Source organism: Phyllostomus discolor, chromosome 3 (genome assembly GCF_004126475.2).
Source record: "Phyllostomus discolor isolate MPI-MPIP mPhyDis1 chromosome 3, mPhyDis1.pri.v3, whole genome shotgun sequence".
In the NCBI taxonomy this organism is placed as follows: Eukaryota; Metazoa; Chordata; class Mammalia; order Chiroptera; family Phyllostomidae; genus Phyllostomus; species Phyllostomus discolor.
In genome coordinates, this window is record NC_040905.2 from 52,385,415 (window position 1) to 52,529,593 (window position 144,179).

The following is a 144,179-nucleotide window of genomic DNA, read 5'->3' on the forward strand; positions in this document are numbered from 1 at the left end:
TTTTTCACTTGCATCAGGGTGACTTGTAGCAGACTCAAATTGCTATACCAGACCCATTAGGAAATCAGTTATTGTTTTATTATGACACAGTTTATACATTCTATATTTTTTAGAGTTGATTAATCAGTTAATTAATTTAGCAAGTATTTAAAATCTATGTTGATCTAATTTTTACTTAAAATGATGACTTATTTGCATATATAATATAAATATATTATTAATCAAAATAAAGCTTTATTTTCCCCTAGGTGTTTGGATTATGAATGATATTTATTTTCTTTTTGTTCTTATCTGTATTTTCCAGCATTTTCATTATAAATGTGTTATATGTGATAAGAAAATATTAATGCCATTTAAAAATGACATTTACAGCACTACACTAGACTTTGAAATGAAAGTGGAGAATTATTAAAATCATATTAATAGTCTGTGTTTTTGTAAACTTACAATTTAGCTCAATGACCAAAAGTATATGCAAATAGAAATATTAATTATATTTTAAAAGTTTACATAGTAACAAAATGGACCATAATGATATTTCAAGGTAGTATTTAATGATGAAGGATAATGAATTTAATTTCAAATAATCTCACTTAATTATGAGAAAAACTTATAATATTGGTATCCTGATCTCTTTTTTTGGATGAGGAAACTGAGACCTGTTTACCTGTTTGACTTGTGAATCTAGGTATAGACTATAACAAGAACTAATACTTACAGAGTGTTTACTATGTACCAGGAGCTGTTCCATCATTTTCTATGAAGTTAAGTATGGTGAAGTGGTTAAGAGAGAGAATCCTTCAACCATCTCTTGACTTAAATCTTCACTTTGCTCCTCTGAGCAAGTCATTTAACCTCATTGCTCCTTTGTTTTCTCATGTAAAAAATAGATAATAATACCTACATTATAGAGTTAGGTAAATTAAGTAAATTGTATATGTAAAATATTCAGCACACAATGATATATTGTGTTAGCCATTACCAAAATATATTAACTCATGTAAATTTTATAACTCAGTGATGCAGACATTGAAGAGATGGGGAAACCAAGGCTGAGAAACATCCTATGGTTTGGCCAGAGACAGTATGTGGCAGAGCTGGATTTGAACTCCAGGTATCTGGCCCTAGAGTTTGTGCTCTTAACCACTGTACTGAATGGTGTCTTCAGATTATAAAACAGTGCAATGTCTTTTATTCAGTGAGTAAATTAGTGATAGGTAAAGAGGACTGCATATTTCCATATGTGTGCACAATAAAATAAAGATGATTTTGGAAGACAGCCAATTTATACATTTTAACATGTAAATTTATACTATTAAAAAGTAGAAGTTGTTTCTGACACCTGGGAAGTTTGTTTCATCAAACCATGTATCCTTTCTCAAGACAAAGGTAGATTTCTTTCTCCTCTCTCCTCCCTCTTCCCTTTCCACCTCTCTTCCTCCTCATCTCCTCCACCCTAGATCCTCTTGTCTATCTTGCCAGCATGTGCTGGCTTGTTTGTGTATGTGTGTGAGGGTCATTGTTTGTAATGTAAGGCTCACAGTGGAGCTAGTTCTTTTATTTCTGAGATATAACTGAAATCTCAGAAGCCATTGACTTTCATGTGGAATTTGATTCTTTCCCCAAATATATTTTATACAATTACTGTTATAGCCCCAGGGTGTCAATACTTTAGATTGGGAAGAGTTTGATATCAAAATAATATATAAATTGTTTAAAGTCACTTTTACAGAAGTGACAATAGTGGAGCAGGCATATAAATAGCTTATTAGATGCATATCTGCTCATGGGAACTATCACCAAAAGAAAAGACTAAATCAGATAAATTAAATATTGGAATAGTATTCCAAATTCAATCAAATTTACACCTATTATATACTACTTAAAAATCACTTTTTATTGAGTTCTTAATATCAGTTTAATTCTATATCAATTGAATGGTTTCACTTTTTCTCCTAAATCTATTAAGACCAGTGGTTCTCAACCTTGGCTGCTTATTAGAATTAGCTGAGGCCGATGAAGGTTTACAAAATCGTGAGGTTCAGGCTGCACTCTTGACCATAATCTGTTGAGGAGAGACCCAGGCCTCTGTCTTTTCCTAATTCTCCCAAGTGATGTAAATATGCTGAATACAACCGCTTTTATTAGGTTACTGAAGTCCCATGCATATTGAACTTAAAAACTGGCTATTAACATTCTGTCAGAACAGCAGAATTCTCTTCTCAGCCACTTGATACTTGGCTCTCATCACAGGAGTATCTTTCCATGGAGTAAGGATGTTCCATTTGGCAAAAGTAGAGCACAGGAAGAACCCCCAAAGACTTTATTTATCTTTTCCCTGGGCTCACAGCAATCGTTACACATGAATATGTTTATTTCTCAGAATAATAAATGAGTGTTCCGCAGCTCTGGTTTTAGATTCCCATGCAAGATTCTCAGCATCTTTAAGGGAGGGCTTTTCAAAGACTCTAAAACCTCAAACCCATTTTTCCTGCTGTCTACATATATAGTATGTGAGTTCTGCAAAGCGAAGTGTTTACTGATGAAAATCAATGGGAGAAACATAAAAACAAAACAAAATATATTTCAAACAGGACAAAGAATTGATGATTGAGCCCATTCCTTAGAAAACAATTACAGGAATAAAACATTCTTAGAATTCTTATATTTGTTGATAAAACCAATAGTTTCATTGCTAGGTAATGGAAAATCTGAACTTTCTCTCCATCTGGGGAGGACTCCCTAAATAAACAGAAATCAGGCTGCAGCCAGGTACCAACTAAATGAAAAGGCCACCTCTTAGTAGTGGAGGCAGGTGATTCTACACAGCCCCAGTGGACAGAAATAGGCTGAGAAGGAGAATTGGTGGATTTCAAGAATGATGTGGAATCGCCCTCTGGGCTGACCCATGTTGTTTCAGATGATGAGTGGCTGTGAAGGTAGCAAAAGTTTATTGGCCTAAAAGAAATATGGAGAAAATAAATAAGCTTTATTTGCTTCTCTGTAGAAAAAAAAAAGTGTGTAGTGAATTTCCTTCTAAGACTAGGGGATGTCGCTTGCTGTCAGTTGCCTAATATATCTATCACCTACTGAGAATCAAGGACTACAGAGATACTCTCAGTTGTGCATCTAAACAATCCTCAGTGGTCAGCCCAAGAAATCAAGACAGGAAGGGAAATATCAGGTTCTTCTTAGTTCATCCCTGTGTTCCTCTTATGCCCCAATAATCTTTTTGCTTTCATTATCCTCCTTGCATATCTGACTGTCCTGGACAGGGTCCATTTTATTCAAGAATAGTCTTAGTATTGTCACTTGGTTGGGAACTAAGGACATCACATCTGAACAGGGTAGCTTGTTTTTATTTAAGCATAATGAAACTCCATTGGACCCTTCCGTGTTAGTACCAGGAGGTTTTGTACATGACCAGGTTGTAGCAATAGATTAAATTTGCTAGCAAGGTATAAATAATATACTTCATCTATGTGAGAAAATAAACACTAAAAGAAGATGCTTTAGTCCTTGGACTTTCTTCTCCAAAGTTTTTCATTGTATTCCAAATAAGAATGGGAAAAATTTTGGTGCATTTTCTGTCTGAAATGTGAATGACTCAAAATGTTTTGAGCATGCTTGTGTTGAAGTCACTAAATCAGTAATAAACTCTTGTATCTGAGAATTCATTTCTATATACTAAGAAAATCCAGAAACTACTTCCCACATTGAATATTCAGGAAAAAGATGGAAATATTAAAAAATGTTCCTTGTTGTTGGAATGTAGCAAATTTACTATGAAAATAAAAATTTTTAATTCAGTGTTAATAATTGAAGTTATAAATTACCTCAAGTATTTTAATCAAATTACTAATAACACAGATTTCTGGAATTGTTAATCAATAAGAAAAATAAAGTATGCTTTGGATCATATAAAAAGAAAAAAGCAATAGATTTTGGAACAGTACTAATGTTGATTTAGAAACACCATAGATACACTTCTTTTTTTCTTAAGTTTACAAAAATCCCAGGAAATGGAAATTTCTATGTGGTTACAATTTGAACATAAATGTATTAGAACAAAATGGGTTAAATATCTTTTCTTAAAATAATGTATTTATAGAGTTTGACACAAAGGATAATAACTAAGGTTGTACAACTCAGAAGAATCAAAAGATACTGCAGTAACACAAAATTGTCTTTTAATGTTTGTTTACCAGTTCATTGTATCTTACAGAAAATGAAAACATTTTTTTCTTGTAATACAGATTGGTTCTTATCCTCAGATTTGTATTCAGTAGGTATTAAATTCCTTTAAATACTGATTGTCTTTTGATCAGATGGCTTAATGACTTTTTGTATTTTGTATTTATTTCGTACATCATTGCTGCTCTGGCAGTAGTGAGCTATGATACAGTTAACTTCTCAACAAAACTGTCAGTTATCCATTGATCATTCTCAATGCATTCTATGCTGAAAACTGAGAGTAATTCTCTTACTCCCCCCTCACAGTGGTCGGCTACTCTGTGAGACCACCATATTCTTTGGAGCACTGAAATCAAGAAACCCAGTATGGCTGCCAGCAACCAAATTGGAATCTCCTTTGAGTCTACTTTGAATTGCCAAAATAATAAGCGACTATATTATTGCATAAAATAAAACTTTAACAGGTACCGGCCCCCTTTCTATGAGAGTTTAAATTTACAAAAACCATATCTGACTAAAAATTACGGTGATAAAATATGGCAGCAGTCATTAAAAGATGGCTTCCAGTGTTAATATGGTTAACTTGTGTCCATTCCTATTCTTTTTATATGAATCATGTCTTATTGATGGGTTTTAAAATGTAGGTGTCTCAATCCAACTCCAAGATAAACTTTGCTGCTTATATGTGATAATGGCCACATGTGTTAATTAAGGACAGAATGATCAAAACAAGATTTTCTAACCCAGTGTCCCATCTTATCTCTTCTTGATAGTCTTGCAACCCAAGCTTGAGGGGCAATTTCTGAATTAACCAATGTTGTGCTGACTTTCTGTTAGTAGTTGTACAAGGATAATCTGTCTTTTCCCAACATTCTTAGTGAGATATCTTGGTCAATGAAGTAGGAAAGAAGACATTTGGTGGGAAAAAGGCAAATGGTAACATTAAAAAAAAAACTATTCAAGTAGAAGTCCAAAGGGGTAAGGAGATCCTCATCCTTTAGGGGAAAGTAAGAAGATAAAAATTCTGCCCGGCAGTTTTCTTTTTAAGAACTTTTTTACAAGCTTGGAAAAATGGTGTTCAATCAGTATAGATTTTAATCAGCTAACAGTCAGTCCAGAGTTTTTGATCAGCACCGATTCCTATACTAATAAGTATTCAAAAGTTAAGAAATGTTAGCGACTATGCTTAACATTATAAAGGTAGAGTTTTGCAGCAATAACTGAAAATTATGTATCTGTTCAATATAAATTTGTTCCCATTTGCATTTCCAATAAAATTCTTGTATTGTGGGTGATAATCGTTCAAGTATAAGCTTCCTCCAATGAACTCACCTCCATAGTTGAGGTGTTAAGAGTCACTCTTTTGGAGATAGTACCATCTTTAAATAAAGTGTTTATCTTATTTGAGACCATTCAGGAATTTTTAACTTAAAAGTTCAAGTTCTATTTGTATCATCAGTGTTTGAGTTAAACCTCACAATCTCTTTGGATTTATATTTGTAATTTTTGTACAATTTGCATATCCAATCTAATGTAAAAATGTGCATGCATACATTGTTATCTTTTAATAATTAAAGCATCTGAAAATTTCCAGCTATGTTCTTGATAAAAGAAGTGATTTACTTTTACTTATAATATTTTGTCTGGATAATGTATGAATATAGTTATGGTTTTATGGACTTCCAATTATTCTATACCTTCCACAAATGTAATCTACATTTAGAGAGTAAATTTATTAGAATTATTACAGCACTTTAAATGCAACCACAATCAATTCAGGAAACAGATTTATTTACTCATGTTCATGGGAGGAAAATCTACATAAAAACATTCATGAAAGCATGCCAGCTATGTCATACTTGGATTATTATACTAAATCCCATTTATTAGAACTCATTGTGAAACAATGGGAAACCATAAAATGTAATTTGAATACAAATATTGGTCCCTGTGGGGTCTCAACAGTCATAAAAATATAGGAAAACAGAGCTTTATTTAAGATTGGAGCTGCTGATGCAGAAGTTGCTTTTCTGAAGCTGGCTTTTTTCCCTTTCGCTTACAGCCCTGACGATTTTAGTGTAAACTCTTTGATGACAGCTTCAGTGTTTCATTTACACCTAACAATGGCCAGCAAGGAGAGTGACATCATTCACCACCGTTTTCTCATGGAGGTTTAGAATTACTTTGTTGACTTCCTTTTCCTCAACCACAGGCACCAGTTGGGCTTTCTAGTGTAAATACAAATAAGAAAAATAAGAATTTTGAAAGTTGGGTCCTTATTTCTTGGTTAGGAATGTGTGTAGTTATTTATTCCTGTTATGAATTAAAATTTTAAATGTAATGTAAATAAGAAGGAAATATTAAATAGCTTAAAGTTATTTTTATAGGACAATAACATTTCATAAGCTAACATAAAATCAAGCTGCTAAATTTTACAATTTTTCTGTCCAGCAGTTTATCTATATAACTGCCCTGAGTAGATGCTAAATGCTGCTTAGCCAATGGCCCTTAGAATTTAAATATAACTCAGTAAAGCTACTCAAAAGATAAGACAATTCTTCTTAGGCATGTGTAATTTTAATAATAAGAAGGTAGGAGTCTCTCATGGGTTAAATATTATCTGCTTATTTAAATCTCATACTTCGTATAAACAGGGTTATTAAGGAGTTTTAACTGTGCTTATCACTATGCATTGGAGTCCATATGAATTTTACTATATGTTTTGGTCAAAAAGGCAGGATTTTAAACAGTAAAACATTCTATTGGAGAATTGAAATATTAACTTTTAGAAAAGTGTAGATTTTTTTCTTGTGAAACTGAGTTTTGTGCAACCTCTTAGAATCTCAGTTTATGTAAAGAAGCCTGCATTTCAAGTCTGTTGCTCTAATTTGTTTGTTGTAGTGCATTTCAAAATTGTACAAATGTGTAAAATTTGTGCTTGTGGAAGCTGCTGCTCTGAGTAGCTTTACTTTCCTTAATTTAATCCCGGCAGTCCTCAGTTTATTGCATGCCCCATTCATGGACGGATACTCCGTTGGGATGATGTAGCCTAAACAGTTTGGCTCTAAAGCCTCCTTTATGTAGCACTTCACTTAGAATTATATTAATTTATAATATATATTGAATGATAGCTTTACAAAAACAAATTAATGAATTGATCTTTATGAAAATGACTCTTTACAGTAAGTAAAAAAAGGGTTATCACAGTTTTGGTAACTTGCATGAGTTCATATTGAAGAAAAAAAAAACCTTTCACATGTTCTTAATGACTCTGAACTTGCCGTGCTCGGGGAGCACGCTCAGTTGTATGCTCTGAAGCAGTAGACACCATACAGCTTATGCTTTTTATCTGGGAAACCCACGAAGCGCACTGCAGCCTCCGTAGGACTGCAGCGCCTTCTTGGCCTAGAGATAGGGTAGCGGACACTGCCGTCCTCCAACCAGCCCGCATCGCAGCGGTCGTAGCCCAGAAGTTTCCAGGCAGCGAATATCTGGCCCACTTTCGCAATCTGAGCACCGTCATTGAGACAAGCCTGCACCGCTTCATCATAGGTCAGCTTGGTGGGGTGGATCAGGTAATAAAAACGGCCTGCGGAGAGAGAGAGAGAGATATCAATGGGTCTGTGTGTGCCTGAGCCATGCAGAGGTGGAAGGAGCCCCACAGAGAAGTGTTTCTCAGGAGAGTGGGAAATAGAGTCATGTGTGAACAGTTTTTGGAACCTAGGATTCTCAATCAAATACAGTGCTCCTAAATCACTCTCCATTAATTACTTAGTTTTTTATTTTTCTGGCCCCTTAATACATGTTCAGACATACCCTTTTATAGCTCTAAAAAGGAAAAGGGAAATGACAGATGAAGTTTCTGTTCACTAATTAGTGACTAAAAGGGCCCTTCTGTGGCAATAGAGAAGACAGAATTCCATGTTAAAAGCAAGAGCTATTTAAATTCTAGCTGTAGCAAGACTGAACCCCAGCACAAGTTTCTGGAGAGGCAAAATTTGAATGTGAAAGGATCAAAAAACATTCCTGACATAAAAGTCCATTAAAAAAAATCAAAAGCCCTCAAGTCCTTTTCATCACAGGTATCAATAAGACATTATTCTTATTCAAAGACTACAGTATGAAAATGCAAAAAGAAAAAAATACAGGAAGACACTTGCCATAAATACTGGCTCAGAATGTGAACCTAGTCTGTTCACTCACCAGCAAAAGGATGATTTATTTATTTTTTTCAACTTTCCTCTGTGGGAGCCTGATACCTAACTTTTTCTTTTTTTTTTATTTCACAAGAGCAATTTAAAGTTAGTCTCCCCACTAACTGAATAGTGTTAATTACTAAGATTCCTTCAACATGTATTAAATATCCGTAAAATGTATAAAATATGACAGCACTGACTGAAGTGATACACGCCAATTGAATATTTTCTCAGACTTTTTTCAGATAGAATATAATCACTCTTGTGTCTGATTATACATGAAATATAGATTATTGAATTATAAATTAATGCTTGCAGTACTTTCTAGACTAAGATAACGTGATCTGGAGAAAGGGTAGAGCCATTGGAACATTAGCTAGTTCTATCACTTACACCAGTGTCAGCAAACTACAACACCTGAGTCAAATAAAGTTTTATTAAAACGTAACTGCCCTAGCTGGCATAGCTCAGTGGATTGAGCACGGGCTGCGAACCAAAGCATTGCAGGTTCAATTCCCAGTCAGGGCACATGCCTGGGTTGCAGGCCATGGCCCCCAGCAACCGCACATTGATGTTTTTCTCTCTCTCTCTCTTTCTCCCTCCCTTCCCTCTCTAAAAATAAATCAAAAAAATCTAAAAAAAAGATTAAATAAAAACATAACTACACCTATCCATTTAATACTGTCTATGGCTGTGTTTGTGTTACTATGTACCACGTTAAATTTTTTACTTACAAAAGAGACCATATGGTCCGCAAAGCAAAAAATATTACTATCTGGCCCTTTACAGAAAATTTGATGATCCTGATCCCTTGCTATTTTTTTTCAAAGCATGTCACCAGGGAACTAAAATAGATGGGGCAGGGTTTGCTTCATGGGTGTATGACCTGTGCAGTTAGACACGGTCTCATAATTGGTTTAATTCTCTGCTGTCACCATCTTAAAATCCTCAATAATTTTGGAACAAGAGACCAACATTTTCATTTTGACTGGGACCCTTTCATTATGCAGCTGGTTCTAGAAGGAGCAGGGCAAGGTTGGGACTTTTGTTGAATGCAAAGGATCAGTCATCCACATTGAGGAAACATGAACCTCTTCTCTTCAGCTCTCACCTCCAATGCTATTTCTACTGAGTTTTCTTACAAAGCACTCTTCATCCTCAACCTTGCCGATCATTTATGACTGTACTGACATTAGAATGCAGTGAAAGAGAACATGACACAGAAGCCACTCTTACTTCATTTGGGAGAGCTATATCCTAGGGAGGGTATAGAGGGGCAGCATCACCTTTGGCAATAAAAAGCAGACCCTAGACAACATCACACAGTAAACTATTTCACAGGACCAATCAGATGCAACAAAACCCAAGAATAGTGGAAATGAACACTTTTGCTTTACTCATGTCAATTAAAAATAAATTATGACCTCAAAGAACTTTTTATATCTTTTCAAACTTCAAAGCTTTTATCTTTTCTTTTTAAGTACACAAGACTGAAAGTCATGTGTAGTGTCATAGTACATATTGGTTTATGGTATATGAAAGAAGGAAGTATGGTTAGTATCTTACCATTGAAGTTGGATGTAAAACAGAACACATCGTATCTGCTTTTCTCCTTATCCCAAAACCCGTAGTTCCTGACACCGGGCACAGTGTTCTGGCCTCCGCAGGGCTCCCTTGGCTTGGTGATAGGGTATTGCACAGAGCCATCACTGAGCCAGCCGGCATTGCACCAGTCCAGCCCACCCCGCCAGGCATCGTACAGCTGGTCAAAGGAGGCAATCACAGCATCCTGGGCCAGACAAGCCTGCTGTGCCTCATGGAAGTTGAGATTATAGCGCCCCAGTCGTGGAAAGTAAGGGAATACCACACCTATACAAAGGAGAAAGCACAGGATCATTAGTGGCACAAAAAGTAACAAGTATGAATAAATCCCACTTGACTGGTGAAAAAACATGGTAAACTCTCCATCAGATGAAGCAGTGGGTTTTGGCAGCTTGCAGTGGTTTCTCCTTGTTTCTTTCCCCTTTAAACAGCCTCTCAGCTCTAAGTGTGTCACAGCTCACTTTGTGCTTTGACAACTTCAGTGATTTACCTCTTTTGCTAAGAGTTCAACCTGAACCTTGAAATTCTCCTTTCTAAAATGATTCACCTGTGGACTATATTTTCCAAATAGCTATCTTTGAGAATTTACCACTGCTGCTGGTTACTATCCCTAAAATTGTATTCCTGAGCCCTGTTTGGGAAAAAGTCAATATTGAAAACTAAGCATGGTAGGGGATACAGAGTAGTGCTGAGAGAGAAGTTATTTATCAAAATTCACAATGTATTTTTCTTAGTAATTATTCTTATATAATTAGTAATTCATTTTATATTATTTTTTAAAAATATAAATATGTTAAATTATCCATATATATTTTTTCCTTTTTTCTTTTTTTTATTGTTGTTCAAGTACAGTTGTCTCTATTCCACCCCCCCACCCACTCACTCCTCCTACCCCAGCCATCTCCACTTCCCATCATCGATCCTGCTCCCCTTTGGATTTGTCCATGTGTCCTTTATACATGTTCCTTGACAACCCTTCTCTCTTTTCCCCCCATTATCCCCTTCCACCTCCCCTCTGGTTACTGTCAGTTTTTTTCTTAATTTCATACACTGTCTTTTACACTTGATCCTAAAAACTTGCAGATAAGTAACTTTTGCTGACAGGACTTCTGATTTGGAGAAACCTCAAAGTGAAATCCTTTGCACATCTAACAAAAACCTAATTGAACAATCTTATTTTATCTTAATAAAGCAATTATTTACAGTGAAGAATACTTCCATAAAGAACATCATAGATCTCATATTTGTTTCAGTTTTTAACATAGCCATTAAACTTTTTTTCCTGTTCTTAAACAATGCTGCTAAAATAAAGGCATTATTTAAAAATATTTTCATTACTATTTTTCAGTTTTCACATTCATATATTGCAAAACAAAGCTAAGCTTTTAAAACAATTTTTATTACAGATGGGAAAATAAGTAAAACTTCCTGATGCTTGTCCTATACAAGGTAGGTAAAAAATAGACATCAGCTGATTAAGTGAATGCCAGAGAATTAAGTTAAATATTTTAAAAGGCAAATATAAGTGGTGTGATTTGGCAGCTAGTTAGCCTGGGAAGATGCGGTGGTTTTCCAAAAGCATTCTTTTAGTCAAATAATCATGGGAGGTGATTGAGCTGTCTCACAATTTTCTGCACAATTTCTTTAAAGGATAATGATTACTTAAGAAAGCAAAGTTGTACCATTTGCTGGACTTGAAGAAGGACACTGTATCAAAATGTTTTCCCCATTATTGCTAAAAGACAATTTTAGTGTGATTGTTCAAGTCCTTGCCTTGGATTTTTAAAACATAATTAGAATTAATATTTTAGATAAAGAATATAAAAAATTGTCCCACTGACAGTAATGTGGTGAACTATATCACTTGTGCTATTTTTATGAGACTGCAGGCCCTATTAAAGATGAATGTACAATTCACTAACAGTGCAACCAGTACACACAGGAAGTGTTTTCTTTTATAAGTTGTCCTGGAAGACTCTACAAGAAGAAATTTCAATAGCCTAGATCAAGTCACATCCACCGAAGGCCTCTGCAGGACACGTTTGTCCCTCTAGGGCAGTCCAGCTGGCACTGTCCACAACAGGCAGAGATCCAGGAAGGCTTCCTGATCTCATCCTGCCTTCTCAGGTTCTTGGCTAAGTGATCTGTAAGCTGAATCAGAGCCAAAAGGAAGGAGGAAAAGACTCTCGGATTGCCAGTGCCCCCTGCAGTGATGATGGAAGGGAAGCCTTCATATGGCTCTATCTAAGAAGAGCTACACCCAGGCGTCCAGCTAAGAATCCAGTCAGTGCTAAGAAGAAACTGCTACAGTGCTCCCTGTCCCATTGTGCCTTTCATCCTTTCCTCAGCAAACCCAGGAATGCTGCTGTAAATGAAAATGCTTAATTTATCCACTAGCAATTTCCTTGGTAGCTGGATGTCAAGTGACAGAAAAATTCCAAAACATGTCCATGTGGAGAAAAAAGGAAACCATATGGGTTGAATTCCGTTTTCCAAATGGCTTAAGAAGGTAACAGTGAAGAATGTATAATATATTTTTTAATTGTTATTCTATTATAGTCACCCCCATTTTTCTCCCTTTGCCCTCCTCTGCCCAGCTAGTCCCCTGCTCCCACAATCTCCACACCATTGTCCATGTCCATGGGTCATTCATATATGTTTTTTTGACTAGTTCCTTCACCTGTTTTCCACCACTATCCTCTCCGGCTGCTGTCGTTCTGTTCTATGTTCCCATATCTTTGGTTCTGTTTTCCTCGTTAGTTTATTTTGTTCATTAGTTTCCTCTTAGAAGTGAGATCACACGGTATTTGTCTTTCACCAACTGGTTTACTTCACTTAGCATAATGTTCTCCAGTTCAATCCATGCTGTTGCAAAAGGTAGGAGCTCCTTCTTTCTTTCTTTTGCATAGAATTCCATTGTGTAAATGTACCAGTTTTTTAATCCACCCATTTACTGATTGGCACTGAGGCTGCCTCCAGCACTTAATTATTGTAAATTGTACTGCTATGAACATAAGGGTGCATAAGTTCTTTTGAACTGGTGTTTCAGGATTCTTGGGGTTTATTCCCAGCAGTGGAATTGCTAGTTCAGAAGGCAGTTCCATTTTTAATTTTTTTGAGGAAATTCCATGATGTTTTCCACAGTGACTGCATAAGTCTGCATTCCCACCAACAGTGGACAATGGTTCCCTCTTCTCCACATCCTCACCAGCACTTGCACTTGTTGTTTGTTGATTTATTAATGATAGCTATTCTGACTGGAGTGAGGAGATATCTCATTGTAGTTTTGATTTGCAAGAATATTTTAATTTATAATAATTTTAAAAACTAAAAAAATCAGGCTTAAATTCATGGCAGTATATTTAGTGGACTTTCACAGGCATTAGGAAAATTTTTTCTTTAGTAATTTGTCCTTGATTAATCATCGAATATTACTGAAATGTGGTAGGTTCAGTTTCAAATTCAGTGTAGTATTTTTTATTTGAGCTCCTTTCAAATTTAGCATAATTTCAAGCAAGCATTTCCTAAAGTCAAAATGAAACCCTATATTAAAATTTCACTATTTTCCAATCATAAGAATAAATGATCAACTTACTGTTTTATTGACTTAAAAGATTTACATACACTTTAATGAATATTTGATGATGCCAGAAAGAACCCACTGCAAGTATATCAAGGTCAATTTCTATGTTTTACTCAGCCAAAATTTTAAAAGCTTCACTATATTATGCACATTCAGTGCATACAGTTCAACAATCAGATGTTTCTTACAAAGAGGAACATTTCTGGAACAACATAATTGTTAGCATTAATTTATTTACATATTTTACTTTCAGCTTATTAAGATTTCAACATCTACAACTATGACTGCAGAAACATTCTTGGCTCTTTGAGAAAAATCTGCAATTCCTACAGCTGAATTATGGAGCCAGTGGTGACTGCTTTCATCCACCACTTACAAAAATAAGAAAAGTCAAACTTTCATGGGTGAAAAAGGGGTATTTAGTTACTTTCTGAGTATAATTATTTTATCCTTATATGTCAAAGTACAATAAATGCTCTTTACTTTTCCACGGAGGTCTGGTATGCATCAGCGCAAAGGGGGGTTAATGAGGATGGTACATCATCACATGGAAATGAACAATAGCAAACGATGTGAATAGTTCTGTCAGTGGAAGTATGTTTTGAATACATATTCTTTAATATTTATAATTGCAGTCTATTTCATCCCAGTTGTTGGCAAACATTAAGTTGTTAGACATATGAAAGGTTTTCATATCATGATACATATAAAAACTAAAGTAAATTTCAATAACTCCATTAAGTAAATACATTTAGTAACAAAAAGGCAGAGACCATGCAGCATAGTTTTACATTCCTTTGGCCTTTCCTAGGGGTTAACAGTGCTATGTACACATATGGAATTATTTTTCTATTTCTGAAAGTCCTCAGATGATATTTTTTGTGTATTTGGCCTCAGTTTCACCAATATTCATGGGTATTAATTTGAATCAAAAACTGAAAGCACAGATGACATGCATTCAGGAGTCAAGAACAACTGGGAGGAAAAGGTCGCAAACACGATTTTACAACATCATGTAATTCATTAGATACATAAAGCTAATGAATCTCCATACATGTGATGGGGTTCTAAGGGGTTCAGAGGTCAAATCTTCAATGATGTGCTAGTGGAGCAAACACATCCTTTTCCAAGTGTAAAAATCCATCCTAGGAGGTGAAAGGAGCTTCTAGCATACACACACTTATAGTTTATGTGCACAAGGAAGAAAAATATTCTATCAAAGCAGCTAAAATTCATCTTCTAGTGTAAAGAAACTCAAAGATTCATGAATGTATGTTTTGAGATACATGAGAAACCACAGAGAAGAGTTTCCCTACTGGTGGGGCATTTAGGGTGTGGGCTTTGGGCAGAGGAGACACAGGATGACAAGGACATTTTTATTGTTGAGCTTTCTGTAGATTTGGGGTTTTGAACCTACTGAATGTATTACATATACAAGAAATGAAAATTTCCCTCAAATGTCTTGACCATTTGGTATTCAATGTCTAAGAGACTATTGACCATTTAAAAAAAAAGTACTCCTTGCCCTGGCTGGTGTGGCTCAGTAGACTGTGTGCTGGCCTGTGAACCAAAAGGTCGCCAGTTTGATTCCCAGTGAGGACACATGGCTGGGTTGTGAGCTTAGTCCCCAGTAGGGGGTATGCAAGAGGCAACCACACATTGATGTTTCTCTCCCTTTCTCCCTCTCTTCCCCTTCTCAAAAATAAATAAATAAAATCTTTAAAAAATACTTCTTTACAATAATACTTAAATAAATCTGGAGGTAACTTTTTTGTTAAATCAAGTTTTCAGAGTTACTTTACAGAATACAATTACATGTATTTTAGTTAGTAGATATCCTTCACAAAACTTGCCACTATTTTGAAAGTGAGATAATTTTAGTAGTATAATAAAAAAGCATTGAATCTGAATGTCTCAATAACCATGTGATGAGATTTAAATTTTGAATAGCATAGGCAGTTTCTGAATATTATTAATTCAGTTCTACTGCACATCTCTTCTACTTGCAAATAGCTTCAATTTTGCACATAACCATTGTGTGTACATTTCAAATATGAAAGCTGGAATCATAGCCTATGAAATACACAAGAATAGAAAAACACGCAATGCATGGATTTTTGGTTTATCATCGCTTTGATAACCACTAGACATCCTGAAAAAAAAAAGACTAGACATCATGAAAAAATAAACGAGCAATGATTAGTTATAATTTCTAAGTTTGACATGATTTATAGATACTTACCTTGTAAATCTAGTGCTACCACAGCGGTATCATCTTCTAATCCTTCAATCACCTCACACTTGTATTTCCCATAATCCTCCAGGGTGAGCTCTGTGATCACCAGAGAAGCATCGCTTTCACTGCCCCCCTTCAGAAACACTCTACCCTGGTAGCCTGCATAGGCTTTCTTGTGGTATCCCATGGAAACAAAAACATCCACTTCCTTAAGGTAATCTGAAGTTAGCTTGGTCCACTTAATTCGGATTTTGTGGGTTCCTGAGCCAAACGCTGTAGGGTCTCGAAAAAATGTACATGGCAGTGTAACATTGCCACCTCTGTGTGAGAACACCTTGGTTTGTTCTGCTTCCACACGGAGATGGGGGCCATTTTCTGCTATAATTAAAAAAAAGAAAGAAAAAAAAAAGAACCATTAATATGCTTTTTGACTTTTCTCTGAAGTGAAATATGCTACCTCTACAGGGTATCTGATAACTAGTAGCATTGGGTGATAAGCTTCTCTGCATTGTTTGAGAGTAGTCCCTTTTGAACCAGGGTGGAAAGGTACCCCTAACATTTATAGGGCATCTGGAAGGTAGCTATGTCTTTTGAACCATTGAAAAGAGGAAGAATGTGCATTAGCATTAAGAAATATTGGAATATAAAACTCCATAGTCATCTGGAGTTTGATGATTTCATAATAAATCTTATTTTTTTACATTTAAATGTCAAATATATAGAAATAAGACCAAGAAAAATGATAAAGTGCCATGATTATTTCATTAATATAAACAAAAAAATTTGTAGATATAGTTTCCTCTTCCTAAGTGAGCTTTCTAATATAATAAATCTGTATTATATTTATGGAAAAAGTATAAAACAACATGATCAACTTTTATTATACTTCTGGCCAAAGAACTTAGAATAGCCTCAACTTTATGGCCTCTATTCAAATATATACCTTTAATTAAAATGCCATTCTGGAGTATTTTAAGCAACATGCATATCTTAGTTTTTACAAAAGGCCAGACATCACAAAGGTATTTTAGTGAGTGCTTTATAAAACCTCCAGACTTTAAAATATATTCCTTAAAACTTGAATGTTAAAAGTGTATCCAAAGTTATACTTATTTTCTGACTAGCCAAATAATTACTTATTTCCTTAAATCACCTTCTATTCCCTCTCTCTTTGCTTCCTGCTATTTCTTATTTAACAGTTATCACGGCCACCTTTCCCTTCCTTGCCCTTTTGTTTTCCTTTGCCAAGGACTTTATCGCCTTGCCTTCCAGAGAGTACCGCAGCATTCCAAGCTTGCCAAGTCAGCAGGGCTGCGGTTCTCTAGAGAGCCATGGTTATTTTCAGATCTTGGCTTTTTCTGGGGTTTCCCTTGGTTAGCTCATTGTGCCTTTGACCTTGACAAGATCTCTTGAGGATGTGCAAGATTTGAAAGTGAGAAAGTGATATAAGGACTTTTGGACACACACACAACTTCTTATCTATACTCAGCTTTCAAAGGCTTCCAAAAACTGCCTTTCCTCTAGCTCTTCTGCCATAGGCAGGTAGGTACTGAGTAAACCTTGGACATGAATCATTTAAGATACACAAGACAACATGACTTATAGCCTCTCACCTCCAGACAGATCTAAAACTTAGCTATTTAGTGGCATACATAGTATTCAGATTTAAAAATAAAAAGTATACAGAAATAGATACAGTGATTCTACTTTTATGATATAGCAATCAAAATCATGTAATATTTAAAAATAAAATAAATTTCATGTATAGATTGGCCCCAACCCTCAGAAACAGAAAAGTTTAACAGTTCCATCAATACCCCCACTTTGGGGAGAGAGAAAGAGAGAGAGGGAGAGAGAAAATATAATGGCTTAATTAAAGTGAATCCAGCTCATTAAGCATTTCCTTTAGATTTTATTTTTAGGACCACCAACTTATAAGAGATGAAAGGTAATCTATCCAACTCTACCCTATGTATGATTGTCCCCTACAATATCCCCAATGACTGCATATAAGTTATACCTAAGTATCTCTAGTGTTTTCTTTCTGGGAGGAGAAGAATGAGCTGTTGACTAAGTTTGCTCAGTTATGCGTGAGGGTCATAGGGAAGATCTCCCACCTCTTTGGGAGGACACCTAGGAGCTGGGCTTTCTCCTGCTGGAACTTGAGTTTAGACATGACACAAAACTACAAGAGGTTGCAGTTTCATGTTCCTTTTAAGCTCTTTAAAGTCAAAACTAATGTCCAAATGCACTGGGATATGGGTTATCACAGTGGTTAGGAACAAGGACTTTAATGTGATAGAGACCTTGTTCTAACTTCACCTCCCTAATTTACTGGCTTTGTAGCCTCAAGCAAGTTGTGCAACTTCTAAACCCCAATTTTGTTATATGTGAATTAGGGGTAGTAGTACCTACTCTACAGAGTTGACTTTTTTGTTGTTTTATTTATTTATTCTTTATTGTTTTTCAAGTACAATTTTCTGACTTTTCCCCTCTCCCCTCCCCACAACTCCTAGAGTTGACTTAATAGACACATAAAACACTTAAAATAATGGCAGACCCAAAGTAAGCATCCATTCACTAGTAACTCTTCCTACTGCATAGATTTTCCACAGTATTTCTCAAATATAACACTGCCTTATACTGAGCTTAATATTGGCATATATTAACCTTCCATGGTTTCACTTAATTATAAAGTTTTGAACTCTGTGGAGTAAAAAAGTACATAAAATGCCACCTGTGTTGTACAGGAAACATGGAAATGATTGTATGGTTGGGCGTAATCATAAGGTATTCCAGAATGAACACAAGAGCTGAGTGTTTCATAAATTAAAGAGTTAAAGCAAAGATCAAAACTCTTGTGCAAAGGACTGAGACTTCTAATTTTTTCTTGTGGTTAACTCTAAATCATCTTGTAGTACTTTGGAAGTGTAAGCTTATGGTTTTTTTAGGTACTATTTACTTTTACTCCAGCATCGTGAGTAGATGATGACTTATGTGGTGTAATGTCGAGAAGGGAGCAGACACAAAAATCCAGTCTTTCCACAAAATAAGGTTTTATACAAGCCTACCAGAGTGTATAAATTTCTACCATTTTATTTTTATTTTGGGGGGACTGGGTGTTGAGCTAATAGATGCCAGAAGTCCCTGACTGAAATTCAAAAAATCCTGAGAAAGATGTATAATGTGTAACATATTTAGTGACTGAGAGCCATTAATCATTAACCTGAACCTCTAACACAGCCTGCTGAGAATACTGCATTCTGTTTGCTCATTTTCATAGCAGATCCACAGTGCAGATTACAGAGCACTGAACACTGATGGAGAGTAGCCTGCTGCAGAACAGGTAAGATGTAGGCATGAGCACTGGACAGTGAGTCAGGAGCTCTGGCTTCTATTGCAGGCTCTATCAGAACTTAGCCATTTCAGCAACAGGTCTATGTCATGAGAACACTGAGTGTAAGAGTTTAAGATTCTTAAAGAAAATTTTTTAAATTTAATTTTTTAAAATCCTTACCCAAGAACATGCTCACTGATTTTAGAGAGAGGGGGAGAGACAGAGAGAGAGAGGAAGAGAAACTCTGACACCAAGAAACTGATCGGTTGCCTCACACCATGACTGGGGACAAACCCACAACCCAGGCTCCTGCCCTGACTGGCAATCAAAACTGCAACCTTTCGATTTATTGGATGATGCTCCAGCCAATTGAGCCACACCAGCTGGGGCAAGTTTAAGAGTCTTATCAGACTCACTATGGAAGGTGGTCCTGCTAGGGATCACCCAGGAAATAAACCGAGCTGGAGAGGAAGACGAAAGGCACAAAGACTAGAAAAGGGAATGGGGAGTGCTGACAGCAAACTTTGCACTATCTTGTCCAGTAGAAGTCTTGCATCTGATCATTGGACACAAAAACCTGGATCAGTTTGAAATTTATGCTTAAATCAAAATTGTTTGATCGACGCTCAGTTGCAAAGCAAATAAAATAGAAAAAATAAAAATAAACTTTGGTAGTAAGAACGAGTATTGCTTGTTTTCCTTTTAAAATGCAAAAAAAAAAAAATAAAAGTAGGCAGTATACATATACTCATTTGGAAAGTGAATTTTTTTAAGTTCAATTTTGAAGTTGCAGAAATTTCATATTTCTATTAATGAGTTTCAATGACAGTGACTTGAAAGATTTGATGCCCTTCATGGACCACAGTTGTCTCCAGGGGAAACAGCAGGGTCTTGTTATTACTTTACAAGTTCTGCTGTGAAATCCAGGATGTTGTTCAATTTCACAAAATTATAAAAGCAATTACATGACCAAATAAGTGATCTTTATATTGCCATATAATTTAGATGCTGTCTTTTAAACAATAGAACAAAAGCAATTAGTTACAGAAAAACAATTTAGAAACATGATATTGGACTATTTATTACCTATTGTTCTTAGTTCTATTAAAAATGTAATGCCCCCTTTTTTATTTTGCCCATTCTTTGTCGAGAAATACACAGGTAACAGAAAAGAAGAGAAGGTGCTACAGATCCAAGTTTTCTTTTCAAAATAAACTGTCGATTGTGCACATAACCAGTCTTGGTTGGTTACGTGCTCACTGGCATGTAGGTGAAGTAGCCTACAGACTTTTGAACTTTGTAGATCAATAAAATGTAAACAAAAAAACAAAGAATTGGGGAATATAACATGGCTAAATAAGGTACTAAACTAGGACATTAAAAATACTCTCCTTAACCACCATCTGAATTTTTGATTGTGATAAAATATACATAACATAAAGTTTGCCATTTTAACCATTTGTAAGTGTATGATGCAATGGCATTAATTACTTTCACCATGTTGTACAACCACCAGCACTACCTATTTCCAAAACTTTTCATCACACTGAACAGAAAGCTATTTCTCCCTGCCATTCCAAACTGGGAGGATGAGACTCAACTGTTAGCTCCACGGTGAGTCATTTGAAAAAATCGCACTGGTTTTAAAAATAGGTCCTTGTTTCTCTGACATCTGTTATCACTGTGGTGGGTTTGGGTGTGTAAGACTAACACTTTGAAAGCTGTTACTTTCATTAGGGTAGCCAAACCTGCCTGAGGAGGAGCAGCCAAAAGAGATTTGTGTCCTTACTGCTGTGCTTGCATTGTCTACTGGAAATAGTCACTCTGCCTCCCCCGCCGCGTCTGGTTCACAGGGCTCCTCCCTCAGCAACACCGCGCCTGGCACGCGCAGTGTCTGCGACCGCAATGGACTGTGCTGTGCTGCCTAGGGCCTGCACTCGCTGTAGCAGTAGGCATGGATTCCTGCTACTTGCTTTATACAGTTACACAGCTCTAAAATGAGAACACTTTATAAAAAATTAAATACACATACTAAAGACTATTTAAAAGAAAGTATAATGTAAGCATTGGTCTCTCATTGTACCTTACATATTCCGTTTGAGTAGGGTGATTTAGAAAAAATGAAAAAAATGTAGTATCTTACTCATTAACATTTAACTGTTTATAATTATTTTGTTTCTCTCAGCTTGGAACGAATGTAATTTTTTATGAAGTTGCTCACCTGGAGTCAGAAGCTCCCATCCTTTGGTTATAATTCTGACATGTCTGGTCAGCTTTGCATCAGAAACTTTATGAGGGTTCTCTTTCTGGACCCTACTGCCTCCCGACCCCCACCTTCCATCCAGCCTTTACTGTCCTGTTGGAGAGCTGATGACTTTTAATTTGCCAGAAGCAGAGCTTTCATTTCTTCCCCAGATACCCCCAAATGCAAAGGACCCTGAGTTTCTCTATGACTCAGCGCCTCAGGAAGGGCAGACCTAAAGAGGGCAGGAGAGGAGTTTAATGAGGGTCCATTTTGCCTTCTGCCCTCACCTACTTGTTTTGAGTTTGAAATCCTCTTGGATTTGTCCCTAGCCCATCTTTGCTTCATCTGAAGTTCAAACTCTGCTCTAAGAGTATGTCATGCCTTTAATCATTTGCATAACTCAAAAGAAATATGTATCCATGCATAAGCTATATCTGAAAGGATTTGCAAGAAACTAATGACCTTCGTAGCCTGTAGAAAGCTGAGGTAGATGTCTGGGTGTAGGAATTTTGGGAGACTTTCACTGTGTATACTTGCACATTTAAAACATTTTAAACTATGTGAATGTATCGCCTATGTACAAACTAAAAAAAAATGGTAGGAAAATAAATTAAATATTTGAGGGAATTTAACTAACAAATAAATAAACCAAAAAACCTTATCTAGAACATTTCCAGAAAATATGCTAAAGAGCTCTTAGCCAAGATTGTAATTATGTAATATGGCTATCATTGAAGGATAAATTAAAGGATTATATTTTTTTTGCAGAAGACCTATTGCTCTGTTAATAAAAATGTTCTCTTTAAACATGTCTTTAAAACATCCAAAACTTATCTCATAGACTGTTCCTTAAAGATACTGTTGTCAAATGTCCTGACTGGTGTCTAGTTTTGAACTACAAAGGGAAAAGCCAACGCTGAAAATGGGATAAGTGAAGACTGCTCTTCGCTGTCAAGTGCTCAGGGCCGTTTTCCACCACCTGTGACCCCGCCTTGTGGTCTCACAGGCCTCAAGGATTCACTCCTCCCATCCACCCTGCTCCCCACCTCCCTGCCTTCTCTCTAACCTTTGTAGAGTGTTTGTGCCTTGCTATTTTCTATCGATCTACAGCTGAACCAAATTGCCTAGAATTATGCTTTTACAATTTCTTTGCAGCATCTTCTTAGGTAGTGCCTTAAGCTAAATTGTTTCTCTAATGGGAAACTATCCAGCACCAAAATATAGTATTGTTTTGGATAGTGCTGACAATGAATGCATACCATGTTATTATATGCAAATTTCAGAGTAAAAATTGAAGAACAAATTTATTACTATATTTTACAGCCTAGAGGTTGAACTCTGGCAATACATATTGAAAAAAAAAATTCCAGAAGTATGGAAATTTTCTCCCCAAAGGATATTTTAGACAAAACTTTGCCATATATTTCTGTAAAAAGGTGAGCTTCTCTGATTGAAATGTGCATCAAGAGCCCCCTCTAATAGCCCTAGGGGGGAATCAACTGAACCCAGCTTAATAAAAAAACATTCTGAGAGGTAAAGCTGAAACTGTTAATATCCTGAAAAAAATTCTGTCTTCTTAATTCTCTTTTTTCATCTTTTTCTACCAGGAAGAAGTATGATGAGGGAGTTGAGTTCTGTTCTGCTGATTAAGCTCTTTGTGGGCTTTAAATCTTCCCACATTCATTATTACTTCATCTATTTTTTTCAACTGTGAGTATTTATTGGTTATGTAAATGCTCTATGCCCCTTATATTGTATCACTAAACCTCTCTGTGCCTCAGTTCCCTCATCAGCAAAACAGAGCTGGGTCGCCTCCTTCTCAGGGTCCTGGTGAGATTAAGTGAGGTAATACATTGCCGACTTCCTCCTGCCTTACATTCTGTGAGTGTCCAGAAAAGCTGGCTCTTACTAACAAACAGCTACCGAGCTTCGCAAGTGTGCCAGGTATGCAGCAGCTTCTGTCTTCCACATCGCCTTCTTTTCTGTGCTCCTTTAGAGACAGTTCCTAAAAACTACTGGTTCCTGACAAATTCAAAACATGTCAGCTCTTAATGATTCTCTTAACCCATTGGTTCTTAACAAAAATAAGAGTGCATTTCAGGACTACCACCTGAGAAGCCTTTCAAGAAAATCTGTTTGTGTCTATATAATCCAACTGCTTTCTGCCACCTCCTCAGTTTCCTTGGGGGGTCCAGACAATCACCATTCAGGGATATGTGTGTAGTGAGTTTTTTGCAGCTGCCAACCCACCCCCACCTCACCAACTCCTATAAAGAATCACTACAGTGGCCTATAGGAAAAAATTCCCTGGGGTCCAAGACCAAACTTTTTTTTCATTGTGACTTGATTTCTTCTGGAACACAATTATATTCATGGACTGGAATAAAATGGCCAGTTTACCCAGTGCTTCCCTTAAAAGTTTCTAAGAAAAGGTGTAGATGAGGTTATATGGTTACTGTGTGAGTTAGGAGCACAGGAACTGGTCTGCCTGAGTTTGAATCTCAGCTTTCCCTCTCAGTAACCATAGGACCTGAGGCAAGCTACTGAACCTCCCTCAACCTCAGTGAGGACAACCACCTTCATACAGTGCCGTGGGGAGGACTAAGTGACACAACTCAGGTAGTATACTTTCTACTGTGTATCATACACAGTAATATTAATATTATTGTCACTGGTGAGTCCAACACAACTGGTCCCAGAACTAGAGATGATCTTAGTATTTTTGTCAACTGAGACTTGTCTGCTCTGAATTTCAGAATTTAAATTTTTCTGTGTTATCAAAGATTTATGGAAAAAGAAATAGATTTCTTATTATTTTAGATTTAGAATAAAGCAAATTGGTTATCACAGTTATAGAGAGATTAATGAATGTATTATAGGAAAGTAAACTGGAAAATAAAATAGAATATTTCACTAATATAGTGAATTACTTTCTTAATATAAACATATTGTGCAGGATTTTAACTGTAATGGAGGCTTGTTTCTAAAGGTATGGGGAAATCAAAACATTAGCATGAGTCATTCTTTTTCATTAGGCTGTAATTAACCACACAGTCCTTAATTATTGGAAACGTCTTTATGTGGTAGAGGGGTATATCGCAAATCTACTTATCTCCACTCAGACCACTTCCCCTTTGCGGTGAAGTACAAGGTCAAGTTATCTATAATTTGCAGAAAGGACACAGTTGGTGTTGGAGGCCATCCAACAACCGACCCTTGACACAGTCAGGTTGGATGAGATGCGTCTGCACAGCAGAGGTGGCTGTGGCTGGGTCTCCTGTCTATCTCTTCCTGTATGCTTGTCCCTATTAGCATCAGGTGGTGAGATTTTTGGACACCTGTGCTTTATAACAAAAAACTCTGCACGATGCCTCTGATTCTGCATGAAATGACTTGCTGACTACTAACTAGATACCCCTAGCAACCCTAATGTTGCCTGTTTCCCTCACCTGGGAAGTTAAGGACAAAATTAAACTATGGGCAGACCAACTGCCAGAATGCTGAAGGAAGCCATTGCTAGGACTGTTTCAGGAGTCACCATTCAAAAGCTTAAGATTTATTAGAACCACTGCCTTTCCCGTGCCCTGGGCAGGAGCAGTTATTGATGGGACCAGTAAATGGAGGAGGAAGAAGTTTTAATTTAAATATAATAATCTTAGTACATAGAAACATAATATGCCCCCCCATATGTAGTTAATAGATCTAGGTAAAAAATCATTTATTTAATTTAGACAATCTAACTTCTATAAACAATAATTAATTTTTAAATCACTCCTTATACCCCTTTGATTTAGGCCAATCTATAGAAATTTAGTAGATATTTAATTATAATCAGTATTTGAAAGTCTGTGCTCGTATGGCTTCGTTGGCTATCTGGTTAATGACCCTCTTGGTCAAGTAACCTTTGTTTAATATGGTTGATCTGTGGGACTTCCTGTACTTTTCGGTTATTTCTTTGTTTAACATGATTCATCTGTAAAACCTTCTGTGTTTTTAGAAGTTATTTTTATGGTAGCCATTTCTGTTTTAATAATCATATTATGTATTGAATATTGTATAATCTCCCCTATAAAAATAAAGATTGATTTTTCTCAGTGAGTCAGTCAGGTCTAGAGAGCCTGGCTGTCCTCTGGCACCTCATCCGGTGTCTTGTTTCACCTGAGCCATTCCTCCTTTGGGGACTTGGAGACCCACCGAAGCTGGACCCCGGAAGGTTGATTTTATACTTATATATGGTTAATGTCTTCACTTAGCATCAAAGACATCAAAATAATACTGTCACAGTCAATCCTGAAGGCAAAAGGGATCCTGTGATTCATTATTTAATAAACAATTATGAATTGACAGCATTCAATGTGCCAAGTATTAAGTTTCGTGCTGAAAACAAAATGAAAGGTAAGTCAAACAGAAATGCTCAGGTGTGCAAGGCTGTGGGAGTGGAAAGGGCACTGCAGTCCTGAGAGCACTGGAAATGAGAAGGACAACCCCCTTTCCAAAGCAGGAACCATCTCCCACTGATGTTGTCCAATGGGAATACAGGCTGAAGAATAGCTCATCTTTAAATTTTTCAACAGACACTAGAAATGCAGATTTTAATGCAAAAATTCCCTATTTTAAGATGTTTGCAAATAACTTAGATGTAAAAAAAATATATGAGAAAAAATGGCCACACTTCAATGATGAGAAGTCAGACTTGGGAAGCATTTGCATCTGGGAACCTGTGCCTTCTCCTTTCCACACCTGTTGGTGTTGAGGATCTCTAAATCTCAGGCCAAGGTTGGCTCCTTGCCCTCATCTGCACTGCCTTCTTTCTCAGGTGACTTCATCTAGTCCTATGGCTATAAATACCACTATGTACTAATGATTCCAAAACTTCCTTGTACTACACTTTTTTCCTGGACACCAAACTTAGTAAATCCAACTACCGGCCAGTCATGTATTGGACGTCAAATAGTTAACTGAAGTCCCCCCTGACCCAGCCCTGCCCAAATCTGTTCTCCCAATCTTCCTCAATTTAGTTTCTGCTTCCATCATCTATCCATTTGTTCAAGCCAAAATCTAGGAGGTGTGTTTACTGTGTTTCTTCCCCCTGTTCTCTACATCCAAGTGCTGCTGTCTGTACCTGCATTTCCCCTCAGCTGGATCACCTTCATCTGCTACCATCCTGGTCTACAGCACTGTGGTTTCTCACCCAATTACCTCAAGACCCTCCTAAAATTCCCCTTACCTTTACTCACTTGATCCACCATAATCCACTGTTCACTGTGGTCTTTTGTACATGTAAATCAAACCACATTGTCCCCTTGCTCTAACCCTTTTAACCATTTTCAGAATAAAATCTGAACTCTGTACTCTAAACCAAACACAAAGCACTAGGGTCTCACTCCAGCCTACTTTTCCAGTCTTGTCTGAAACCACACCCTGTCCAATGACAGGCTGCAGCTCCTTCAGCTTCCTTCTGGCTTGAAAACATGTTTATTCCCATCTCAGAGAATTCTTCCTCTTTCTCCCTGCAATGCTCTATCCCTGGCTTTTGATGTGACTGGTTCCTGCTCCTTGTCTATTTCTCAGCTAGGTTCATCCCACAAGCCCCTTGGGGCTCTCTCACAGCATTTGCCCCTTAAAACACTTGTATATTTATTGTTTATATGTTCATTTATTTTTATTTGTTCAATTATGTGTGCAGGCCAAATAAATAGTTGTTAAGAGGCTGAAGCTCAAGAAGCTTGGTTTTGGAGTATGCTTTGTCTCCAACGTATTCTGGGCAGTCCATAAAGATGGTCACTTTATCTGTTAAAATTATTTTATCCTTTAAACTTAGGTTTCTGTTTACATAGAACCATCTCACTGAAGTATTGACATCTAATTAACTTTTTTAGTATTTTAAGCTAATTAGGACAGTGTGATAAAAGAAAAAGTGAAGCAAAGACACAAAAATAATCATATGCAGACTTTGGAAATTTAAACCCTGTCAGCTTACAAGAAAGAAAGAATTGATAAAAATACATGGAATTTGATCCTGGACTTATTTAATGCACATGTACTGATCACCTACTATGTGCCAGATACTGATTTAGGTGGCTGGGATACATCAGCTATCCCTGCCCTGGTGGGGCTGACCTATGTTCTTGTGGCAGAGATGCACAGAAACGATTACTTGAAAATAAAGTTAACAGCCAGTTCTACAGAGAAAAAGAAACAAAGATGTGAGAAAACTCAGAGTCCAGAAAAAGGGGGAAGTGCAGTAGTCAGGCAAAATTCCTTAAACTGAGAAATAAGCCCAAATTGGAAGAAGGGTAGGAGATTAGCTGAGGGAAACTGTTCCTCATTAGCCATGCAATCTGGGGCAAGAAACAAAATCTCTGGGTCTTGATTTCTTCATTTGTACAATGGCATATTGATCTAGATGTTGCACACTAAAGTCCTTTTAAGTTCTTAAATTCTGTAAACCAGGGGTTTCCAACCCGTGGACTTTTTGCTCATCAGTTTTCATTAGTGTTTGTGTATTTAATGTGTGGCCCAAGACAACTCTTCCTCTTCCAGCATGGCCCAGAGACACCAAAAGTTTGGACAGCCCTTCTGTAAACTATGGTTTAACTTTTGTCAGTGTTAGAATGAAGGCAGTCATCAAATTAGTGTTCATTAAGCCTATGCGATGTGTCATTGTGTTGCTAAATGCCATGGATGCCACGGGATTTAAGAAATGCTCATTATGATAGCAATAATTTGGATGTATCCCACTATATTCATTCACTTATTTAACAAACTACATATTACATATTACTAAAATACATATTAAACACCTACTATGTGCTAGGCACTGCTGTATAGCTACGGTGTTACAAAGTTGACAATCCGATGAGGAAAGAGAGCCATTTTAACACAAAGTAAGACATTCTAACCTGGAACAGAGGAGTAGGTTGAGATGCACAGAACAGAGAAATTAACCCACTGGGTGGGGAGTGCCCACTTCTGCCAGGGGTTCTACATATGCATTCTTTTTTCTACCCATAGAGATATACTTCTGACATTTCTTTCTTTAAAAATTATTGTTTTATCTTTGAGAAAATGACAATAAATCTTACTTATTAAATAGAAGGGAAAAAAATTTCTATTAGTCTTATTTTTTTAATTTAAAAGAATAACATTTAGCTTATCTGTGTTCACCTTGTAAGCATAATAAAGGAAAACTACTTAAGTTTTGAAAGCTTCTGTTTTTTACAAGGAAAGTAAAAATATCAGGTAATGTTTAATACTATTGGGGACATTTTAAATTGTGAAACTAAAGAGAAGAATGAAGGCAATTTATAAAATGTTTAGTTCATTAGAACTACAGTTCTGTTAACAAATACATTTGAGAAGCATGAGCGTTTCCACCAGCCTTTGTGTTTCCTTTCCCAGGTCAGCGAGGAAGTAACAAACGTGACAACAATAACCGCCTTCTACTGGAAGCCAATTGTGTGCCAGGCTCAGTAGTAAGCACTTGTCCAAATAGTATCTAATGTAATCTTACAAAGCTCTGTGGAATAAACAGTGACTATGCTCAATTTTATAGATAAGGGAACTAAGATTTGAAGAGATTAATTGCCTAAGTCCAAAGCCACGTGGCATTAGGGGAAAAACTCTTGAACTTGTCTTCAGAAGACTTGCACTTGAACACCAGAGACAGGAAGCATTGGTTCTCTAACCTGAATAAGGTCAAGCAGTTATGTATTTAGTATAATTATTACTATTTTGCTTTTTATGCTGCTTAATGAGCAAATGGTCATATAATTTCTCTGCTATCTATGTAAATGTCTTCTTAAACATTGTGTTTTTTTTTAAAAAGTATATCTATTATCTCTGAACCTCTACATGTAATTAAAAGTCTACAGAAAGAACTTTTGGACCTGGTCCAAATATTTTTAAAAATACACTTTTGTGTGACTTGGTACTCCATATAAAATTCTTCCTAATGGTCTCAAGTTTCAAAGGATTCAGAGGCTGTTTGACTAGGCATATCATGAAACAAGAGATGTAATGCATAAGTTGAGAATGTTATAAGACAGTATTAACAGCAGCTCTTTCTTCCTGCATCTATATTTGAAGAAATTACTATCCCCTACATCGGGGACAGTGTATGATATACAACCTAATATCTTAATTGAACATTTTAGCCTACTCAATGGACAAGTAAAGCTCACTTTCTTATGTAACCAAATTGCTTCAATAATATAATTAAAAAATAAATTAGTACATGTGCATTTTTTTATCTAAGGCTGTGTCTTCATGGGAAGCTGGGAGAGTTTTCTTTTTTATAACTGGAAAAATGCTTTTCACCAGAAACCCTTTGCACAGGGATCTACACTCACATTTTCTTTCCCAATAATCTCACTTGGAAAAAAAAAGAACAGATTAAATGTTTCTGTGTCCATATATCTATAGACACTCCCACAACAAAACTGTGAGGAAGCCTTCAGAAAAATCATCAGGTAACTCCTGCATGAGACTCAAGATCACACTATCAAGGAACTTAGCACTGAACCAAGGCAGCTGAGGAGAACTGGAGAATCCTGTGCACATTTTCCTGGGGTGCTTTAGGCCTGCCCACTTAAGAGTATAAGCGTAGAGGTTTAATGAAAAGTGGGAGGTAGAAACGGTGTTTTTGCAGTGATGTGAATTTTGAACAATTTTCTATTACCAAGGAAAGCTTGTATTGCTTATCAGCACAATTCAGGAACCTGAGAGTCAGATTCACTAAATCATCTGACCGCGAAATTCTTATAAAATTTTATGAGGGTTTCAGCTTCTTTAAACTTCATCTGGGCCATGCTTGATAAACAAAAGTTTAAATACGGTAAAATAATCTTATTTAAAGTAAGTAATGCAGGTTATCTGCATTAGTGATTACTATGTTGTGTGATTTATTTTTGCATATGAAAGACAACCGGAAATTCCGTCAGACTGCCTGGAAATGTTTCTCTGAAGGACTGAAGAATGTGAGCGTTCAACCTAAATGCTGTCATAAAGGGAGAAGAAAACTTTTTATTAGCTGGAAAGTAACAAGAACAGGTATTTGGAGCAATTTTAAAACAAATTAAGACTTGTGGACCTAGCCAGCATCATAACCCTGATCCAAATCCCATTTTAGTATTAACTTCCTTAGGCAAAATTCTGGCCTTGTGGTTTTATTACTTGAAAGCTATGAGTAACTTTCTAAGAATATCAATTTACAATTAAAATGAAGTGAACTATTGAGTTATTTCTTTTAAAAATGCTAGATAGTGTATGCATAATCTGGGTATTCTGATACCTCATGCCAGAAATTCCTCCGCATTCTACTCCAACAGAGTGTAAGGGAATGGAAAGGCTGGAGCCATAGAAGTTTTCCCTATTGACAAAACTTAAATCTGACTTAAAGGCTCCCCAAGAGTAATTTTTAAAATGTTAATACACTTCCAAAATAATATTTTCATACTCTGGGTGCAACTTAGACTAAATGGTTATACATAGTTCATGATATAACAGGCATTTGTCTAATAATAACTTGAAATCACAGCTAAAGTTTATTTTAAATCAGCTTTAAAACTGCTATCCTTAATAATGAGTAAGCATTAAACTTTGGCTGAATTGAGTTCTGTGACTAGATGTTAAAAAGATGTTATTTCTCATCAGTAAAAGACTTATGGACATGGACAACAGTATGGTGGTTGCTGCAGGAAGGGGGTTACGATGGGTCTAAATGGAAAAAATACAATAAAGATCAAATTTAAAAAAGATATCTGCATATGTAAATATAGTGTTTGGGAAACAGCTTTGATTCTTCTACTGTACACATTTAAAAAACAGCTGAGTCAGCAGCTTGTATAGTAAAATTTATGATTGTGTAATTCCTTTTCATGGTCCAACAGTGAAAAACACAAAGCTGTTGGAAGCAAAAAGAGCTGAGAGAGATGTATCTAAAACAGCTAGCTATCGTCAAATCAGAATTCTATTTGGGTAGTCATAATACACACAGGAAAATGCTTCCAGCCAGACTTACACTGTCATTTGACCTTCACAAGTCATACTTTTCAACAGTGGATGCAGTTTTCTGAGACTACACTTTTGACCTTGAAGATATAACTTGATGTTTCATATCTCTTAGCAAACTTATAATGCCTCTGGTCCCCAGACTGAGTTCACCTAAAATTAATAGCATCATACGTATAAACTGTTAAACTATGTAATACTTCTTTTAATTATTTAGCACACAAGGGCAAAGAGAGAAGCTAAAGCTCCTTTAGAACTATCATTTCCTAATTGCATAAGTCTCTTAGCTTTCCTAGTACAGGATGTCCCTCATCTGAGGCTGGGACTGAGCAAAACGCTGCATTGTACTGCAGCCCCAAATCTTGCTACAGCTCTAAGGCTTAGGAATCAGCTGAGCTGAAAAGACATATGCAGAGGCAAAGTGTTGGTCTATTGGAACTAAATATTTACCAAAGGAGATTATAACAGGGTAAGTTGCTTTTTCCTCAGCCTTAGCTTGCCTGACTTTTATTTTCACATTGTTTTTCCTAAAATGATTACTTTAATAGCATGACCTTACATTGTAAGTTTTACTTCCTATTTCTCCCCGCAACCCCAACCCCATTGCCTTGCATTTAAATAAACTTTAAGCCCTCTGTTCTACTTAAAAGAGATCAACTGTACTAAAAAGCCTTGAGTAATTGCATCAACTCCCTGTAGTGGGACATTCATAAGTCATTCCACTTTAATTGTCCCCAATTCTTAACTCTACTGTAATGCTATAGCATTCAAAAGCCAGGGAACATGTTCACCAATTAGCAGAAAGGACAAGAGAGTCAATGCAGCAGAACTAAAATGAAGAAACACTAACCAAGCATCTCAACTCTAAGTAACTCGAAATTCATTTGACTTTCATAAGAGAACCTGTGTTTTCTTACCTTGGATGTGAATAACTCTGCCATGATCTAAGGTATAGTTGTCTGAAGGATGATCAGCCCAGCAGACTGAAATCAGCACCAGAAGAAGTAGGCTCTTCATCTTTATAGCCCAAGACTCTTCTTCACTGTGAGAGCATCACATACAAAGAGGCTTGTGAGATTTGGAACCCTTTGGAGTGTTGCACTGCACAACTTATTACCGCCTTATCATCATAGAATGGGTCTGTAAAAATATTTAACCCAATCTGTCCAGAAAGTTTTGTAGCTGTCTTTGGGAGCTGAAGACTGCAGCTTTGAACAATCCCAGTTTCGTTTATGTAGCCAGAGTCCAAATAGTGTTTAACTCTATCTTTGCAGAATTGTAAAATTTAAGATAGTATAGTTTTGATAACAGAGTTATAGCAAGGTGCAAAGACGTGTGGCAAGGATATAATAGAGTTTTAAAAATTGTTTAAACCTCTTAATTTGAAGTATAAGATAATTACACAAATTTTATGTATCTATATATAGATATTTATCAGCCAGTCTAATTAGGAACAGAATGTTAAACAAGGGCAAATAAAGAATATTTGCGTGAAAGTTAACATCATCATTCATTTTCCATGTGGCTTCCAAAGCAGTTTAGATTTGCTTGTTCTAAAAGGACAAATAAAAAGGACAAAAAAAAAAAGACTGATTAAACAGAAGCAGCACATTCGTTACACATTCACTTACCATCTTAAATACTGCTTGGGTCTATGGTGAATAGTTGAAAATTATGGACAAACTAGGTTAGAGTTGTACCTCCTACCACTGCAGTCATCCTGATTGATTTTTCATTCATTTCCACCTAGAATGCTGACGCACCAACTTTGAGTGCCAGGTAGGGTCTCTGCAGTCAGCAGAGCCACGCCGCAGGGAAAGTCCCTGCCAGCCTCACAGTGCAATTAGGCAAATGAAGAGCTGAAGCAGACGGTGAGGAGCAGCTCTGGTCCTAAGTGAGAGAGGCAGAGCCATCACTCGGCTGTCCTTTACTGCAAGACCGACTGATAAAAGGGGACAGCACCTACCCCTCAAACTTCGTCACTGGAAGGAGCAAAAAGTCATTCCAAGTGATTGATACAAACCTTCTGACCTTTGCAGTTTCTGCCCAGTAAGAGTTTCAGTGTGGTTGCTCTGTTTCAATGTGGAATCTGAGGCAAATATTAACAAGGGCTTTCTTTTTCTCTCATGCACACAGCAGCCTTCACAATACTTGGCTATTTTTAAAACTGAAATTGCACAGTACTGGCTTCTCACACTAATTTGTTTTTTCCAGGAAAGCCTGACTCCCTGGAATACTTATTAAAGAGCTCTGAGTCTGTTCCTGGAGGTCCTCGCCAGCCAGCTTCTACTCCAGAGCCGAACGCACTATTTGCTCTATTTCTCCACATCCCCTGCGCCTCTCTGGGGACCACAACACCTGCCTGCACTCTTCTCCCCTCTAAACATTGGCAGTACTGTGATGCCTATGGCTTCAGTTTTTCATGTTTCCTTTAACCCCTTTCTTCTTCTTCATTATGCCACAGAAAGATGGTGGATGAGCAAAGTGAGGAACTTTTCCAGAAAACGAAGTGTCGCCTTCAAAATTCTACCTGATACACTTATCATATTTTCAGAAGTTCACTACTGGCTTGTTCCTCTGAGGACTTTTTTGAAATGGTTATTTTTTCATGGTATTGACTTTTGACCATGGAATACTCTTAACAAAGATTTCCTGTTTTGATCCCAGAATATGCTTTCGGTGAACAAATATACTAAAGGTGACCATTTTGGAATTTAGAATATAATAGGGACAATTATATACACAAACATAAAATAATGGGTGAACCAGCACAAATTTATAATTCTCCTTTAGTTCCAGACCAAACTATTAAAAATTATACCACCAAGGGCTCATTTCATTCAGTTAAGTTATTTAATTCTCTAAGGACCAAATTACATATGCAAATGTGGGGTTATAAATAACAATAATCCTGAATGTTAGCTGAATGTTTTGACTGAATGTCTACTACTTGCCAAGTGTTATCCATGCTAAGCTCTGTGCATACAATGCTTCATGCAATCTCTGCAATAACACTGTGCGACAAATATTTTCAATTTTGCAGTTTCTTGCTGAAGGTCACGCATCTAGTAAGTGGCAAAGCTTGTATTTGCTTTCAAACAAAAGCAACACCTACTTTGAATTGTCCTTATATTTCCAAAAAAAGAAACTTTGTATTTGTTTTGTTGCCTTTTTAAATTTAGGCTTTTTAACTTGAAGCTACTATGATCTTAAAACTCTGACTTGTGTTATACATGAATATAAGCTTTTCCCCCCAAGACTTACATAAAAGAAGCCAGATGGCATTTTGCTTACCATGAGTGCTCACCGCCTTGTTTATGACACCACCCTGGTGCCATGGACACTTCCTTGGTGGGTCATGTGTGTGTATATACATGTGCACTCTCACAAACACCATCTTCAATTTTAAAAAAGCTGAGTACATTGCACGACTTCGTGGTCTGTGATTAGAATAGAAGCATCTTTTCTGTGAACACCTCCAAGGACCTCACTGCCATTAGCACCCTACAGGTAGGATAGAGTGGACATCATCTTTGCCACTCTGGCAGTATAACGACGGTCTCACTAAAATGTCTATAACTAGAAAAGTGAATTTTAAGGACACAATCTTCAGGTCTGTCAGCGAAGTACGCACAGGGCACCACCCTAGTGTGGTGACTAGTGTGGTGACTGAGGTTCTTGAGAACAAGGGCAGTGTCAGAGGTCTGTGCACCAGCCTTCAGAGAAAAAGGATGCCGAATCTTGCTTATTTGCATTTTGTAATGATGTCTTCTCTGAATATCTAGGTATGTTTGGCAAAAAAATTTAGTTTTTGATATGAGTAAGATTTAGGACATTTTGGGGACTTTCATCCCACCAGCCTTGATCCAGCACTCTTAATTCGATTACAACTCATACACTGACGATCTCTTTTTGCAGCCCATCCAGCCTTGAAGCAGTGACACCAGGGCCAGCTTCACAGTGAGTTCAAATAGAAATGTCCATATTCGTAGTCAAAGACATGGCAGACTGTATTTTTACAGTTCAGCTTTGGTGATAATTGAACTGCTATTTGGAAGCGAGATACTTTGGACAACATAAAGTCTAATAGTTTGATGGATAGAAATTAAGACATATTAATTAATACCAAAAGTCTAACACCAAAGTGGCCAAATAATGTTATTCCTTAAACATCTACTATTTAACATTATTACATGAGGCAATGGATACATAAATCCAGGTGGAAGGCATCCACACAACTTTTTGTGCCTGCAGAGCTAATGTCATCTATTTCTTCTGCCTCTACTTTATGCTTGGCAATTGAAGTAGTATGTTAGTAGACACCTGTCAGAATGGTGAGGTCCCACCATGGGAAGGGAAGAGCTTGGAATCTTGGCAGTGTTCCCCTGAGCCAGCACTATCTGCCCCTTTACTGATGTCCTGTGTACCTCGAGGAATGCCACCAGGTCCCGTAGCCAGCTCTCATGACTCCTTCAAGGCCTCGCTTACACAAGCTAGGTGCCTCCCCTCATTCCTCTCTCACCAGCTTGTCAGTGTGTAGCACCGATTGTAGCCCTGTTTGTGCCAGACATCTGTGAGTTCAAGTCTGAATGCTCTTCTCACTGCACGCCCGGCACCCAGCACTGTACTGTGTCCGGAGAGGAGGACTGAATGGAAAAGGGACCTGAGAAAGCCAGTTACATGGAATAAGTAAGCCAAAACTGAGGGGATATTTTACTTCATTTAAAGATTACCTGTGTTGTTGTGTGGAGGATGATGAAGAGCTACTTTTTTCTCCATGGAGAGCATAATGACATAAACCTGTTTCAGCTCAGCACTTGACATTTAGTTTAAGAATTATGAGAATCAATTTAGAGGTTTCTGAACATTTTATTTTATTTTATTTTTTTAATTGTTGTTAAAGCACAGTTGTCTCCATTTCTCCCCCACCACTCTCCCCCGGCTACCTCTCCCCTACCCCCACCACCTACCCTCAGTCCTACTCTCCTTTGGCTTTGTCCACGGGTCCTATATACATGTTTCTTGAGGACCCTTCCCCTTCTTTCCCATTTCTCCTCCCCCTCCCCCTCCCCTTTGGTTACTATGACTTTGTTCTTTATTTCCATGTCTCTAGTTGTATTTTGTTTGCTTGCTTGTTTTTGAATGAACAAAGAAACCATAAAATCTCAAACCAAAGAATCTTTTTGATGAAATTATTTTCAAATAGACTGAAACTTCTCTTTGATATCTTGTAAGTCTGATCTATTTACGGTCAGAAGAGGGTTCATGATCACCATTTTCTAAAAGCTGGTCAGTGGTGCAGTGAAATGGGTGCAAAATGTACTTTTGTCATTGGGTTAAATTAACTCAATTTAAAAAATTGTTTTCATTTTCTGAAGTTACTTTTCTTGCCATTTTGCTGTTAGAAAGACCTTTATTTTATAAAATTATAAATGTTAGACTTTTCAAGTTGTAGATTATTTTATCCTTACTTAACATTTTTTAATGGGTCATCAATTGTTTTGTTGTTGGTGGTGAGCTTTGTTTTCTGTTTTGGCTCTACATATAGGAAAAATACAGAAGTCAGGCCATTGACCCAAATGATGGCAAAAAACCTTAGACTAATGGTGCATTCGAATTGTTCAGTGTGTGCAGGTATAGTACATCTGGTTCTTTTCTTAAGTCCCAAGATTCACTGCATATAATGGTGAAGAATGCAGACCTGCCTGGAATATACCCAATGCTCAAGAGTAAAACCATAACTGAAAAAAACATTCTTTGTTCAACTATACAACAGTAATTCCCCTCAGGGAGCGAGTTTGTATATACTTCAAGTGAACATAGCATTCTCCCTGTCATTTTTCATTGTTCTACCAAAAAAACAAGCTACTGAAGAAACTGAAGGGCATTTGTGATGTCCTGAATGAGATGTGCAGCCACAGACCTCGTGGTGACCTCCTACTCTGGCCCCAGGTCCTTGCCCTTGGCATGACCCTTTGGCAACCTGGTAAATGGAAAAAGTCCTAAATCAGGAAGAAGAAAACATGAATTCAACTCTATATCTCATCTCTACTATATCAAGTCTCAATTTCTCCACCTACAAAATAGTAATAATTATAACAACAACAACAACAGCAGCAGCAATAATAAATTCTTTTTATGGTGAGAAGTGTTTTTGAAAAAGTATAAAAACTAGACAAACTATTGTTCATGAGCTGACATAACTCACCTCAAACCCAATTAATTTTTATGGGTAAACACAAGAAAAAGGGCACACTGAAGATATAGAGCACACTCACACTCAGAGGAGGTGAGTTCCAAAAGTTCATTGTGTGGAATGAGGCAGGGGCTGAAACAAAGTATGGGTCCTGGTGCAGCAGTAGGGGCATCATGGGGAAACTTGTTTAGGAAAGCAAATTCTTGGGTCCCACCCCACATCTCCTGAATCTGAAACTGGGGTGGGACCCAGGCATGGGTGGTTCACAAGCCCCGCCGTTCCTCCCGGTGAGTCTGACAGGCTCAAATTTAGGAACCACTGGTCTAGGCCAGAACAGCTATACCAGATGTTCTTCACTGCAGTTGGACTTCAGAGAGTCGATAAATCCCTGGCAGTACTGTTTGCCTGTGTTCATTTCCCTTCTCTAATTTTCTGTTTTTCTACAGTGTGCACGTGTTTGTATTTAGTGTTACATTAAAACACTAGAAAGTAATGCACACAGCATGTTAGTTATTTTCCTAAAATATCAGGCAAATGGATACTTTTATAAACTTTTCATAATGTTGCTATGTTTATAAAATTAAAAAGACAGAAAACTATGTGATTCAATTTGGAATAATTCCCATCCAAAAATGGCTAACAATTTAAAAAATATATTTGACATTAAAAAAGATTATTTACCATGATTTATATTCTCTGAATTTGGAAAGACTGTCATGTTACTAAAACAATTTTAGATACTTCCTGAGAGAGTCTCTGGACTTTTGATGTCTGATTCTGAGGTTCCCGCAAAGCATCAGCTCTGGACCCATTGCTCCTCCCTGAAAACAACGTGGTTTCCCTTACAGGCTCACTGTCAAAGGGTGTCACCTGGACAGGAATAGAGTGAAAAATAGAAGGAGGCATAGGAGATATAAAGAGAGGTATGTAAGGAGGAAGTAAAGGTCACTCAGCAATAAGAAGGGTGATAAAAAAGTAGCAAAGAGATAATAAAGGGAATATTTGGCACACTGTCTCTGAGTTTGAGGAAATAAAAATGCAACAAGGAAATGAATATTGTATTGTGATTTCCAGGTCCAAGAATTTCTAAAGATGGCTTCCCTAGGAATAAGATTTGTAGTAAAGCCTACAATTACTGCTGAAGGAAGGTCTAAGTACACCTTAGCCACCTGTATGGAAACTGTTTAGGTTTAGAGCAAACCATTTTAAAATGACCACGTTGTTGTAGATGTTTCTACTATTTACTTGTGGTTTCTTTCCTAATTAAAAGTCTCAGCCTTGGCTGGTATGGCTCTGTGGATTGGGTGCCAGCCTGTGAACCAAAAGGTCACAGGTTTGATTCCCAGTCAGGATGCATGCCTGTGTTGCAGGACAGGTCCCCAGTTGAGGGCATGTGAGAGGCAACCAATCAATATATATCTTACACATTGATATTTATCTCTCTCTTTTTCCCTATCTCTAAAAGTAAATAAATAAAAAAAAACACATTGTGTGGGTTTTTTAAAAAATAAAACAAAAAGTCTCAGAAATCTCAACAAGTCATGGATTTAGGCTGTGCAGATGAAACTTGAGATGCTGCATCTAAGACCCTTATGACTCTCAGATTAAGCTGCACTTTAAAATTTATGAATCATTTCTTTTTCTCTTCCTCCTCTGTGTTTTGTAATTAGCCTGTTTTTTCCATCCCCCCTAAAATTATCTATCCTTCTTCTTTTCTCCTGTTTTTCTTTTATATTTCCATTTTGTTATTCATTATCTACAAATCTGACTCATCCACTCTTCACTTTTTCTCACTTCTTTTCCCTATGTTGTGTTACATTTTTTGCATTTTTGATATTTGACACGATCACATGACTTATCCAAACCAGGGCACCAGGCGAACAGGAGAACTATCTACAATGAGGTGGGAAAACAGTGACGTGTGAATTAGCGCTGTCTCAGCTAGATGGGGAGGTGTGGAATTTGTGTAATGGAAGAAAGGCAGAATTTAGTTCCATTTCTTTTTCTGCCACTTTCTAGTTTTGGACCATGGGAGAAGCCACTCAACTGCTTCATGTTCAAGTTTTCCACCCATCAGTTGGAATAACTGGTTACAAATGTCGAAGCCTTACACATATTAGTTACTATTATTATTGGAGATACCAGGCCCTCCTTTCTACTTTACTGCATTTTAGGACTGTCCTCCTCAACACAAAAATTCATGGATTTTTAAAGGGATGATAACAGTAATGCTTGTTTAAAGAGCACTTCAATTCACTTACTGCTTTTGGTTGGTTATCCTTCGCCAGCTCTCCCTTAGAGAATGTTGGGAGTTTAGAGGAAACTCTGCAACCCTACACTTAATCAAAGCACATTTGCTCAAGCTGTTCATTAGCCTATGTGAACCCATTTTGCACAGTTCTTGAGTCAGGGGCTCAGCTTCTCTGAAACCAGCTTTATTAAAGGGTTCCTCACTGGTTTTGTTTGAATATCTAGGGCACAGGTGGCAAACACAAGGCCTGTGGGCTGAATCCGGCTCTCTACATTGTTTTATCAGCCCAGCACCTTGTTTCTACCCAGCGGCAGCACTGAGCTCTTGCTTAACTGTTAAGGACTAGTCACATGCATACAGTCCTAAAATTACATTCGGTCCTTCGAAGGCAACCACGGGACTGATGTGGTGGTCCCCGCTGAAAATGAGTCTGACACCCCTGACTAGGGTGTGAGGGGAAAGCAGTGCGTATACATACTAATAAGTGCAGGACTTACTGGGACTTTCTTTTTGTTTCTGAGTAACTAAGAGTCTGACACTGCTGAATGCATAAATAAATGAAACACATATAGCAGGATTTTGACACTCTTAGGTTAAAAACTATGTGACACCTTACCCTAAAAGTGATACTTAAGAGTTGTAAACATTTCATTCAACATTTATTTGCAAATGATACCTTCATTTGGAATTGCATTCTCCAACCCAGTTCACATGGAGTTTGGGAATGAAATTTATAGATATAATAGATATAGTAATGCAAATTTATTGTATATGTCATTTGACTCATTTTTACACTATTAAGAGAGTTAGCAGAGTAAATTACGCCTCTCCAATCTTGTGGTATGTCTTCTTCAACCAGGAATCTCTCCATATGGGATAATACTAGTGGCCAGGTAGTTGTCAAAATCTACTCATATGAGAGGAAAGAAAGAATATAAGTTGTAACTATAGGAAAAATTAACTTTCTTGTTGTGTGTTTGTAGTGCCTTTTGTATATGTAGCTATATCGTACGGGTGAGACTGGGTATATACACAGAAACACCAATTCATTCTGACATAACTATATAAAAATGTTTTTTATTGGGCAGTCACTAAGACTCTCTTTGCAGGCCACACTGAAAAAATTCCAGACTTGCTTTCAATATATTACAATATTCTAGTTCTAACTTTAGTGGATAATTCACAATCTGTTGGAGAAAAAATACGGCATGATAGCTAGACAAGACTTATGATCTCAAAGCCTCAGAGTGCAGCAGAAGTCAGTGCAGTAGTCTTAGTAAGTTACTCTGAGCTCTGGCTGTATATTATCTGCAGGTGTTCTCATTATGCACTCAAAAATTTTTCAGTGAAATGAGACTTCTCAGTTTCTAGGGTCAGGAGGGGAGCTGTATCCTACAATTAATAGTCTGGCTCATAAACAGATAGTTGTTAGTGGAGGAAGTAAATAAATACATGTTAGGCAATACATTTTGATGATAATGGAGACATTAAAAAAATAAAACTTTTAGCTTCTCTTGTATTTATCCTTGAGGACTTTATTCTATTTTTGATGCCTTAAGAATTATAAAATTACCACAAAACATTAAAAATAAAATATAGCCAATATAAATATTACAATGCTATATGTTTTAAAATACATCCTTCATGGAATAAAAAAATATATATTTTCTGTCATTACACATAAAAAATCATCAAAAATCAAAGCACCTTATGAACTGTTCTGAAAAGATGATTAGTCTGTCAGAATATAAATTAGCAATGCTGCCACTTTTCAGACAATCTCATGATTTCTTTATAGTTTAATATGCTAACTGCTATCACAGTGTGTTAGCATTATAATAATGATTGCATTATGGGGATAAGTCTGCATGCTAGATGTAACTTTGACTAAAATTAAAATTTCAAAAAAATTTTCTTTGTTTCTGGCCTAATGTCAGTTTCACAGACAAACTCTAGCAAACTCGAGCAAAACACTCAAAGGAGTATGCTTTTTAGGCATGCTTGTATAGGAAGGATGTCATCTTATAGATTCATTCTTTCTTGATTCCATGATCAAAACATTATATCAAATTATATTAAATTGTACTTTACAATTCTTTCTTAATGTATGAAATCAAGTAGCTCATTGTCATTATCAGTAATACCAAATGATTTTTAAACACTGACAAGGAATTTGACACTAAATTAAGAACTCTAAAATGGTAGACATACTTCCTCGTGAATTGAAATTCAAATAGAACTTAAACATAGTCATTTCAAAGAAATCTGAAGACCCTTTTAGTTGAGAATGAGTGGTAAAGTTTTTTTATTTCAAACGTTATAAAAGTATGCATATATATACAAATATTGAGAACTTAGATTGCTATCTCATTGTTTCCTTACTAACAAATAGCAAATCCCAAAGAAAAGAAAGCAAATAAAATAAAACAACTTCCATTTTTATTACTCTTTTACATCATTTCAAAACTACAAACAATAACTCTTCATTTTTAAAGTGCAAATACAAATAACTCTGACAAGTATTAGGATTGCTTTAAAATGTAGGTTACATAAAAATGAGTTTAGAATCTAGCTCACATGTGGACAACTAAATGAATACAAACCTTAATTTTAGACTTTATAATATAAAACGAAAATTTCTAAAATAAAATATTTAGAAGTAAGGAGTATATAACTAGAAAACTGATCATAACATCAATTTCAATTAAATTACTTTCAGAAATATTTCTAATGGAGCTGACAAATCAATATCTTAAGACTCCATTTTATTTAAAATGTTAGCATTTCTTATAAAGTTCAAAGTTTCAACAGCTGTCATTTAAACCTTATATTAACACTGGATCTAAAAATAGAACTGCAGATCATCTACGGCAGCTTTGGTTGCATCAAGAACTCGACAGCAACGAGTTTTCTACATAATGCGAAAGCCAACTCTAAGCGCACCACCGTGCTCCGCCTGCAATCCTAAACTAGCTGACAAACAATGAGAATCTGGAAACTCACACACGCGTTAGAGGGTGATCAGACTCTGAGAAGGTGTAGAAAGGTTTTAAATATTATGTCAATTCTGAGTTTTTACTAAAGACTGATGGATGATTCGCTGAGGTATCTGATTGTACTAAATCATGATAAAAACCAAAATAAGTCCATTAATGATTTTTAGCAGCAACGGCTTCTCTCTCCTCTCTTCTTGATGCAGTCCCCACCTCTTCTGACTGTCATTTTTAAGCTATCATTCAGACCTGAAGCAGATTTACTATCGGTCCACATCTTGCATCAGAACGTGGTCTCATCAGAATTCATTTTATTGGCTTATGAGTGACAAAGCCTGTTGTAGCCCAAAAGACTGTGTCTACACAGCACAAAAAGGGAGACTCCAATACTCTCCAATTAACTTGGCAAATACTGGCAGATAAGCTAAGTTGAGCATCCAAATTGGCTTTGCGATGCAAGACTTAGACTGAGTATTTATTTAATAGGTTTCTAATTTATAGTAATCTGTGACAGTTTTTTTAAAGCTTTGAAAACTCAATAATCCTCATCTGTATCTTCTTTTACCTGAGGAATTTGTTTATTCTGAAAGCAACTAAGATCATTTGACCAACATTTTCCATAGGCACTGGAGCTCAGTCAGTCAGTCAGAACTGATGACTCTAGACTCCACAATTATCTACATAGTTTGCAACTTTTATAAAGGACAATGCCATTTAAAACTTTCATGTTATATAAGTATTGGGCTTGCCATTGATTCAGAACTAAATAATCATCTATGAACACAAAGCACAGAAAATTGGGCAGTATTCTCACAAGAAGTAGGGGAAAGTAGGTGCACCTAAAACTCAAAGGCTTTTCAATGTCTGAAATACCATAAAATCTCCACCCCCATCCTTCCCACAGACTCCTTTCCACCTGGCTCCAAGTTTCTACCATTAGACTTACCAATACAAAGTCCCCCAAGGCCTTTTTTTATTTGAAACTTGACCACAGTTTGGTAAAATATTAAGGAGAGCCTCAAGTCCATGCTAGAGAGAGTGGCAGAGTTCCTGGGTGGGTCCTGCCAATGTCAAGAGGAAAGACGCAACCATAAACACAAAGCTTTTCTCTTCCATAATTTTTAAACAAGAAATGGTCATTCATGAACAATTATATAAAAGACCCAAATTCTCACCCATGTTGGGCAAATAATGGCTGAAGTTTATCTGTGTACTAATGATCTTTGAATCAACTCTTTCACATTGTTAACTTTAGCAGTTAACGAAGATGTATTTATAAAAGCTGGGTGATGAAATGGAATCCTGAGAATATAGTCCCTAGAAAGCAAGAGGAATGGTAACATTGTACGTCTCCTCAAAAAAGGAACTGCTATTCAAAAATTGTAGGAAAAAACCTCACATAGATGGCTATCAGTCATCGCCCTCAGAATCTGGCAATAGCTGCCTACCCAAAAGTAATTTTTAGTGCACACAGTACTGCAAATGCTGAGAGAACCATGGACGATGTAAATACCATGATAAATATAATGTCAATGACTGATTCAGAGATTGGCTTCTAAAAAAGGGTGCTTTGATAGGTAATTGTTTAAAAGGTGAAAGTCCTTACCACTGAGAAGCAAGCAGAAGAGAACAAGGAAGAAGAGGAAGAGGGGGCAGGAGGGGAACAGAGAATTGGGGGAGAAGGGAAAGAGGGAGAAGTAGAAAAGGAAGACAAGGAAGATGAGGATGAGGAGATGGGGGAGGAGAAAGAAAATGCAGCATCTGGGCAGAGGAGGAACAGTGCTGCTTAGTGGAAATGAACACCTACAAAGTCAGCCAGCAGCAAAGCCATCAGAAGTGGGAGAGATGACTTGAAAGGCAGATATCAAAATAGAGAAAAATATCAGCCAGATAGGCTAAGTGAATAATCTGAACAGATGTAGGGAAAGAAAACCCAGCTTTACACATCTCAAGAGCTCCTAAATTATGTGCTATGTCACATGAAGCCATAATTCAAGTAATTATCCATTGAGCACCACTTTATGTCAGGCAAGCAGAAAAGGCTCAGTTTCAAATCCCAAAAGCAGTCACCCTTTTGGGAGGCTGCAAGCCCCAGAGCAAAACAGGATGCTAAGAGCACAGAGGCATAGTCAGGCTGATTAGAGAAGAAGAAGCATCTCTTCAGTATGCAGTGAGAATGACACCCCCTGGAGCTGTGCAAAGCAGTAGCCTTGGCAGGCACCTCACCCAGCCTGGAAGGAGACAGCAATGGTTTCACAAAGAAGATGATTGCTCAGCTGGACCTGCAAGATGAGAAGGAGATAGAGAGGAGGGGGCAGATACTGTTGTCTATTGGAGTGACACATGCAAATGATATGAGCTGTGAGAGGGCGCGTGTTGTATGACTGCATGTAGCTCCTCGTGATTGGAGAGTAGGGTAATCAGCATGGGCTGGCTGGAGACCAGGACGGTGCTAGCAGTTCTCCTAAACCAACTGCTACCACCACTGCATGTTATTTCCTTCTCTTTACAAACCTCACAGTAATACCCTAACAGTACCTCTGTGTTAGAGTGTATGACATAGAGTATTTTCTTAATCGTGTCATGTATACTCTGTTTATGGGGGAAGAGGAATGCAAGACTAACTGAAAAGGTGTCCATGTTTTTTTTAAAAGTAAAATGTAAACATTTCAAAATGTTACAGGTTATCTTTTAGTATTGGATTCTCAATCTTTAGAAAGGTCAGATTAATATAAATATTGGTATAAATTCAATGATCAGTGTAATCGTGGAACCCATCAAGAATTTAATACATCTTTATATTGAGTTATATCAAAAGGCTGTCAAGCCACATACTTTAAAGTGATTGTCGGAATATTTTATGAGATTTGAGAGCAGAATCCAGCCCACTGTGTAGCTCTGTAACCACTGGAACGCAAACTCCAAAAGGATAGAAACTGTGCCTCACAATATCCTCCCACCCACAGCAGGAGTTCAGGGGTGCTGGCTGCCCTGCAGGATCAATGGCAGTCCCCGTGTTGTATGATACACAACCCACACACCCATATGCTGTAGCCTCTATATATTAGACATACCACACACACACACACACACACACACACACACACACCTAATGAACAAATCATCACAATTCACACAAACACAGAAAACCGTCACATCATTTTCAAATGAATGACGGAGCACCCAAAAGTGTTTGATTTCATGCTAATGTTACAAAAGTTTAAACCACTTGAGGATATAAACCATATTTGATTAGCCTCTACAGTCCTGGCATCTAGTGAGTTTTCAGTGAGTATTCAATGAGTAAATAGAAGAGATTGTTATTTCTGTGCTTCTAAACACAGTTCATACAAGGGTGAACAAGAGTTAACTAAAGTAGTCGCTTCATAATTTTTTGATTGCTATGCCTCTTTCTGGCCTGCCTCAATCTCAGCCTGTCATGAGCAAATCTTGTAAATTTGCTGCTCATTTGAAAAGTGTAATCCACTCTGACATAAAAGGACCACTTTTGGCCAAGAGCATATGACTCCTATACCCTCCTGCAAGTGTTTCCATACACGTTCTTGAAGTCCATTTGCAGGAGAACATAGAGCATAAAAGCTTTTAAAAGGCACATGTTGCTACCTATCTACCTCCTTCCCTCCACCACTAATCTCCAGCCCATTTTATTGATAGAATACTCTCACACTGCTGGAAACAAACATAGCACAAGCCATTGCAGGCACAGTGTGAGTGGGATTGATTTTTCATCAACATTTCCTATTTCGTTTCTTGAAGAAATCTTGGAGATTGTTTGAAATTGTACTACTACCAATGGCAGAGTCAAAACAAAATCAGGGGCATAAAATACAGTCAAATGGGGAAAGGGAAGGAAAACAAGACTGGAGGCTGGATAATCTATCTCGTTTCCTCCTACTTACTAATTTAAAATTTGCTTAAGGATAGTGTCCTTTGATCCGCTCCTTGCATGATTATTTTCTCACTATCTTAGATTGGGAAGCTATGACAGATAAAAAGCAAAACAACAAACAAATAAATAAAAAAACAGCTGTTACTAGTGGTAAAAAGGTAGAAGGGGGAACAAGACCAGATTCTAATATAATGACGCTTTCCAAACTCTGCTTCTTTCCTGCTAAGCTTATGGAAATCTTCCCTAGCTTCGATGAGAGACAAAGAGTGTCCACTCCACATACTTTAATTCTCATCTGCATTGGTAATACTAATAGCAGCAATGAAATAGGAAGGCTTGATGTTGTTGGACTTCAGGTGATAATCTCTAGCAGTGAATGATTTCAGAGGTATCCATGTCACCTCTTCATTCTGCTAATGCTGACAGGAAAGTAAGGCATCAAACCCAGTGCAGACACGGGCACATGTCCCATCCCTCAGCCCACCTCTGCCGTTGGAGACCCAGTCAAACACGTGAACTTAGGAAAGCTTCCTGAGTCTGCACTGCTGGGCCAAAGGGTGGGAGAAGAGGGTAAAGCAGGTGGGGTGCAAAGTGACACAAAACAAAAGAAGGTGATTTAAATTTTGGGAAGTTCAAGGGCAGGCTAAGTTTATTTTTTCAACATCTGGAAGGGTGTGTTGTTTTTTTCATTCCTGCATTTCAAGGGAAGACTTTCATACTGTAAAAAAAAAAATGCCATTGCTGAAAAAAAATAATTGAAGAAGAGGAAATTAAAAACTTAAATTGGCTGTTTTAAAGTTAAGGTAGTTAAGGTGACAGCTATTTTTGGTATATAAACAAAAGAGGAAATGTACTTAAATTAGTATGTACAATATAATGGTATAAAAAATGGTAACTGGTCATTAAAAAACAGCAAAGAAAAATGACAATGATCTCATTGAATCATTAGCTTCAATGATGTGATCTACTTGAAATCAATTCTAATTTTTAAAAACTGCACAATTGGTGAATATTTTGTCTATATGTGGTGTGCGGCCTAAGGATGCATCTGTCTGTTGTTCCTCCCAATGAGAAGAAAAGCACTGGCCCTCAGTTGGAAACCTCTTGACCACAATGTGCATTTTTAATGGTAATTAATGAAGGTCTTTGCAAAATAACCCTGACAGAAAAAGCATAAATTTCTGTTTAGTCATATGCATAGTCAGAAGAGCTACTTACCAACATTGTATTTAAAGCATTTACTGAGCAATATTTTAGAGGCAAGTAAATAAAATACAACCCCTATCCCCAAAAATCTCTCACCATTATGGAATAACCAGAAAAAACCTCTTTAAACCCCATTGGATTGCATTGGTGTTACACTAATGTCATTAGATGTGTAACTTCCCCAACCAAGTCCGATTGCCTTAGAGCAATGGCCACTTTTTGTATTATCAGTCCTTGAATCTCCAGCACCCAGGCTGGAAGAATGTCCTCTTAGCTATTTAGCAAGTTGTATCTGTCAGTCTTAATGTTTGGAATACCATATTCTTTAACCTAAATAATGGAAAGAAAAAAAGAGAAAAAATATCAAAAGGATCAATTAACTTTTGTGTCTTTGGTGTTAGAATATCTAAATTCTGAAATGCATTTATATAGAATGTTCCCAATTACTGCTCTTCAACTGAAATATCAAAAGTCTGTTTTTATGCCCTTGGTTTCCTTCAGGTGCAAATATTGGATAAACAAGAAATCTAGGTCAAAAATAGGCCAAATGAGACCACCTAAATTTGCTCTCATATCCCTCTATTCCTTCCTTTGTTTTCCTTCATTCTTCTTTCCCTCTTTAGAACATGCTGATATCTGGACATTTTAGCTGCTGACAGATCTACCTTTCCTCGCTCCCACCTCAGACCTACTGTCCTTATTCAAGTGATAGCTCCTTTCTGACCCTCTCTTTCTTTGAAACCAACACTTCTCCTTTTTCTTTAGTCTTCCAATAATCTCTTGCTTCTGATTCAAAGGTTTGTCTTCCAGAGTGAATGTTTTAGGCAATGAGAGACAAGTTTTGTCCAAGAAGTCATCCCATTGGCCACTGAGACACACCATCCCCCTTGGCTGTCTGTTCTGAAACACGGGCTATATTTACTTCAATGTAGCAGCATAGTTTCTGCAATTCTTTATTTGGTTCTTTTCACAAGTTAAACTTCTGGTGCCCGCAATGGATCTGGCATGAGTTCATTGGCACAGTCCCCACTTTAAGAAATCCTTATTCTCAATTGTAAAATGAAGTTGCTTCAAAATACTAGTATAATTGGCCAATCAAATTCTCTCCAATAATTAAATGCACATGAAAAGCAAATGGTTGTTGACCTCCTTAGTGGGCACCCAGGATTTTTGGATAATTTCCTGGACTAGTGTTTGCCAAATGCAAATGCAGCTTCCAGTCTCTTTTTTAAGCTTTGAATAATGGGTATTTGAGGAAAGCTTGTTATAAGAGAGACAACAAGACAGACTGGAGAGACACTAACACTAAAAAAATGTGCATTCAGGACAATGGTGAACAGAGTAGGAAACTTTCATCTCTTTCTCCTTAAGTACAGTGAGGAATAGCTTCTAATAACTCCACTAATAAAGCCATAAGCCAAGAAAGCTAAGCTGCAGGCCATGACAGTATTTATTTGCCAGCTAATGCCCATTTGGTCAATAGCTGATGAAACTCACCAGCACCATGGGGAATTTTATTCAATGTTCTGTATTCAGGCTCAAGTACGATTCTTTGTACAGACATTGTATTTACACAGCCAAAAATGCCACTTAGAATGAGCTTGCCTGGAGGATTTGCAAAATCTACAATAAGCACATAGTCTGTCTTATTCAAATTTGCTCAGTCCACTAACCAGTCATTCCATTATTAGGTTCCTATTTGTAGGAGATTTTCCTTTTTCATGACAGATTTAATTTGACTATTCATCCTATTTAGGATGGGTGGATGGAGAGGGTTTGGGGTCACTAGATTTAATTAGAGCCAAAATTAAACATTCTAAACACCTACAGGTTGACTGTTTCCACTGTCAAACTGATACAGGCAGTATAGTAATAAAAATCCCAGTATGGGTATCTGAGGAGTAAGTACTACAAATACTGTCAGCATGGCCTACATTTCTCTGGAGGGGATGGCAGCCTCAATGGACATTTTTAAGGAGAGCAAAATGCAATTTTTTCTTTGACCAGAGAAAAAAAGGAAAAAGAAAAAAAGTCTCTGGAAAAAAATGGTGCATTAGAAGCAACTTCAACTAAGTATTTTGCCAAGAGCAAACTATTGTATAATGGAAGAATAATATCCAGAGAACACACAGGGTTGATTTCAGACCTAAAAGAGTCAAATGTGTGAACTAGGGCTAAGTAATGGTCATTTAAAAAAAATAGAAGGCATTTTGTATTTACTATATATCTCTAGATATTTTATATCTACTATATACTAAGTTTAATATACAGCGTATTAAGTATGTGTGGGTATGTACTATTTACATATTAAAAAGAAGCAACACATGTTCACACACACACGATTAATTAAATTTGGCTAATTCTAAGCCCAATTAATACACATATCTTTTAAATAAGTTTCTTCTACTGTATTTATATGGATTTTTTTCTTCTTAAAAGTCAGAGATAGGAAATTTTATATGAATAAACAAAAACACTGAATAGCTATTCATTCTTTCTTGGCTTCAAAATTAAAGGACTAATGTTATTTTACATTTACAGTATTATTAGTTCACTACTCTCTTCAAAGAAGTATTTTTAAAAGACCACCCAGAAGTTTCAACTAATTGAGGAAGCAATCTTTACTTTCTTAAAAAGAAAGGGTGCACGGGGCACATTCCTGGCACCAGGACTCCGTCATAACTGTTTGGGCTGGATATAATGGAAAGGCAATCTTCGATTTTTGTTCCTAAAACACCCAAAGTAAGAAAATAATTAAAAATCTCTGATACCTTTTTCAGAGAGATCGTTTCATAATTTGAGGTTTAGAAATGCCAGGAAAGAAAAGTGAGCCACCCAAGGAGATCATAAAAACCAAAGTCACAGATGTAGAAACAGGTTTTAGGCATGTGATGAGTTTCGGAGTTTAGGGAAAGTGTAAGAAGTTATTCAAAGTGGAGGACTCAGGCTATGGAATTCTCATTAGCTGTTTGGTCATGGAAGAAACATCTATAAATGGGGACTAAAGTTTTTATAAAAAATATTTGAGGAATATATTAAACCTAGAATAAGGAAAATGTTGGGTAATTTATATTTAGAGCTAAGTAAATGCTATTCTAATACATACCATTGCAACATTTTAGGGCTTATTAATATGGTTTTTAAAATAAAAAGTCACATATCTTTCTTTTCAGAACAGGTCTTTCCATTTTTTCTCCTAAATTATGATATTTGTGTGCCTATGATTTTATCCTGAGGGGGAGAAATATCTGATATAATTTGGATGTTAATAAAGAAGTTGAAAACTACATAGTGAATTTATTAGATATTGGCATGTTAATATGATTAATTACCAAATAAATCTTATAATACTACACTGCTTATTAAAATAAATCACATGTTTTTAATATCACAAGTTTTAAATGTCTGTGTGTACTATTTTAGAGATATTAGAAAAATAAAAGGAAGCAAAAATATGAAAATAAAACCATCTACAACTTTGGCTTATGATGAAGATGGAGAAAGAGAGGCAGGATTTACCCTCCTATGTAAAACAAAAAAAGATGGACAAAATATAGAAAGAAACAGCACTCAAGATATCGGAAATTAGGCAAAGAAGAGCAATACACTGAAGTGAGCCATATGATTATCCCAGCTTTTTATCTAAAGAAAGTTTTCAGCACAGGAAGATGGAACGTATGCAGACCTCGTTGGACAACTTGAGTTGAAAGGATGGAGCCCAGAGTTCTGGAAATCCAAGGAAGCTAGGGATCAGAGGGCAGAATGATGGAGAGATGAAGAGAGAGATGGGCAAAGTAAGGGAGGTAAGGGGAAGGGAAGGTTGGGGAGGGAGGATGAGAGACTAGCCCAGAGTGAAAACTCAGGATATTTATAGAATTTGTCCCTGAAATATTTAATTGAGGACTAATTAGTGCTTGTGGGTGAGGAATCTGCCTATGTCGAGGGAGTAATCATCTTAACACAGCACTGGCAATGGTACTTATTTCCAATAGCTGAAACAGAAAACTTCATAATTCATGGGGCATTATTTTAGACACTTAAGAAGATTCTTTAGATGCAATAGTGGGGGAAAATCAACACTAAATTACATGCAACTCTGATACCATCTAACAAAGCTTACAAGAATGACGTGAAAGAATCAAACTGCTTCTAAGTACCTGAACCAAGTCCCCAAACAAAGTATAATATTTGAATGAACAAAAAATATTCAGGACTACATAAGGCACAATTCAAATTTTATGGCATCCAGGAAAAAGCTACCAGGCATGAAAAGATACAGAAAAATAACCCCCCAAAATAATCAATGGACTGACCCAGAAATGATACTGGTGATAGAATTAGTAGATATAGATGATGGATATAGCAGATAAAATGGTTAAAATGCTATTATAACTGTATTCCAAATGTTCAAGAAGCAGTAAGAATTAACACATTAAATAAAGTCTTAAAAGACATTTATTAAAAGGAAAAAAAAACAATGTCCAAGATGAAAAATTTACTGAATGAGATTAATGGCAAGTTAGACAACAGAGAAGAAAAGATGAATAAAATTGAAGATGTTAAAATAGAAACTGTCTAAAATAAAACACAGAGAAGATAGATTGAAAAATATAATAGAAAATAGCATAAATTACAAGCCAAGTTTAAGTGTCTAAAGGAGAGGAGAGGGGGCAGAAGACAATGACTGAAAAATCTCATATTTGATGAAAACTGTAAACCCACAGATCCAAGAATCTCTACAATCTCAAACACCAGAGACATGAAGACAATTAAAGCAAGGCGCACAGCAATAATATTGCATAAAATCAGTGGTAAAGAGAAAAATCTGAAAAAAAGCCAAAAGTAAAAAGGTGCAGTGCATACAGAAGAATAAAGGTAAGGATCAAGGCAGATTGCTCATCTGAGACAATGCTGGAGCCAGATCTCTAAACCACTGAGAGGACGTAAGGTTCACCTGGTATTTTACGTGTTGCAGGTGTCCCATCTCTGAGTGACTCTCTCCCCTCTCATCAGTTTGAGAGGACAGTTTCTGGCCTCTAGCAAACCTATTACAACCCAGCATTCAGAAGTATTATCTTACAGGAGTCTCACTCTCAGCATGAATATTGCCATGCTGGTGCAGGCAAGGAGGATGAGGGTGGCAAGGGTTGGGGGTGGGGATGCATTTTTCCCAAAGGTATACAGTAATGCAAATTAAAATCACATTTTACTTTATAAGTAAACTAGTATTTTCCTTTAATGTTTAGGTCTCAACCTGGTCAAACTATTTTGTTTTAACTTTGGGCAATTACTGCATTTCCATTAATAGTAACTATCAGACCAAACTAGGTTTTTTTTTTCAATATGACCTGTTTAAGGATGCAGATATTTAATGACATTAGAAGAACAATGAATGCTCTTCTTGCTCTGCGGTCTGGAGATTAATTTGAAATAGTAACAATATATAATGAAATAAAGTCACAAGAAGAGTGCAGATGGTCTATGCCTTTGGTCTTCAAAATAAAGGTTTTCAACTCCTCATTGACGTTTGTCTTCCATTTCTCTGCTGCTGTAGCTATTTGTTTAATAAAAGGAGACCTTTCCAGTAACAAAGACATTACCTTATTCATTTATATTTCTGTGAGCACAGTCCATTCAAGAGGTTTGCTTTCAAGTCATGTTACTATAAATGAGTCTTTTTTCCATTTAATCTTAGAATTTCAAGACTCGAAGCCTGTACATAAGCTATGAAATGTGACTTGGAAGCCAGAAGAAAAAAAATATGATCTGCAGAATGGAACTATGGGCCTGAAATACAATTTTAAAGGACAAAACATAATGTTTTGCATTTAGAAATAAATTGCCTGACTATGAACTAGGGAAGACACTCACGTTCCTCAAGGTAGCTCCACAGGGCGCAACTAGAACCAATGAAAGGACGTTAAGGGAGCTGATTTTATACAATGCAAGTAAGAACTTTCTGGTAAGTCCTCTAAATATAAAATTAATTGCCCCGTGAAATACAGAATGTTTTCTGCCACTGCGGGTGTTGAAGCAGATCGACAAACACCTGTCAATTATGTTACACAAGGGATTCCTATAGTGGGCGGAAACTTGGAATAGACTAGGTCCTTTGAACTCTGATTCTAAGTCTAAATTTTGAGGTAGAAGCTCTGAACCATTTATCTAGTGGATAAAACAATCTGCTAACAAGGACACTATAAAATAAGAAAAGAGACATTTCAACAATTACATCAGTGATTTATAACCTTTTTCATCTCATGGCACACATTAATTATTAAAATTCTGTGGCATACCCAAAAATGTTTTATTTTTTGCTTATCTGACAAGAAAACCAGATATGATTTTGATTCATTTACACCAGATGGCTAGTGTCTTTTTTTTTTTTTGACAATCTAATGGAAAAGAGGTCAGTGCCCCTCACTGAATAGTCAGGTATTGCATATTTAAAAAAATTCTTGTGGCACACTGCTTGAAAATTGCTGACTTACAGTATAAATACATAGAAAAGAATGTCAACTGAAATAATGGTGGTGCACATATGAAGAAAAAATTTGGAAATATGTGACTAATTTCAGGGAACAGTATGAGGTAAGGTTGCCTAGAGGAAGTGTTATATTAACGATGCTAGAATGAGACCTATTTCAGGCGGCAAGGACAAAGGGTAAGGGATTTCTGCCTGAAAGAAGTGCTTTGAAAAAAACTAAGGAGTAGAACTTCTTGAGTGTTAGGGAAGAGAAGATAGATGTTCTGGAAACCATCAGAATCTTTGTGATAAATTTGCATTTACTACCAAGACCTGACTTTCAGTGTACTAAATAGTTATAACATTGTAAAATATCCTGTATAAGTCATAAACTTCTCAATCATTATATTAATTTCTTCATTGTAATTTAAAATAACATGAAATAGTGATGCAGTTACAAAATTAGGAAGCATCTTCCCTTACAAGAAAAGTAATTTTTTAAGTCATACTCCTAGTTTGAATCTGCTCACAAGATCCATTGGGTCCCTACTTAATTCAAATAACTAACTATAAAATGCATGTGGCATTTTATGTTTTTCACACTACTTTATTTAGTGAGTTCCATTTTTGAATTATTGTTTTTAGAATTTTTTTCCGAGCAGTTAATGTGTGCACTCTCCACTTTTTGAAATATGAGACATTCCAGATTAAAACAAATAACAATGCCTTGGGGTAAAGATGGATATAAACTTCCCAAACTGCTTCCATAATTTTTTCTAAATAGGAGTAGGACTACACGGCATCTGAAAATATGTTGTAGTAAATGACTGGCCACTAAAATTTATCTCAGTCCTAGCTTCTCCAGAGACTAGGCACACCAATATCCTCTGTGCTTGAAGACTTAGCTCTTTCAGAAAAAATAGACCAAGCAGATAATATCTACCCAGAATACAGTCAAGCCTGCCTGCTGATTTTTGGAATTTCCTAAAGTGGAAAAAAAAGAAGCAAAGTTTTCAACTAGCTAATTTTGTTACTCATCAATTGATGTGAAGTCTTATGTTTCTGAAAGCTTTTAAGTGTCTCTGATTTAAAATCAACTTTCCTATGCCATGTCTGGGTGTGGATTTTTTAGTTTTGGGTTACTTATTATTTATCCTATTGGGGCTGTTGTGCTTCTTGAATCTGTGACATAAGGAGTCACAAGCTATTATTTCTAACAGATTGTTTCTGCCCCGTTTGCTCCTTCTCCCTCTGGGATGCCAATGTCTCTATCCCATATTCTGTCATTTACTCCTTCCCCCACCTTTCAGCCAGCATTTTTCTTCCTCTTTTTCTCTCATAGTTCAATCTGGTTATTTTTTTCAGACCTATTTTCCAGTTAACTAACCATCTCCTCAATGTGTCTAAACTTTTTGAGAAATTCATAATTTTACTTACTACATTTTTTTAGTTCTAGAATTTCCATTTGAATCCTTTTCCTGTGCTTTCTAGTTCTTTGGTAAAATTCTCTTACCATCTCATTTCTTAAATAAATTACTCACATAAAATCCATATCTGAGAACTCTAATATTTGGGTCTCTTATTGATCTGTTTCTGTTTTTTGTCTTGAGTTTTTTTGTTATTTGATCCTGTTAGCTTGTCTGCTGGAGAATTTTAGAAGAGGAGAGATGAGTCTGGAATCGTTAGCTATGATTGATCACTGAGGACCTTGAAAATGGTATTAAATAATTTGGACTAAAATTTCTCTGCAAAGAAAGGCTTCACTATAATTGGAGGACTTAGGTAGGCAAAGAGTTCCAGATTTACACTTTAGAAAGGTTATTCTGGCTTCACCATGGGGAGGATGCTTTAGAAAGTAACGTGACTGGAGACACAGAGGCCAATGGATAAGATTTGTAGGAATTTAGGCGAGAGAGGATGGTGACAAGGATAAGGCTTCTGCTAATGGAGATAGAAAAGTGAGTGAATATTCAAGAGATATTTGTGAGCTGAAATCAACATAATGATTTCCATGTTTCTGTTTTTGGAAACTGAGTAGAGAGAAAGTTGAGCCATTCATTACACTAAATAAAATTGGGGGAAGTTCAAATTCAAGAGAAAGAAGAGCTGTTCATCTGGGGCCTTCAGAGATGGAGATGTTGTGAGACCTCCCAGTGATAAGATGCATGTGGTTTGGACACTCAGGAGAAAATGCTGGACAGATGCAGTGATCTGGGAGCTTGGGCATATAGGTAGTGGTGGTTTGACGCATGGGGATATGTAGAGTGAGGGCAAGGCATCCTGGCTGTTGGAATGCAGGTGGCTGTGAAGCAGGTGAGCTTCTCCTTAGATGCCTGAAGTAGAAACAGAGATTGAATAATCAAAGAAGTTTATGGAAACATAGGAAAGTGTGATGTCACAAAAGCAAGGGATTGTCATGAAGGGAATGTGATTACCAGCACTAAATGCCGCCAAGAAAACACACTGGAAACAAATCTCCCATGAGGAACATTTCAGTGGAGTAGGTAAGGGTGAAAGCACATTGCAATGAGGTGAGGGTTGGAGCAGGTGCCGGGTTAGAAAATGAGCAGGTTAATTCATTAAGTTTGGCTCTGGTAGAAGTAAGATTGGTAGACAGAATGTATGTGAGAGTCGGAAAAGTCATATATTTTTAAGACATAAAGATTTAACCATGATTAAATGCTAATAAGAAGAAATAACCGGAGTGGGAGAGGTTGAAGATACAAGAGGGAAAGAGGCTAATTGATAGGAAATGATTTTGAGAAAATTAAGGATAAGAAATTTAGAGCTCAGGGGGCAATACTGCTTGGACTCTTAGAGATAAAGGAGACTTTTTTCCTAATAGAAGGGAAAAAAGAAAATATGGGGTTGTTAGATATCAGGGACTAGTTTGAGTGGCAGGATAGTGAAAGGGTAGTTCTTTACATATGGCTTCTATTTTCAGGATGAATTAGGAAGGCTTGGAACTTTGCTATAGACTTCAAGAAGCAAAAAACTGTTTTTTTAAAAATCCTCACCCAAGGATATGTGGATATATTTTTTAGTTAGTTTTTTTTTTAAAGAGAGAGCGAGAAAGAGAGAGAGAGATGGATGGATGTTGCCTGCCATATATGCCCTGACCTGGAAGGAACCCACAACCTAGGTAGGTGCCCTGACTGGGAATGGAGCCCAGAACCTTTTGGTGTACTGGATGATGCTCCAACAAACTCAGCCACGCCAGCCAGAGACAGAAGCAAAAACTTTTAAGAAATATGGTAGAACACAGCATTAAAGATCCAGCTGAAGACAGGTACATAAAGTGTACAGTGTCCCCATTCTTCAGTGTGATTTGAGTTTTTCCCAGCAGCTTCCAGCAGTTTGAGCAAGGTGGAGGAAGTGGATAGTTTGATTTTTTTCCTCTACTGACAACAGGAGACAGGTAATGAGAATTTCAGCAAGGATGATGCGCGGTGGAGAAGAAAGTGAAGAAGAAAGGCAGCCAAATGGATGAAAGGAATATGGGAAGTCTGGGATGGAGGTTCCAGCGCAGTGTGATGAACCTGTAGTCTGTGACTCCAAGTTTTCTAGTTTAGTGACTGGAATTATTATACATATGTATATTTTTTTTACTTAAGAAATAATTTTGACAACCAAATTATCAATCTGGGGTAACAGGAGAATATAATGTGTTAAATTTTCATACCTCAAAACATCACAAGGTGGCAGCACATCTACAATATAACACAATTAACAAGGGAAAATATCCCTTTCAGATATTCTGTAGCTAGAATATGAGAATTTGTACTCATTGTACATTGTATATATTTTAATGAATATATACTCTTTCATTTAAAAAATTATTAACATTATTGTCAACTTGAAAAGGTAAAATACAAAAGTTTTATTGTTTAACATGCACTCTATTTAAAAATATTTTAGACTAAAACATAATCACTAATACACATTTAGGTATTCTTAAGACAGCTATTAGTATATAAGATATAGAACACCATGGCTATAAATGTTTTATAAATTTGCATCTTGACTGGTATATTATTGTACTTACATAATTTTATTTAGAGTATCTCTTTAATACATTTATCTCACTAGTGAAAGTAAATTCAGTAATTTCAATTTTCACATTTTGAAGAAGAGTTCAGAAGACTGATGGAAAAAATCTTTTTTTTGCTATATTCTAGTTATAGGAACTTCAGCTAGGGAGAAAGAGTTATCAGATTTAGCCAAAAAAATACAAGATGCCCAGTTAAATATGAACTTAAGATAAACAACAATAATCTATTTAATATAAGTATGCACAGTGAAATATTTGGCACATGTGTGTACTAAAAATTATTCAATTATTTATTGTGTTTTATATGGCTGACCTAGTGCAGTGGCAGGTGCAGTGGGAAGAAGAGTTAGGAAAAAAAAAAACAAGTTTTTGAAAATACCAGAGAAATTTTATGATCTGGTTTCCAATCTAACTTAAAATTTAGAGGCCTTCAAGATCAAGGAACTAGGAAAATGATTCTAAATGGACTGTAGGTTGCATTCTGTGGTGAATCATTTACATGTTAAACTAAACAACATGGGTTAATCAAGTACTCTGGTGAATTACCACCTACCCCACATACTGATTACTGATTTTTAAATAACAGCAAACAAAAATAAACAACATATTTAAAGCTAGCTCAGTATTGGGGAAAAAATGAATAAATAACTACAACTCAGACATTTTGGGGTCTTACTCAGGTTCAGGGTTATCATTATGAAAATCTCTCATTAGAGCATCAAGGCTGGAAAATGACATTTTAATTTCATTGAATTCAATGAACAGTTCTAATAACTTCTATCTGCATATGTCTAAAACCGTGAGATATAAGAATTAATAAAATTAATGTTACCTGACCTCAGTGGACATTTACAATTGATGAAAGTAAAAATCAAGCAAAAGTAAAGCAAATGCATTCCTATCAATTTTTTCCTGAGTTTCAGTTCTTGGCCCACTGTTCTCCCTTTGTTTTTCCCTGAGATGATATCCTTCCCTCTTGATAAATCCTAGCTCTGGAAACCATATCCCTCCTTTCTCTATATCTACTCCTCAGCAGACCTAGCCTTTTCTCTGGAAAATCAGCAGAAGAGTTGCCTGGACCTGGCTAATGCTCACAGGGTTGTGGACCTCTGGCAGGCTAAAGATAACACCTTGACCTAAGTGATGTTTCAGTTTCTGAGCCCTAAGGTGGAATAACCCCCTGGTTACTTTCCCAGAAATCAGACAGTGGGATGCCTGAAAAAACAACAACAACAAACACCACCACCACCAAACATGAGGTCTGTTCTCAAGACTTGAAGAACTCATTCATTACCCTCATACACCTTTGACAAGTCAGCTTTCTATGCCACCCTAAGCCCCTAACCCACAGTTTCTTGTGATTTTGCCCTATAATACGTAACATATATGCTACTGGGGAGTTTCAACTTTGAGCATTAGCTTCACGTGCTCCTGCATGGTGCCATCATAACAAATAGCCAGTTTTTCTCCACTGCAATTCTCAGTGTCCTAGCATTTGGCTCTGTTAGTGATACTATAAAAGAGTCAGTCAAAGAGCCAGGGAGTCTCCTTCATCAGCCAAGATAGTGGCAGTGTGAGGTTCTTACACCGAGCATGCAAAAAGCTAGCAAAATAATGGACAGAAAATAATGTCCTTGCCTTCTTCTACTCCATACCAAACTGGGAGCGGGCCAGGAGAAGGCAAGCTAATACATCTTAGAAGTCAAAATGGTCAGCGGGAGGGTGCTAGATCAAAGAAGCCTGTCCCTCTAGCCTGGTGAGAGCAGGGATTGGTTGGGAGGTGGGCCCATCAGAAGCACACAAAAGTTTGGGAAATTGGTCATTTTTGAAAGCTCTCTCTAGTTCATAGCTGCCATGGCTTTGTGTTCCATGCCCACCAAGAGGGAGCCTCACTCTCTCTTGCCCACCTGACGATGCACGCTCTCTTGGCTGGGACTACACAAACCATGCGGGTCCTGACAGCCAATGCTTGTGGCTCCGAAGGATTGTGCTTTCAAATGGAGCAGGAACTCTGGATGCTGGCTTTTTTGTCTTGGCCTTGCTGAGGACTTTTTCCATGGCTAGAAGAGGAGATGGGCTTGAGCTGGGAGTCTGCCATTTTCCCAGATCATGCAGCACCTGGATAAAAGCTCTTTCCTTTTGCACCAGCATCTGCCTCCTGAGTTCAGCTTTGTGGCAACAGGCAACCGAACCTCCATTTTTGTCAGTTACATTAGCACTGAGTGAGCAAACCCTTTCTCTTCTGAAGCAACAATGACAACCAAGAAGTGACTCAGCCCTGAGTGGGCTTTCTGTCTGCTGTTCGGCAAACCCCTGGCTGGTCACATTCTCTCCAGGTTCTGTCTGAACAGCTGCCTGAACTGATTATTCCAGGATGGATACGCGGTGTTCATCACTGCCTGGCTGCGGCTGACCTATAGTGCTTTCATGTGCAGTGAGAGAAATTGGGTACTTGGTTTAGGAAACATTTGCTGGTGAGTAACCTCATGGGCTGAAGACCCTAGGGAGCTCCCGGCCCCCACCCCGATTTCTTTTGGTTGGACCCTTAAGGGACTTAATCTGACTTGGTTTAGGGGATTGTCCTAATGGCTGCATTAAAAAAAAAAAAAAGCCTTGGGAAGTTAAAATGAGCAAGTAGGGCTGATTACTGGACTGTGTTATTTGTTGAGTCTGTGTCTCATCTGGTTGGAAGGGGTCTGACTGTGACGTCATTTGTCGCGGTTCAGAAGACCTTGAAGGGTGCAAAGCGGAAGCTCAACAGAGGCCATGAAATTTTGTTTCTAACTTGAAACCAATTTTGAAATTGGTCTAAATCTAGCAAATTAAATGTGAAAATGTTTTATGTTGGGGGGAAATGTATGAATGTGAGGGAGGGATGTTATTTGTTAATATTATTTGTTTTACTGAAGGCGAAGTTTTGGTCATTTGATCAAAATCTTAAATTAGCTCATCTGCTAGGATTGTAATTTGGATCGAATTTTTCTTCTAGGGTTTAAATTGTACCTGGGACACAAAAGCTAGTGATTAAACATTAAGGCTATGAGGTCTCTGTTTATAATTATTTGTATGTTTATGTACGCCTGTGTATGTTTGTACTGTAAGCATATTTTGACTGATGAATGATATTGCTTACCTCTTTTTAAAAAAGATTTTATTTATTTATTTTTAGACAGAGGTGAAGGGTGGGAGAGAGGGAGAGAAACAATCAATGTGTGGTTGCCTCTCATGTGCCCCCTTAACGAGGACCTGGCCCTCAACCCAGGCATGTGCCTGACTGGGAATCTAACCAGCAACCCTTTGGTTCGCAGTCCAGGGCTCAATCCACTAAGCCACAACCACCAGGGCTGCTTATTTTTATATTAAGTAACTTAAACAACAAGTGTTTATATGAGAATTCTTAAAAATAAAACAGACTAACCCAAATGGTTTTCAGAATCACATTACTTAGGAAAATATTTAATATTAAATTGGTCTGAGTTTGATTTGTTTATAAGCATATCTTTAAATTATCAGCATTAAATAATGTTTTTATTCTACCTGGGTTTGTCAGTCAAATCAGTTCATGTCATCTGCATTGTAAACTTTTTCAGCAAAAAAAAATAACATGGTATGTTAAAATATTCATAAGTAATTTAAACTTAATTGTTAGAAGCAAGTAAATTAAACAAATGTAAATGAAATTAAAAGTTTCTTTTAGGTTACCTCTTTACCAATAATTATATTGTATGTGTACTCAAATAGTTTTCTAAATCTCTTTGGTAATTTGAAACTTTAGAAGTTTACTAAGTTAAAGCATAAAAAATTATTGAATGTCTAAGTATTTCCAAATAACATGAAGTACTGAAGCATTAATTGCTTGATGTGTCTAAGCTTACTTCTTTTTGACCTCTTATTACAGAGAAATTAAAAGATAAATTTGTATTTGTTAATGAAAATGTTTTGTCTTTTGCCAATGAAAGAATGTATTTTTCTCAAGTTTGTGAAGTATGTTTAAAATTTGGTGATCTAAAGTTTACGCCCTGGCCAGTGTGGCTTGGTTGGAGTGTAGTCCTGTAACCAAAAAGGTTCGATTCCTGGTCAGGGCACCTATGAGAGGCAACTGGTCAATGTTTCTCTCTCACATCAATGTTACTCTCTCCCTTCCTCTGTCTCTGGAAGGAAAAAAAAAGTCCTTGCCTGAGGATAAAAAATAAAAAATAAAGAATGCTGATTATTTACATTTTAGTTGTCAGTAAAAATTAATGTTATAAGGGTATAAATTCTAATTAGTGTGGAAGGAAATAATGGGTGTTTTCAGTGGAGAAGGGTATAAGGTATGGAAATATATTTTTCAAGAAATTAAAACAAAGTTGATTATTCTAAAATAAGATTTATTTTTCTGAATAAGTAAGAAGAGACAAACTAAGAGGGTCCAGGAAAGTCATAGAGGTTTATGGAAAAGGAATCCTAAGAAAGAAAATTTATGTATGGTCAAGGTAAATAAGATTAAAATCAATTTAATAGGGTAAGTTTATTTAAGTACCTAAAGTAACAGTAGAGAATTGGAGTTCAGTTCTCTTTCACACTGTCAAAAGGATAAAATTTTCCTATATTGTTCTGTTCTGCTCCAGGTAAGATATTATGAAAAATTTTCTAACTAGACAGCAATAATTCTATATTTTATTTAAGTAGTTTTCTGTGTTATTTTCTGCATCAGTTATTCAATCACTCAAGAAAACAATCTCTTAATCCTAAGAACTAAGGCTTTGATAATAATAGGTAATCTATATTTATGTGAGAAATCTTTTATTTTCACTGTGAGTAAAAGAATACTTTAATATCATTTCATAGTGATAATATATTTTGGTCAAGCATGTTTGACAAACATCCCGGGTTCAGGATGTAAAAGGAGATTTTGGGTAATTCCAGGGGGCCCTTGTATACTTCAAGAATTTATTCTCTCTTTATACAAGAATAAATTTAAACTAATTAGGCCTATTTGAAATACTAAAATCACATAGGAAGCTTTGTCAAATAAAGAAATAATAATTATATTGTGTTTGTATTCTTATATTCTCATTACTAAAAATGAATTTTTTGGAAATTCCAGGGGGAAGTAGAAGTAGATTTGGGTAATTCCAGGGGGACCTTGTATACTTCAAGAATTTATTCTCTCTCTTTATACAAGAATAAATTTAAACTAATTAGGCCTATTTGAAATACTAAAATCACATAGGAAGCTTTGTCAAATAAAGAATAATAATTATATTGTGTTTGTATTCTTATATTCTCATTACTAAAAATGAATTTTTTGGAAATTGCATAATCTCCAAGAGTCCGTGGTATCCTGATATGTGTTTTCATTTGTAATTCTACTTGGTATCTTAAAATGTTGTGTTGCAGAAAAAAGGAAAATTCTTTGCCAATTGCATTATACATATACATATATATATATATATATAACCATATTATTTAAAGTTTTTGCCATTTACAGATAGTCATTTTACCGTGATACTTTTGAAAATATGTTTCATCTTGAGAAAAACAGAGAGGACTCTGTTTTTCAAAACACAGGTCTTTTGAGAATAAACTTTCAGATTGTACCTTTAAGATAAATAAAGACTTACAGAACTCTAAGGAATAACTGTAATCATGAAATGCTGACAAGTGATCAAGAGAAACACAAATTGCACAAATTGATTATAAGGCACTGAGTGAACTGAGAATGATTACAATTTTTATGAATTTTTGTTTAAAATATTGCAGATTCTTAAAAATACTTTTGCTTTCCATATAAAAGGACATTTGTTTCTCTTAACCTACTATGATTTAGCAATTTGGTAAATTACACCTTTGCAAACAGAATTAAAACATTGATTTTTTTTCTTCCTACTTAATCCTTCCAGAATTCTGAAACTAACCCTTAAGGAGTTAAGTATTTTTATTTTCATGCCAAAATGATTATTTCATGCCAAAATGTATTAGTTCAGTAAGAATCTGTTCCCTTTTTAATAGGACACAATTGGAAACTAGTTTTTATTATCAAGGCTTTGACTAGAATGGCATGTTTGAATGGGAATGCATAGACTTGAATGTGACCACACAGCTTCAAGGAGTTAAGACTTACTTGTGGAAGCCAATAAAAATGGTTGGAAGTACTGTCCTTGTATCTTGCTTACCTGGTTCCCAGCAGCCTTACTATGTGAATAAAGAATATCACTTCTTGGCAGGTTCAGGAACCTTGATACATTTTGGGACCTCAAGAAGAGAGGAACTCACCCAAACCTATAGGTACTGCAGGCAATGTCTAATGGAAAGTCTTTGCCTTGGTTTTTTTGGACTTGAGAGGCCCTTTACATTCACTCTAAAGATGCCTCATGAAAGACTCCAACAAAGCACACTTCAAAAGGCCTATGTGGTTAATTAATATTCTTGCTGGACTTAATAATTAATCAGGCCAAGTTTATTGAAGTGACTTATTTTGCAAATAAATTAGTCTTAACTTGGCTATCTGTGGTAAAAATAGGGATGATTAGAGAGAAAAAATCATGTTTTAATACAATAACTGTAATATTAAATGATAATATACCTTTGTGGATATTAGATTCTAGTGTTTATTGTCTTTTGGATTTTGTTTTGTTCTCTACTTGTAAACTGGTTGAATCCTGAATTATTCTAGTTTCCTCCAATATCTGCCTATGACTCTCCAAACATGTTTCTAATTTATCTCCCATGCTTTGACGAGGAATCACTAAGAATTAAAACTGCCTTCTCCAAAGCCTTGCAAGCTAAAGATGGACAGCTTGATATAAAATTTAGAATATTGCTGCAACAGCTGATGCTTAAACAATCTTTGACTTGACGCTGTGTAATCCATGCAGAAAGTTTACCTGAGCATCTGATACATCATCAGTCATTTCAAACTATGGAAGATGCTTTCAGCCTTAATTCTAGAAATCTTGACTGACAGCCTTTAGAAGCTGCCTTATAATTTCTCTGCTTAACCTTTGTTTATTTTCTGTTTTCACAGACATATTTCTTATTAAATACCTGATATTATGGAATTTAACATACGCCATTTATCCTGTTCTACTGATTGAACTCTAGGACTCCAAAAGACCTCTTTAGAGTCCTCAGCACATGTGAGACCTTACACAATAAGGTTGCTTTAGATTACATACTTGCTGGCAAAATAAATAGTTTAAACAACAGCTAATACAATGTGCTATACCTATTAATACCTCCAGAGAAGTTAGAGTCAGAAAAATAGAATTATTGAGAAGGCTATTTTGTCACAAGATGTGAGAAAGACCCAGTAGACAATCTCTTTTCCTGGCTACATTCTGGAATGGCAAGCCTCTTTCTTGGGTTATTATGGGGATGCATTATATTGATAGCCCTTGTCAATTATGTTTCCTAACTGTTAGAGGTCGTATGTCTTTGACTAAGATCTATCTTAGAACTAAAAGCAGTTCCCAGGGAAAAGTCAAACATTATAATAGTAAGCAACATTCATGGTAAACAAAGAACTAAAAACTATTTCAATTTAATATAATAGTTCCATTTCTAATCCTCACCTCTGCCCCTGAATGTTAACAGAAATCAGCCAGAGTGGTATTCCCCCTTTCCCTCAAGACCAAAGAATGATCAAAGAAAGAGAAGAATTGAAACCATGGTTCTTTATGACTTTGACTAAATTTAGTTTTAAATTCTAGCTCTAAAAATAATCTTTTTTCTCTCTATCTATACCCTCTAGAGATCTAGCCATTGCTATGGATATTCAGCAGAACATAGAGCCCAGACTGGACAGATGCTCACAGGGTGTGGACCTCTGACAGGCTAAAGATTATATCTTGACCTAAGTGAGTTTCAGTTGAAGCCTTTAGCTGAGCAGGTAAACACTCCCCCCCCCCCCCCCCCCCCCCACCCCCCCCCCCCCCCCCCCCCCCCCCCCCCCCCCCCCCCCCCCACTACTTTCCCCAGGAGATCAAACAGAAAGAGGCACTGGAAAAAAAACAAAACCAAAACAAAAGCAAACCCTTAGAGCTGTCCTTAAGACCTGAAAAAATGATTCATTATCCCTACTACACCTTCAACAGGTTGGCTCTCAGCACAGCCCTAAACTCTAATCCACAATTTTTTGTGATTTTGCCCTATGTAATCCGTAACCTGCACACCACCACCAGGAAGTTTCAGCTTTGGGCATTAACTTCCTGCTCTCCTGGATGACGTTATTCATAATAAAATAGCCAATCTTTCTCCACTGCAATTCTGAGTGTCTAGTGTTTGGCTCTGCCAGGGCTAGGTGGATGACTCTGTTCTATAACACCCTTGCATATGATTTTCAACTCCCATCTTAATGCTGACTACTTCCAAGTGGTTATTTCCAGCCATGACTTCTCCCTTGTGCTTAAGATATGCACAACTCAGATGGGTTCTTGGCTCGCTCACTTCCTAAATTAGACTCACCTTTGTCTTTAAAAACTTACTTTTCCTTTATTCCCAAGCTTAGTTAATTGTATGCCTCTTCATGTTACCTTCTACCCTTGAAATATTCACCATGTCTTTGACTTCTCTTCCCCATCCAGTCAATGCACCCTTATTAAATCATGCCCATCCTGTTACATGGCCTCTTAAAACTCATTTCCTGCCTCCAGTCTTGCTTTCCTTAAACATAGAGCTTTATTAATATTACCAATTAGCATTATTTACTTCATAAATTTTATGCCAATTATCATTATTTAAATTTGAGAAGAGTTTATAAATTTAAAAACATTGAAAGGTAGAAAGTTGACTGATAAGGAAAGAAAGACAAAGTCAGGGAAGGGCCTAGACTTGGGAGGGGTTCGCGCATCTGAAATACAGCAATTGTGATAGAAGATAAGGAGACTGCTGGTGCCGCATATTCAGCGTTGGACTGGACACTGATAACAACAATAGGGCACCTACTGAATGTCCAGCATTTATACCCCCTGTGAAGTGAATATTGAAGGCTAGTGATCCCTCTCCTCTAAGCTACAGGGTAGAAAGGAAAGGAAATCAGCTCGCTCAATCTGGGCCATCAGTCCTAGCAATTTAGAAAGTGGGAAGCACATTTTTATATTAGATTAGATCAGTATCTTACAGGAGCACCGAACAAGGGTGGCATAATCAAAGATGTGGAATCAGAGCATAAGTAATCTGAAACAGCTTCTAAAACATGACTGTCAGCGTGCCATATGTTAAACATGAAATGGGAAGAAATTTAAACAAATGACTCTGATTAGTGTTACGTTTTATATAGCCAAAGCAAATTTTCACTGTTCTTTTTTCCACAGTTAGTTTTCCAGAATCTATAATCAGCATCGATGGCAAAATTTCTCTGACACAGATTGCAGTTAAGTACCTGGCCACATTTTTCAAAAGATGTTGACTTTGACTCATATTTCAACGTGATGACTAATTCCTATGCTTGCCCTGTGCATATTCCTGACTTCCTCCTTCAGCACTTTGACTAGAGCAATTTTGGGACCATATATGTAGATTCTCATTATTCCCTCCTTCTAGACCCAGATTTTTGGGGGTGGCATAAGGGCTCAAACAGTAGAATATAACCAGCTAGAGGTGCCTTCCTTGTTCAGGGGCAGCAACCCAATCCGGTAATGAGGGCTGAGAGCCCTGAAAATGGGTTATGGCAAAGTGAATAAGAAGGGTCAAATGAATGGGTTTGGGTGCCACTGGGATGGGGGTGGGGTGGAAGGACAGGTTGAACAGGCTCAGGGAGAAGCTAAGTAGTTATCAGAGCCCAGGGTCCTTCAGCTTTCTGTAAACAGGCCTTGAGGGATTCCCTCTGGCCTCGCCCTTTGAGTGGAGTTCACTGAGATAGAAGACCAGAGATGACTAAATCAGCTTAATTACGCCTCCAGATGTTTGAAATTCTTTTTTACAGAAAACAAAACATTTACTTTAAGGAGATAAAGGCTTTGAAATGTAAATGCCAGTGAAACTCATTTACACTTAGGTGTGTGACCAGTCAAGAAATGAATAAACCAGAGAAGTATCAGATCTTCTGGTCCTCTTGGGTTGAGGAAGCAGGGCAGGAGTCTCAGTTTATGAGACAGAAGCGGGTGGAAAGTTTGGATAAGTTCAAAGGGAAAAGACCTGGGAGCCTAGGAAGGCCCAATACTACATCTACTTGGCAAATTTTACTAGTGATTCATAGTGTGTGTTCATCTGTCTTCTTCCACTAGCTTGTGAACTCCTCGAGCCAATTACTTGGCAACTCCCAGCATGGTGGCCTGTGCAAATCATATACAGTAAATCATTCTGTGCTCAATCTGAATTTTAGTTGCAAACTGGTAGATGGCATCTATGTGCAAATGATTTTTGCTTTTCCTGACCATCCACCTAGACATCTTATTGGGCCCTAGGCCTCCTGGGGCTCTGAAGTCTCTGAGCTGCCCTCCCAGGCCCATCTGTGCCCACATAACCGAGAAACAAAGCTGTTACCCCACTCAGCTAGGAGATGGCAAATAGAAAATGACTTTCAAGATCCGTGCTCAAAATTCTCTGAAAACAAAGCTCTGAGCCTAGGATTTTTTGGTTGTTTCTGTTCCTCGGGATCTGCAGTACTTTAGATTCATTATCATCAGTTTTGATTTTCTAATTTTTTTAGAATTAATTTTCAAGGTATAAAGTTAGAGAGCCACATAGTGCTATTGCAGTGATCGGCAAAAAAGCAGGTTATTCAATAAATTTTGCCTCAATGAACAAATGCATGCATGAATGATGAAATGAGGTGATCTCCAAACTCAAAACAACAACAAAAATCACACAGTATATAGGTGAAGATTGAGCCAAGATGTTACTTATAAAACTTTGAGAAAAGTTTTAAAAATTCAGAAATAACTTCAATATATTTAACTTTAATTGGAGTTTATGTGTACAGTAAAGGTAGTTGGAACACAGTAAGTGGGATTTAGTAACTATTCAACTAAATCGTATTCTCTCTGGACAAAAGGGAACATTTCTGTTTTTCTTGCAAGACTGAAAACCAATCCCTGAACATTAGTAAGTTTTCCAAATGAATTTTAGACCTCTTTAGCTTATTTTGTTTGTTTTTGATTTGTTTTGTTTTGCAAAGTAGCCTCCTGGCCTTCTAGCATTACCCCATTTCAGACATCACTCGCCTGCCCCCTGTTAAGCTATAGAAACAGTGAATAGAAGCTCAAAATCAGTTCGGCAATGTAAGATAGTCCATTTGATACCCTAATAAATCCTGGATTTTCTCTGAATATAGCTAAGAACTCTGCAATACCAGCGAGCCCCCCTGCAGGTCTCCCTCACTGGAGAAGCCATTATGAGGAGCTACAGTAATGTAACCCAGAACCCAGGAGCATCAGACCTTTTCACAGAGCTGGCTGATTCTCTCTTGTAAAGGTGGTTCTTTTCTACAATAGTATCATTATGTCATGAAAAATCATTGAAAATTTCCTGTAAGAGTTTTCCAACCCATGACTCAGCTTCTACAGTCATGTCCTTTAGCCTTTCAGGCAACCTCTCACTAACTCTCACTGGCAACTGGTTTGCGATTCATCCTGAATCACAAAGAGATCAGCTGACATTGTCAACAGGATGACCTGTTTCAGGGGGATAATGACTTATTGGGAAATACAAATTAAGATAGTATGCTTTATTTTACATGGTGGTTAGTGTTTCCAGCCATCACCACTGACCAATGGAGGCTATAATTTTGTGCCATTAATGAAAAAGGACTTAGTGAGTAGCTCCTTCTTGCACCAGGCAGGTTTCACTTCCATACACAAAACCGAAGTTCCTTACAGAGGAAACTTCCATTCCACACTGGCAGGCCCTACCTCGATTTATGGGTTATACCTCTAGACTCAGCAAAGTAACAAATAATCATTTTTTTTCCTACTGAGGCATTTTTTTCCATCCAATCTGAATTTCAGAACTGGCCTTGATTAATGCTGATGTGCTGAACACTGTTACCATTAAGTCATATATCTTGCAGGGAGCCAGTTGGAGCAACAATTCATATATCTTCTCGGGAAAAGTTTTTCAAAACTCTCAGTTTAATATTCTGATGGATTAATTTTCTATGATATCCTGATGCTTCTTTCAGACACTGACCTCCATTGTAATTGTTCCTGCCTAGGATTTTTTCCATCATGGCAATTTAAAGGAAGCAATGTTCCTGCTTCAAAAACTGCATATGGATAACAGGTATAGAATAAGTTGTTCTATATGCTAATTATTACAGTTGAGCACACTATTTGGTAAAAAAGAAAAAGACAAGAAAAAAGAAACCTCACTACCCAAAGCAATTTTTACTATTATCCTTTACATATAATGAAACAAATCTAAATAACATGTAGTAATATGTGCTATTTTCTGTGTGCTAACCTTTTAAGCTAGTGATTATTAACCCTTTTAAATAATGTGAATTATTTAAATATAATAAATAAATTTGAAACAATAAACCTGACAAAAAATGTATTTCCATTCAAAAAAAATGGTGATTCAAGATTCAAACTCTCCCCCACCTTTTTTTGAACTAGGTCTGACATCTCACAAAACCAAATCCTACATTAGAAGCAAGTTACAGTTTCTCATAGAGGCAGAACGTTAATGGTAAGTTCCCTAGTAAAGAGTTAGTTGGTTTTAAATGCAACCATTGGAATTTAATCACCCTTAAGTAGTGCCTTGATTTTTAAAGTATATAAAAGTCGTTTACTGTAGTTTCTACTCTGAGAAACCTATCCCAACGTCTGGCCTGCAGTTTGCATTCAATGTTAACAGATGGAAGGAAGTCTCTGAATTTTTGAGGAGGCTGGTGAGAGAGCCTTCTTTGACTCATCCACTAGGTGGCACCCAGGCACCGCACTTCACACACGGAACCATCACAGACCTTCCCATTCATGGTGCAAAGAAAGAGCTGCATTATTAATTTATACCATCACGACCACTCTACACCTAATATTTATTTAACCAGCTGCTTCCTCTAATCCTCCTTAAACACTATTGATTAAAATCCTAAGTATATTCAAGTTTCCATCCCTCCCTATTTCCTCCCAACAACACTTTGTTACTTCTAATAACAGACTGACTGCATTTAAATAACATAGACAAGGTAATATGGGTGCTAATCGTAATCCAGGCTGTTGGAAAACTAACTACAGGCAACAGAAGACTATAATGTAAAAGTTATTTTCAAATTTGCTTTTCATTCTGTTGGAGTTTTAATTGGTGGAACACCATTACCTTAAAAATAGAATCTGAAAACAAAACATTCATGGAATAAAAAAGAACTAATGCTGTGCTTTCAGCATAAGGGAGTTATTTCCTGAATACGACTCTTGTTCATCTTCACAAAGATGAAGTGTAGTGCCACCTAAGGGTTCAAAGACTCTTTCAACTACTCAGAAAACACCAATATTCTCCACCCAGGATGCTAAAAAGCAAGACTGTGTAGCAGACCATCTACTCAAACTCTGCATACTCTGAATGTAGAATGTATTTATCCTGGATGTGTTACTTGCTCCCAAAGGAATGAAAAGGATGTGAAACCACTGGGACTATAATGAATTGATTCTTCCCGGTGAAAGTCTCTTCAGCACTTCTAAATTACAGTGCCAGTCATTCCTTTAAGAGACAGGGCACAGCTGACATAAATGACTCACTTTATAAGAACATGATGTTCTCCCCTTTCTTCTTTCCTGTAGAAAGCCCTAGCTCGCTGGACACTCCTGACAGCAATATTGGACCCTGGGTACGTTCTTCCTGGGGACCAGGGGTCTCTGGAGGTACTTGGTTTTCTCTTGCTCATTTAATCAAATTTAAGCACAATACTTCTTATCTAGTTTTCCCATTTTAAGCTGTTTCCAATTTTTGGAAGAGACTACCAAAAATGTAAAGTCATTCTCTCTTAGCTTAAACAATTAAATTATTAAGTAGCCCCCAAATAACTAAAGACTAAACTTAAATGCTCAATAAACATTTGGCATACATTCTATTTACTGAATGGAAGGAAAAACATCTTTGTTAGTAGAAATACATAGACTCGATGTTAAAAACTAATGCAAAAGATTAAGAAACATCACATTAAAACTAATCCAAAGAGAACTACTATGATATATTTCTAGTAGGACAATATTCTTATTTTATGATTCCATTAAAATATCAAAGTATAAATATTGAAAAATTATCTACTGAAGTGTGCATAAAATTACTGCAAATTAGTATACTGAAATAATCAAATAAAAACGGTTACCAGGAACTACATTTGTAATGAATAATATTGAATTTTACTTAGAAAGAAGTTAATTCACAGGATTTCCTAAGAACCGTTAGCTTCCAAGAAGCCAGCCAGCACATTGGATTTTATGACGTCACACTGGAGCCTGGACTGGAACAGTTTCCACCTAAAAGTCCCCAAATGTACTGGCCACTTTGTGTGTTTTTCCAGTGAGAAATGAAAATAAAATAACCTATTTTCAAAATAATAAGCCATCTTATTTTCAACACAACAGTCATAGTCAATGAAAGAAAACAATTTCATTAAACCTCAAGGAGTTCAGATTTGCTTAGGGTGATGAAAAGTCTCAACACATAAATAATTCCTTTAATTAACTTTTAAAATAATTTTAACAACCACGACAAAAAATTTTTGCATATTAACATTATTCATCAACACGATTCTCTGTATAAAATGCATCATAATTCTATGATCTTCATTTAGAGTTAACTGGAGAAGCCTGGACCAAAATTGGTAACATTGCAAAAGATGATCAATCTAACAGCTATTATCTATGATATCAATAACTTTCATTTTCACACACATCTCCCTAAAACATAACTCACAAGTCTGAAATGGACAGTCCCATTCCTCAGCATTTCCTTCACCCTATACTATTCCTTTTCCCCCTCTCAGGTGCTATAAAAATGCCTGATGAAGTGCAGATGGAAAAGCCACCACTTGGAAACCAGCCGTCTACCAGGTTTATAGGAGCGTTCGCAAATGCCAGGATACTAGTTAATCCTTGCCCCAATTCTAGACTGAGCTTGTTTACTGCTGTACAATATTTTATCTGACATGGATGCTAAAAAAAGTTGAGTTGTTATGTTAAAATCAAAAGAAAATCATAAGAAAATTTGTTTTAATGTATGCCTATATCGTGATATGTATTGCTTTCTGAAATCTGAAAGGCACCAAGGTTTGGCAGAAAGAGTAAAAAAGTGATGGAAATTTTACCTTGTCCTGAAATCCAGAAGTTCAAATGTTCTCAAGTCCTGCTGAAGTTGGAGACTGGAGATCAAGTGAAGCTAGAGCTCTTTCCCCTCACCTTAAGTTTGTCTCTAGGCAAGTGTGTGCGTGTGCGTGTGTATGTGTGTGTGTGCTCAGAATGTCTCTTTGTGGCGCTGGATGGCAGAGGTCCTGGTCCTGAGAAGAAGGAGGCACTTTTTCACCAAAAGCAGAAGAAAAGCAAAGCGTCACCAGGAAAGTTTTCCTCCCAGATCCCCTAATTACAGCCTAACATGCACTTCATGCAAACTTCAGGGAGGAAGGGAGGGGCAGCTCTGTGCCCAGACCTCGTGAAACAGCAGCTTTTAGATGGCTTCCCCCTCTGCTCAGATCCCCAAATACAGGCAGAGCAGCAGCTACAACCACAAGCTCCCACCCACACCACACCTCCTGCACCCTCATCACTTCTTGGGTGTGTCCTGAGGGGATGGGGCAAGGGGTCTGTGGAATGAGCTGTGGGGCAGCGGCGTGAGGCAGACGCACCGGGACAGTGGATTTTCACTTTGTTTTAGCCTCTGCTTAAAAGGAAAATTCAAGGGTAGCAGAGGTACTGGCTTTCCTGCCTTTTCCGCCCCCAAAGTAGATCCAGGCTAACCAGGTAGAGTGGCAATTATGACCACAGGAGATATAGCTTCCTAAACGGAAGGTGCCCTTTCAGTGCAATGGCCAGAAGTATATTTTCTTGTTTTCTGGACTCAGCATTGTTATTGGGTTTCAATCTCCTTTAACAAACAACTGCTATTGTACCTCTGGATGACAGAGCTCAAAACCTGGATTTATTTATAGCGTGAGGAATGCGAAGGGCAGACGGGATGGGTGGGGCTGGCTTATGGATCTATACCCAGGATTAGAACCAGATGGGCACAGGGCACTCTCGGACACACACACTCGCCCCCAAAATAACCATCGGGGAAGATGCTGGGACACGCGGGAAAACACCTCCTGAATAAATAGACATTTATTTATAACTCCTGAGAGAGTATATAGGTCTATTGATTCCCACCTTGAGTAACCAAGGGTATTGGAGAGGAAATGGCTTCATATTTCAATAACAGAGCCACCTTTGATGGAGCCTTGGAGGGGAAAAAAGCAACACACCGCAGGAAGCAAACGGCTGTTGAAGCGGCCCGGGAGGAGGGAGCGGGGCTGGCCTGGGGTTGAGGACAGCAAACAAGCCCCAGGGGCCCCGGGCCAGGGAGGAGGCGGGACACTGGCTGGCCCGCCGGCCAGAGAGGCGGGGGCGCCGGGCACCTCGGGCGTGGGGCGCTGGGAGGTGTCCAGGGGCCTCGCCGCCGCACTCCGGGCGCCCGCCCGCCGGCCCTGGGGAGGCAGAGGGCCGACTGCGAGGTCCTGTCCCCGCTGTTGCTGGGACGCGGTCCGGCAGGGGCTGTGGCCGAGCGTCCCGTGGGCCCGAGGACTGGTGGCGCGGCGGGTCGACGGGGCAGGGGTTCTCGTGGGCAGACGAGCCAGTAGGCGAGGCACGGGGACTGGGGAGGCAGGGACTCGGGTCCGGCAGGTGACTCCCGGGGCAGGTAGGGCAGGGGCGCGGGGAGAGAGCGCTCCGTCCGGGCAGTGCGCGCGGCAGCGAGCGGCGCTATTGTCTTAAAGATAAATCCTACACCCCAGGCTGCTTCCTCTTTGGAGAAAGGCGGGAAAGAGACCTCAAAAGAAAAAAAAAAAGTCTTCCCGCTTTTCCTTAACGTATTTCACCAGTTCTTGTGCCCGGGCTCGCCCTTGCCTGCTATTCATCTTTGGTAATTTAACACGTGCCCCTATTTTATTCCAAAGACAAACCAAACTCTCACAAACCTTCATGAAATAAAGACAGTTATTTTCGAAATGAAATAATTAAAAATGAATCTTCTAACAGACAATTCATCACCTTTTCTGTAATTCCAACACTTGAGCCGGACATTCTTTTCGTTTTTATTTTTTCTGTTTCTCCCCACAGGCCGGTGAAGATTTTTGAATTTTATGTCGTTAATATCGTGGCTATTGAGATGGCTGTTGGAATGCATTAACTGCCAATACAAATAAAGTGCATCTGTTTTTTAACCATGAAAAGAGTGTCTATGTAATTTCTTGTAAATGTTCAGAATGGTATGTATTTTAAGGAACGTGAAGGAATCAGAGTTAAAACCAAATATTCTATAATTTTTATATTAAAGCTCCATGAAGGTGGTGAGGCTGCTGGTGTGTGGCTATGAAATCATATAAAGAGAGTTTAAATACTGATCAGGTTCCCTCAGCTTAAGAACGTCATTTCTGGGAATGGCCTTGGGAGGAAGTCAGCTGGCCCGAGGATGGCCTTTGTCCCCCTGCCTTGCGTCTGCTCTATACATTCATGCCATCCGAATACTAAGAGAATGCAGTGCATTCTCTTCACAAATTGCTTGTTGGCCACGTAGAACCATCTGTTTTGCAACTTATTCAGACAACAATGAGAATATAAAAAATTAGAATATTCTTTTCAACTTCAGGTATTGAAGCCATTTGAGATAGGCTTTCAGAAATAATGACAGTTACTTACCCTTGCTGTTCCTTGCCATTGCTACGCCACCCCTCTTTCCTGTCTTCCCTTCCAAGTTGTCTAGTTACTGGTGTTTGTCAAAGGATACTCAGTATTTTTAATCCCAAGTACTTAACCTCTCAATAGTGTGTGTTTCAAGTGTTATTCAGGCTTAATTTAATTATTAATATATGTTTTCATTTTTTGTGTGTGTTCATGGTTACTAATTATTTAAAATTTACATTGCACCCCTGCTGGTGTGGCTCATTTGGTTGGGCCTCATCCTGTAAACCAAAGGGTCACTTATTTGATTACGGGTCAGGGCACATGCCTGGGATGCAGGTTTGGTCCCCAGTTGGATGTTTCCCAGAGGCAAACAGTAGATGTTTTTCACACTAATGTTTCTCTGTCTCTCTCCCCCTTCTCCCTCTCTAAAGTAAAAAAAAAAAAAAATTAAAATTTACATTGGAATTAGCTTTAAGTCCTTTAAATTTTAAAAAATATTTTGTTAACTAATGTTACCTTAATAGGTATACATTACTTTGATCAGTCATTATAATTAAGCATCCAGGCAAAGTTATAATAAGCTTTGATAAAAAAGTCAAGTAAATAAGTAAAATACAAACCTATTTTTATGACCATTTTAAGAAGTTGTGAAAAAAATTAAAGATCCAAATATCTTTTCAAAGGAAAAACAGCAAAAGAGTATTCTGTATATTAAGATTCCCTCTAAGCATTAACTATATTAATTCATGTGGAAACTCATGTCCTTCATTGCATATTGAGATGTTTTTGTTTGTTTGTTTTTAATTTCTTTTTAAATTTTTAATTGTTGCTCAATTACAGTTGTCCCCAGAGATGTTTATGTTTTTATTTTAGAGAAGGTGGGGACTAGCTTTTTTCAGTTTCAAAAGGAAACAAATACTTTCTTCAATATTAATTTTTAAAATGACTTATGTGCTTGTAATTTATGTCAGGCTTTACCTTAAATTACCTGACTATTGCAGAAGGTACAAAGCCTAAAAATCAAAGTTGAAAATCAAACCAGTTTTGAAAAATAGGCACAAATTTAGAGATAATGGATAATATATGCATTTTCTGCACACTTTAAAAAGATCTTGTTTAGCATAATATAAAACTATTTTTAAAAAAAATAAAAATTAGATCAGTATGGTGTTATAAAATACAACTTTGCATTCTTTTGTTAATTTTAGAAAATTTGAGTAATCAGATTGAACCGAATAAAATAAAATATTCAAATATTTTTGACCCAAAAAGCAATTTTATCTGGCTTAAACTAATACAAACTTAGATATGTGCAAACTATAAACATATCAAGAACATCTTCAACATTTAAAGACTATCGATCTAAAATGTCATAAATCTATAACATATAATACATTCTCCAACAGAATGGTATTCCTCCTTGCATGAACAAAATATATATTTACATTCAAATGGGAATTATCTAAATTCATCTCCTCTTCCAACTCTGAAAAAGGCTGCTCTATTATCCACCGAATTCCAGAGAACTTCTTCCATGTGAGTTGCGTTTCCTGGAATTTTTGCCTCAGGCTAATATTGTACCTGGTTGAACATCTGCTAACATAAAGGTGCAGCTCTGTGCACTTTGAGGTACTGGGGAGCAAAGCCATTTGACCTTTCCTGTCTGAGGGCTCAGAACTTCATTAAAGCATCCCTTGAGATTGCTAGCCTAGCCATGAGAAAGACATCATTTGTAATTAAGTCCTTCCCACTGGCTATATTCTTGTTGAACTCTATGATTAAAATACAAATTCAATATTGTAACTGGTCACAAAGCATTTGATAAAAGGTTATTTTGCTTTTAATGCAATGGGAGGGAGACGGCATTCAAAGGGCCTACTTTTTGTACTATCACTCTGGGAAAGTGTCCTGCAGAGAGACTCCTGAAAAGGGCGAATGAAATAATTAGGCAATAAATTGGTCAAGTGTTAAGAGCAGGGCCATTTCAGAAGCTAGTGAGGCCATATATGAATATTACACCAAGTGATAAAATAGCCTTAACTCCTGAGAAGTAAAAACGTGCATTTTCCCTTCTTGTCTGCTGTTTGCTTTTGTTTTCAGGGCACCTTTCTTGGACTCTATTGTTCTCTCAGCATGTTGCTTTGCCCAGAATGTTGAAACTCTGTTTTCACTTTTTCCTCATTAACTAGATTCTACTCATTTTGCAGCAAGCCACAGCTTTAGTCTTTGCCGTGCCGAGCCAACCATCTGATTAGGGAAGCCATTCCTCCCACACAGTTCCCGTCGTCCTGCTAAGGACATCCGCTCACCACTTTTGTGCTGCCCTGTGTTTTGTTTGTATTTTCACGTATTTAGATGCTGACTTTAGTCAGTTGTACGACAAAGCATATTATTTACATCTTTGCATCTTTAATTTCTAGCACACAGCTACTAGAAGCTGACCTAAAAATGTTTAGTGACATTGTTGAAGATGATGATAGATTTTTTATATTCAGGAGAGAAAATAAAAACAAATGAGGGATGCTAGTTATTGAAAAAGCTAGTTTAAAAAAAACTCTCATAGACACAGACAACAGCACGATGATTACCAGGAGGAAAGAGGGTGGGGAGGTACATGAACAGTGAAGTAGGGATAAATGGTGATGGAAGGAGACTCGACTTGGGGTGCTGAACACATAATACAGTATACAGATGATGTGTTATATAATTGTACACCTGAAACCAATATAATTTTATTAAGCAATGTCACTGTAATAAATGCAATAAGTAAAAAATTAAGCTAGAGATGATACCACCAAAAAAAAGCTAGTTCAGAGTATTTTTGCATCTAATAGCCAATGGCATAAATAATAAATCATCAAAGACTGATTAATAATTTGTGTCATTGTTATTGATCTCATAGAATTAAAAGAACCATAATACATATTTTTCTTCCATGCTTGGCTGACAAGTGATTGTATAAATGATAATCAACCAAGGTAAAATTTTTTACTCTTTTAAGGAACTAGGTTAAGATTAGTGACAAAATAAAGTTTTGTCTTAGAATTACAATTGCCGCCACTAGAATATTGATTTTTTTACTTTCACTTATATAGGTACTTTTAATTTAAACCAATTATAACCATAAGTAAATGTAGTCCTTATTGTATTTTTTGTCTGCTCTTTTCTTCTTATAACCTTCAGAAGAAAGGTTGTCAAGTTTAATTGGGCTGGAGTGATTTATATATAGTCCTTCTTAGAGTAAAATGGGTGTAAATTAGCTAATGCATCAAGGTTGGCATAGGCCAAGACTGCTCAGGAGAGACCAAGATATAGGACTTTGATTGTTTGGAAGTGAAGGGCAGAGTCTAGAGTTGTCAGAAAGAGGGAGAGAAAGACAGGAACACAGTGTACCAGAGGTGAAGAAGAATGACAAAAGGGAGTGGTTAGCCAAGTGCCATGCTGAGGGACAGTTCTACCAGAAGACTAGAAGAGAATATTAACATATGTCTAGAACAACATGCCTCTTAGTAAATTTTAATTTAAATGGTTTTGAGTAAACATCTAGATGTTTCTGAAATTTTTATATACAAGTCTGTGCTAAGCTTGATAGGTAAAACCACATTTTTCCTCATCTCAGAAGAAGTACAGAATTAATCCTTTCCTTACATTGAAGTTTTAGGCAGATATGAGACAGTATTTAAAAGAATAGCTAAAGTACCCATTTATATCTACATGTATACACATACACATAAATCATATATATGCTTTTTTATTTTGGCATTGAGGTCATTAGAAAGCTCACTTTGGTTTATTTTAAACACTGAGGAAGTAAAACGATTTTGGAGGAAATCTTTGAACAGTGCAGGTGGAAATAGCTTTATATGCATTTATCTTGAGTACTTCCTTTCACAGAATAGTCCAGCCAATTGATTCTACTGTAAATAGGAAATCTGCACTTCTTTCTTAGCCACAGTCAAGTTGTTCCAACCTCTGGCTAAATTAAGGCACAAAAAGGTAAACTGGAAAGAAGACTCTATGAGTAAATGGAGAAATGAAAAGGAGGAAGCATTGTTCCGTGTCTAACTGCTATTAGCCTTCTTGCTAAATGAACAATAATTCTTCAATAATCCTGCACTAAATGTCAACTAGATGATGCTTGCTGGTGCAGATATGTGGTATTTGATCGCTTTTGAACTTAAAGGCAGGTAATTTGGGAAAATGAAAAATTCTGAAAATTTGCAAAGTTCAAATGACTCTCTTTCAGCTTTAATGGAAAGAATTGCCAGTAACTTCAGAATCTGGTGATCTCTAGGAAGTCCTTCCCTTTTAATGTTCTCTATTCTGAACTCTCCTTATCCCCTTCCAATAACACTTAAAGAGAGTAGAAAGTTGTTCAAATTAAAAGTAAGCTGAAACAATCTAAGAACAATCTTCTACTTTCTGCATACATAAACTGAGTCTACAGATTGAGGAATAGTCCCAATGCCACCCAGGTGTCCTAATGTAAGTTCTCCCAGCCACTCATTTCTGCAAATCTGGAGTATTTAAGGTGTGGTTGTAATGAATGTATTTTTTCCTACAACACAGTTAAGAATGAATTATTTTTCCTCACTGTTTATTACCTTATATCTCTGTTATGAACTCAGCACACAATCGAATTCACTAGTTAGGTATGTATTTATCTCTCCCTTTATACTATGAGCACATGGATTGCTCATGTTTAATTCATTTCTCCAGTCTTCCAATGTTCCTTCCCAAACCACCTCAAGCTCTATTCCTTGTACATTTGGGGATAGAGAAAAGGTTGTTAAATTAAATCAAACCATAGAGGAAGTATAGTATCAGGAAGAAATTGGAAAATGATTATAGTCCAAATTTTCAGGTTTATCTTCTATAAAAGATAGCAATGTGTTTTGATTTGGAACCTGAACTTAATTCACTTTTATGGCCTTTGGTTCTTCCCTCTTCCCTGCTAGTTTTGCTCTTCAGCATCCTAACACCTAGCATTACAAATGTTTCATTTTTCCTATAAGTTGGAAATGATCATGTCAGGATTCTGTTGACTATAAAAAAACCGGTAATGTTTCTCAAAACTCTAACCGTTTTCTCATTGTGAATAACCCTTTCTTATACACTCTTTGTAGTAGCATCTTATTTGCCCTCCCTGACTCTTGGCTCTCCTTTGTAGGGATCCATTTCTACATGCCTGAAATATTATTTCATTCTGTCTGAGCTCTGAACATAGCACTTCCTTCATGAAGGACTTTTTTGATGGGCTGGCTGGAGAGCTGAGCTCTAAAAGCCTGAGGTGTATATAGGTATCCCTCGATTGTCAAAAGTTCACGTTATGCCACTTTGCTTTTATGAGAGACCTATGTTAGAACCTGTTTTCTCTGCCTGAAAAAAATCTGAAGAGGATTTACACTTTTACAAAAAAAATGATGAAAAGTGAAAATAGCTTCCAGTATTTGTTCGTTTTGCATTGAGCCATTGCAGAGGCAGCATGCACCCCAAGCAGAGAGGGTGGCACCGCAAACTCCTTCCCTGGGAACCACGCTTAGCATCTCAGCATCAAGTCACCATAGCTTTCAACTGTCTGTGAGCATCTGTGCTTCATCTCGATTTATTTTGTGCATCCATTAGCAAATGTGTCCTAAGGTATAGGAAAAAGCTAACAGTGTTATGCTTAGCATAAAACTGGACATGATTAAGTGTATTTGATATGATTATGTAGATTATTTTGGGGGTCTAGGAATGCTCAGACATTTTTCCGTATAAATTAACGGTAATTGCTTTTTTGCTTTATGCCATTTTGGCTTACAAAAAGTTTCATAGAAGCATTCTGCTCTCGGATAGCAGGGGAATCTCTACTTGGTTTTGTGACCTAGATTTTAAAATCTACACTGTTTTACTATACTTGGCCTGGGAGTGGCATTCTTTACTCTTTGTATCAATTAAGTTGTTTGGAGACAGTAGAAATTACCTTTGGATCAAGTTGAGTAAATATAGTTGTTTATCAGATTCTGGCAACTGCTAACATATATTTTTATTATCTAAATTACAATGCATGAAGCTTTCTTAAACAAATAGGTCTGTGCTGAATGCAATTGTGTACTACAATTTCATAGATAGTCGCTACGCTTCATTTCCTTACATCTGGACTAATAAAATAATAGACAGATACACGTAGAGCAAAAATATACTTGATAATTTTGTATTGTGGTTTGATCACATTGTGGATTTTCTTATGGCTATTAGGCTTTGTGTTGCATATTTTTTATTATCTGAGTACTCAGAATAGTGTGTAGAGAGTTCAGAAGTCTCCACCCTCAACTGAAATAACAGTTTTCTTTTAACTGTTAAAAGAAAACAACTGTGTACATTGTCTTATTAAATTTCTATTTTAAAAAATGCTTAACATTTTGACAGCAGTTTTAGGTTCACAGGAAATTGAGAGGGAAGTATAGAGATTTCCCCAAACTCATCCTGTCCCCACGCATGCATAGCATCCCACATTATCAGTGTTCCCTGCTAGTTTGATAAAGTTGTGCCAGATGATCAACCCCCATTGACATGTCCTTATCACCCAGAGTGCACAGCTTATGTTAGGGTTCACTCTTGGTGTTGTACATTGTAAGGATTTAGGCAAATGTATAATGACATATGTCTACCATTATAATATACAAACTAATTTCACTGCTCAAAAAATTCCCTGTGCTTCCTCTCCTTCAACCTATACCTGGTGACCACTGAGTTTCCATTTTTAATGCCTCTAGATATTTTAATCAAGCTAATAGTGAGCTTCTATAAGATCTCATCCTAAATAAAAATTTATAGTCCTCATGACCACTTGGAAAACAAAAAAAGAACAAATTTGTGAGATCTTAAGATATGTGTTAGTTATTTCAAAATACATCCTAATATTGCCTCGCTTCTATATAGAAGCAGATAAATTAAAAGTTTTCAGGTAAAATAATTCAATCCTTTAGGATTATATTCCTGGCCTTTTACTAAGAGTGAAGCTTCATTTCTGCCTAGAGGACTGTCATGCAGGCTGCTTCACGACCACTGGTATTCCACAGCTAGCCTTCTTTACATCTTTATTAATGGTGGTATTATTTTCTATTTAGTAATTTTCCTATGAAAATAATGAATTATTTTTATTCAAGTGCATAATTTCATGTGAAATTACATTTCATAGCATTATCTTCATTTCTGTATAAAATATATGTGCCATTTTGTGATTACCCTTCAAAAAGTTAACTCTGAAAATGACTTTCTAGCACCATTTTTTAAAAAATAGTTGAATTTGAAGCATGTTTTTTAAGAGATTTTATTTATTTATTTTTAGAGAAAGGGGAAGGGGGGAAGAAAAATATCAATGCATGGTTGCCTCTCACATGACCCCCACTAGGGACCTGGCCTACAACCCTACAACCCATGTGCCCTGACTGGGAATCAAACTGGTGACCCTTTGTTTTGCAGCCTGTGGTCAATCCACTGAGCTACACCAGCCAGGGCTAAATGGAAGCATATTTTGTTTCACTGATTCTTCAAAGTTCTTGCTATCAAAAGCTATCTTTTTTCCTTCGGGTTTAGAAAAAAGAAAACTCATAAAATAAAATATACATCTAATTTTAATGTCTCTAATCCTTCTGTATGCTGCTATTACCAAGGAATAAGAAAAACAATAAACCCATGACTGCAATTTCCATTCTTTTATTTACTTGTCCTCTAAGAAAGGAAGAATGTGAATAATCCATGTTTGTTGTTTTGATAGGGTAAGATTTTTGTTAAGGTTTTTGCTGTTTTCACTTCAAAATGGAAGCGGATTTTACCCCATATCATGGATTAGGCAATCACATTTGATTGACTAATCAATAAAATAATAAATATGTTGTTAATGCTTTAAGTCATCTACTTTGTGTCCTTGCATCAAAATATTCATCAGCAATTATTGAAGCTATTTTGCTTTATTCACCTGTCATGAAAAAAATGGAAATAACAGTAAGTAGCATATATATACTTTAAGAACTGGAAAAGAGTGTATTATAATACATCTATGTAGTTTTGAGGCTACATGCTTAGGTGGACATCTCCTTTATAAACTGGTCAAATAATACTCTAAAGAGGCTCTTGTGTCCTGTTCAATGGAATACATGTTCTGTCAAGGAAAGGTTTATACATGAGAATCTTTGGAGCTTGAAAAAGTTACAGTAGGACAGTTCTTTAGAACACTAATTACCTTACTAGACAAAATTTTTTTTCAGAGACAGATGATTCACATGATTCTCTCTTCCTAAGATGTGTTTACCAGTGCATGGGTATAAGAAGCCATAATCACTTCTGGTATTATTGGCACTTGAGAAATAGTTTTAAGAAAAAAAATCCACTTAATCTGCCAAAATACTAAAAGACTTCTGCTTCTGGTGTCTTTGAACTTTAGTCACTACAAAGTTATATTTTAAATTGGCTTTAGTTGTTGTAGTTATAATACATGATTACTACCTACTAAGTTCTAACCATTTTTAGAAATTAAGGGTGCAGTTATATACCAACAAGAATCAGAAAAAGTCCTCAATTAAGTTCTCTTTTTTCAAATTTATTTCCTCATGGTATTTGTTTTAATGTAAGGAATGATAAACTATCAAAACTGTAATAGAATTGGGAGGAAATGACATCTAGATTTTTCTTTTTGAGAATTATAACCTCAGTTTCCCTGTCATTATTCCCTTAGCACCTTGAATACCTTTATATTGTATTTTTGTGATATTTGATATCTGTCTTCCTGGGTAGAATTAAGCTACCCTGTATCATAGATATAGCACCATTATGTTCACTGTTTTATCTTTAGTGCCTAGCAAATTGTAAGTTATTGATAAATAGTTGACAAAAGTTTTTAAAATGATGTTCTGTTTTAAAGGTATAAAACAAAAAGAAAACTTCATAGCTAAAATTAGATTTTATGTCCAAGGTGTTATCCTTAATTGACTCTGAACGGCACTGACACTCGAGAGAAAAATGTTTTCCTACCCCAATGTACACATTCCCCTTCTTCCAGATCTATTAATAAGAAATAGCATTGAATTCTTTTGAGCTGGATGATCCTACTTATAAATGGAGTGGAAAGCAGCGTCAGTGGCATAATTTGAGGGACAGAGAGAGGCCTGTCAGTTCAAAAATAGCTCCCCTCTGGTTGCCACAGTATTTGGAGTACCTGTCATTACAGTTGTTTTGTTGTTGGTCTTGCTGTTGAAGTGTCCCTGGGAGGCCCATTTTAAACTTATTTATTCTGGTTGTTGTAAAAACAAAATGATATACTGGCTCCTTTATGGGCCAGGGCTTTTAGTGAAGGCTTATTATGTGAAAGGTTACCTTTTGACAAGTAAAATGACACATGATGCGCTATCGTTTTGTGATATAGGCACAGATGATCCAACTGAAAATTTGAGAAAGAAAAAAATCAAACTCTAAAAAGATATGTTAAGTTTTAGGGAAGGACTGAAAATTACTCCTCGAAGGAGGATAAGCAGATAAGAGGTTGAACAATATCAAGTACAAGATTATTTCTGTGAAGTTTAAGAAAAAAATGAAAGCAAAATGAAATATTTCTGAAGCATTGAAAAACCTGTGTGATGTGGAAATTACATGTTTTACTTATGCATTTTTATTACCGAATGGATAGAATGACTGGGCCGGAGTTGGCGAGCAGTGACCAGTGGGACAGGCGTGGGCATAGGAAAGGGAGCTGCTCAGAAACCCAAAGGCCGTCAGAGCAATGAGGCCTTGTCAGAAGAGGTACCTGGTTCCTGAAACTACCACCCTCACCTCACCGGGGAAACAGAGGAGAGGTGGGTCTGGGGGCTGTGCAGATTTCCTTTGTTTTACTTCCGGCTGATTGTGATACTGTGAAGATTGTGATAACAAAAAATATATACATAGTAGCCTCCCTTTTGTGCAGTTCCTCTTTCCGTGGTTTCAGATACCTGCCATTGACTGTGGTCTGAAAATAAATATAACGTGGAAAACTCCAGAAATAGAGAACTCACTAGCTTTAAATTGTGCAGTGCCCTGAGTATTGTGATGAGATGTCACGTGTTCTGCTCTGCCCTGCCGGAGTATAAACCATCCCTTTCTGTGCTGTGTAAGTCCCCCACTTGTTAGTCACTTAGTAGCTGGCTCAGTTGCCAGATGGCCTGTTGCTGTGTGCAGTGTTTGTGTTTAAGTAACCCTTATTTTACTTAATAATGGCCCCAAAGCACTAGAGTAGTGATGCTGGCAATTCAGATGTGCTAAAAAGAAGCCATAAAGTGCTTCCTTTAAGTGAAAAGGTGAATAGTATACAACAAAATATTTTGAGAGCGACAGAGACCACATTTACATAACTTTTATTATAGTATTTGTAATTGTTCTACTTTATTTTCCGTTATTGTTAATCTCTTTCTGTGCCTAATTTATAAGTTTAGTGTCATATAGAAAAGTATAGTCTACATAGGATTCAGCCCTCTCCATGGTTTCAGGCATCCACGGGAGATCTTGAAATATGTCTCCTCTAGATAAGGGGGGACTACCGTATTTGGTCTTCATTCCCATTTTTGCCTCAAAGCTCCTAAAGCCCTTGGAGTTGCCTGAGTGATAAGAATGACAGTATGTCTTTTGTACATTAACGAGGTGATTTTGGACCTCAACTAAGGATGGGGTCTGAGTGGAGATGTGGGGAGAGTGTCATGCTCAGAGAGAGCATGGAAGCTCCCGGCCCTTCCCCATACACTGCCCTCTGCGTCTCTTACATCTGGCTGTTCCTGAGTTACATTTTTTTTGTTATAAACCAGTGATCTAGTGAGTAACGTGTTTCTCTGAGTTCTGTGAACTGCTCTAAAAATTAATCAAACCCAAAGGGAGTTGTGGGAACCTCTGTTTCATGGCCAGTCAGAAGGGAAAGTAACAACCTGGATGTGTGATTGGTATTCTGAACAGGACGGGGCCCTGTATCCTCCAGTTTGTAGCCATTAGATCAGAAGCACAGGTCACAGCCTGGGCTTGGGACTGGCATCTGGAGTCTGATGGGGGCAGTCTCCTAGGACCCAGCACTTGACCTGTGGAATCTGATGCTGCCACAGGTAGATGGTGTCAGAATTGAGTTAAAATTTAGGACACCCGGCTCATGTCTCAAGCAGTGCTTGTCGCTATGGGAGGGACATCCTCGCCCCAATGGACTTGAGTTCTTCTTGTTGGAGTGTGAAAAACCTCCACATATTTGGTGACTAGAGGTGAAGTGTTCTGTGTGAGTGTGGGAGTAGTTTGAGAGCAAAAGAGAACCACATGGGGAAGCACTGGGTTTTTCCCTACGTAGGTAGACTGAACTGAGTTTTTCTAATGTGCTGTCTTGTTTTATGTTTACCTTTCTCTTGTCTGCTTTCTTTTTGATAAAGGTGATAACGTGTCCTGCAGCCGCATTAACACATGGGAAGTTATGCAAAAAAGAAAACCCCTGAAGGCTCCAAATTACTTCGGAAAGTATCTATCTCAGTGGCTCAAATATGGAAGAAAGGAAACCTTTGATATGTGACAAAAGTGGTATTTTATTGAGCATGTTTTCCTTCTAGAAGATTTGTCATCATAGGTGGTTTATGCTTCACATGAGGCCATACCAGCTACTGATGAAGATCTTAGAGAAATGCTGTGAACTGTAATCACAGAGAATTTTTACTACCACATGCTAAATAATTAGAACAAACAAGCTGTGCAGAGCAATCTGATTAAACACTCACCTTTTGAACTTCCCTCTTACACTTTTTTTGGTCTAAGCTCAGTCACTGTTTCAAAATTTTTACTTGTGAATTTTGTGACAGTAGCTTCTTTTCTTCCCCTTTGCTGTTCAGCCACCACAGGTCGGTTCTGCCTCATTCACCTGGCTGTTCTCCCAGGGGACTAATGCCATTTATGGTGTCAACTCCAAAAACAGTAGACAGCAATCAGTGCTTATTTGCCACTTTTGATGCTGTTGTCCACAAAACTTGTTTTTCAAAGGATTTATTCCCTTAGCTTTGGTGATGACGTTCTCTCCTTTTCCTTGTAAATCTCTGACCACTGCTTCTTTGCCTGTTTGGCAGGCATTTCCTCTCCAGCCATTCCTTTAGTGCTTTCCACGTTTCAGTTCTTGGACTGCTGCTCTTTTCTCTTTATATATTCTTCTTAGATGATCTCATGCATCTACCATGTGTGTCAATCACTCCTAAATCTGAACCTCCAGAGTCTAGACTCCAATTTTCTAACATATGTTTGAGCGTATGTCCAAAGTGAACATTCACCTACACCAGCTCCACCACACTCAGTCTCCTTATTTCCTGCCTTGGCTTATGGAAACACCATCTGCCCACTTGCCTACATCAGAAAGCCTAGGAATCACTCTCTACTACCCTAGCATCATTTCTTATATCAGACAAAGTCTAGTAAGATTTATTCCCTGATCGTGTCAACTTGATCTGATTGCCTGCATCTTTACTGACATGAATCATCATGTCTTTATTATATGTCCACTTTTACCATTTTTATGATTATGATAACAAGCCCTTAAAAGGTACATACTGCCTGCCAATATCTGTTCTGAGTGCGTTATTACCTGTAATTCATTTAATTCCCAAGACAAGCCCTCAGAGTAGGTATTCTTACTACCTGCCTCTTTTAGATGAGATCATTGAGGTACAGACAGGTTAAATAACCTGCCAGGGATCACAGAGATGATAACAAGTGGTGGCCAGATGTAAACTCAGGCAGTGGGGCTCCAGAGTCCATCTCCTTCACTGTTTTTAGAGTGATCTTTGTCCAAGGAAATTTCAGTGTATTGTTTCCCTGCTGTCCATAGCTTACAGAATCTCTTCAATGTGTCTGTATAGCTTTGCTTGTCATCTACTACACACTATATTCTAGCTTCACCAAACTCATCCTATGCTCTATCAATACACACAATAGCCATGATGAAGTCTATGCCTTTACATACCCACCATGCAGCTCAGCATTCAGTTTCTCTGTTCTCATATTGATAACTTTCTTAAACACACAGTTTACAAATACTTTAACAGCTTAGCTAACTTGTTAAAAAGGTATTGTGTCAGACAGAATGGTAAAGTACCCCTCCCAAAATTCCTGGCCCTTGGTGTAAATATACCTTCTCAGTTATGTAAACAAACACTAATCTAGGTACTGTTATAAAGGGATGTTGTAGATGTAATTAAAGTACCAAATCAGTTGACTTTAAAATGGGAAAATTATTTTGGTGGGCATGGCCCAATCATGTGAACCTTTTATAAACAGAAACTTCTTTTTCCAACTGGTTACAGAAAAGAAAGTCAAGAGATATAAAGCATGGGAAAGATTTGGTATGCTGTTACTGGCTTGAAAATAGAGCAGACCCCGTGTCAAGGAATGAGAGAGTCTTCACATCACCTCGGAGGTGAAATCAGCCTCTGGCTGGCAGCCAGCAAGAAAACAAGAACCGCAGTCTGACAACTGCAAGGAACTGCATTGTGCCAACAATAAGAAAGAGCCTGGAAGCCATTTTTTAAAAATGATTATCTCATGTCATCTTTGAATAAAGGTAGTTTAACATTTTTCTTTCTAATCTGAGTGTGTTAATCTGAGTGTGTTTTATGTCCCTTTTTGTCTTATTTCCTTAACTAGATCCTCCAGTGCATCATTGAGTAGAAGTGGCAAGAGTGGACATCCTTGTTTTGCTCCTGAACTTAGGAGGAAAGACTTCAGGCTTTTAGCATTAAGTATGATGTTAGCTTTGGGTTTTTATAGATGTTCTTTATCAGGTTGAGGAAATTCTCTTCTATTCCTAGTTTGTTGAATGTTGTTTTTTTTTAATTGCAAAAGGGTGGTGCTGAATTTTGTCAAATGATTTTTCTACATTGATTGAGATGATCATGCGATTTTGTTGTTTAGTCCACTGTTGTTTAGTCTATTGTAGTATCATGTTAATTGATTGTGTGATGTTAAGTCTATTTATTTCCTGAGCTAAATCCTACTTGCTCGTGGTGCATAAGCCTTTTTATATGTTGTTTGATTTAGTTGGCTAGTGTTACAACAAGGATTTTTGTGATTAAGTAACCCTGGCCTGTAGTTTTCTTTTGATGTCTTTACCTTGTTTAGGTATGATAGAATAGGCTACTATAGAATGAAATTAGAAGTTAATAACAGAATAAAATGTAGGGCATTAAAACTGATGTGAAAATTAAACAAAACAGTCATAAGTAAACAATGGGTCAAAAATGAAATCACTATAAAATTTCATTAAAGACAAATGGAAACAAAAACACAACATACAAAAACTTATGTGATGTAACTAAAACAGTGCTTAGAGGGAAATTCATGGTTGTAAACACGTGAAAAAAAATCTCAAATCAATAACCTAAACTTACACCTATAGAAAGTAAAAAAAAAAAAAAAAAAAAAGAAAAGAACCTGTAATCTAAAGCCAAACTAAACAGAAGAAAGAAAATAATTATTAACGTAAATACATGAAATAAAGAATAGGAAACTTTGAAAAAAATCAATAAAGCCAAAAGTTCTTTCTTTGAAAAGATTTATAAAAATTTAACAGTTTGTTGAGAGAGAGAGAGAGAGAGAGAGAGATTAGGCTTAAATTACTAAAATTAGAATAAAAGATAGAATACTAAACCCTAATTAATTAGGGTTCAACCATCTGAACCCTAATTTCCTCATCTGTAAAATGAAAATTATAATACATGTAATCATCAGGTTGTTGTAGATATTAAATGAGACACTACTGACCACTATATGAGAAACTACATCCCAGGTATAGAGTTGAGAGTTGTTTCTCCCTTCTGTCTTTTGTACTTCATGTTCATTTTACACTATTTAAGTCTTCCCTAAGTCTGTCTTAAAAACCAGAATTGATTATTCACACATGTTTAAATCTACTACTCTGCTATCTTTCCAGTTCCTTCCATATTCTAATCCCAATTAACCTTTCCATTTATGGTCCCCGCTATACTGTGGCATTAATGCTTAACTTCAGCCAAGTTCTTTCATTAACTTTTCCTTGGATTGCAAAGGTTGTTAGTATTAGTTTTCATGTATTTATCTATTTATTTTCTGCATTTGCTTTCCCTTTATCTCTGCTCTTTTGCTGGTACTGTGTAGGCTATTTTTCCCCTCTAGTCCAAACCAGAGCAGAATCAATGAATCAAGGCATTTCTTCCTTTAGTGAAAGGCAGAAGCATTAGGGCCTGTTAGTAGAGCTGTTTCTTCTGCACCTCACCCCCTAATTTAAACAGCCTTCAAACTTCTTTCTCTCATACTATATCACCTTTCAGGACCTCGTATCCTGTCTCTTCCTTTAACTCTTCATGCCTGGTTTGAAGCTCAGTCTATTCTGCATGTGATTGCAATCAGTTTATTTAACTAATATATATTTTGGTTTATTTAATTGCTGTATGACCAAAACTGTAGCAAGGCATGTGCATACCAGCATATCAGTACAATGTTACTTTGGAATGAATTATAAACAACAGGGAAAAAAGTGCAATTTTAAAAAGTTTGATTATAAAAATAAATAATATTTCAGGGAGGTTTATTAAAAGGGGTTTTATACATTTTTTCCGGCACATTTTTGTCTACAGAATCTAAAATAATAGTTTTGTCTTTTAAACAGTGCCATCAGAAAACATTAACTTTAGACAGTATTTATTGAATATATGTTGTAAAAGATTGGGAAATCAATGCACATACATTTTCCCATTTCCTGTCAAACAACTTTATCTTATTTTTGTGATGCATATTACTGTTATTAATATTTTCAAAGTTTATAGTATAGACATTCTTAAACTGGTCTTTTAAACTGAGCAACAAAATATCTGCATGCCTTTAACATGTAAATATAATTTTTTGACATTTGTTGTATGGGTGCATAGTGTATTCCTTTGGATGGCTGTTCTCTAATTTATGTAACCTATATCTTGTTATAGGACATGGAGATGTTTTCCATTTTTTTAATATAATTAATATTCTGATGATTATTCTTATAACTAAACTTTTGCTTACATTCTTAATTTTTTCATCTTTTCTTCCCTATTTATGAAGGAAAACAACAAAGACAAATTTCAAAATTTAAGCCTGGGTAATCATTGGCTATCATGTTGACCAAACATACATTCAATTAATGTATACAAAACCTATTACAGTTCATCCATACAATTAAAATGTAATACCTCCTCCCCCAAGGTTTTGAAAGTACATTTAGATAGCATCTGAAAAAGATACACTGTCAAACAGGCAGTGTATTACTAATTTCATTGTTGAGGCAGCTCTATGAAACCACACCAAGAGAGCATGGCTTTTATATTTTATTACTTTTAGACGTAAGTAAGTACTTACATCTAAAACACCGTGAGAATGTCAGAACAGTCCTGAGTTCTACACATTTCTGGCTTTAGAGACTTCAGCAGACCATGTGGTTAGGAACTTCTAAGATACTTCTTTCTGGAAAACAACATGATAATGGCTTTTTCAAATATTCCATTTACTAACTGTAGTATTTTAAATTAATTGTAAATCTAAAAGTTTAATATGTATATGATTATTTGCCTAATTACAGTACAATCCCATCAATTGCAGTGATGACATTTTTGTGTTCTTAAGAAATTTTCAGAGGCTCTGCACATACACTGTGAATATAGATGTTAAAATAATCTCTGTTAGCTAGTTAGTACCTTTCATAATATTTGCAAATGATATACTGAAACACATGACTTCACAAAACAGGTTAAGGTTGGAGGAGTTTATTTTTAAGAATATGTGCTTAGGTTAAAAGGAGAGGTGGAATGCATTAATAATTCAAAATGCTACCATTTATACTTGCCTAATTAAAAAAAGTCTCTTCACTGAATCTGTCGAGTGAAATGTCTGTGTTACTGACGTCTCTGCACCATTAGTTTCCTCTTCTGTTTAGAAGTGTTTAACAGAGAAGCAAATGCTTTTGTAAATATGCCATGGATTTGCACGGTGTAGACAGTTAAACAAACATTAAGATCCTCCTGTGGAGCAGGCACTATGCTAGGTGCTCAAGACACCAAGATCAACACTTTGTGGTTTCTCTCTTTGATAAGTTTACAAATTAGAGGGAAAAAGAGACACACAGGCAGGGCATGTCAATATAATAATTTTAAATTCGTATTTAGGAGAAAGCATTCAAGGTATTTTGGGGAACAGAGTATTGACCTACTTTGGTAAGGTAAGGTGATGCCATCACTGAGACTTTGAAGACAAAAGGTGCCCAGCAGGCAGTCCAAGCAGCCAGCAAGGTGTGAGCAATTTCAGCCAGCTTCTGCCTAGTCCCACCTTGGCTAGTAGGCTGAGTGTTTGTGCAAGCTATGTGCTCAAGTCAAGCTCACACTGCCCTGATTTACATTCTTAAAACTTTTTATAATTCATCTGTCCAGAGGAGGCAACTTTTGGTAATTTCTCTATTGAGAGTGGTGCCTTTTCATATTTGTTCACTCAGAAGGGGTAGGTACTTTTTACAGTTTTGCAAGGTGCTGCACTTTTAGCCTTGCACTGTTGGCCAGAAGGCAAGGTTTCTTTTCGATCATCTTTAACTCACAAGCATCTTTTCTAAGCACCTGTAGCAGCTTCTTATCCTCTCTTCTGGAAACTTTCAACTATCCTGTCCTTAGCTATCAGATTGAGAAGTGGAAGGAGAGTATTGGTGTGCACTCTGGGTTGTCTCTCTATGGTCTAGGTCAAAGTCAAAAGCAACATGGACAATTGGCTGGCCACTAAAAGGAGTGACTCTCAAAAGGGAAAAAGATGCACACTGAGTAAGTTTTTAGAAAAGTTAATTTCCAGGGGCTGGTGGTTTCTCCACTGTCTTCTTTCTACCTGGTGCTTCATCATTATTTTTACTGGTTGCTTCTGTAGATTCTGCCAGTGGACATTTTCCTCTGCCTCTGAATCTCGCTCTCTTTCTTGCCTTGCTCTCAGACTTTGTCTATGACTCTACAGTCGGTGACAGAACTCTGCCTGTCTCTGTGCAGGCCTGGGAGAGGTCAGACATCCCTGAGAAAAACAATGGAAAGAACTCACTAAATTCAGGTGTATAAGCAGGGAAAAACAGAGATTAAAATTTAGAAATGTTCTAATACCATATGCTAGATACCACTTGCAAAAGAACAATTTGGAATACCCAGGGTAGTGCCCAGCACATATAGTCACTTAGTTGAACTGAACGAAGGATTCATATAAACCAAGAACTCCATTAAGCAAAGACATCAGTGTGGTCTTTGAAGTTGTTAGGCAAATATTAACCTCATAGATAATAAAAGACTGATAGCAAGTAGTTTAAATTCCTTTTCTACTCCTTGGGGAAGCCATAGGAGGCTCCTAAGTATATTCAAAAGCCTTTAAATTTCTGGTTGGGTATTTTTAAGGAGCTCCAAAGAAAAGGTTGCAAACTGGGAAGCATGGCTTGGAACAGAAATTATGTGATCTTCGGGGAAGTCCCAACCCAGCAAAGTCCTGCTTTTACTTAGAAGTTGGACGCAAAAATATGATCTTTAGCCAAGAAAACCAGCAGTAGCTGTTCAGCAGCAATCAATTGGCAAGTAAAAAAACCATTTCAAAAAGGGAAAGTGCTGAGATAAAATTATCCTGACAAATTGGAACAAGAGTTAATTGGATCAGGGCTCCTGGAAGAGATGGATTGGATATTGAGATGTAAGCCTGACCTAGAGAGATTGAACAAATACCGTTCCTTAGAATAGGCAGGTTCAAGGTAATTTTTGGCAAGGTGACCAAAGCTGGCAGACACTCTGCCACCACACTGTACACCAGTGCCCTGTGGAAGGAGGCTGAGGGCCACGTGCAGCACAGTCCCCAGGGTATGTCAAATAGGTCAGGTTCCTGGATACCAGCCTGGATTTATAGCCTTGATATCTCTGAAAGGGTGACTCAAGGATCTGTTTTTGTAATGGCTCTAATTTCCAGGTCCATTGCCATTTAGGAATTATTAACTTACAGAACACTATGTACTGCGTGTTGTACTGACAGGCAAACATATAGGAGTTTGTTTACACAAAGATAACACAGGTGTAGATATAGAAATTTGGGGGGGGGGATTTTATTTTTTTGTTTATAGAGAGAGGGGAAAGGGAGAAAGAAAGGGAGAGAAATATTGATTGGTTGTCTCTCCCATGTCTCAAACTGGGGACCTGGCCTGCAACCCAGGCATGTACCCTGACCAGGAATCAAACTGGCAACCAACTGCAACCTTTCTGTTTGTGGAAGGACACCCAACCCACTGAGCCATGCCTCTCAGGGCTAGAAATTCTTCAGTATGCATATGTCTCTTCATGGGAGGACTATGCTCCTTCAAAAGAAGAGCATGGCTACCAAGCCAATATAGTTCTTATATAGATTTTTCCTCCTTTTTCTAAAAAGCATTTTTTTAGATTGAAAGTTTTATATAGATAAACTGGAATGAACTGGGGGTGGATAGATGAAGAAGAAGGAAAACAAAAGTCAGGTGTTCACATAACAGCCTGTTTATAATTAAGGCCATGAACATGACTAAGTAAATTGGACTGACTATTATGGTGGTATGCGGGTAAATGTTTAATCACTTGATCTTTGGGAAAAAGTCTGATTTGTAGAATTTTCTGTTTTTTGTTTTTTTTTTGTGGTATAAATACTTCCATAGTAGTCAATTTCAAGCTACCAATGACTTAATAACTGGCTAGGAAATTTCCTAAAATTTTAATAAATGAGTTCTTGTGAGCTAATCCTAGCCATGTCCATTGATTTTATATATAAGCAATTATATATCTACTTATTTTTCAAAATTAAATTTGGAACTTATTACATTGAACAATACATATTTTCTCCATATCACCATCAACATTCATACACTCATGTATTTTTTCTTTTTTTTGCTGCTGTTTGTGCATTCCTATGGTTCTGAGATGTTAACATAGACAGTGCATTTTCACTCAAATTGTTTTTCTAGAATTACACACTTTTAATATGCTTTGAAAAAGGAAAAAAGAGACCTTAAAATAGAGATGGATATTTAACAACAACTATTAGAGGAAGTAAGTTAAAGTTATTTTTACAGGTATTTCCAAAACAAAATGTCATCAATGTATCAAATACCATCTGATTCATTACATTTTTTTCTCTTTTGCAAAATAATTGGGTTTATGGATTTGAGAGGCTCAATTGCTACAAAACTTTAAGTAACTGTTTGATGTTCACGAGGAAATGCAAGCTGATGCGCCCTGGCCACTAGTGGGTTTGGCAAGGAAATATTTGTTGTATAACTTTCTGAAAAGAGAGAAAAGGTTTAGGAAAAACCTAGGGAGATATTTTAACACTATTCAAAGATACCCACATTTAAGTTTTTAGAGTTGGAAACATCAGTGAGAAGGTTCAGTGTGTTTTGAGGAAGTTCCCCCGATAACCTGATTTAATTCTTATGTAGTTATTATTTAACTATCTGTAGGCTATGCTCCTTGTCTTGTCCAGAGTCATCCTTACTTAAGAAGCACTTGGGAAAAACATAGACAAAATATTGGATTAGAGTTATGATTAATTCAATTCTACCTGAAAATACTATTTTTAGAGGAAGTAAGAAAGTAGGGATTTAATTACTCAAAGTGCCCTTACAATTGTTCTTCTGAATAATTACGCTAAATTAATTTGAATTTATTAGTAGGGAGGAAGACTGTAGTGTTTTGGTTAAAAATGCTAAACACCTGGACTATGTATTGTTATGGACTGAATTATGTGCCCTCAAAATTCAGAGGTTGAAGACTTACTCCAATGTATTTGGAGACAGGGTTTTAAGGAGGTTATTAAGGTTATGTGAGATCAGAACATGGGGCCTCCATCCAACAAGTTTGTTATCCTTGTAAGAAGTGGAAAAGGTACCAGCATTGTCTCTCATCTCCCTCTCTGAAACACTCGCCATCCCCTCCTCAGTTTGTGCACTGAGGATATAGAGAAAAGGCTGATATCTGCACACCAAGCTGAAAGACTTCACTAGAACCCAACCTGCTGGCACCTTGATCTTGCACTTCCTTTGTCCAGAACTGTGAGAAAATAAATTTCTGTAGTTTAAGGCACATAGCCTGTGGTTTTTTATTATGGAAACCTGAGCAGTTATCTCTGTCTCTGTCTCTCTCCCTCCCTCTCTCTCTCTCTGTCTTTATCTTATCCAGATATACCTATATATATACACACAGAGAGATACATATCTATAATAAAATGATGTATTTTATTAATTTCAAACATTAAATAATTAAAAACCAGGCCAAATATGCCTTTAACAACTATTATCATAACAATAATATCTTAAACTAATTGAATTTGTCTATTTATGTAAGGCATAATTTCAATCTTTTTCTGCTAGTATCAATCTATTTAATCCTCACAAGTCTACTAAGTTGGTACCTACTTTATCATTTTCCTTGTGTTACAAAATGAGGCAATGATGTCACAAGAGTTTTAAGAATTCTCCCAGTGCCACAGATCAAATAAGTGGTAGCATCTTTGAACCCATCCTTCTGACTCAAGAGTCCAAGCTCTTACTCACTCACTGTGCTATAAAAATAGTTCATTTGTAGAGTAGGATTATATGTAGTTCTGTGAACGTTTGTTTTACCAGAAGCAAATTGCTTATCTAAATTGTTTGTCATCACACCATGGAGTCACCACATGTACCCATTGCTTTTGATGGGATGAGGGTGAAGGTGATATCAGAAACTCACCCGGGTTTTGTAAATTCCATTTTTCTTGACCTTGTGCCATAAGTTTGGCCATAGTGGCCCCCACCACTGGTAGAGATGTATTATATATTCTGAGTCCAGAGAAGGAAAATATTTGAGAACCACTGGTGAATGTTCTTAGACTATTAAATTTATAATGTGGGGCCTGAATGAAATTTCAGCCCAGAATCTGCCCACTTGATGACACATGCAGTAGAATGTTCAGAAAGATTATTACTTGAACAACAAGGTTTTTGGACATCCAGCATTACCGGTATAATGAGTAAATTGGAAAAGTAAATCTAACTGTGTCTTTATTGAGATTCCATTGTAGTCAGTGAGAAAATTTTGGTGGACCTTGGAAAAAAAATTTATATAAAGAAAATATATCTCATGATAGAAATGAGAATAATATCAGGCAGGACTCTATTGTTTAATTATGTAGATAATTTTATTTTAAATATAAATCTTACTCTTCCAAAACAATTTAAAGTGGATTTTAAAATAAACATGTAGATATGTATGACAGGTTCTTATGTACATTCCTATGTATGGGGGCATTAAGGGTAAAAAATGAAGTTAGAAATCATCTGGTAAAAGGAAAAGTAGTCATTCTGCCCACCAGGGATAAGATGGTCCACAGAAGTGCCCATTAAATTGACTCTGGGGGTCTTGGTATTTCAAGGAAAGAATAGTTTAATAGTTTGCATAGATCTCCTTGTTAGTATTGGTCACTTTATCACATTGTAGTACATTTTATTGTCCAGACTCTGGTTAATATTCTGCTGTGGAATGGAAATAGTTGATTTCTATGAATGAAAAATGATCAATCCATAGGGTTACATTGATTTGCTGTGGTGCAGTTTTTCCTTAAGGCCCTTAGCTTGCCTTTATAGCTGGGAGATTGCAACTTCATGAAAAAGAGGAAAATGCTGCTTAATGCCCTGTTTTTTTTCTTCCTGGCCAAAACAAAGGGTGACTTCAGTAGTTATCAAGATCTTTCCTGTTTTTGCTATATTTGGTCCCTTCCTGCACTCTTCCCTCTGGCTCCGCAGCTCCTTCAGAGCCAGTGTTGCCATTTGCCTGAGCTTTGAACTTTCCATCCGGCACCGTCTTGCAGTAGACATGCTCTTTTCTCTTTGAGTGTAAGATCTTCAGCAGTTTTGAAGATTTTTCTTTTCTCTTTTTCCATGGAAAAAAGCTATCCAGTTTTATTTTTGAATCCAATAATTAGAATTCAATTTATTAAGGTCACAATTCAAAAACTTAAGCATAAATTCTTCTTTTAAGCAACTTTTAAACACCATTTTAAAGTACTTTAAAATCATTTTTGGTACTTTTAAAAACTTAATTAATAAATGCATTTAAATCTACTTTGCTAATTTATAAATTAAATATGTCCAACATTCTTCTTAAATATTTTAATTGCCTAAAAGGAAAGACACTTCCATAAAAAGATCATCTTTCTGCATGGTAAATACTTCCAGTATGAAAAACTTATAAATACTTTCAAACTCCTTAATATTTACATAAATGAGCATGCCTTTAATTGAACTCCGTCATGTGACACCTTACCCCCAAACACTGCGGCTTTCTGCTTGGGATCTACCTGTCCATCACGTGCTGCTTTAAAGAATTTTATTTAAGGGAAAAGCCATCTAAATATGAATATTCCTCAGTGCAGTTCCCCTTCCTCAGTTTCTGTCTTTTTTGGTTTCTCTCCATTGCTTTCAAAAAGTTTTTTTTTTTTTTTTTAATAATTTGTCCAAGGTTTTAATTGTTTCCTGTGGAAGAGTTAGTTTGGTATCAACTACTTGGTCATTACTTCCTCAACTGGACCTCTTACACTAGGGCTCTTGATTTGTTAAGCAGTCAGTGAATAAAGGCAAAGGCTGAGGTAACAAGATTTCATAGATAAGTACTCAACAACATACAATGTCTTCTCTCATAGGCATAGCTGATATTGAACGCAAAATTCATATGTACCTTTTCATTGACTGAGCAGCAGTGCTTTGGAGTTGGCATGGGCCCAAAGTTGGCATTTCAGAGCTGAGCCCTAGAACCCTTGATGTGTTTTATTCTCCCTTAAGTGGCTCAAATACCTGACAAATAGCAGATTATTGACCTTTCAGCCTGCAAAAATGAATGGATATGCCTGTAGCATATCAAGACACTTATGCAGACCATAATCGTAAATTTTGAGTTTAAACCTATGAGAAAATGTCATTACTCCACTTGAAACTTACAGTCTGTTGGAATGCCTCATTCAATGTGATATAAAGGTAGCAAGGAACAAGTACAGAGAAGGATAGCGGAGGAGAAGATAATTTTTAAACAAATATTACACATAAAATGTATCTGAGGAAAAAGAACAAAGAAAAGAAGGAAAGATGCAAAAACCGTCTCAGCCAGGTTGGCTGGGTAGCAATGTCACCTCACATGAATAAGCATTGTCACCTCTGGTGAACAGAGATATGTGGGAAGCTACATGTTTACATGTTTTTTTTCCCATCTTCATGTTATCCATTGATATTTTATGATGAAAGCAAGTCTTAGTCCAAACCCCTGTTCTGACTAATTTGCAAATACTTGTTAGCAAACAGAAACAAATGCAGACATATAATCTTTTTCTTATCTTTTCTTTTTACCTGTAGAACATCCACCTCTCTTTCTTCAACCCCTTTGATAGGTTTCTTACATGAAAGATTCAATCGGAGGACAATGCAGTGATATTTCGATGGCAGAGTCAGCCAACATTTGTAGCGGTCAAGTAAGAGAGTTGTCCTTAAAATGGAGTGATCCAAGGCCTGTGGAACCTTGAATTTCAAGTGAGTCCCAGTTTGAGTTGTTGAATTTTTATGCCTTCTTCATCTAGTCTCACATGCTCTTTCTAGCTTATTATACATTTCAGAAACCATTCATTTTAGCAATAAAAACTTCTCATTAAGATTTCTTAGAGATTAACAAAACTTCTAGTAAAGATTTTGATAAAATATTTGAAGTGCACTTTCTGAATGTGGATTCTTCTTTAATCTATTTCATATGATAACTGAATGCCCTGCCTCAAGGATATACCTACATACATTGCACTGCTTACTGGATGGACTTTAAAAGCCATTTATTACACAAATAATATAATATTCTCAATAACAATCAGATATGTCTAGAACAACTTAGCCCAGGGGTGTCAAACTCATTTTCACCGGGGACCACATCAGCCTTGTGGTTGGTTGCCTTCATAGGGCTGGAGTAATTCTAGGACTGTATAAATGTAACTACTCCTTAACTGTTAAGGAGTTGAAATTACACAAGGCAGAGTGTAATTTCAATCCCTTACTGTTGAAGAGGCTGATGTGGCCCCCAGTGAAAATGAGTTTGACACCGCTGCCTTAACCCAAATGAATAGATCTGAATCACTACCTTCGCATTGAGGGTAGACATTACTAATGAATAATGAACTGTTTTTCTGGTAGAATTAAATATAGATTCAGATTTTTTGGCAGCAAAGGCAGCCCTTACCAATTATAATTTTTGGTCAAGATATGCCTTACTATTTGAGGCTTAGTCTTTCCTCAGTTTGCTGTCAAACATTTATTTTATTTAAACATCTAGGTAATAACCAAGGTTTCCATTTCACATATTGTATGGTAGCAGCTTCAGGAAATACACATTTGACATTTGCAATCATGGAGCATTTTTTTCCTAAGAGAAACAGAATGAGTGGGAGGTAGTTCAGTTGTGATTATCACAGTGTTAAGAGAAGTCAACATTGCAGATGATTGCTTACAAGTAATAGCAGGGAGAGACCACCTATGAGGAAAACAGCGATAATTACAAACAACAATCACAGCTGCTAACGGCAGCACTCACAACATATCCTCAGCATGAAAAGATTGCAACTGATGCATCACATGTCAGCCACACGGCGTCACTGTGACGGGCCCAGAGTGGAGACAATCTATAGACAGGCCAACTCTCATAGCAGCAGAGGTCAGAATTAAAGCCCACAACGTATCTGGCATGAAAATTTTTATTTACGTCAGAATTAAGTTCTAAAGGTTTAAATTATTTTACATAAGAACTATATTACCTAAAGGTTACTTATCAATCAACTCTGCAAGATTTCTTACCTTACTTTAACATTGCCTATAGATGGCACTTGAATCATGATGCTTATTTTTTCCAACTGCAAAAAGAACCACCTATCATGCAGATACTATGCTCTGCATTCTATAGGTGCAAAGAAACACTTCATTGCTCCTAAAGAGATTCCATAGCTAAGGGTTACATTATGTTGGAGTCTTTTCCAGAAAAATAATTATGATTTACTCAAGGATATTCTTTTTTTGAAAACACTCATTTAATTTTCTGTGAAGCAAATTTGGATTATTTAATAAATGTTTTTTCTGCTATTTTTAGGCATTCATGTCTTACCAAGCTCATAAAATAACCAGCAACCACAAGTCAAGTAATGCAAAAAATAAATAAATAAGCCATGCATAAAAATAATAATTGCATAGGTCCAATACACTATTCAAATTCTAATAAAATCACATATAATTTAAACATACTTCATGCACTTTGCAATTTATAAGTAAGGTCAAATAAAGTAAATAACATCATTACTTTTTTGTGTGTCCATATCTGCGTATCTAGTTAACATGAATTATATGCATTCAAAATGTTTATTGTCACACACAGAAAAGATAGTTTGTTTCTGACCAAGTGTTAGTATATAATGTGTTTGCTTAAGGGACACTGATGTGCAGAAAACTATTAATGAATTCGGTTTTTGTTTGAATTGAATGCCGGTTAGCTGGTCTGTAGTGACATTTAGTCGGAAGTATTGATTTGAGAGACAAAAGCATACAGATTAGTTGCAGCCTGGCCAGAAATGAGCTTATGCAGGACCGCAGAGAGGAACGTTTCCTCTCCTAATTACCCAGGAAAGTGAGCCATGATGTCTGTAGATTTAGATTACTTAAAGAGAGGGAATTCTTACACCATAGCTTCTGTTCTCTCTTAGAAGAAATGTGAGGTCAGTTTCAAAATACACTGGGATAATTTCTCCATAGAAGTCTAGAAAGTAGCTCCATTTTTAATGTTTTTTCCCTTCCTGAATCTGCTTTCCCTTGTCCTAATAGGAATTTTGTAAGGGACTTAGTAGAAAAACTTACATTAGGCCTCATACACTTGGACTCATACCAATGGGGAGATGTGGGATGAATAAAGTGATGACAGTGGGAAAGTCTGATTTCACACCTTCTTTTCCCCCATCTTCCATCTGTGTTCATTAAGTAGCTTTTAAGCATATCCAAATGCGCACTACACATAAAATATATTAAGTTTTCAAAGCATTGTCACATATAATTTTTACTTGATCTGAAGAGTGGTCCAAAATGTAGAAAGGGAATACATTCTTATTATTAATAGGACACTAATGGCATCTCATATTTATAGAGCATCTTGTAATATGCAAAGTATTTTCATGTAATTTTCTCATTCCAGCCTCAAATTATCTGAGTATCAGGGCAATTTGCAAGAGAATAAATATGAGTAGTTAGTATTCACAAAAGTTGGTCAAGGTCAATTATGACCAATAAAGTATAAATTAAAATGACCAGAAAACATTTTCACCTGTCAAATAACTGAGGGGACGGTAGACTCAATTTTGTCAAAGGCCCATGCTGGCAAAAGGGTACTGCTGTATGCTGAAGTTATTTGTCACAACATGTCTGAATGACATTTTGGCACTAGGAATTTATTACGAGGACGAATGGGAGGTATAAACAAAAGTTTACATGTAAATGGATTCATTAGAGAGTTATTTATAATATAGAAATCAGAAACCACATTTATTGGGGCAAAAGTAGTCTGAGGCAGTCATCTTGGAACAAGAGGAGATCTTGCAGATGCAGACCCTATAAAGTGGAACTGGAGCTGGAGGAAGGCTGGGATCGGAGCTGTCCTCTTCATCCTCACTGTGCATCTCTGGAATCTTACATGTGAAAAATAAAATGCACCATTCTTTTGGGATTAATTTGTTAGCAACCCAACCCAATTATATAAGGTATAATACCTATATCCAATAGGGTATAGGTATACTGGCATAGGTATACTTGCTGGGTTATGCATATATAAATGTATTTATTTAATATCTAAACACATGTTTTAGGAAATCTCTCCAAGAAACTGTGTTATTAGTTAAATAGTAGGAATCAGCCTACATAGGAATGACCGACTTGTTAAACCACTGCAGAGCCAATAGGTATTGAAAACTGAAGTTATTTTTAAAAACTATTGAAACGTGTGCCTCTGATTAAAATGGCTTAGGTAATATCTTTTATTCTGATTTTAAGACTTGATGATCCCGAGATTTCTTTTAACTTTATGAGTCCATGGTTGATTTAGCAGTAACATTTATTATTTGAAGAAAGTGAGAAAAATGTGTTAAATGTTCCTCAAAGTGGAATTGAGGTTTTAATTATTATAGGACATATGGGGGAAAGAGACTGAACAACTCAATTACCAAACCATAGAATGTTTCAATGAATATTTTAAAATGTAACAGTGTGCCTATTCAGTTAGGAAGCTGCTGGTATTTTATTTATCTGTTTTAACTGGGTATTTAAAATAATATGGCCACTCAAGTCATTACCACACTTCCAAATTAATAAAGAGAAAACTTTTTGTAAAGTACTAATTAATGTTTTCTTAATTTTCACTTAAACAAAATCAATGCTACTAAAACCATGTAACATTTTTGGTTAGTCTACTGTGGGTGTATTGTTTGCAATTAATCTACGGTTAAATTTAGTGTATTGAACTGTAGTATATTCTTAAATGTCTTTTATTTCTGAATTATTATAGTGAAGATAGAAGGCTTCTTAAGTGTCAAAACAACTGTTAAAGAAAACAGGATTTCTCTTCTTCCTCACATGCCCTTTTAGAAGACCTATACCTTTTTTTTTTTTGCAGGTGACATCCATATATTGTTTAAATTTTCTATAGCATCTTACATTATTTAATATTTTCCCCTTTCTCCCCCTTTCCTTCCCTTGCTTCTTTCTTTCCTCTTTTCCCAGTCAATTATTGAGATCAAAATGTTGGTGCTACCATAGATAAGGACAACAGAAAATTGTGGCTTTATGTGAGCAGTCAAATGTATTAAAATACTCTAGAGAATGAATTGACCCACCTGGACACTGGCATAGATGGACCTGAAGGGCAGAGTCTGTACCTGCAAGCTCCCCGCACAGCAGAGAAACTCTGTATGTTCTAAGGACATGTGACTCTAGGCAGAGATCTGTCCTGAAAACACCCTTGACCCTTTGCTTCCATCACAGCTCACTGGCCGTTTCCTTTCTTTCCTCTCCATGCCTTTCTCCATCGAGCTTCTTTCTTCGTTGCCACCTCTTTTTCCTCTAGCTTGTTATTCTGAGACTTGGATATCCCTAAAATTCAGTCTTCTTCCTTATACGCTTTCCCTTTGGGGTCTCTTTTTTGCATGTGTGGTTTCACCTGTTAAAATCAAACTCATTCTCTTTCTGTCTACACACAGCACCCCTTTGATGACCACATTTTGCTACTATATCACACTTTTTCAGTCACCCAGGCACAGAGGGTTGATATCCTTTCCTCCAATCAGACATTCCTTAGCCATATCTCCTGCATTGATCTTTTCCTTTCCATTCCCACTGAAACATGCTGGCTTCATTCACTGTGAGATCAATTGCACTGAATATAAAAGGGCCACACAAATATTAGTTTATGTTCCTTGTTTTTTCAGCCTTTCCCTTATCCAGTTCACCTGGCACACATCAATCTTCTTTAAGATTAGTATCTTTTGCCTTGGGGATTAAATCTTTTTATACTGTACTTGAGGGCTCACACACAATTTACCTTTTATATACCTTTGAGCTAATCTATTTTTCTCACACAAGCCTTCCATTCTAATCCAACTTGACTAGTTACTATTCCTTAAGTTGTTTTTCCCACAGTGAGTCTTCGCTCACTCATTTCTCCTTGCCTAGAGGATTTTCAACACTTCTCTATCAAAATCTTGCCCTTTTTGACCCTGGCTGCGTAGCTCAGTTGGTTAGAGTGTCAACCTGATATGCTAAGGTCACAGATTTTATCCCTGGTCAGGGCACATACAAAAATCAAACAATGAATGCATAAATAAGTGGAATAACAAATTGATGTTTCTATTTCTCTCTTCCCCTCTCTCTCTCTAAAAAATCAATTTAAAAAATCTTACCTCTTTTTTTAAGGTCCAGTTAAATTAAATTTCATCCTTTTTCATGAGCTGTTCTCAACATTAAATTATATGTACTGCCTTCTAAACTCAACACTTAGTTTTGTAACATTTTGGTCATTTAGCAGTTTTAAGGTGCTTTTGCTGTTTTATTAATTTTAATATGTTTTATCTCTAGTTAGATTGTAAGCTACCTGAGTGCAAGGAGTTTATTGGTATTTTTCACAATTAATAGGATAATTTAACATAGTTTACTGATTGCTCTCTGAAAACTGTTGTCTATTATAAAAAATTTTTACCTCCCCCTGGCTGCCATAGCTCAGTGGATTTAGCGCGGGCTGCGAATCAAAGTGTCGCAGGTTCGATTCCCAGTGAGGGCACATACCTGGGTTGCAGGCCACGGCTCCCAGCAACCGCACATTGATGTTTCTCTCTCTTTCTCTTTCTCCCTCCCTTCCCTCTCTAAAAAATAAATAAATAAAATCTTTAAAAATTAAAAAAAAAACCTTCTCACCTCCCTTATTCCATCAGTGATTCTGAAAGTTAATATTCAGGATAGCTAATACGTAACAGGGAGTGAATGTTTTGGACATATGTACTCTGTTACTGTCCCCACTGGCATGCCCATGTGGATTTCAGTCTATTGTTAATTTTATTCCAGTCTTGGGGGTTCTTGGGGGCTTCAGAGCTCTAGGTCTCTATTTATCTTTAGTAAATAATATCACACACACAAAAAAGTCAGTTTTAGAAAATCAGCAAAACAATTGTTCTCATTGTATAGCCACATGTAAAACTGCCAGATTTAAACTATTAGAGGACAGGGCCTGCCCTATAAGAAGGTTTTTCTGTTATGATTCTTAAAGCTTTGAAGAGGTTTCCAAGGGCAACAATAGTCAAATTGGGGTCCAGCAAAACTAATGAAAAGGCTTCTCCCAGAAAGATAGTGTGGTCACCTTGGCCTGGAAAATAATCTTTGATTTTTTTTTTGTCCCTCAAAAATGATGTGTTTTGACAAGCTAATAGCAGATTCCTCTTTTGGATTTTGGAAGTAAGATTTTGGAAGCTGACAGTAAGAAAACCAGAACAATTGAAGTAAATGCTTAATAAAAAAAGCCACATTGCTTAAATTTCAGCTAAAATCCAATGTTTTGAATACATGTTCTAAAAAGCAGTTCACATAAAATGTCATACTTATAGCATTATTTTGCAAAATAAAAAAAAAAGTGTAGGAGAGCATGACCTGAAAATGATGCAGCTGATGACAGAGAAAGTCTTTTGTTGTCAAATGTGAAGTAATTTTGACTTGTTGTATATTGAAAGCTGCATTGAGTTATAGCCACACTGAAGTTGTAAAGATCTATCTATGTAATCTTCTCTTTAAAGTAATTTCTTTATTGATTCACCTATAAACAGAAATATTAGAATCCAATTTTCTACAAACCATTTTCATCAGATACCTCTGACAATATTCTATGCGTATTTCCCATAGCCTCTTTTTTTTTTTTGCTTTCTCTTTTCTAGGTAAACTGCACTAGTAAGCATTTGTTTAGTGTAATTCCCACTTCTGAATCTCTGCTTTCATTATCTTTCCATCAGAAATCTAGGAGACTGCAGTACATAGGCAATGCAATCTTGTGTTACTTAGACATAACTAACCACATTCTTCTTTGTAGCAGACAAATATGGATTTAAGTTCACCCTTAAAGTATATCACAGTCATCTAGTACATACTCAATTCCAGCTACTGATGAACATTATCTTATAAATAGAAAAAGGATACCTCTCCTTTAGAGATGTATCTGGGTTAAAATAGTGGGCGCATTAACCACCCTCATAGTTCTAATGGTGACCTTAGGAAAAATATGACTGTCTCTAATTTTGGATCTTCAGATATTTGCTGAAGGAGCAAAAACATATAGTTTTTTAATACCTAGATTTCATTTTAAGGACACCATACAGCATTTATTATTATTTTTTATCCTCATCCAAGGACATTTTTCACTGCTGAAGAGCGGGGGGAGAGAGAGAGAGAGATAAGAAAGAAACATTGATTAGTTGCCTTCTTGTACTCACCCCGACCATCCCAACAGGGGGATCAAGCCTGAAACAGGGGTATGTGCCCTGACCAGGAATCGAACCTGCAACCTTTTGGTCTAAAGTATGATGCTCTAACCTACTGAGCTACACTGGTCAGGAGTTCATACAGTGCTTTTATAACACACCAAGTCTGAAATCATTCCTATGGCTGTTTATTCCCTTATCTCAGCTGTTTCAAGGGGGAGTTAGATTTGATGGCTTTGATGGAGTTTCCTATTTTGAAGCAGCACAATTTTCTGTTCTTTGACAGTGTATAACTTTAGCACTTTAGTATAATGCTTGAAATCTGTATTTTGATTGCTTACGTTTGTTTGTAAAATACAAAATTTTAATTATTTATTTGAAAGTTCTAGCTATAACTGATCATGTTTATCATGCACTTATAAATAAAAGGAAAAAAGAAAGAAATAGTGTGTTATTAGGTGTTTGAGAAATTGTTGAACAAAATGCAAAAATCTAACTTCCAAGTAAATAGATGAAATGTGGGCATCAAAATGGTTTATCAATGTATACAAACTTTTAAAAAATAATTGCTGATAGTTATTGTTTCAAGTGCTTTGCTGAAGTTATCTCACATAGTTGCCATGGTTACTCTAAAATAAGGATGCGTAGACCATTTCATGGATATCTGCTACTTTGTGAATTCTCTTCATCTCTTCCTTTCTGTAACTAGCCCTGCATGTAATTCTGGTAGTGCAGAAGCTAACTGTTCCTTCACCTCCATGGGACATAGATCAGCTCTGCCAGTCTGTGCCTAACTGTGGTAGCCAAAGTTAGTGAGAACACAATTCAAGAGCAACCATCAGGAATCCATGTTGGAGATTCATGTGACTCTTGGGAGAGCCTTTTTACCTGGCTTTTCTAGCATCAGGGGTTTGCATTCTTGGGATAGCAAGCATCCATCTTTGCTACTCCAAAAAAGGATTTTCTTGCAAAGAAAGCCAAACCAGAAAAAATCAAAGCCAATAAACTGTGTTAGTCAGATGATGATGAGGATGATGATAATCATGATTACTATTATTTCTTAAGCTAGTTTTAGTAGGGTTTCTGGCATTTACAATAAAAAATCTAACTATTATTTCTTCTCAGTTTTACAGATAAGAGATTACTTGATTTCCCTAAATATCCACAACCAGCAGGTGGCAGGCCCAGAATTTGAACTCAATCTCTCTGATTTCAGGACCCTGGTGATAATATGCCACAGAGAGTAACTTGGGGACTCTTGTGACTGTTCAGTTACTTAAATATCAAGATGGCTTTGAACTTTGATTCCAAATCATGCAAACTATTTTCTTTCCAAGAGGATTTTGTGTGCCCCCAAATGTTAAGGGGAAGGGGAAGAGTGGATGTAGGGCAACCGATTCTAACACACATCTGTTTTTGTTAAGACAATCTGGAAGAATGTAGCTTATCTTAAACTTGGCAAATGGGACTGTTTTATAGAAACTGACTTTTTACTTTTATCAGTGTTGGTTTTCCCTGTTAGAAACCCTGATGTTTACTGTTGTTCAAATGGTCTAACCTAGTGCCAGCTGATGGGAGCTGCTGAGAAAGCCCTTGTATTTTGTAAGATTTCTCTGCTTGGATGGCGCAGGTAACTGTAACATGGAAAAGTTGCTCCTCTGATGTCTGAGGCATTTCGTGAAATCTTATAGTCTGGTAAATGTTCATGGATCACTAAGTATATCCCCTTTGGTTGAGATAAAAACAACTTCAGAAAATGTTTTTGAACAAGAAGATTCTAAGACTTATTCTAATATTTTCACAAATTAATATTGTGAAAGAAGTTGAAGTGTTAGGATAGATGGCACAGTTCTTAGTTGTAAGGAGAACTGCCTTTATTTCTTTCCAAAATTTAAATCTCTTAACAATAATTTATAGGGAGAAGGTTGCAGGTATTCAATAATTTGTGTCTCACACTCAGTGAATAAAATGAGAACTTGAACACGGTAGATGTTTTTGTCTCACAGATGTTTAAGATATTGCTTCATTTTTGGACACTTTTTTGTTCTTTTCAAAGCAGAAATAAAACTTTCAGTACACTGATTCCAAAAGTCAGGTTTGAAATATTTAATATTTATCAGAACACACATTTTAAACTCAGTTCACTCAAGTTTCAAGACAGAGGCTGGGTTGAACAACTTACCAAAATTACTTTAAAATTGATTTGTACTGCCTGATATCCATTTATATTTAGTTAAAAAATACTCCAATTTTGTTGTTAGGAAATCTAGTGCTTGGGGATTACAATAAATAAGCAGACATGGCTAACTTAACCTCAGTTTTTAAAGACTTTAAAAATGAAAGTACATAGGACCCATAGACATTGACAGTGGTGTGGGATTGACTATGGAAGTTGGGGGCAGGCAGCGTAGAGGGGAGCAAGGGGAGAAAAATGGGGACAACTGTAATAGCATCAATAATAAAATAATTAAAAATAAATAAATAAATATTGGAAATTGGAAATTGGAAAATGTAACACAGTGAATTGAAAATGCATTTGCCTCTGCTCTCTCCTGAAAAACTGCAATAAAATGACAGTGTTGGGAACCGCCCTGCCTGGTATCAGAAACTGTAACCCCGCCTAGGCTAAGGCTAAGGGAACGGCCTTGGAACCATAAGCCAGAAAGGAGACAAAAGCTTATCTCCCTGGCAGGAATGCTGCTTCTGCTGCTTCATTCATAACTGAACCCCAAAGCTTGGTCAGTAAGCCAAATACGGGGAAGATTCCCCAAGGGGGGAATGATCTAAGACAGGCACCATCGCGTGGGAGGCCCCCAAAAGAAGGACTTTGGGGGCTGCAGCAAAAGGGGGTGATTGACCCTCACTCCTCGGCTTTGACAGAGCCTGAGTTCCCATCATCTGGGAGAAAATCTCCTTATCTCTTTGTTGCCTTAGTTCCCTTGTTCACCTAAGCCTGAAACAATGACAGGGTGGTGCAGCTCTGTGCTGAATAGGGCAGGTTCCCCGGGTGATCAGGCCTAGGAAAGAACATGTAAATTACTGTGAAACCTGCTTTGTTTAGAATGCTTTCAGTTGAATGAGAGGGGTCCAAGGAGGAAGTTAGTTTGTTCCTCAAAGTCTTACAGCTCTTTGACCCTGACTCAAAATAGACCCTCAGACTTCCTTGTTATCTATTGTTCCTTATTTCCTCCTAATGAGTACTGTACTTTACCTGAATTATTATGCAAATGAAACCAATAAAAAGCCTATCCGGAGGGGGAATGGGGCACTCTCCCCACCAGGGAGGGTGGCCAAGTGGCGCACTCCCCACGTGAGGGGTGGCCCTGCTGTTCCTATTCCCCCACAGGACCTGGTTGTCTCTGTATATGTTTTTCTCGCATTTCTATGAGCCATCTGCAGCGTTCCGTGATCACTGCTGGCCGGTGACCCACACATCATGACAGGAGAGGTATTTTTGAAGGTTATAAATAAACAAGGACAGAGAATGGAAGAGAAGATATCAGTAATGAAATGATGAAAGCTGAAGAACAAATGGAAGAGTGATAACTGACTTAGCAGATCCCAGCAAGCTGAGTCCTAACCTTAAAGTTAAGAAAGTAAAGGAGCAAACTGATTTGTACCTTGGGGCCTCCAAAAAGCTGGAGGATTACTTGCATGGGTGGTTTTGGAAGTGGAGATTAAAGTGAGCTGAAAACAAATTTTGGTAGCAAGTCTTTCGAAAAAGTTAGGCTGTGGCTCTCTGCTGTACTCTGCACAGCTCAGCACTGTTTCTCCCCAAGGCTGGCTTTAGAGAAGGTCTCCAACCTCACTCTGTTCTAAGGCACATTTAGAACACAATTCTGCTCTGTAGAGAGGGGAATGAAGCGAAGATTTGTGTACTCTGTGATGACTCTCCAGGTCTGGCCCTTAGCATTCTGTCTTCAAACGGGAATTGAAGAAACTGTCTTTGGAGAATCTGATCCATCCCTCAAGTAAAGATGCTGAATATCCTCAGTGGACTAATTTAGGCAGATATTACTAAAAAGAACCCACATTCAACATCCATCTTTCTCCATCACATGTAGGCCTCCTAGTCAACAGTTTACGGTTATGTCACAAATTTGAGCAGTTAAAGGTCACCCAAGGGTTTGAGGACGTCCCCAGACTTTGGTTTATGAAAGGCATAAACCAAAATAAAGACCAAAATAAGTAAAATAACTTAAAATAAAATAATTGGAATAAGGAGAAAAACAACAATGACCAATACCCAACATTCTCAAAATACTCAGAGATAAAACAATATTTTGTTCATAAAATAAAAACAATGCAAATAAAAGAAAACAAAACTTTTTATAGGATATAGAAAAGCTCTTGAATATTTTTTAAAAAGTAAAAGGACATGAAATAAATAAAGTACTTAGTTGAAAATTTGGAAATGTTGAAATGTTTTCCCCAGAAAATATAGCAAAAAGGAAAAAGGAACAAAAAAAAAGAATAAAGTATAAAATTAGAGGACCAATATAGGAAGTTAAATATCATAAGAAGTTGGGGGCTTGAAAAAAGTGAGAGGTGATCATAAAAGATATAATTCCACATAATTCTTAACAGTGAAAGTTCCAAGTTTCTAGCCCCCAAAATCTATAGAGTATCTGAGATAAGGGGTAGAAAAAAAGTGTTGTAACCAGGCACACAATATTGAAATTTCACAAATTAGGCACAAAGAGAAAAAGCTAAAAACTACTTTAAAAAAATACTGATGGAAAATAGTTTCTAATCTAGAAATCTCTTTTATAGCCAAAATATCACTCAAATTTGGAAATAGATTAAATCCATTTTTTCAGAAATATAAGATCTTAAAAATTTTAGCAACAATGTTTACTTTCTAGAGGCATTAGCAAAGTATGTACTTAAAATAAGGGAGTGAACCAAGAATCAGAAAATATGGGATCTGGAGTAGACTTCTAGTATATGAGAGAAGCAAAAGGAATCTCCTGGAAAAAATTTAGGAGAGTACTTTGTCTGTATTGATGTGTATCAATGGACTCTAGAAGAAAGTTTTTTTTCCTAGAAAACATATTTGAGTATCTAACATGTTTTATTAATTTGGAGATTTAATGTGATGGTGGGGGAATAGTTTAGGAACTGCCTAATTATGTTATTAGAAAACAAAGCATACAAAAAACAAGGTATTTATTAACAACAGGAATAATAACATGACCTGCAGAAAATAACAATAATCACGGTTACTGAATAGTATGTTATAGCTAAAAATAAACATTGCTATAATAAAAATTATATTTTGATTATCTTGAATGGGAGATAGTAAGTATGAAGAGGGGATAGGAGCCTCGACTTCAAGTGGGAAGTCAACAGTGTCTAAAACTCAAAGTTCATGAGTAAGCAATTCAAGTAAATTACTCAGAATAATAGAAATTAATAAGTTGTTAAAAGAATGAAAAGAGGTTGCCTCTGAAAACCTGGAAGTAATGGCATATGGGAGGTTAGAGGCATGCTGCTTTATAAAACAAGAGCTATGAACTGTAAACTATGTTCGTGTATAATGATTACAAAAATAAAAACCCAATTTAAAAATAAAAGAAAGATACTGTATGCTGCAAAAAATTTTCAAAGGATTCATAAATATTTGGGGTGCATTTTTCACAGACACCTCACCATTTTATGGCATAATAAGTAGTCATTAATTATTTATGTGTGTATATCTTTATGCACATATACAAGGTCTGTCCAGAAGGTATCCAGCCATGTAATATGAAAAATAGAGACACTTACTGAAGAAGGTATAAGATACAAGAAACATTGTAAGTAGGACAATGATGCCTTAGTCTCCTTCAAAGTAGGCACCTTGGGACCTCACACAGTTCTCCCAAACACCATCAACTGCCCCATTGTATTTTCCTGAATCTCATTGATGGTCTGAAATCCTTTCCTTTTCAAAGGCGATTTCATTTTGGAAAAAGCCAGAAGTCACAGGGCACCAAATCTGGGCTGTAGGTGGGCCGAGTCACCTGGATGATCTGATATTTTGCCAAAAAACTGCACGAGACATGATGTGTGAGGAGATATCTTGTTGTGATGAAGCTGCTGGTCATTAGTTGCCCATACCTGTGGCCTTCTGAATCATCTGAATAGTTTCTGCAAAGGAATGTTGAAGCTTAATGCAAAGTTGGATGCAGATTCATTTCTTTACCTGCTCAGTCATTTTGAACGCAATGGCTACACAGTACCCATGTTCACTTAACAGTGTCTACTATCCCCACTGACTAGTACAGTGAAGTTGTCATTGTTCATGCATGTGCATTCTAGTCCACCCTCCTTGGCTGACAAATTACACTGGTGTCACGCAAACCACTCTTGTTCTATTAATGATGGCTGCACTTTTTTTGGACAGACCTTGTGTACACACACACATACTTATATTTTTGTTTACTAATGAAAATAATGTTTCAGTGAACAGCCTTAATCACTTGTTTATTCATAAAATATTTACATATGTATGCATACACATGCATGCTGATACACATATCTAAATAAGTATCTTGTGATTTAGAAAGGAGGATTTTCAGAAGGGAAAACAACAGAGAAACTTCCACAATGCACCAGATTATCCTCTGGGACGTGTGACACATGCGTGTCCGATTCTTACGCCTATGCTAAGGCCCAGATGAAGCGGCACTTGATCTGTAAGCCTTCCCTGACCCATCTGTCTTAAAGGGGACTGTCTGCTCCCTTCGCTCTTTCTTACATTTTGCCTTTTGTCACAAATGTTTGTCTTTTTCATTCTTTGCCTCTAATGTTCTATTGCCACTGATAGCTCCCTAGCTTCATGTTTCACAAGCTCAATCTCATGGAGATACTGCTTGAATATTTCTTTGGTTCCAAGTTTAAGACCAACTTGAGTCATGTCTCTGCTCCCCAGGCCAGTACTTATGGAGGATTTTGTTGAACAAAGTGGCTCTTCAGATATTTGTGTGTACGAAGGAGTAAGGTTTTTTTCATAAGGTTTTTGGACAGGTAGTCCCTCACCAATGCTCATTATTACTTTGGGGAAAAGGATGACAATTATTACTAAAATATATTGGGTCAAAACTGTCAGAGTAGGAAGTGAAAGGTATTTAGACATTTGGTAAAGAAACTGGCCTCTCCCATCCTAGCCCAATGCTGCTATTTTTGTCGATTAACTTATTCCTTTGTTGGGTTTAATTAATATTCCATATCATTATTTTTAACAATTTCCATTTGGTTACATGTAAATGTGGTAGTCATGGCAATGCCTTGATTAAAAAAAAAGTCCCATTACTAATAAAATTTATCCAGCAATGTAATCTTCAGGTGCACATTCTAAAGTGCTTAATTCTTAATTTCTGTAGAAATTCCAGTGGAAGGTTTAGATGAGTCATTATGGAAAAATTAGATTAAACCAGAATCTGTTTCATAGAGAAAGGGATATGACTGTAGAAAACAAAATACCGGGGTAAATGTACTTCGGACCAGTTTACTGTAGCAGTAAAATTGCTTTGCACAACTCATTGATTCAGGCATTGTCGCGGCACATTCTATAACCAAGCAGTGAAGTACGACGAGAGCTCTTGGAAAATCTGTGTGAGGGTTAAGTTGTAAATTGACGAATCAACTCATTTGAGGGCTACTTATCTCACTAAGAAATGATGCATGTGAATAACCATGTTCAGATTTGTTGGCATGTCATGATTCAATTTTTCAAACTGAAAATAAATTCTCTTTTCTTTGTCTAAAAGTGTCTGTTTATTCATACTTAATCCTGAGCAGAAAAAAAAAAACATGGAAAACACTATGACTTAAATATCATAATTTTCTTTAAGGAAAGTTTTATTCTTTGGGAAAAGTTGGATTTTCTGCTTGGTTTTTTTTGTAATTAATGTATTGATCTTTAGCTCCTCTAACTTCTGCGTAAATGGGTATCTGATTGCTTATGTATTCAGAGAACATATTCTTAATTTAAAATATAGAACCTAATCAACCTATTTCCCCTGCTTTGGGAGCTTTGCTTTCCTAGCTAACCATTCATCATTGGCTTCTAAATTGCTGTAGATAAGCAGAAAAATATTTTGTTTCTTTGTATTTTCTTAATATTTCTTTTTACCAGAAAAGGAAATTACTAGAAGTATAAAAGACTCCCTGAGTACTTTTGCAGCCACTGCAATTTAGAAATATTATTGGATTGGTAAAAATACATGAAATAAAATAAAATAAAAAGATTAAGCTAAAGAAATCTGCAGCTTTGCTTTTTAAAACATTTCTGTGGTTAGCAGGAAACAAACTAAGGTTTGGGCTGCCAACCATAGAGCGTCGACCCCTATAGTGAAGCAGGGACTGACTCATTCCTATAGGTCATCTCACTAACAGAATTGGTAATGATGGTGGCAAATGCAGACATACCCAATCTCATTCTTAATGAAAGACAAGTAAATTACACTGTAATGAAATATTGTTTCCCGCTACCTGACCGGAGAAGATGAAAAGGTTTGCTGATACATCTGGGTGTGGGGAAAACAGCTTCCTGCCTTCTCACACTGTTGGTGGGAATGCAGTAGAATGACCTTCCGAGAAGACAATTTGGCAATATTTATGAGATGTAAAAGTGCTTATGGTTCTTGGCCTATATTTTTACTCTAAAAGTTTACTCCAGAAAATGTATCTATGTGTACAAAGATATTCATTGTGACTTTTCCTTTTGTGAGTAAAATAAATATCCATCTATAGACCATTGATTTAATAAATTATGGTACATTTATGATAGGGAAAAGTCTGTATCATATGCAAGAGACATTATTAAATTAAGTGCAGAACAGGGTGTAAAGGTGCAGCCCTATAATTTGTGTTATTTCCCACGATTTTTTATTTTTAAGGATTTATAGAAAGCTACATGAGAAATTGGTTAAAGGACTCACCTTCAGAGGGGAGGCTTAAGGAGAACTGGGGTGCTCTGTTTCCATATATCTTTTTATATTATGAAAAAATATGTCAACACAACCTTTTTCTGCTGAGTTTAAAACCTAGAAACAAAAAAAAAAATGGCAAGTACAGTTGTATAGGCTCATTGCTCTGTTGACCACTGCAGCTCTAAGCTGCCACAGGTACCCATACATGTCCATCAGCAGGCTCCAGAGCTGAAGGACAAGTGGGAAAACAGTTGGATAGAGCAAATGTTGTGACGTGAGTAACATTGGGAATGATGGGATTATCTCACCTTTTTTGAATAGTTACCAAGATCCAGGCTCTGGCCCAAACATTTTTCATGCATTAACCTGTTAATCCTCACATCTGTCCTAGAAAGTAAACGTTGTCATCAACTCTCCATTTTGGTGATGTAGACCCGAGAGCCTGAGAGGCTGAGGAACCTCCCCTGGATCACATCATTAAACGAGTGCCCACAATTTCAGTGACTGCACCTGCAGTTAATCTGAGCTAAGCAGAGAGCTCCCTGCATTCCCACTAGAAATGTTGCATTTTATGAACAATTGGTTCCCCAATCCAATAAAAAAGGATATTTTTCCCTGATCAGTCTCAAAAAGGGAGACAGGCTTTGGTTCACTATTTAAATTTGCAAATATTTGTAGAGATTATGTGGACACTGTTAAAACCATTTAATTCCTTGGAACTTGGGAGGCTAAACAAACAAAAGAATGAGAGGAAGCTATGTCTGGCAAAGTGCCAAGAGAATCGTGGGTTGTCGACATGAATATCAGAAGACATCATGCAAAAGTTATAATACAAGAGGAAGACTTTAGAAATTGACAAAATATTAAATTACTACAATGAAAATATTACAGCCATGAATGTTGAATCACTAAATAAAACATGAAATATGTACAACCCAAGACGTTAAAAATTCAAGAGGAAATGAACAAAACCATAGTCATAGTGACACATGCATATCTGTCTCTGTCATATCAAAGAGGCCATACACTGAGCTCCCATATCTGAGAGGGAGACCTTCTAAGACCCCCAGCAGATGGTGAAACCACAGACAGCATTGAACCCTTTATATACTATGTTTTTTCCTATGCATGCATACCTACAATAAAGTTTAATTTATAAATTAGTTACAGCAAGAGATTAATAACATATGATAAAATAGAACAATTATAACAATATAGTGTAACAAAGCTTATATGAATGTGGTCACTTTTCCTCTCTGGTAACTGATCTGGTAATTGACACAGCTACTCAGTGACTAACAGGATGGGAGCATATATAACTTGAATAAGCTGGAACAGAGAGGGATGTTGTGAATTTCATTGTGCTACTCAGAATGGCTGAAGTTTGAAATTTGTTAATTATTTCTGGAATTTTTTATCTTGGAACCACAGTTGATTTGGCTATCTGAAATCACAGAAAGCAAAACCGTGGATAAGGTGGGACTACTGTAATGATGATGATAATATGAATAATAATGAAGAAATATTAACCTAAGTACCTATCAGTAATGAGTGGATCAAAAAACTGTGGTACATTTACACAATGGAATACTATGCAGCAGAAAGAAAGAAGGAACTCCTACCTTTTGCTACAGCATAGATTAAAGTGGAGACTATTATGCTAAGTGAAATGAGCCAGTAGGTGAAAGACATATACCATTTGACTTCAGCTATAAGAGGAGCCTAATGAACAAAACAAACAAATGAGCAAAGGAGAACCAGAGGCATGGAAAAAAGGAACAGACTCACAGGGACCAGAAGGGAGAGGGGAAGAGGATAAAAAGGGAAGGAAGGGTGATGTGGACGCCGGCTTGTGGGGTCCGTGTCATTATGGATGAAATATGAAACAAATTCACATGGACTACTGAGTCTGGTAGAGGGAAAGGGATGGCATGGCTTTTCTCTCAAGGGGAGCAAAAACCTTGGCCCTTGTTCCAATGAGCTCTTATTGTCTTACTGGGCACATTACAAGAAGGTCCTCATTAACTATGCACAGGCTTGCTTTAGGTGGTTACCTTTTACAGAAAACAAAGGAGAGGATGCTGGTAATCACATCACAGAAGAGGGATATTTGCAAATGAAAAGGCAAAAGTATTTGAACTGGTTACACTCTTCCTTGGAAGGTTTAGCATGGATTTTAGGAAGCTGCTTTGCAGTAAATGTCCTCAATTAAGGGTGAGGGAGTTTTAGCAAAAAGCAAGACTCACAGTGGCCTAAGTGCATTGCAGGCCTGATTCCCCACGGGAAAACCTATCCGTGGGCATGGGTCCTGTGCATCTCCCAATGGGAGCTGGGCCCATGCCACGCAGAGCGGCCTCCCACAGAAGGGAAAGGGTCTAATCAACAAACAGGTATAAATGACCCATGGACATGGACAACAGGGTGGGGATTGATTATGGGGGCAGGCAGGGCAGGGGAGGACAATAGGGGAAAATTGGGACAAATGCAATAGAACAACAATAAAAAAAGAAATAAAAGAAAAAGGATAATTAAAACAAATAAATTTACTGGCTTAAAATGATTATCTCATAAAATGAGAAAATGCACTTATTAAAATTTTTAGCAATACAGGGATTTTGATATTAATTTAACAGAGTGAAATTCCTTCCCCTAAACACTTTCTTGATGATAGAACAAGTTAAATAAGGTAAGAAAAACATCTGAGCATATTATAGGAATTGTGTTCAGATGCAGGCAATTGTAGTATTCTAAGCAAGGTAGAGGAAAGAGACTCTGCTCATAAGTAACTGGAGTCACGCCATAAAATACTGTCAATCCTAGAGGTAGAAAGATGTGCTTTTCTTGTATGTCCTGAACCTCTTTCACTTTGGTGTTGGACCAGGAAGAGAAATTTCTTTAACATCCTCCTACAAACAGGACCTGATGAAATCATCAGCGGGAGTTAAATGACTGACAAGCTGGGCCGAATGCCCCTGAAGAAGCAGAGATGCTGACAGGAGGCCAGAAGGAATAAAGGACCACGGAGGGAGAGACCACATTTTTGTATTTGTCAAGCAGTAGGATTTCTTCTTCTGTGAATTGTCTAGTCCTATTCTTAAAATCCACTTTAAAATTAGGTTATTTATCCTTTGCTTATTCGTTTACAGAAGCCATTTATATATTGTTGATGTTAACAATTTTATATTCAAATTACATCTCTTACAACCAGATATTTTATACTTTATTCAAAAATTATATCTATTTTATTCAGATATTATATTAAATTAACAACTATTTTATATTCAATGTATCTATATATTCAAATATTTCCCAGTGAATTTTTTGCTAATTTTCATGCAGTTTTTTCCTACAAATGCTTGTATTTAATATAGTGATCACTGCTTGTTTTCTCCTTTAGGGTTTCTGACTCTTTGTTTTATTAAGTGGTGTTTCATAATTCCGAAGTATAAATTTTTTCTCCAGAATTGGAATATATAACCTATATCCTTGTAGCTCAACTTACTAATGCTTAGGTATTTTAGTTATTACATGGACCTCCTTTAACCCCTGCCCCTATTTCTCACATTAACTTCGAGGTTAACCCCTCACTCAGTTTGGAAAATTTTCTTGACCACTCTTCTCTTCCTTGGTTCATGACTTGGGAGCTTCACCCTCCGCACTTCCTTCAGCTGCATGTGAAATGCAGTCTGTGTTCTGTTCTGAGGCTCATTTCCTAAACCTTCCAGAAACAAAGATAACCTTAATTGCCTTGATCAATAATGAAATACCAGATGTCTTCATTTCTGTCAGATTTTACTTCTTCCAATTACTATTTATAATATCAAAATATCCACTACCTAAGTAAAACATCAGTAGAAATACAATCACATTAATCCCCCCCACCCTTATTTCTCTCCTCCTGTAAGATGTCTACCCTGCTATTACTCCATATTTCTCCCCCTTCAGCTGGTCTCATTAAGGGGCACCTGATACCCCAAAGGGGTGGCAATTGCTACTTCTGCTCTCACTCCATACTGGATCCAACACTTATTAGAACTCTGTTCTCTTACTGATCTGTCAGGCATACATTTCTGTGCTTGTTACCACCTTTAATCTTCCAACCCAATGGAGCAAAAGAGTCTTTTCCCCTTTTGTATTATATGTTGTTAATGGAGTTCAAAACTGAGTTGTAGACCCAATGATATATTGAGTTCAGTGAATATTTTAGTTTGGGTTCCTCCAAAGTAGGCTCTGGAACAAAGACTTGGGAGCAGGTGGTTTATTTGTGAAACATTCCTGGAAATATGAAGAGGGGTGGAGACAGAGAGAGAGAGGGAGGGAGGAAGAAGCACCAATAAACATGCATCCATAGCTGGTTATGTGGAGAAACAGGGGCTCGATCTCACTAGGACCTGTTTAAGATATTGGGTGAACACACCTCAGAACTGTCTACTGGGTGTGTAGGAAAATTGGGTATTTATCTGCTAACTCCCATCTCTCATTCATTCAGGGATGCTCTTGGTTGGGGGTGTTAAGTCGCCAGCATTTCTGGGCTTCCCTGTAGCACCAGACAAACTGCCAAGGCTCTGGAGAAAGACCTAAGACTGAGGAGCAGAGCAATGCAGGCTCTGCGGTAACCTGACTGCGTGTATGGGATTGTCTGCTATGGCTGCCTGGGAATGGAGTGGGCATCCACACCATCTGCTGCTGAAAAACTGTACTTTTGTTTTATACTCAACACCCGTTGAATCCTCAGTAGAGATGCATGTAGTCCAGCATGTTTTCCTGAGCCAAGTTTAACATGAGTGCTGCTGTTCCTTGTGGAACACACTTGCTGCCCACACACGCTCACTCTTCCTCTCCTCTCTCTGACACACTGGGTCGGCCCCTCCTGTTTGCCAGGCAGTCCTGAGGATGTGTGAGCCCCATCACTGCATACAGGTTTGGTTAGGTCCTAGGAGTCCCACTAGGCTTTCATGCAAATAGGTTTCCCAGTAGTTCCCAAGCTGTGCCCAGGATATATTTGACCTCTCACCAGTGGACCCAGCCACCCCCAAGCTGAGAATCACACCACACAATCTTAAAATCAAATGTTATTTTGTGTCTTTTTTCTTTCCCAGCCTCTGCCAACTGATACTTGACTTAGTCTATAGAATGTAGCATAGATTTACTTACAAACAGTTTAACTGGTTTCTTAAAACTTGCCTTAAAATGACAGCATTCTTTTAAAAAGAACAGGAATTTAATTGATTCTATCAGGCTTAGATTGTCACACAATGGTTGCCTCTTCTTTGTTACAGGCAGCCTTCTCCATTTATTTACTTACCATGATTTTGGAAGAAATACCTCAAAGAAGCTTTATTTTAGCAAGTGACATTCTGTCAGAACCATTCCAAGGGCAGAAGAGAGTCACCGGGACCCAGATGACTACTGAAATCCTCTCTCTTCTATTGATTTATGTTAAAGCTCCAGGCAAGTAGGCCGCCTATGTAGCATTTCCCTCAGTTTTAATATTAAAATACCCTTGTGTTAAAGGATTCCAGGGAAGGAAAACCAGAGGGGCGAGGTGAACTGCCCGTGGCAGAAAGGCAAGTGGAACCACTTGACAGAGGGTCAGTGTATCGAAGTTTGTGGATTTTTGTTAGCAATTGACATTCGGTGAGATTAATTTGCATGGGGAACACCCTTCCAATTAAGTATGCATCTGAATTAGCATCGTGTAGGGCTTAGGCACTTGTTGATTGGGTTATGTGCATTCTAACAGGGTTTGTTACGGGTTGTGATCTGATTAGTGTGCCTCTAAAGGACTTAGTTTAATGCCTTATCTATGGTATACTTAATAAATCCCAAGGGATGTGTTGCCCAACACTGAGACTATATTTAACATCCTTAAATGCTTATTTGATATTTTTCTCTATTCAGGGGTGAGGTGTAGTTTGTTTTTTCTGCGAATGCTTGTAGTTGATACAATGATCTGTGCTAAAGGAAACTAAAATAGGAGTAGAAATTCATGAAGAAATACAGAATTTCTCCTCTCCTGTAGCTGTAGAACTGAGAGAACCCCAAGAAATCAACCCCTGTTTTTATTTCTATTTAGTTCACATCTGTGTGTCTCTCCATTTACCCATCTCGTTTTCTGTTTCACACACTTACACTTGCAAATGCACATACACACACGCACACACACACACACACACAATTTAGACCCTCTTTTTCCTCCCAAATACATTCCTGACACTTTAAGTTTTCTTGACCTGTCATGTCCCTTTGAGAGTCATGAGAGGGGCAGTGTGGTATAGTGTGAAGAGCCCAGGTTTTGACAATACACAAACACAGTTTTGAATCCTGGCTCTCCCACTCAGCCATATGACATGCAAGGTACACAAGCTTTTTTGAACTTTAGTTCTCTGAAGTTCCAAATCTTTGCTACCCCTCGCACTTGGAGAACAACACATCCCTTCCCATGACATGTGGTTTGTAGTGAATCTCCCTGAGATAGGATTAGATTTCGAGCCATGACATCACACTTTGGCATGTGACTTTCTTTAACCAGAAGCTTTAATAGCCATATCGTGGTGCCACAATTGATCTGTTCCCCTCTCATGAGATCTATATGCTCCAGATAGGGGTCGTTTCTTCAGCTTTCATCCAGAAAAACAGAGGACATGGAGCACAGACATAGTTAATCCACAACAAACACCTAGAGTATGAGTGGGAAACAAACTCTTGTTGCTGTAAGCCACTGACCACACACAGTACCTTGGGCTAAAGTGATTTATACATTTCCTCACATGTAGAATGAATATATTAGCCATTCTGCAAAGCTAATGTAAAATAGAATGAGATAATGTGTATGAGAGCTCAGCAACTGGCATACAAGTCTTGGAGATGGCAGTTTGAAAGTTTTGAGGGCTGGAAAGGAGGGATGTCTGGAGCCCCCAATGCATTATTTTTGAAAATAAAAGGAAGGCACTTATTTCCCAAATAATCTCTTTCTTCTCTTCTAGGAAAATATCTGCATGTGATTCCATGCACAGTTCTAATTTCACGTCCTCTCTATAGTTGTACCCGACCCTCTGTTCCTATGCGAAATCAATGGCATGTCTATAATCATAAGAACATGTGTTATAAATTTTTACAAGCTGAATTTCCCACCAGACTGTTCAGGCCTTTAGGGTAGAAACTAGTTTATATTAAAAAATGCAAAAGCAATGGGATAGGTAGAAATTATAGTGCAGCCTCATCATGGAAACAATGTTAATTTGTGCCAAAATACACAACAAAAATATGATATGATTCTATTATCTTGTACCATAACAAACACATCCAGTAATGTGCATTCAAATGATCAAGTTTATATTATAACAGAATGGAGCAAATGTCGCACATAGAAAAGATGCCGTAGAATTTTTTACCCTACTCTTCATCACTAGAATTAGAAGCAGAATGGTATGAATGTCATAATATCTGTATGCACAATTTCTTTTTGTCCTTTCTCAGTCTACCCTAGTGGCTCTCACAGTGTACTCTGTATAAGAATGTCTGTACTGTGTGCATAATATATGTATGTTTACTACACTGCAGGGACAGGTTCATAGGCTTTCCAAGGAAATTTTTAAACAACTTCATTGAGGTAAAATAAACATGTAATAAACTGCACAGATTTAAAATATACAATCTGGAGAGTTTTGACATATGTATGTGACCATGGGGCCATCACTACAGTCCAGATAGTGAACATATATGTTGCAGCCAGAAGTTCCCTTCTGTGCTTCCATAACCTTGTTCCTCTCTTCCTCACTGGCCCTTTCACCCCCCGAGAACCATGACCCTGCTTTCTGCTCTATAAATTAGTTTGCTTTTTCCAGAGCTTTATATAAATGGAAACATACAGTGTGTACTCTGCTCTTTTTTCTTTTTTGGCTTTTTTACTCAATGTAATTATTTTGAGATGAACATTGGGGTTGTTCTGGGTTTGGGGCTTGGAAAAATAAGGCTCTTTGAATGTTCATGTGCATGTCTTTGTGTAGCATGTGTTTTTATTTATCTTTGGTAAATACCAGGGAGTGCAAGGCCTAGATCATATTATAAGCTTATATTTAACTTTTTAAGAACCTGCCAAGCCATTTTCCAAAGTAGTTGACCATTATACATTCCACCAGCAGTATACAAAATGCCAGTTTGTCTGCATCCTTGTCAACACTTGGTATGTATGGTCAGTCTTTTAAAGTATAGCCATTCTTTGGGTATATATCTCATTATAATTATATTTTGCTTTTCTCTAATAACTCACCACATTTAATATTCTTTCATACGCTTGTTTATTTATATATTTTATTTAGAGAAGTGTTTGTTCAAATATTTTTTCCATTTTTATTGTGTTGTTTGTTGTTTATCTCCCCACTTATTTAGGTCTACTCTATATTTTTTTTTCTCAGAAAATATAGTGGTTGTTTTGCAATTTTTGGTGTATAGATCCTTTATAGTTTTTGCTATTGTAAATAATATTATTTAAGAAAATTTCAATATCAGTTGCCTACTGATAATATATACGGAGGTAAAATTAACTCTGGAATACTTATTTTATATCTTCCCACCTGGCTTATTTCATTATTTACTCTAGTAGAGTTGGAGTAGATTTCATTATATTTTCTACGTAGAGGGTCATGCTCTCTATAAAAAAAGACAATTATTTATTTCCTTTCTAACTTGTACTTTTACTTACTTTTCTATTAAATAGCCATGGCTAGAATGTCTGTCTAGTATAATGCTGAACAGAAGTGGTGAGGGTGAACATCCTTAGCTTGGTCCTGCTATTAGGAGGAACACCATCAGTCTTTCTCCATTGAGTGTGATGTTAGCTACAGTTGTTTCATCAACACCCTTTATGTGGTTGAGGAAATCATCTTCTACTCCTATTTTAACTGAGAGTTTCTATCAGCAATAGATGTGTGATTTTGTCAAATACTTTTTATGCATTATTTTGGATGGCTGATGATTTATGTATAAAATATATGAACAATTATGAATTGTTTTGATTGATTTTTGACTGTTAAATTAACCTGACATTCATAGAATAAACTCTATTTTGTAATGATGTATTTTCCTTTTTTTGATGTATTGTTGGATTTGGTTTCCCCAGATTTGGTTTAAATGTTTGCATCTGTATCCATGAGGCATATTCAGCTCTAGTTTTGTTCTTTGCTTTTGTAACACTTCTGGTTTGGGTTTCAGAGTAGTGCTGGCTTCATTGAATGGTTTGGGAAAATGTTCATTCTCTCCAGTTTTCTCAAAGAGTTCATGTAAAATCAGGATTATTTATTTATTAGATATTTGGTAGAATTCACAAGTGAAGACATCTGGGTTTAGAGTTTGTCTTGTACAAATGTTTTTTAACTATGAAGTCAATTTCTTGAGCTGATGTGTGGCTATTCCCATTATTTATTTTCTTGAGTGAGCCTAGGCAGTGTGTATCTCTCCTTGAATTTGTTCATCTAAGTTGTCAAGTTTATTTGCATGCAGTTGTTCAAAAGACCACCTTACTAATTTTTAAATATATGTAGAATGTTTAATGTTGTTATCACAATCCTAATAGTGGTAATTTTATCTCTTTTTCCTGATCAGTCTGATTAGAGATTTATTGATTTTATTGTGTCTCTCAAAGACCCAGTCATAATGTCACTGATCTAGTCTGGTTGTGGGGAACAGACAGTATTCTCCTGTCTCATATGAATTTCAGGAACTGTTTGTTCTCCCTTATTCTTACAGATGATTCTGTCCCTGGCTTTGGGTAGTTTCCTCACATACATGTACTGAACTCAACTGTCCTGAATACCTAAGAGGAACCTTTTGCAGAGCTCCAATGTTCTTTCTCTGTACAGCTCACTTCTCTCCAGTCCTTTGTCTTGAGAACTACATCCTGTTGGTCTCTTTAGATTCTCAACTCCATCTTTGCACCTCAGGGAATCCACCAAGCTCTGCCTGGGTGCTCTTTCCGTGATATCACCCAGGCACTCTGTCCAGGCAGTAAGTGGGGCAATCATAAGGATCACTGCATTTGTTTCATATCATCAGGGATCACTGTATTACTTTGTCTGATGTCCAGTGTTCTGAAACATATTGTTTCAAATATGCTGTCTTGTTTTGGTATTGTTTCATTTAGGAGGGTATATCATAGCCATGTTACTCCATCTTGGAGAGTTTCTTTTCCAAGATGATAGAAATACCTCCAAGCTAATTTTGATTGTGTGAATTTTTTTTACCTCATTAAATTAAATCTAGAAATGTTAACTGATCTGATTCAGATTGTACTTCCAGTAAATAAAACCTAGCTGGGAAAAAATCTAGTCCTAGAACTCACAACCCAGTCTTTGATCCATGCAACAAATCCAACAAATTTTAGTTCACAAAATCTTGTGTGTAGTCATGTGTATGTTTCAGCACATATGCAAAACTGTACCAGTTTTTGATACTTGGTAACTTAATTTCAAGTAATTCATTCACATGCCAATAGAAAATAGTGAGTTCAGTAATAAGATTTTTGGCAAAGAAGATCTATTCCTGTCTGCATGCCTACTGTTACCTTAGTGTAAATTTATCATTACCTATTTTATGTTATGAAGCTAACAGATCTATTTTTATGAGCTTTCCAACCTAAATCATTTGAAGCTGTAAGCTATCAACTGTGAACTATATGTTTATGTTGTATCAACTATATCCTAGAAGGTGAAAACTTATATACTAAAATTTTTATGGAGAGATACTGCTTAAATTAACACATAGGGAGATTTAATTTTACTTACATATTTTAACATTATGAGGAATTTTATCTGGCAGATTTATTAGTGAAAACCATGTTGTAGATTAGTCATTCTAAAAGCAGAATTGGCTTATCTATTTCTGTTATTGACAAATATATAATATTAATTGTTTCTATCTGGGAAAAGTATTGAGTGGTAAATGAAATGTCCAAGGTGGGGGAAAAAGATGTTTACATTTGTTTGTATGAAAAATAATACAATGATTAATAAATAATATTACAAGAATAAACTCTATGTTTTGCATGCCTATAGCTCTAAACCTATGTTTGCCCCACTTTCCTTATTTGTTAGGAGAATTTTGGGCACATGATATATATACTCAAAAAAATTATTGAATGAATAAATGACTACTTGAATGCTTCTTCAAGCCCCTGACTATATTTTTTATTCTTTCATTTTTAATTTTACAAATATCCACTAAGTTGTTTTTTAAGTACCAGACACTGAAGAACACATGGCATTTTAATTGCTGTAGCTGGTGGCATTAGTCAGGAGATGCGTGCTGTACAGTGCAAAGCAGTGTGTGTAGAGTTAATGCCATAAAAGAGTAAAATATTTCCTTAGAGACTTCTCACCTCAAAATCAGGGGGCAGCCACCTCTGCCTGGGAGATATTGTGAAAATAAATGAGACATTTAAGATGGATTTGCAAAGATAGGTTATGTTTTTATAGGTGGAATAGGCATCAAGGAAATTCAAAGCAGAGGAGTAACAAGTAAAAAGACAGACCTGCTTGGGCAGTGAAAATGTTCCATTTATCCGGTGAACTGGGAAACTGCAGAAAGAGTGAAGGGATAAAGCTGGAGTGGCAGGGGTGATAAAGTGGCAGTTGTGTTAGCAGCCATGAAAATGAGCAGGATGAGTTAGTATTTAGTGTCATTAGACAGTTGGAAACCATTCACATATTTTCATAGGGATTTAGGGTGTGACTGAAGCTGTGTATAGGAGCATAGACAGACACCGAATGTGGGGAAAAAAATAGACAGTGTTAAGAGGAGTGGAAGCCCATTTAGGGCATAAGCGAAATAATTCTAGGAATGAATAGTTGAAGTACAAGATGGGGAAAATTGTAAAGCATTTCAGAGGTAAAAATCTAAACAATTTGGAAACTGGTTAAATACTGGTTATTAAAGTGAAAGGGAATGAAGGGATTTTCCTACAGAGAAGGAATTTTACAAATATGCTCAATTTGTTTTTAGCTAATGTTTCCAAACAAGAAACCACAGAATACTGAACATGAAGACATGTGTTTGAGTATACAGTAATCTGAATGTAAGCTGTGTTCTTAAGATCTGTACACAGAAATTGGGGCCAATACCAGAGAGTAAATAAAGTTTTGAAAATTACTCCCTTTAGTAGTATTTATTTATTTATTTATTTATTCAACACTGATGATTTGGAAGTTCTGAGCTTCCATGGCTAGTAGAGTAGGCATACTATTAATAGAATCTGGGAATTCAGGGAGCAAGCTAATAAATTGATTACTACTAATCCTATCTCCTTTGACCCTGAAGGTACTTGAATCACCAAAGCAAAACAAATTAAGAAATGTCTTTCTTTTTTCATTCTCCAAGTTGCCAGGTCAAAGACTTGAGAGGAAGTCGCAGGGGTTTATAGAAAAACTAGCATGAAAGAGATTAAATAACAAGTTATGTTTCAAAAGTCCACATTTAAGTCTGTTTATTGCAAGGTTTAAATAAAACTGTGCAAATACCTAGATATTTGTGGAATTAACATTGAGCTGACAGACATCTGATACTGATGATCGAACATTTTTTAATTCTAATAATCGCGTTGTCTCTTACTTATTCTTGAAGATTGCATAGGCACAAAACTTTTCTCATGCTCTATGCAAACTCACTTTGTCTTATAGAAGTTCCTGATTTCAAATGTTTCTTTCCCTAACCAACCATCATCATGTTTTCACCACTTTCAATTCTTTTACCTTTACCATCATTTTCAGTAAAACATGTCTCTTCTCACCAGCACGTTTCACACGCCCACTGAATTTTGATGTATCAGAAGTGACAGGTTTTGTGTTCACAAATCACAACAGCAAACACACCGTAGACTGGCAAGCACCATGACAGACAAGCGCTGGAATGACTGTACCTGACGACTAAAGTCTTCTGCTCTTTGCCTGTTGAAATGAAACAATGTTTGCTCTACCTGTAAAAGTCAGAAGTTTGAGAAGTTCATGAACACAGGAGATTTGTATATTTTGTGGACTCAGGCTTCCTATCTTCGGGGTGCACATTGGAATTGAGACTTTTTTTGTTGTCGGTCAGCTATGACCATGTAAATTTAAGAAATTCAAGACTTTGCCTTGTTAAGAGAAGAGGCAATCTCAGTGTGATGAATACTTCATTAATGCTTGAACAATATCTAAATTCCTCTATTTGACAAAGTCACAACAAACATTCAAAAAAGGATTCTTATTAGGCTCTCAATGAGAACATGCACACAGCTCACCAGCTTCTCTTGTGGTATTTTATTGCAGGAGATGTCAGGATTTTGGACTGTGGCCAGGCTCCAGTAGGTGCCCTTTGAGGGCAGGGTGGGGCCTTGCTTCTCGTCTGACCACGTCTGGGCTGGGGCAAGCGTGTGCTGTCACAACACTTTTCCTAGCCAGGAATAGAAGCATGTATCTCAATATTCTCCTTGGTTTATATTCCTTTTTGTAAATTTCTTTTACTCTTTCCCATGACTACTTAAGCTTTACTTTCCTTTAAATTGCACTGGTTTCTGATGTGCAAAGGAAAGGAGGGTTTGGAGGGAGCTTCTGGGTTTCATTTAAAAGAAATCAATTAGAAATCTAGAAATTAAATGATGACAACAAAAAACAGGCAAATTGTGAAGCTGGAAATTGAATCCAAAATATATAGAAGATTAATTTGAATACAATATACTATTTATTGATTGTCCTTTGTTCTTGCAAGCAAACATTTAGAAAGTTAGTTTTGTATTTGGCTCAATAGAAGTTGTATTTTCCAAGTCTGGCATTATTGATTGTTCCAGAGAATGGGTGAGACTCAATATTTAATCAAATCTCCTTTTCCCTATAAAGTTAAGTAGAAAATGTTTCTTTTAAAAAAATCCAGATAGTTAATGCAGGGGAAAAAAGGAAAACCTATGTAAAAATAAAAATGTGTCCAGATAAATATACATTGCATTTTCTAAATAATGTATTTGGGTAAAATTTGGACACCAGATTACCTATTGAAAATGGCCAATGGCTTCAAGCCAAAGAATTATGTGTAGTTGTGACATTGTTTTGTTTACATCTTTTTAATAATATATTTTTAGAGTTAAGTGACTAGTAACCATCAGGATTTTGTAGAACTCTTGATCTGAAATGGATTCTCAACAGAGGGCGATTTTGACCTCTCCTGCTCCCTGCAAGAAACAATAGGTAGAAACATTTTTTGGTCACTCTTTTGGTGGGGGCAGGTGGTGATGGTGATGATCCCTATTGACAGCTTGTGGATAGGTGCAAGAGATTCTGGTAACTGTACTACAATGCACAGGGCAATGCCACACAGCAAAGGATTATCTAGCCTCAAGTATTAGTGATATTCTGAAGGAGAAATCATAAATTAAATTTTTAATCTGATTGTCCTCCAGCGTGCTCACCAGCCTGTGTATTCTGGCATTCCTGATTTTGAGCTCGATAACTATTATCCAGTAATGTTATTCTATAGTGGGCTCCATGTAGATCAGGTTTTGTGGTAAAAGTGTAAAAGTACTTTTAAAAATTCATCCCTTACATGAAAAATTGTTGCCTAAGATAAGTCCTAAATGTACCTTTTGTTTGAGTTCAACTCTGCATCAACATTTTAACGCAGTTTGTGTAAGCTTAGTAAGCCAGTTGTCCATTGAAAATATATTCTAAATTGACAACGGAATGCTTCTGCAAACATAGAATATCACATTAATAATTTTATAACAAGGAAATCTCAAAATTTAAATCCAAATTCCAAGCTCTAAAACATGACTTTCTTTCAACAACGTTTTGCTTGCTCTGGCTCTCACAACTGTATAGAATAGGCACTGAAGGTAACCTTTTACCCAGTGGATGCATAATGACTGGGCATACTGTTCCTCTGGTCCAGGCCCTCTGGCTCTACAAAGGGGCTGTTTTGGGTGTACCCGTACCCGGTGGTGGGAGTGCAGCTGGGGCCTATGAATGGGTGTGAATAATCTTTCTGTGGGTTGAGTTGCACCCAAGAACAAAGTAAGACCTGAGCTTTAGAATGCAGCCTCTGTACTCATTTTTTTAAAGTTTTATTTATCTTCAGTTTAAATTACATTCTAGAATATGTAAGCAAAGGCCCCAAGGTACATGGTGTAGTAGTCAGAACAGACTGCAGAAATGTGAAGCCTGTGTTAGATGTGTTGTGTGCCTGGTGTTGTATGGACATTTCAGTAACATAGGCATTTTCAAGAAAAATTGTGCTGTTCCAGCAATACTATAATTTTTTGAAGGACCATAAATGTTATGCATATAAAAGTACAAATGTAAATTCACATTAAACATTGCTGGTCTGTTAAAAGGTCAACCAAATTACACCCTCCCCCTACTCTTACCACCTCCTTGTCCTTATGATCAAAGATCACCATGTATTGACATATAGAAAATAAATGTGACAAAAATTTATTAAATTACTAGCCTCTGTGTTTCTATTCTACAGGGAAAACTAGTTGTCTAGGGTTGCTGTCTTTTGATTCATGATACAGCATTCACATTGCAATTGTGTTTCTTTTTTTCTCTTTGTTCAGGCAATAAGGAGATTGAAATATATAACCTCAGAAATATCAGAATCACTATAAAATGCACTTAATCAAGGCTAAACTATTTCATTGTTACTTGTGGATAAATAAGGCACATATAATCAAATTTTATGTGTATAAAATTGAAAATATAATGCATGTATTGCTTTTTCATTCTAGGTTATGGTATTTTTGAAAATCATTTAAGATATTTTAAGAGTTTTAACAAAGCCAAGCCTGATTTATTTGCCTGGAATAAGCATAGATTAAGTCTTATATATGATGCATTCTCTTATTGTCCTCCTCAAGAACAATAGTTTTAAAATCAAGTTCATTGTCCTTATGGGGTGAAAGGAAGAATCATAAGGAGAGAGAAAGGTACTGAGGAAATACAGGAGTATAACAGTAACAAAATTTATAATTTCAAGTCATCCAGTATTTGTTCATTTTTTATTGTAAATACTTTACACAGCCCTTCTCTCTTTTTCATTTTTCCTCATTTGGGTGTACAACCTTCTTTTTAGTTTGACAAATTAAAAATCACATACCTGAAATAAGTTTTTTTGTTATTTCTTTCTTACGTCATTCCAAGTATTTAAATATTCACTGCAAATAGTGTATAAAACCTCATGAGGACAGAAATATGTGTCCATGCTACCTATTCCAAAGAGAATGGCATATCTGCAATATTGGCGGACTAGCAATTAGAGAAATTCTCAAAGAAAGATCTCCCTTAAAATATCACCTTTGTTTGCACGCTGCCTTCCCTTTCTAGCCTGACTTCAGTTTTCCACCTTGAGAGCCTCACTATTATTTAGGATTGCAAATCTACCTAAGTCAATTTACCTATTTAGTAAATGTCAGGTTGTTTTGGTAAATTTCAGAGTTAGGGGTAGGTACTGCTTTTACGCCACCATCTCTATGAACTAATGACCAGATGGTTCATTTACAATAAAGGCAAATCTGAGGCCAAAATTGGCCAAGGGTACCCGCATTTATTTGCGAGCTGGCAAACACTATCAGACTCTGTTCTGGTAATCTGGGAAAGCAGTATCTCCATCCTTAAACCCTCTGACTAGTAACATATATGAAAATTTCATTGAGGAAGACGCAATAGTAAAGTTTTCCCACTCTTATCACATGTTCAGAAACTGGGGATCAAGAGACGAAATGGCCTTCCGAAGATCTTGCTCTTGCTGTTACCTCCTTTCTGAATAAATACCATTCACCCCAAAATGCATATTTCAAGAGCCCCTTGTCCACTGCCATGGTGAGGTTTATTGTTTCTTTTTTTTTTTTTTCATGGTTATTTGTATGAGCAATTTTTGCAGCATGTATAAACAGCAATTTTACCACAGAGTGTACTCTGTCTGGGCATACTGATTCCCACTTCAGAGATCATATCTTAGCTGTCTGTATTTTCCATGTAAATCACAGTATCCTCTAGCACAGAGCGCTAACCTAATATTTGCTGCAATGATGTGTGGATGGATGGAGGAAGGGATGAATGATGGCTGAGTAGTTAAAATACTCATATATTATCTCAGGCTTTTTCAAAGAGTGGTTTATCAAGAACTCATGATGTTGTTGAGTTGCTGGGAATGCAATGTTTTCACTGGGGAGGTTTCAACCACAAATGCTGTCTGAGTGGGTGGGCCAGAACAATGCTACCCAATCAGGAAATATACCTCCCTAGGGCACTAAACAAAGATGGATGATGATGAAGTCTATAAAAATAGATTTCTCTCTTTTTTTTCTAATCTTTACCTAGGGTCTGCTATATTGTTTTGCTGTGACAATTCTCCTTCTTTTCTTCCTTAGTCTTTCCATGAGTTTTATTATATTATAAGAGGATATAAAAGATTAATCATGTCAGGGAATCAGTTAAAATTCTTTGTAAAATTTGTAAGATTATCTCTAAAAGATTGCAATAACTAACTTAGAAAGAGAAGATTACTAAAAAATTGATGCATATACAAGCCTGCAGTGTCCGCATCATTATGGATGAAACGAGACCTTCACGTGGACTACTGAGTCTGGTGGAGGGAAAGGGACAGCATGGCTTTTCTCTCCAGGGGAGAAAAAGCTGTGGCCTCCCCTGTGACTGGCCTTTATTGGGTTTCTCCACCCATTACGTGATGGTCCTCATTTACTATGCACAGGTTCGCTTTAGGTGGTTACCTTTTTTTTTTAAAGATTTTTTATTTATTCACTTTTAGAGAGGGAAGGGAGGGAGACAGAGAGAGACAGAGAGAGAGAGAGAGAGAGACAGAGAGAGAGAGAGAGAGAAACATCAATGTGCGGTTGCTGGGGGTTATGGCCTGCAACCCAAGCATGTACCCTGGCTGGGAATCGAACCTGCGACACTTTGGTTTGCAGCCCACACTCAATCCACTGAGCTATGCCAGCCAGGGCCCTAGTTGGTTACCTTTTACAGAAAACAAAGGAGCCAATGCTGCTAATCACATCACAGAAGAGGGATATTTGCAAATGAAAAGGCAAACGTGGTTGAACCAGTTACACTTATCCTTGAAAGGTTTAGCATGGTTTTTAGGAAGTTACTTTGCAGTAAATGTTTGCCACTAGGGGCTGGGCCCATGCCACACAGGATGGTCTACTACAAAAAATAGTGATTTGGATACCCACAACCATCTTCTTTCCATCCGTGACTTTTGCTTTCCGAATTGATAGATGACAGCTGTCTCTGAGTACAAGGGCTTAGGTACTGACATATCTTACTGAAAAAAACCTCAGTCTAAATTTTATTTGCTTCATAATGAAACATTAAAAACATAAAAATTTTAATGCCTGTTGCAACTTATCAATTAATAGATTCTAACTTGGAGTAATCAAAATAAATTTTTTCTTAACTTCATGTTTTATTATTTTCCTTGGACTTAGAAACATAGAGTACATATTATGTTTAAGATTCTTTTTAAACAAGTCAGACTGAGCACAAAGTAAACAAATTATTTGGCCTGTTTAATTTTTTTAATTAAAATGTTTGGTAGATAAATTTGCAATTTCATACGTACATTGTGTTTTTTGAAAGAACTTAATTCATTATGATCATTACCCAGATTTTTCCTAATCAAAAGTTTTACAAACAGTTTGTTCTGTTGCTTTCTCATTCTGAAAGAATCATAATTTCACATGTTAAACATTACCCAAGGTTATTTTTCTTTTGGAAAAATTGCTTTGACTCATCAACACTCACAAGACTTCAATTCATTCGATGCTTTAGCTTCCTTCTTAGTTACTTACTCACTGCTTCCTGAGAGTGGTCAATCTCCTAGGTAGAAATGACTAGATTTCTAGAAACAGAGCCTCAATGAGTCATCATTGGCCTGAAACTCCCATTTCCAGGGGGTACAACAACATGGATAGTGGCACACCCATTATGAGACAGATGTTAGCAGAACTGGAGCCTTAATATGTTAATTTTTCCCCCTAAAATTTTTGGATGTAAAACAGAGAAATTTAATTAATTTAGGAGTCATTCATTGGCTGTGGTCCTGTACTGCTTTATGGAACAGAATTACATTACTCTGTACCAGCAGTGCTTCAGGAGTTGGTTCCCTAGAAGGGAATGTTCTAGGCTTAGAGATAAGACCAGAGTTCAGGACTAACCAAGGCCAGGTACTAGGGATCACAATTGAAAATCTGAAGATCCAGATGGATGAATTACAGAATTAGTTGTGAATGGCAGTCATAATTGGGAACTAACTGAAGCAAATATGTCAGTGAGATACTCAGTGAGTAAATAGAAGACATTTGAATGAAATCTGGCTTATACAGACTTTCTGGAAGAGTTTACTAAAAAAAAGAAAAGAAAAAGAAAAAGAAATGGCTCCATATAGTCCTCATAACATTCAAATAATACTGTGTATATGAATTTTAAAATAAATGGGGTAATTGACATCTTTGCAATATTAAACCTTTACATCCATAAATAAATCTCTATGTATTCAAGTCTGCTTTTATGTTCTTTGATAAAGTATTATTCCTCTAAAAGTTTTTCTGTTTTTTCTTAGGTCTATTCCTGCCTTCATGATGACTTTGTTGTTGCTTTGGTTTTCTAAAATGGACAGGAATTTTTTGTTATATTTTCTAACTGTGTAGAAACTTTAATAATTTTGATGTTGAACTTGTATCCTGCATTCTTTATGAAATCTTCTATTGTTGAAAATTCCATGATAATTACATAGATAAGCAATGCTTGTATGTTTGTTTCTTCTTTTTCAATACATTGCATTGGTTAAGACCTACAATTCAACTGAAAGATACTCTACATTTGTTTTCTAAATGTGTGTTTTTAATCATAAGTGTTGAATTTTATAAAATGCTCTTATTTCTGCATCTATTGTTAGATAATGTGTTTTTTTCCAGCCATGTGTTGACTAATGTAATACTTAATAGTTTTATATTATTGAACTCTTCCTGTTTTCCTAGGATAAACAGAATTAGGTCATGATTATTTTATATACAACTCTACTTATTTAAAAAATATATTTAAATTTTGGCATCTATGTTTATGTCAGATTGGTTCCTAAATTTGATTTGGTTTAGAAATGTTCTTTATATTAGTAGGTGTGTCTTTTTTCATTGTTAATAATGCTTATGTTTTATTTATTTTATTGATTAGTCATTTCTAGCTTACTTTTTTAAAAAATCAAATCAGGTTTTGATTTCACTGGTCATTTATTTTGTTTCTTTGTTTTTTACTTCACTAATATCTATTTCTAACTTTATTATTTTGTTGCTTCAACTGTCTTCAGATTTCTTTTGTTTTACTTTTTTCATTTTTTTTTACTTAAATGATGAACTCATTTAGCTTTTTTTTAAAAAATTCAGTTTTAAAGTACTTCCCTTTCCAAATAAATGAGGTTAAATGTATATATTTTGATCCTTAGAATACCAGTGACTCAATCCTGTAAAGGTGGTTTTGAAGATTTTTTTACTGTCATTTGCTTCTAAGTGTTTCATAATTTTCATTAAACTTGCCTGAGCTGCTGAGGAGTGCATTTGAAGTTTTACTGTGTGTGTTGTGTGCATGTGTACATGTGTGTTTTCACACATATTTACTCCTTCCTATTGAATTTGCTTGCATTGTGGGTAGAATGCAGCCAGTGTGATATTAATTACTTGAAATATTTTTAGACAACCTCTGTTCTCTAGTTTCTATCTGATCTGTAGTTTCAAGGTTGTTTCTATCTAGCTTCACAGTACAGAACTAGGTTTTACAGTGTGGTTTAAAGCTTTTTCTCTGGCGTGATAGTGGAGGATATGGAAAAAAATATGGAGAGTAATCCTACAGGTCTCTTGATTTAATACTTAATCCTAACTGTATCTGTGTGTATTGCCTTCCTACAGTTTGCTGCTCAGTAGACACAGAAACCCCCTTAGGAAATGGCTGGAGTTATTTTATTGTTGTTTTTTAGCTTGCTACATGCACTCCCTCTCTGTTTGTAGCTTTGGACAGTGGTCCCTGACTCAGGTGGATCAATATTCGGCTCCCTGCTCACAGGACCGGAACTCTAGGCCACTATTGCCTGCTCCTGGACACAAGCTCAGGAGTCCAACAGGTGTGGGACTCACTCAGTGGCTTGCATTTTTCTGTTTCTAGTTCAAGAAAAGTTTCATTTTGGTTTTGATCCTGTTATACCATTTTGGTCTTTCTATATTTTATGTCTATGTGTTCAGATCTTAGGGAGTTCATCAAAGCATAAGCTTCTTGTACTCTATTGACTTAAATGCTTTCATCTTTAAACATTTGGAGTTTCTTTTGTATATGGTATGAGATGAATCTTTGACTCCTAATTTTTCTTTCTTTAAAATGGAATAAAAGCATTTTATTTACTCAGTGATAAATGATAAATCAGTCCATCTTGTGGGGTTTAAAATATCACAAGTTGGTGATATCTGTTTAAAACCAGTTTGGAACTCACAGAGCTTTTTATTTTCCTTTTGTCTTACAACCAACTTCACTCAGTTGTATAACTTGCTAGGCCCTAAAAGAATCTGGTGTGCAAATTCTTATGAATAATAAAAGCATCTTAAATTTCAAATTAATGATATTAACTCATAATTAGAAGAGGTTTTGAAAAATTTACTTGATAAAATTTCCCCCCCTCAATTTTGCTTGCACATAGCATAACTTTCTTCAGATTGCAAAGAATGTATCTATAGAGGAAATGGTTAATGGCTAGTCTAAGATTTGGCCAGTCTAAGTAAATACTCAGAGCAATAAATGATCTTTTAAAGATCACTGGTCCTCGTTTGGCCTTACACTCATTAGTTAAAATGAGAGTAATGGATTATCTGACCTTTGAGATTCAGTGTAAGAATATGTCTCTGCCTATATCCTGGATTTGAATAAATAAAATAATAATAATAAATGGCACTTGGGAGAACCTACCATATGGCGTGTAACTGGGTGTGATGTTATGTCTAATCCTGTTAATTTAAAACTCTTCAAAAACCATTAGTGAGTTGAAAGACAGGGTAAAGAATATATTAATTACATGGGTAAATGATGCTATATAAGGAGATGTTACAAATACGACAGAAAGGAGAAATGATAGGTGTGGTTTATTACATATGCACGGCTGAGAGAACACAGGACTTGCTGACTGATGCACACATTATGTTTGTTATTTTAGCAAGAATCTTTCTTAATGAACCTGATTCTCTCATTGTTTAAATTATTCCCCTAATTCTTCCAGGCAACTGGAGTACCATACCCAGGAGTATCAAAACTACCTTTGATGTTACCCTGATGTTCCAAATGTCATACTTCTCAAAGTGTAGTTTAGGCAGTTGAGAAGATGTGACTCAATTTAATGTTTAGTTTTAGGTATCAGAAACTTTTGCATGGTATCTTTTCTCCCTGGAGGATTATGTTAATTGCAACAGGAACACCAAAGTGGTAACACACTTAGCATTATTTATCTCTGAATTAGGCACACTAAGGACCTATTTAGCTAGTGGAAGCTTCAGAAGTATTATCTTCAGTTTCTAAGGAAATCAAATTTTATTTGCAATCCTTTGCATTCTAAGCAAGCCTCTCCATAGCCTTAATGAGCTATTCACTTCTCAAAAGAACACTAAGTATTAATAAAAAATGTCCATATTGCCCAATGGGACCAACATTTTTGTCTTCCTAATTTTTCAGATTTGCTGATTTTGGCATAAATTTGTTTACTTATTCTTTCATATTTTCTGTTGTCATTGTTGCTGCTACATCAAAGGAATTTCATAACTCTGACTTGAATACTACTTTCTGGTGTTCTGAAATGTTTATTTCATTATGTATACTAACAGAGCTAGAGAACAAGTTCAAGACCAATATATTATAATGTTATCAAATATTTGTTCTCCACATTTTTTCTTCTTCCCAAGGTTTTGTTCTGTTTTATCTTTGACCAATATGAACTGAAGTTGCCCCTTGGGACTTTTTGCTTAATCTTTTATCCATCCCCCCCACCCCTGAAAAACAAACAGACAGGTTCTTTTCATTTTAAAGTTTTACAACAACTCACTATACATTGGAAGTGAAAGGAAACATTGGGGGAAAAATGCCTAATGAAAGGGCATTTAAATACACTTTCACATATTCTTATCTGTATTTTTCTCTTCAAGGATAGAAGAGGTCGATCTTTTGCATTTCTCTTACTTTCATCCTGGAGAGTGGCCATCCCAAACTTCCTGTTTCCAATTTCATACATTAAATCAATATTAATTTTATAAATCATTTCTTATTTTTTATCATTCTTATATTTCAGGATATGAGAAATCCATATACATTGCATATGTTATATACATTTCCTGAATTATATGAATTACTGAAGGTACAAAAATGCAACTTAAAAACAGTAAAATAATACATCGCCCATATCTTTACTGCACTGATGCACTGGCTGGACTATTCTGCATCCTTCTTTACTGTCATCTGCACATCTTTTTGCATATGTACAATGTTTACAATGCTTTTGATCAATTTCACCATTATCTTTGGAGAATAGTGACAGCTGTCCACCAGGGCATGTCTACCACTATGAATTTTAAACACTTGAACTTCATTTTAAAAGAAAAAAAACTATGCATAATTATTTGCTGGAGAAGTGCAGCCAAGGCAAGTGTCATCAGGATAAGGCTTCCAAGAACTAGAAGCTGCGCTAAGGCAGTGTCCCCTAACCACTCTGTCCATAGATGGGTGTCAGAAGGATGACTGCATGTGGACAACAGGATGGCTCCCCCTTCTCCTGCAGAGCAAAGCAACTGAAAGAAAAATAGCCCCTTGACACACAATGAAAATTAATAAAATACTATTTCACCCCCTTGGCATCAAAGAGTGCATTTAACTGACCATTATGAGGAATCATAAAATTTATAATTTAAAAAATGATATGATGGCATCAAGCAGTCTCTGGGAAAATAATCTTAATTTCCTTAATCTTGTGATTTCTCTCCCAAATACATCTGGAATTAGTTGCTGGCATCCTGTTAAAACCAAAATATATTTTACTGTATAAATATTTGATCACCAACAGAGTTTCATTAAATTAATCTTTGTTTTTTGCCTCAAATCATGTTTCATATGACCCAAGTTTTTGTTACTGTCAGCAAAATGTCTAATATTCTCCTGGGTGCACAGTATCTGATGAGATCAGAGGACACCAGGGAGAAAACAATGGGCCAGACCTGGCTCACAGTATCTTCTTTTAGGTCAGAATTTTTTACCAAACATTTTTATGATCAGTTGCCATGTAAAAATTGGTAGAATGCACATAAATATATAGATTTCTTGCTTTTCTTTATAAATCAAGAGATCACGCAATCTGGGACCATATTCAAGAATAGGAACGACAGGTTTGTGGCAAATAGTGCTACTCCCTTAAACGTATGGCTTGCACTCTCACTCTGGAGCACCTTCCCCATTTCTGGGTCTTCCAGACCTGGTGGCTTTTACTCAGTAACTTCCATCTGCATTCACATCTGTGACTTCTTTTGCTATGTGTTACTCTGGCTCCTCCTCACCGTTTAAGCTCTTCACATACTGACAGTCTAACCACACCATTTAACCAATTACAATATTTATCTTTACTTGAACTGTTTTCCACACTTAGAATGTTCTGTTTTGTTGTTGCTGTTTGTTTCGACAGATCCTTCCCTGTCTCTTTTCATAGTCTCTTCTTGTCATATTTTCACATTTCAGACAAACCACTTTCCATTTTTTGAACTTTCATACGATTTTACACTTTACAGAACTCCTTTAGCCTATGTTATTTTCTTCTCAAATGCACCTCTTTTGCTCGCTTGGATATCACATAGCCATTTTTCTAAGAATCAGTACCAATATTGCATTTCCCTGTCATAGCCTGTCCCTCTGCCAGAGAGTGTCGGGGTCTCTCTTTTGTCCATCATTTAACCCTTGGATACAGTTCCATCATAATTATCCAATGTATGATCTTTGAGTGCATTTGTTGATTTGTTTATCTGTAGCGCCTAAGTGCCTCCACCTCCTGACTTGTTCTTTGAGGGCTAGGATGGTGTTCACACCCAACAACGTGCTTAGCACATACTAGGAGCTGAATAAACTCTGGTTGAATAAATGAATGAAAAGTAAAATAAACACTTTTATAGTTCCCTAGTTGTTTCATTAAATTGTGCTTTATTCAATAACTTTCATCAAACAAATATTTCTAACTCTTGATTGCACAAGGCCCATTCTATCTTTTTCCATTCTCCTTTTCTTTCCTCATTCCAACTGGCTGTGAGAATGTGCACACACACACACACACACACACACACACACACATATTACTGCTAACGCAGCTACCATCACACAGCAAATTCATAATGCCTAACAAGGATCCACTAATGTCAAAGGTTCCAGGAGTGCACAAATAAAGATTTAGATTGCAATTTAATATTATACTTGTTATATGCCATTGTGTATTATATAGTTGATTAGATTGCATTTTTTAATTGCTCTAAAACAAATAATAAGAATAAGAATTTTATCTCTATCTTCATGTAGAGATAGAATTCAAGAAAAGGAAATTCTAAAGGCTTAAAAGACTTCGCTACTTTCTATGAGTCATGTAGATGTGGCTATTTTCAGAAAAGAGGTTAGGAACTTTTAGATGAGCTGTAAAGGACTTGACTACAGAAAACTTCATCATTACACTATCGCATCCGTTAGCAAACGTGGCCATGAATACCCTCATCTGTGTGCCTACTGCTGAGCTATTTGTTTTTATGGGACTTGGCACAGCAGCAGCTAATAGAGGCACTTAAGTGCAAAATCTGGTATTGATGTTTCCTCCCAAATGACAGTTCAATTCATAAATTATATGAATATGGGTAGCACTATTCATTTATAAAATAATGCAGCTATCACTTAGTAATGTAATTCAAAACCTCTTTTATTTTACTTAGCCATTTCCAACTCCACTACATGTGACTATGAAAAGAATAAAAATTGATTAGACAAGGAGTGAAAAGTGAGCAAAAGCATATCCCGGCATCTTGCCCACCTTGTGGCAAAACGATGAAACCATAACATTTTATTTCCTATTGAGGAGATGTTTCTTGCTTAGGTGGCCTCTATCTAATTAAAAGCATATTTGTAGTAGTGTATTCACTTCCATAAAAAGAAAAATATGCTCTGTGCCAGGAAAGAGTCTCATATAACTCAGGGGGAAAAAAGACGTGTCACTGTGGCAAGACAGGCTATTTCTGGCTCCAAAGTCTGTAGGATGGCAGGTTGTGAAAATGTAGTAGATCATGTCCTTTAGCTTCTAATTTCTTTAGTGGTGTCAATGATAAAAGAGGAAATAAGAAAGTCATTACCTGCAGCTAAGGTAACAATAATAGCTATCATTTTTAAAGTACTTTCTGAGTGCTGTTTCCTTTAAATATATTACCTGTAATCATCAAAACAACCTAGAAATGTGGAATTATTGTCCTATTTTATAGATGTGTAGTCGCTGAGATTCACTTGTTAAGTGACTTGACTGATGTTGGCAGTGGCTGACCCAGTCCTAAATGCTGATGTCAACTCCTTATCCCTGGCTGTCCCACAACATCACAAAGTGCCTCCTTGTGAACAGATAGGAGGTTCCCATCGACTGTCTTCCTGACTGTGGGTCATGGGTTTGTGTGACAAGGACACTCCTTGCTTGCTTCTGTAGCCTTTTTAGATTCTCATAAAAGCATTTTGCTGTTTAGGATATTCCTTTGGAATTTTGGGGTTCTGTTCTAGATGTGGATCTGCTTTGTTTCAGGAGGGAAAAGGAAAAGGCACATCCATCTCTCTGGTGGCACTT

General features: G+C 36.7%; 1 protein-coding gene across 2 annotated transcripts; it reads right to left on the reverse strand.

Annotated features, from left to right (window-relative positions):
• Positions 1-4,168: 4,168 nt before the first annotated feature.
• HAPLN1 (hyaluronan and proteoglycan link protein 1) lies at positions 4,169-74,101 on the reverse strand. Of its 2 annotated transcripts, none has more exons than XM_036020497.1 (5): positions 73,710-74,101; positions 32,322-32,446; positions 15,818-16,186; positions 9,957-10,259; positions 4,169-7,783 (listed from the first exon to the last, which is right to left on the reverse strand). In XM_036020497.1, exons 2-5 carry the CDS (start codon positions 32,419-32,421, stop codon positions 7,494-7,496), a joined length of 1,062 nt encoding a protein of 353 aa, XP_035876390.1. In that variant the 5' UTR covers positions 32,422-32,446; positions 73,710-74,101; the 3' UTR covers positions 4,169-7,493. The 2 variants fall into 2 exon arrangements, with proteins under 2 accessions (XP_035876390.1, XP_028378503.1); XM_028522702.2 differs by having other exon boundaries at positions 15,818-16,189; positions 73,710-74,100.
• Between the last annotated feature and the right edge of the window lie 70,078 nt (positions 74,102-144,179).

Bases quoted from the DNA above. Each gene is read 5' to 3' on its own strand.
- HAPLN1 (XM_028522702.2), bottom strand. From the start codon at position 32,421: ATGAAGAGCCTACTTCTTCTGGTGCTGATTTCAGTCTGCTGGGCTGAT. The intron at 16,190-32,321 runs GTAAGAAAACAC...TTTTAATTATAG, and splicing joins CAGAGTTATTCACATCCAAG to CAGAAAATGGCCCCCATCTC. The intron at 10,260-15,817 runs GTAAGTATCTAT...TCCTTTGTATAG, and splicing joins GGTAGCACTAGATTTACAAG to GTGTGGTATTCCCTTACTTT.